General features: G+C 39.6%; 1 protein-coding gene and 1 non-coding gene across 3 annotated transcripts; one reads left to right on the forward strand and one right to left on the reverse strand.

Annotated features, from left to right (window-relative positions):
- The first annotated feature begins 18802 nt into the window (after window positions 1-18802).
- On the forward strand, window positions 18803-55601 carry TMX3 (thioredoxin related transmembrane protein 3). 2 transcript variants are annotated; one of them, XM_043443993.1, is made up of 16 exons: window positions 18803-19011; window positions 19929-19983; window positions 24193-24232; window positions 25451-25574; window positions 31724-31769; window positions 33045-33125; window positions 35181-35280; window positions 35950-36027; window positions 38651-38726; window positions 40140-40238; window positions 41408-41465; window positions 41665-41718; window positions 44740-44796; window positions 49249-49378; window positions 50552-50620; window positions 52143-55601. In XM_043443993.1, exons 1-16 carry the CDS (start codon window positions 18966-18968, stop codon window positions 52401-52403), a joined length of 1374 nt encoding a protein of 457 aa, XP_043299928.1. In that variant the 5' UTR covers window positions 18803-18965; the 3' UTR covers window positions 52404-55601. The 2 variants fall into 2 exon arrangements, with proteins under 2 accessions (XP_043299928.1, XP_043299929.1); XM_043443994.1 differs by having other exon boundaries at window positions 18805-19011; window positions 38660-38726.
- Window positions 55602-97191: 41590 nt separating this feature from the next.
- Window positions 97192-97263, reverse strand: TRNAC-GCA. Its single transcript has one exon. It is a non-coding gene; the product is annotated as a tRNA-Cys (tRNA).
- Window positions 97264-144179: the final 46916 nt, after the last annotated feature.

Raw genomic sequence — 144179 nt, forward strand, 5'->3', positions numbered from 1 at the left:
ACCTGCAGCTTGGTGTGACCCCAACCTGGTAAGAAATGTCCAGCAAAATCATGAGTGTGTGTGCACTTTCTTATCGGATCTGCCTTCATGTCAAACAGGTTATATAAAAAACAAACAAACAAAAGCACTGCAGCAGGAAATGCTACAGTAGGTCAAGGACCTAGATAAATTTATACAGCTTACAGCATGTTAGAGATCAACTAAAAGGAACAAAGATCAGAAATACCTCAGGGTTGACAACAAAAATGGATGCCCGGAAACAGGAAGTAGGACCAGCCGGAAGAGCCGCGGAGGCTGTCTGGAGTGCCGGTGAAGATGGCGGTGGCGGGCGGCAGAGGCTGTAACTATGCAGGTGGCGCTGAGGGCGGCCGGGCCTGCAACGGCTCAAGAGTGACAACGCCGGCGACCAGTATGAAGGCGGCTGCAGCGGTGGCGGTGGCAGGCGGGGGCGGCGGGGAGAATGACTATGTCCCGCATAAAACCTTGCCTTCCCAGTTGTTCACATCAGGGGTCCAGGTGACGGCGTGGTCGAAGCGGACCTTGTGGAGGCCTTGCAGGAGTTAGGACCCATCAGCTCTGTGGCGGTGATGCCTAAAAAGAGACAAGTGTTGGTGGAGTTTGAAGACGTGTTGGGGGTTGGGGGCCGTGAACTACGCAGCCAACAACCAGATCTATCTGCCGGGATGCGCAGCTTTTGTCAGTTATTCTACCCACTAGAAAATATCCCGCCCCCGGGACTCAGAGGACTCTCGAAGCGCCAACAGTGGGCTTCTCTTTACCATCCCGAACCACATTTGTTCGATTACCAGGGACCTTCTTTATACTATCCGTAACCCTTGTGGTCCTATCCAGAGAATTGTGATTTTCCGGAAGAATGGCGTCCAGGCCATGGAGGACTATGTGCAGCGTGCCTGGCGAGCTAAGGCCTCACTCACTGGGGCTGAGATGTATTCAGGCTGTTGCACTCTGAAGACAGAACATGCGAAGCCTATAGGCTTCAAGCTGTTCAAGAATGATGAGGATACTTGCGACCACACAAACTCCAATCTCAGCAGATAAGGTATTACCCACGTCCCCTGGAGTCTGAACACACCTGCCTTGCGTTCATTTGACCAGCGCACTTCATAGGCCTGGGCTCAGGAGTATGCCAAGCTCTTGGGCTCCCTGTGGACATGGGAGGACCTTGGGGGATCAGCTTTTGGAGAATGCACGCTCGTGGAAAAGGGTGAAATAGGGGCCACAAGGTAATCCAAGTCTATGCCCTAACCAGTAACACTGAAGAAGCTGAAGTTGAAAGGTTCTATGAAGACCTACAAGACCTTTTAGAACTAACACCCCCCCGCAAAAAAATCCTTTTCATTATAGGGGACTGGAATGCAAAGCTAGGAAGTTGAGAAACAACTGGAGTAACAGGCAGATTTGGCCTTGGCATACAGAATGAAGCAGGGAAAAGGCTAATAGCGTTTTGCCAAGAGAATGCACTGTTCATAGCAATCACCCTCTTCCAACAACACAAGAGAAGACTCTATACATGGACATCACCAGATGGTCAACACTGAATTCAAATTGATTATATTCTTTGCAGCCAAAGATGGAGGAGCTCTATACAGTCAGCAAAAACAATACTGGGAGCTGACTATGGCTCAGATCATGATTGCTTATTGCCAAATTCAGACTTAAATTGAAGAAAGTAGGGAAAACCACTAGACCTTTCAGATATGACCTAAATCAAATCCCTAATGATTATACAGTGGAAGTGAGAAATAGATTTAAGGGACTAGATCTGATAGAGTGCCTGATGAACTATGGATGGAGGTTCATGACATTGTACAGGAGACAGGGATGAAGACCATCCCCCAGAAAAAGAAATGCAAAAAAGCAAAATGGCTGTCTCAGGAGGCCTTACAAATAGCTATGAAGAGAAGCGAAAAGCAAAGGAAAAAAGGAAAGATGTTCCCATTTGAATGCAGAGTTCCAAAGAATAGCCAGGAGAGATAAGAAAGCCTTCCTCAATGATCAGTGCAAAGAAATAGAGGAAAACAATAGAATGGGGAAGACTAGAGATCTCTTCAAGAAAATTAGAGATACCAAGGGACCATTTCATGCAAAGATGGGCTCAATAAAGGACAGAAGTGGTATGGACCTAACAGAAGCAGAAGATATTAAGAAGAGGTGGCAAGAATACACTGAAGAACTATACAAAAAAGATCTTCATGACCCAGAGAATCACAATGGTGTGATCACTCACCTAGAGCCAGACATCCTGGAATGAGAAGTCAGGTGGGCCTTAGAAAGCATCACTATGATCAAAGCTAGTGGAAGTGATGGAATTCCAGTTGAGCTATTTCAAATCCTGAAAGATGATGCTGTGAAAGTGTACTCAATATGCCAGCAAATTTGGAAAACTCATCAGTGGCCACAGGACTGGAAAAGGTCCATTTTCATTCCAATCCCAAAGAAAGGCGATGCCAAAGGATGCTCAAAATACCACACAATTGCAGTCATCTCACACACTAGTAAAGTAATGCTGAAAAGTCTCCAAGCCAAGCTTCAGCAATATGTAAACTGTGAACTTCCAGATGTTCAAGCTGGTTTTAGAAAAGGCAGAGGAACCAGAGATCAAATCGCCAACATCCGCTGGATCGTAGAAAAAGCAAGAGAGTTCCAGAAAAACATCTATTTCTGCATTATTGACTATGCCAAAGCCTTTGACTGTGTGGATCACAATAAACTGTGGAAAATTCTGAAAGAGATGGGAATACAAGACCACCTGACCCACCTCTTGAGAAACCTATATGCAGGTCAGGAAGCAACAGTTAGAACTGGACATGGAACTACAGACTGGTTCCAAATAGGAAAAGGACTACATCAAGGCTGTATATTATCACCCTGCTTATTTAACTTATATGCAGAGTACATCATGAGAAATGCTGGGCTGGAAGAAGCACAAGCTGGAATCAAGATTGCTGGGAGAAATATCAATAACCTCAGATATGCAGATGACACCACCCTTATGGCAGAAAGTGAAGAACTACAGAGCCTCTTGATGAAAGTGAAAGAGGAGAGGGAAAAAGTTGACTTAAAGCTCAACATTCAGAAAATTAAGATCATGGCTTCCAGTCCCATCACTTCTTGGCAAATAGATGGGGAAATAATGGCTGACTTTATGTTTTGGGGCTCCAAAATCACTGCAGAGGGTGATTACATTCATGAAATTAAAAGATGCTTACTTCTTGGAAGGAAAGTTATGACCAACCCAGATAGCATATTAAAAAGCAGAGACATTACTTTGCCAACAAAGGTCCATCTAGTCAAAGCTGTGGTTTTTCCAGTAGTCATGTATGGATGTGAGAGTTGGACTGTGAAGAAGGCTGAGCACCAAAGAATTGATGCTTTTGAACTGTGGTGTTGGAGAAGACTCGAGAGTCCCTTGGACCACAAGGAGACCCAGCCAGTCCATCCTAAAGGAGATCAGTCCCATCTGAAGTTTCTGTCTTGGTCTGACTGCTTGGACTAGGCCATAGGCTGAGGGAGATGGCTGGTCGCTGACAGCTCACTGGCCCTGGGAAGCCAGAGGCTCCTGTTCCTAGGTAGACCTGTGCTGCTTGCTCTTGCTGCTGGGAAGCCGTGGGCTGGGTGGGCTAGACTCTTCCCCAGGACCCTCACAATGGGCGCCGTGGGGCAGGCTGCCCCCTCCAGAGATCAGAGGCAAATTGGTGACCAAGTGAATGTACCAGAGCAGGCTATGGCATTCCATGACTGCTAACAGAAACATGGCAACCAACCATTTCTTCTCCAAGGAACATAAGTAGAAGATGTGTAGAGCAGCATATTAAAAAGCAGAGTCATTACCTCGCCAACAAAGGTCCATCTAGTCAAAGCTATTGTTTTTCCAGTAGTCACATATGGATGTGAGAGTTGGAGTGTAAAGAAAGCTGAGCACTGAAGAATTGATGTTTTTGAACTGTGGTGTTGGAGGAGACTCTTGAGAGTCCCTTGGACTGCGAGGAGATCCAACCAGCCCATCCTAAAGGAGATCAGTCCTGAACATTCATTGGAATGACTGACGCTGAAGCTGAAACTCCAATACTCTGGCCACCTCATTGGAAGAATAGACCCTGATGCTGGGAAAGATTGAGGGCAGTAGGAGAAGGACACAACAGTGGATAAGATGGTTGGATGCATCACCGACTCAGTGGACATGAGTTTGAGTAAACTCTGGGAGTTGGTGATGGACAGGGAAGCCTGATGTGCTGCAGTCCATGGGGTCGCAAAGGGTCAGATATGACTGAGCAACTGAACTGAACTGAGGCCAGCAGGGGCTAGTGGCGGGGACTGGCTCTGCATTGGTTTTGATGCTTTTCAGCTTTGGCTGCCGCCAGGCCCGGGGCCAAAAAGAAAAAAAAAAAAGAGAGAGAGAGCTGATGAGGTGACCTGGAGTGAGGATGGTGCTTCGTCTCCTCCTTGGGAACCAGACTTCAGCATCTCTGCCTCTGCACATTGCTCACCAACACACAAGGTAGAAACCACTAGCTCTTCCTGGGAGAACAGAACACGGAGCCTCCACCACGTCCCCAGAAACAGCTGCAGACCTGAGCTCACTGCAAGGACACCACCGCACTGCGCTCCAAGGAACAGCTGCAAGCAGAGACAGAGGCAAACAGAGACAAAGAAAGAGACGCAACATGGCAGCAGACACTGCATTTTCACTAAACATTTTTTAAAAAACATGAACCTGAAAATGTACACAGAAGTACGAAACTAGAGAACAGAGCTCTCCCAGCCAGCGCCGCTCCTTTTGGAGAACGAGTCATAGACTGAAGTAGATTCTATGAGCCTCCAAGACAATAGCATCCTCTCCATTCCTTGCCACGTGGGTTTGGCTTTGTTTGTTTGTTTAAGTCTTTTGGTTTGGAGAGGGCCTTTTTTTTTTTTCTCTTTTGTGTTTTAATTTTTTTTTCCCTGCAGTCATCGGCTGCCAACATGATCTGCACCTGCTGAAGATCAGAAACAGGAAAAAAAAAAAAAAAATCAAAAAGCCAAAAGAGACCTAAAAGCAAACAGGTCAGAGGTACACAGTTACCTGCTGGCGGTAACTAGGCGTGCTCTGAAGGCTGAAAGTGCGGGCATAGTGGAGCCACCGGCATGCCTCCGAACCAGGAGACACGCACCCCGGCGCTACACAGCCAGAAGCACCGCACTGTGAGGAGGTGCAGCTCGGAGGGACACTACCCGCTTCATACACCTTTATTTTCCACGTTTCTGATCTCTTCTCAGGACAGAACATCTGTGAGCCATTTTGACTTAATCAAAACATTGACTTTTAAAACAATTCTTTAAAAAAAAATTATAGCAGATGTGTACCATAACTGTTATTTATGACTGACTGTAAAACCATGTGATGCAGGGTCGCAGTGTATGGTGGGACGCCATCTTTCAGAACTGTGCTAACTCACTGTTGAAGCATTCAATGGTAAGAGAAAATAGAGTTGTTTTTTCTGATAAATAAGAAGAAAACAGGAAGTAGAATTACTTTTAATAGTTAAGGAATAGAGTTTTGGATATAAAAGTATATACCCAAGTAAATGTCCTTTTAAATATGTTGCTATATATATATATGTCTCAACAAGATAAGGCTTCAGAAAAGTGTCCAAATTAGGAAGCCCTTTATAAACACTCATGAAGGAAATACTAAAATGGACTGCTTCAGAGCTATGGGGATGATGATCACTTGACACAGTCAAGTACGGTGTAAAAAACCAGAAGCCAGAGAAATTCAAAAGAAAGAATAGCCATAAAAACTCTGTTCTAAATTCTAGAAAATATGACCAGGAAGAAGACAATGTAACTACTTGTACCTTTCGCTTGCTCTGTCTTTGTCCTGCCAGGCTGTGGTAAATAAGACAGAACTGTATTTAGACAATGGTACCCAAAGTGATCTAGTGTTTCTTTCAAGAAAATGCACATACATGGTTGTGCTCTTTGGCCTGAAGAAGTAGCTGAAAAGGTTGACATTGCTGAAAGTCTTCATGTAAATAAATGGGAGGGACTCATTTTGAGAAGACCGAGTTAGGAGGCATGGCTTTAAATCTAAAACAGACTGAAAATTGTGACGTTTGAGTCACTCCACATACAACCCTTGGCATTTGTGGATTCCTATTTGGAATGTATGTGATGCATGAGATGCCTCCCTAAGCAAGGTGGTGACAGTAATCTGTTGCTGTTGTCATCTTGCGGCATTCAAAACATACTGCATTGCACTGACCCTAAAATGCAGGCTGGGTTTAAAATAACACACTTATCGGTTCCCTGCTATTTTGGTGAATCTTGACTTCTGATGCTGCAGCCATGTGGAGTAAACAAACCTACAGGGGACACTTCTCGAGTTGTTTGTCTTTTCAAAGCCACATCTCTCCTGTCACCCTGGGCTCCTTAATGAGCCCTGAAAACAACTTCCCAGGGGCAGCAAACGATTCTTTTCAGTTCTTCCCAGAGGACAGGTTTATTTTTGTAACTATAGCAACCACTGCTGTTTTCTCTCTGAGTTTTTAAGCTTCTTAGTATTATGGGTCTCTTTGCAAAGATATTGTAGTAGCTTTCAGGTCTTTCAAAACCTTGCCTTAAAAAGCCAGGCTTCGTCCATAAGAAATCTTTATTATAACTAAAGCTGGACTTTATTATTCACCGTTTATTTGCATGTGTGTCTGTTGTCTCTCCTGGGAAATGCAGGCATGACCTCGGCAAATCCGCAGTCGCTCATCGATGCTGAAACCCATGTCTCCAGCAGATGTCGCTATTTTCATGCTTAACCAAAATCTGAGCCTAAGGGTTCTTCCAGTCTTGGAAAAAACACCTTAACTTGTTAGAAGGAATTATCACAAAGCAGAAGTAAACATATGCAATCAAGTATAAAACTTCATTTTTATAATTGAAATTATAGAGACGGTTGGTTGGAAGGCTTCTTAAGCAAGTTCTCATTTTAAGAAATTACTGGTAGTTTATTTCATACATTTAGGTTTACTCACCTATAAAGAAGTTACTAACTCAAAACACTTGAAGCTGCTATAAGTGTTACATGGTTTTCCTGGTGCCTCAGATGGTGAAGAATCTGCCTGCAATGCAGAGACGTGAGTTCGATCCCTGGTGTTGGGAAGATCCCCTGGAGAACGGAATGGCAACCCACTCCAGTATTCTTGCCTGGGAAATCCCATGGACAGAGGAGCCTAGTGAGCTACAGATCCATGGGGTCGCAAAGAGTCAAAACAGTTGAAGTTGCCGTGTTACACGGTAACACATGCGATGATCCCAGGATGCCTTTGACAAAGGCAAATTTGTTGTGCTTCAAAAGTAGGACTTGTAAGGCAAAGACAAATTATTAAGAACTCAACCCCTAAAACAGTCAGTAGTTTGAGCAATGTGAGCAACACAGTCTCAACAAAATGATATTTCCTTAATATTTTATTAGAAAAACTTTTTGACCCCATTGAAATCTACATTTTCAGTGCCTGTTTCAAAGAACTTTTTGAAGTTTCTGAATTTTTGAAGTGTCTAACTCAGAGTTCAGCCTTCCTCTCCCTGGGTTACTAGCACGGCATCTTCTCTTTCCTGCCTGCTTCTGGTAACCAGAAGGTAATTCTCAAAGGGACTTGATCAGATTTGTAATTTTGATAAATTAGGAAGCAATATGTAATGCATATTGCACTCCTTTCTTTCATTTACTTTTTCATGTGTTTCTTAGCAAATACTACTTATATTAAGTCTGAGTCTGTGGTCTCATTTTCCAGGAAAAAGACAAAAAGTGCCGCCAGAGGTATGAGTAATTGGTTTCTACTCTCAGGCCCATTTCATTATCTCCCCTTCACTGTCCAGGGCTGACCTGACCAGCCTTTGACCTCATTTCTGAGCTGCTTTTGTTCAGAAAGACTTGGGAATTCCCGTAAGGACAACAAATTGAGTTCGTTTAGCCTCTGCGTAACCTTTTCCCCAGTTCTTACTTCTCTGTATCCTTCTCCTTATAACATGGATGTCTTCTTTGCGTCTGTAGTCTAGATCACTCCAGGGAAGGTACCGTGGTCCAAAGATTAGGTCAGATCAGGCCCTGCCCCTGCTCCACTGATGTTGAACCATTATAGAGCCCGGTTTGTAATCGTGTCATTGGCACGGCAGGAGGACTCAAAATGACGGATTCTATGTACGATTCTGGGAGCCACAGGATTCTGAAACATATAGGAGAAAACTGGAAAATGTCAACCCTGAACAGATGGAATCATATTATCTGTGAGAGTTTTAAAAGAAAGATAACATCAGAACGTTTCATAGGAGACATTCCTATGAAAAGCCCTCAAGAAATGCCAAGCACCGATTTATAGGAAATAAGACCTCACAGTACGATTCCTATAACCTGAGCTCTCTGTGAGGTCCATCCTAGAAATACCAGACACCCTTAAAGGACACAGGGTGCTTGTACTTAGTCCCTCACTCCTGTCCTACCTTTTGCGGCTCTTTGGACTGTAACCTACCAGGCTCCTCTGTCCATGGCATTTCCCAGCAAGGATGCTGGAGTGGGTTGCCATTTCCTCTAGGGGATCTTCCCAACCCAAGGATCGAACTCATGTGTCTCGTGGCTCCTGCACTGCAGGCAGATTCTTTACCTGAAGAGCCACTAGGGCTTTAAATACACAGGGTTCTCCATATAAAAGCCCTGAACTCCAATCAACTCTGCCTGGACCACATAAAAGAGATTCAGAATCTCTTCCCCGAAGCAATATATTTTATTGAAATTAACTCTTCTTTGAGTGACTAAACATGTACCAAAATGGAGATAGTTCCTCCAAGTGATCCTAGAACACCAAAGTCAGAGGCTTGAGAAATTATTTCTATTTGAAAGAAAAATAACAGGAGATATATATATATAAATACATATAATTTCTTCCAAAAGAGCCTGGACTACAATTCAAATAATTTTCTGAATTTTAATTGAAGTGCAAACAGTGTTCAGAGATTTAAAGTCTTAACAATTGTCTGTTTGAACTTTCCTTTAAATGAATTTGACAATTGATATAAGCCTGAATTAATATTATTATGTAATTATATAGTATATATGTACATATATAATTATTAATAAAGTTAATGGTTTCTCCTTCTGTCCAGTGAAATGTCCGAGAGGCAACATCATCTCAGATGGGACCAGCTTAATATGTAAATTAAAGCCCAGATAATAGTTTCTAAAATTAACTTTCCATGGAAAGGAAGCAGGATTTTTGGGAAAGATAACTGATTCTATGTATAGGAAAGGAAGGTATAAAAGAAGGCAGAACTTTTTTATCAGAAACCAAGGTTTTATTCAAGGGTTAGTGAAATCAGATCAAAAAAGACTCCTTGTCATTTGAGCCACCAGGGAAACCAAACTTCTGCAGACTTCTGTGAGCAGACGGAATTACATCCATCTTCTGTTGAAATTAGGAAGGAACTGTCATAATAACTATAAAGCTTTAAAGTGTTTGTCTTCAGAGAGATGAGAATCTAAATTTATTCCCCTGGGCAAACTCTCTAGAAGCAAATAACCTAATTAACTGGACTGTTAACTGACTTCCGTAATTGGGTTAGCACCTTTTAACCCTAGGGACATTTGGAAGTAAATGTAGGTATTTTTGTGAAAATTATAATAGAGCATTGATATTTTTTTGCATTTCTAATGGATAAAAGAATCTGACCTAGTATACTGATAGCCTGGAATATAATCTGAGATGTGCAATCAAGGAGTTTACTTAGATGAAACCTTACATTTAATTTTAAAAGTTTTTGTTAGAGTATAATTGCTTTACAGTGTTGTGCTACTTTCTGCTGCGCTGCAACGTGAATCGGCTGCTTGTATACACATCTCCCCTCCTTGGGCCTCTCTCCCGTGCCACCCCCATGCCTCTAGGTCATCACAGAGCACCGAGCTAAGCTTGCTGCACTATCCTGTAAGTTTCCCCTAGCTATTGATTGACCTGTCAGTCCTTTAGTCCTGTCCGACTCTTTGTGACCCTATGGACGGTAGCCCGCCAGGCTCCTCTGTCCATGAAATTCTCCAGGCAAGAATACTGGAGTGGGCTGCCATTTCCTTTTCCAGGAGACCTTCCCAACCCAGGGATTGAACCTTGGTATCCTGCATTACAGGCAGATTCTTTATCATAATGTGTTTTACGTAGTGTATTTATGTCAGTGCTAGTCTCTCAATTCATCCCACCCACCCCGTCCCCCAAAACTTTACATTTTATAATTCAGTATTAAAACATCTAAGAGAACTTTAGGTCTCCATAAATATAAATTTTACTTGTAGGGTGTGAGAATTCCCTATGTTCCAAGGTTTCCAAAAAGAAAGTCAAAATGGTACACCAATGAAGTTAATTCTTTAATATGAAGTAGAGCATTTTGCGAATTGTTTAATATTTATGTTTCCTTTTCTGTAAAATGCCTGATCGTGTATTTTATTCATCATTATGTGCTTTGTATTTTCTCCTATTGATTTTTTAACTAACTCATCCTTAGTTATCTATGTTGCCCATAAGGTTTCCAACAGTTGCTTGTCTTTCCATTTCACTTTCTCTAGAGTGTCTTTCAATCATTCTATCAATGTTTTCCTTTGGACTAGCAATTTTGAAGAAATCCTTTGATTTGAAGTTCTTGTATATTCTTCTAAAGGTTTTAAAGTATTGCTTGTCCACTTGTCTCCTTTCAGGCTGGAGTTCATTTTTGTTAACCAGGTAAGATTTGGATCCAGATTATTTTGTCTTTGTGGATATGAAATCGGCACAGAGCAACATGTTCTCTTCGGCGTCCTCTCTGCCACATGTCGTTTCCATTCGTACACAGTCTGTTTGGGGTTGTCTCTTCTATCCTGTTGGTCAGTAGTCCCTGTCCTGATACCACATCATCCTCCGGTGGCTTTAACTCTTGATATCTAGCAGAATACGTTCTCTCACCTTAATCTTTTTCTGTATGAACAATTTGGGTATACTTGGAGGTTTGCTCCTCTGTACTAAGTTTTAAATCAGCTTATCAAGGTCCTTATAAAACACTGGAGATTTTCAATGAAATGTCAATGAATGGATAGGTAATCTGTGGATCACAGATACCTGTGTGATGCTGAGTTTTCAATCCACTAAATTGTTTTATCTTTCCATTTATTTGTGTCTTCTTTAGATTATTTAAATAAGGTTTGTAATTTTCTCCATATGGTCATATCTCTTAGTTTTACTACAAGGCAACATTTTTGTTACTATTAGAAATAATATGTTTTTTTAAATGTATGCTTTCTCTTTTTGCTAGTTTAAAGAAATACTTTTGATTTTTGCATAAATATCTTAACCTGGACACTTTGCTGAACCTTGACTAGAGCTAATAATTTGCATGAGATCTTTAAAAAAATTTTAATATAGATAATCCAGGATTAATTACTATTTCTTTTTCTTCCCATCCTATGCTATCCCCTTTTCTTTATTTTACTACATGAGCCAGGACTTTCAGGGAAATATTTAATGTGCTATATGTGCTCAGTTGTGTACGACTCTGCAACCCCATGGACTGTAGCCGCCGGTCTCCTCTGTCCATGAAATGTTTCAGGCAAGAATACTGGAGTGGGTTGCCATTTCCTCCTCTGGGGGATCTTTCTGACCCAGGGATCGAAGCTGCATCTCTTGCATCTCCTACATTGGCAGGCGGATTCTTTACCACTGTGCCACCTGAGAAGCCCACAATATGTAATAGGTGTGGTGATAATAAACTTTTACTCTGGTTCCTGATAGTAAAGAAAATTCTTCTGTTTTTTGTTTTTATTTACACTTACAGCTGCTGCAGTTTCAGGAAGACTTGTGTTAATCAAGCTTCTAACCGAGAATGATCCTTTCCAGGTAATAAAAATTAATTGGGCCCAGCAGTGTCCTTAAGTGGGGGATATGATTTCTCCAAGAGCAAGAAGGCCTGTAAGATTTCAGGCTTCTTATTTAGTCTAACAAGGGAGGTGGGGAGCAAGAAGGTTTCATTCCTATTGGTCTGCAATGTATCACAGGGCGTGCCAGCCCATGGACTCCTCCCAAAGTTTACAGCCTATGGAAGGTTCTGGATTTTGTGGGGGGTTCATAAACCATTTTCTATCGGTCATATGATCATCGTAAATTTACTTTTAGGTTGATCCTCAGTTTCAGAAATAATCATAATGTCATCTGTATCATGTACTACAACTCTATAATCTGGTAATATCACACCAGGTCTGCCTCACTGAGCTGTGACAGTACACAGGAAAGTTCAAATATCTTTGAGGCGAAAGTACATTGGGAACCATTCCACATGAATGCACACTGTTGATGACTCTCCCTAGCAACCAATATAGAAAAAAGGCCTTAGCCAAGTCAGCTATGGAAAACCGGTCATCTTTAGCTTGTGGAATAATCTGTGTAGCAGCTGAATACTCTGGACCATATGGGGACTGCAGAAGCTATTAGGGGTGCTGTTTACTGGCATCCCCTGTAGTCCAGGGTCAGCCTCTACAATCCATCCGTCTTCCTCACCAGCATCATCTCGTTACTGTAAAATGAGGGTGCGGGGCCCACTTGGCTGCATCTAACATGTCCTTCATTAGGGCAGTAATTTTTTGTGGCTGTAGGTATAGGATAGTGATTATAATTAACCATTTGAAAACTCTAAGGGTTCCCATCAGGCTTCCCTAGTGGCTCAGATGGTAAAGAATCTGCCTGCAATGCAGGAGACCCAGTTTCGATCCCTGGGTCGGGAAGATCCCCTGGAGTAGGAAATGGCAACCCACTTGACTACCCAAGTATTCTTGCCTGGAGAAGTCCATGGCCAGCTTGCCAGCTACAGTCCATGGGATCACAAAGAGATGGACACGACTGAGCAACTCACATGCACACACACACACACAGATGTACACAAGGGCGCCCATTATTGAAATCCAGTTAGTACTGGATTTAGGACAGATTTACAAGTTATTTCTTTTTGTTAGTTTCCTCAGCACCAGGACGGAGTTTCAGCCAATCATTATATTGATAGCAATTAGACATTCAGGTAAGGAAGACACTCCCACAGTAGACTTTTATTAAAAATCACTTATTTCAACTTTTAATGAGAATCTAATTTTTATTCTTAGAGGAGCATCTCCATGTCCACCTAAATTAATTCTACGACCTGTGTAAGGGGCTCATGAGCAGGCCCAGGCTGAGTTCCTGTGTCCCCCTGACCCCAAAGAGCTTCTCCATCTACAGGCCATTTCACCCATGCATTTAGAAAAGGCCTTGGTCCTCGCATAGGAATTGGTCAGGAGACCGCATCCTTCATGGCATGCCCTTCCTCTATTACTGTCTGTGGTTGGCAGAATTCTAAAGATCTCCTACCGACCTTCCCTGATGACTCATAGGAGGAAGTCGAGGTTAAAGATCCCAAACTGCCTCTTTTCCATCCTCTGGGGTTTCAAGAGCAAAACCACACGTTGGGTCCATGGTGGTGGCGCTCCTTCTCTCATGACCTGGGTGAGGGGCATTGAATAGGAAGCTTGTTTCACCGTCACAGAGCCAGCTCAGCAGCGCCTGCATCAGCAGCATTTCTGCAGCTTCAGTAGATACATTTCAATGACAAGGGAAGGACAGGGCAATCACCCTTCTCTGGGAATGAATGGCCTCTGTGCTAATCCATTCTAGTCAGCAAGGATTTTTCCTAGAACTGTCCCCACAAAGGCAGCAGCCACAGAGGATCCAGGGTGAGTGCAAACATCCCCCTCTACTCGACAGTCCACAGCCAGAGACACTGCAAGTTGATCCAAAATTCTCAGGAGGGGCTTTCCCGGTGCCTCAGTGGTAAAGAATCCGCCTGCCAATGCCGGGGACACGGGTTCCATCCCTGGTCCAGGAAGATCCCACTGAGCCCATGCACCGCAACTTCTGAGCGTGTTCTCTGGAGCCCTGGGAGCCACAACTACTGAAACTAGCGTGTGCTAGGGCCTGTGCTGGGCACTGAGAAGCCAGCGCAATGAGAAGCCCAAGCAGCGCAGCTAGACGGCAGCCCCCAAGCCTGTGTAGGGCAACAAAGAGCAGCCCCCGCCTGCCGCACACCCGTACGTGTGTGTGATAAACTCACTGTGTTGTGGTCAGAGAATATATTGATAATAGCACATTTTTTTCAGTCTGTTGAAACTTACTTTATGATACACTAAGCACATGATTTTCTCTTACCTTTTCCATGTGTATGCACTCCCTGCTTGTTGAATGAAGAGCTCTATAAATGTCCACTTTGTTTTCAAACTTTTGGTCTGGGGACCTCTGTATATTCTTAAAAATACACTGAGGACACCAGACAACTTTCTTTTATTTTGTGGGTTCTATCTAACAATATTTCCCATATTGGACATTAAAACTAAGGCATTTAAAAATATCAATAAAAGTTTTAATTTTCATTTAAAATTCACAAAAAAACCCATTATATACAACATCAAGAAATAACAACTATAAAAAGGTAATTTTTTTCTAGTTTTTCTCATGTATGTTATGCAAAGGAATCTAAAAATGAACAGCATATTCTGAATTTATTTTCCCTCAACACCACTAAATGAGATCTGCAAACCAGAAGCAAGAGCATCAGCCAGAAACTTGTGAGACATACAAATTCAGAACTACTGACTCAGAATCTGTACAGAATGGTTGGAAATGGTGTTTTACCAGGCTGTCCCGCTAACTGATGCTTAGCTCATTTGACAAGCCCTATTTTAATGATCTTTACATTAAAAATACAGTTTTATTCTTATTTTTAAACTTTTGTTGATGGAGTCTACATACAGAAAAGTACATCAACCATAAAGGCAGAACTCAGTGCTGGTTTACAAAGTGAACACATCCGTGTAAGAACGTTCAGGTCAAGAGAGAAAACACCACCTGTACCGCTGACTTTCCACGCTCGAGGTTAATTTGCCTGTTGTTTGAGCTTTACATTCAAACCGCACCAGACAGTGAGTACCTTTCTTTGGGTTCTCATTTTTGCTCAACATTTTGTTCATGAGATGCATCTATGCAGTGCCCTCCACAAAAGTGTATGCCTTCTCATTGCCATAGCAATATAGCACATTGCTATAGCATCCATCTGGAGGAGGAAATGGCAGCCCACTCTAGTATTCTTGCCTGGAAAAATCCCATGGACAGAGGAGCCTGGTGGGCTACAGTCTGTGGAGTTGCAGAGAGTCGGACACAACGGAGCAACTGAACACACACACACACATACACACACACACAGTATCCATCCTGATATTAGACATTTGAGTTGTTTAGTTTTTTACAAGCAGACTTGTTACAGACATTCTTGGACTTGCCTTTTGGTGAGAATGTGTATGCATAATACATAAGGCATCTCTATATATAATATGTAGTTCACTTGAAAAACTTTCTAAGAACATGTCATATTTAATATAGAACCTTCTACACGTCAAGGAAATTCATCACCACTGGAGACACATAAGCAGGAAAAACACACTTTTTTATTAATATTTAAAATGTACTTTATATTATACTGTGAGTTTACTAAATACAAGTTTTAGCATTTGTAACTTTAGCCTGTTTTCTTTTAATATTTTTTTTCAATTTTGTATTGGGGTATAGCCGATTAACAAGGTTGTGATAGTTTCAGGGGAGCAGCAAGGGGCCTCAGCGATACACACACATGTATTCATTCTCCCCCAAACCCCGCTCCCATCCAGGCTGCCACCTAACATTCAGCAGAGTTCTCTGTACTCTAGAGCAGGTCCTCCTCGGCTATCCAGTTTAAATATGGCAGCCTGTTTTCCGTATAAAAAAATCTCTTTACAGATTTTTTTTGACCATTTTCAGACAATGCTCTATTCTGATATTTTCAGATTGTCTAGGTCAGTGGTGTGCAATGGAAATATAATGCAAGCCACATATATAGCTTTAAATTCTCTAGTAGTCACTGAAAAATAAAAAGAAACATGAAATTAATTTTAATGTATTTTATGAATTCATACATAAAATATTATAATTTCAACATAATTAAGATGAGAAACTTTACTGTCTTCATAGTCCAATGCATATTTACATTCTTCCAGCCACATAAACATTTTCCAGTAACTGAATCAAGTATTGGATTTAACATTTATTAAAATTAAATAGAACTAGTTAACTCCATCACACTAGCCACATGTGACTAGTGGTTATTACTGGAAAGAACAGGCCTAGGTCAAGAGTGGTTTTGTTGTCCTCCCCACACTAACTTAAGCTGTGATAAAAATTAAAGAATTTTCTCTTTTACATCCTGTGGAAGGCAAAATTTTGAAATAGACTGAGAATTTTTTAGTCTACTTCTTTTGGGAAGATTCCTTTGTGCTTTCCTCTCAATTATGCTGTGCACTTAAAACTGCTCTTAAAAAATAAAGCCTTTAAAAAAAATGCAACATAGATTTTTGCTCGTGGCACACACGCTGATGATGGTAACATTCAATCCAGTGATGAAGTTTGTTTTACACAAGGTACAAGAGATGAAGACGGCATGGCTAGTTCACCAGGGAACGGTTGCTAGTGGTGCCTCGGGAGGGGAGGATGGGACTAATGGGAGCGGCTAGAGGTAACAACAGACAATGAAAATACTAGCACAGAGTGTAGAGCTGAAATTTTATCCTGTATCCCAGTGAGCAGCGGTAAAGTGAAAGTAATCTGACTTTGTAATAAAATTCTAAATGGTATTTCTGAAACATTCATCTAGGAAGTGATGCACAGAGTGCCTTAGAAGGGAAACTCGAGGCTAGGAGCCCAATTATTCAAGCAAGAGAAGGTGAGGCCCTGACCTGGGGATAATAGAGATGGAGAAAATGGGGGCGGACTGAAGAGACACTGAGGTAATAAAAGCAACAAGATGTGAGCAGTCGGATATGGAAAATATTCAGTAGGGAAGTACCTAGCCTAACTTCCAGGGAAATTGGCCAAACATTTGTACCATCAGCCAAAATAAGGTGAGTGAGAAAGGAGACAAGGGAGAGAGGGAGAAAATTCTAGAGTGGAAAGGAATCCTAAGAGGTAGTGTCCTTTTACAGAAAGAATTCCAGCTCTGGAATCTGAGACTTGGTTTTCAACAGCAATTTCATCCTTTTCAATTGTTAAGCAAATTACCTCTGAGCCTCTAGACCCTCATTTATACTATTTCTTACTTTGAGAACTTTCATGAGGAATGAATATTTACATATGTAAAACTCATAGAATAAATTAGATGCTCAGTTTAAAAGTATATGTATTTGGATCTACTGAATGCCTGCACTGGATGCTATGCTGACCGCGTAAACAAGATGAAACCTAGAGTTTGCTCTCGATCAGATTACAACTTAATCTTCTGGTCTTTAGGAATAATAGTGTTTTATTTTCTTGGGCTCCAAAAATGACTGCAGATGGTGACTGCAGCCATGAAATTAAAAGACACTCCTTGGAAGAAAAGCTATGACAAACCTAGACAGCACATTAAAAAGCAGAGACATTACTTTACCTCCAAAGCTCTGTCTAGTGAAAGCTATGGTTTTTCCCGTGGTCATGTACGGATGTGAGAGTTGGAACACAAAGAAAGCTGAGCACCAGAAGAATTGATGCTTTTGAACTGTGGCATTGGAGAAAACTCCTGAGAGTCCCTTGGGCAGCAAGGAGATCAAACCAATCCATCCTAAAGGAAATCAGTTCTGAATATTCATTGAAAGGACTGATGCTGAAGCTGAAGCTCCAGTACTTTGGTCACCTCATGTGAAGAACTGACTCACTGGAAAAGACCCTGATGCTGGGAAAGATCAAAGAGAAGGAGAAGGGGAGAACAGAATCAGATGGTTGGATGGCATCACCAACTTGATGGACACGAGTTTGAGCAAGCTGCGGGAGTTAAGGATGGACAGGGAAGCCTGGTGTACTGCAGTCCATGGGGTCACAAAGAGTCTGGCACCAATGAGTGAACTGAACTAATGAGCCTTCTGCCTCATAGAATTTTGAACCTATGATGGGTGAATGGGCTGACATCATAATCCATTTTTGTTCTCATAACACACATTCAATAATTGGTAGAAGTAGTTCCTGCAGCGATCACTATCATATAAAACTAAATAGCTTTTACAAATAACTTTTATGTAGAAAACCACGCAGCAAAAAAAAAAAAAGAAAGAAAGAAAGAAAACCACACAGCAATATAAATATTTTATAGCAGGTAGTTTACTTATTTCAAAAATCAGGAAACTGGAACAAATCGTAAAAAAATTACATCCCATGATTAACTTCATGTTTTCAAGTTTCAAGGGAAACACTTTTTAAAAGGAAGGCTTAGCTGGCAAAAACGCATTACTGAAGTTTACTCCTGTGAAACAGATCTCGCAGGTTGCAAACGGGGGTCAAAGAAAATTCCAAATGCATTCTGCAAATACATGTAGGGTCACTCGACATCCAGTCTTCCATCTTTCTGCCCACTGTTAAGACCCGTCTTTTTTCAGGAATCTAACTACCAACTGAATAAGAGCTGCAGGTGAAAGAGATGGCAGGATTACACCCCTAGCGTTGCCAGTCTGCCTCGTCTTCCGTTCAAAGTCTGGCGCGCATTTAACTTCCGGGAAAGGACCCCCTGGCACCCACGCCCGCACCCTAGGTTCCCACGCTCTCGGAGGCAGTCCCGGGCGCAGAGGCTACGTGGCCGCGATCGCGCATGCGTGCCAGCCCGCTCCTGCGTGCCGGCCGCGCGCAGGCACCACGGCTCCGCGCATGCTCAGAGGCGGAGGTAGGCGGGGCCTGGGCGGGTGGCGGAGGCCGGCTCGCCCCGCCCGCGTCCACAGCTCCGCGCTTTCCTTCCGCGGCCCGGCCGGCCGGCTTCCCCTTCCGGGCGCGCAGGCGGCGGCCGCCGGTGCTCGTTTCTGTGGCGGGCGCTGAGTCGGCTCTGGCAGCGCCTGTGCGGCGAGCATGGCAGCTCGGAGGCGCGGGCCCGCCCTGCGGCTCTGCGCCGCAGGTAGAGGCCGCGGGGGCGGTGCGGGTGGGCGCGGGGACCGTCTCCAGGTGGGGAGAGGCCTGCGCGGCCGCCGAGATACTTTCCCGTGCCGGGTCCCGGGTCCCGGGTCCCGACACCCGACACCGAGCGTGCGCTGTGGGGCCCTTAACCAGGCGCGGCTCCGCCGGAGACGCGCCTTCCGACCGGCCGCTCCGGCCGTCGGGGCGGAAGGGGCTTCGCGGAGCGCGAGCTCCTTCGGGGGCGTCGAGGGCGCTCCTCCCCGGCGCGCGCGCACACCTGCTCGGCGCTGGGCTCTGAGCCTGGCCAGCTCAGAGGCATCCTCGCCCGCGCGGGCGCATCCTGGCCGGGCCCCGGGGCTGTGCGGTGTGGCCTGGGGACCGGTTGGTCCTGCTCAGTCTCGGCCCCGCGTCGCCGTCCTCCCCACGACGGGTCCACTCGCACCGTTTAGCTCCCACGGCCTGTCCGACGCTGCTCTGTGATCAGTGTTAGGAGTCCAACCCAATTTTGTTTCTGTCAATTTGGAGGTGGGGGGGGGGGACTATATTTTGGATGGGGTTTGAAGTTTATCTCTGAGATCATTGCTTCTAGAGGAAAAGAAATATAGACAATGTTCACATCTACCCCAAAAAGATGAGATGGTGAAAAACAGGATGAAAGTAAAAATATATTTAAAAGGAACTTCCGTCCTTTAGAATTACTGGCCTAGGTAGAACTTGCTGTCACCACATGGTCATAAATATTAAACAGGTGAACGACTTATGCTTTTGCCTAATTTGCGTCCTGGGATGGATGAATGGTGTGTTTTTTGGGAGGTTGTAAAAAACCAGAAACATTTTATAGGTGAGTGAGCATATAATGTAAGCCACAAGATAAATTAGCATGTATTTTACTGTATACATTTTGTCTTTTGTTTTCAGTTTTTCTACTGGATCTGGCTTTCTGTAAAGGACATGTGGAAGATCTAGATGACTCGTGAGTTTATCTGTTTTTAAATAGTATCTTCATTTCTTCCAGCTGTGATGTTATCTGAACACTGGTATGAGTCCACTATTTTTTAAAATAACACTTGTTTTATTGAGCACGTAAATCTGTGGTATGTAATTTGCTAATTTTGTTTGAAGGTAGATTTTTTTTTCCTTTGAAGTGTAGTTGATTTATAATATTACATTAGTTTCAAGTGCACTACGTTGTGTGATTCTAATCCTTTAATAGCAGACAATGGCCAGTGCTTAGCTAGCACCGGTTTTGCTCCAGGAGTTGCACAAAATGGGATTGCACTCGGCAGTTTTATGAGCAGTCATAAAAGTAAAAACTGGCAGAGTCTTCCGTTTTACCTGTACAGTGTTAGTCACTGCTGAGTGGGTGCTGGAGTTTGGTAACCATCCAGTCACGCAGCGGGAATCACCAGGCCTTGCTTGTCGTAGGTGAGGAGTCCGGCTTCAGACCAGCATCCTGTGTGTGGCTTTGGGGCCTGAGCATGGGCAGTGACATGGCTTTTCCTGGCTGGGCCCTGGGGGGAAGCTGCCCTGCCCGCCACAGACGTGGAGCAGAGACAGTGCACCGCGGTCTCTGGCGTGGGGTGAGCCCTAGTCATGGACTCGGGCTCCCCAGCCGTCTCCTGTGTGTGCGTCTGCATTCTTAGCCTGCGGGCCCCTTGTGGAGACCTGCTGGTGGGGGCCTCGCCTCAGGCATTTCTTAGGGAAACCTCCTTATTGAGGGGCTTGGCTGAGACCCTTTCTGCATGTGGACCCGGTACTTCTCCTCTCCTGTCCCTTCCCTCCTCCCTCCCCTCTGCGTGTGGGTCCTCCTCGAGGAGGCAGACGCCTTTGGTTCGGGCCTCCTCCAGGGTGAGATGCATCTCTCAGTGCTGAGGAGCTGGCAGCTTGTTTCTGCCTGCTGGCCTGCACTGGCGCAGTGAATGAGTCAAGTCTTGACTCTCCGTTTGGCTGGTTGTCCTCGTTCACCACCCCAGCCCGCAGCAGGGTGCTCTGCCGAGCAGAGAGCCCCAGGGTCCCCAGGGACGCTCAGCAGCCTTCCTGGTGGGTATCGGGTGCCCTCGTGGATTGTTTACAGGCGCTTCGATTCTCAGAGAAGCCGCTGGGAACTCAGGTGACTTTGTTAAAGTGCGTGGTGCCTAGAAGGGTGTGGCACCCCAGACCTGCTCCTTTGGGAGGAGGAGGAAGCGAGGTGAGCCGCTGCAGGAGACCGGACCCTGACTCACCTCAACCCTGCTGAGCTGACAGGGTTGGCCCTCCTGTAATGCGCTTCCCAGGTGGTAAAGAAGCCGCCTGCCAGTGCAGGAGACACAGGTTTGATCCCTGGGTCAGGAGGATCCCCTGGAGAAGGGAATGGCAAGCCACTCCAGGATTCTTGCCTGGGAAATTCTTGCAGAGGAGCCTGGCGGGATACAGACCACAGGGTCGCAAAGAGTCGGGCATGACTGAGCGACTAAACAACAACAGTCTCCTGTAAGTGAAAAGCTTGTCTGGTCCACCTTCCTAGTGTCCGTGGCCACCCGAGCCTCCTGTGAGCTCGGGGTCTGCGGTGAGGGATCAAGGACACTGGGCAAGGAGGCCATTAACTGGGCCCAGGTTCTGGGTTTGTGCTTTCTGCTCCTGCTTACTACTGGGCCCCTGTGAAGATGAGACACTGGGTTTCTGTGTCTCTGCCCCGATAGACACTCTGTTCTGTCTGCGACACTCACCAGAATGGCCCTGTGCTGACTAAGGGACTAAGGGAAATAGCCAACGAGCATTCCGTGCTGTCAGCTGAACGCGGGGACTGAATTATTCTTTATCCCAGAGCAAGCGGACGTGCAGCTTATTGCCTCCTGGGCCCACAAGAGGATGGCCCTTGGAAATTCAGGCACCGTTATAGCTTGGGCGGGTGAGCAGGGATTGCCTTGGCTGAAGAAGACTGAACTGGCGTGAGAAGGCTGCCCTGCTTGTCTAACCCTGGCCAGGGCTAAAACACCTCCCCAGGGACTGAGGACCTCGCTGGGCCAGTGTTCTCAGCATATGGAGCGCCTTGGCTCCTCATCCCCCCGTAGGGACCCCTGGATCCTGACTGCAGATGACTCTGTCTCTGGGTTGGGTCCAGCCAGCCCCATGCGTTGCACTGACTTGGGCTGCACTGTCAGGCCTTGTGAGACCTTGTTTGTTTGCTGTGCAGGTTCCCCGAGGGCGCTGGATGTGGTGATGCCTAGGCTTTGCGGCCCAAGCCACGCATCAGCGAGCGCAGTCATTGGTGTACAGGGCACCCTCCATGTTAGCCCTGATCCTCAGGGGTGCTCAGCATCTTAGTGAACAGTTAAAGGACCAGTCTGACCAGCTGATGTAGGGGTCAGGGTCACATGGCCCAGATGACACCTCTCAGGCGAGCAGTCTGGGGTCTCACGGCAGCAGTTTCCTGGTTGGGTGCTTCCCGTTAGCCCTGCGTGTTTGAACACGCTGTCTGCCCCCTTCCTTTACTTGTTGCCCGTTTACAGTTACTGACACCTTCCTCTCCACGTGGGGCCCCGTCTGGGATTCCGTACCAGTCAGCTCCTTCCCATCGACGGGAGAGGAGAGAGGCTATTAAGCATCAGATGATGGGAGACAGTGGCCCCCGCCATTTACCTTTGGGTGCAGAGCTGCCTGCAGACATCAAGAATAATGGCCATCAGTGAGAGCGTTCTGGCTGAACAATTTGCTTAAGGCAGCCATGACACCTGGGTAGCCCCACAAGATGAACATAAAATAGAATTTTTTACCGTAAACCCCAAGGGAGTGAAAACATTTGGGTTCCCCAACCTGGGAGCCAATTAAAGGCGCTGTCCTTGTCCACAGACGGCTGCAGCTGGGTGGATGTGAACACCCGGGAGCTCCGGTCTGGGGAGTGTGTTCTCTCTGTCTTACCTATAAGGTTAAGAATCTTACTAAAATATTCCCCTAGAGAGCTTCTGTCATTCATCAGTATAAATTGAATACAGATCACTGTGCGAGGCATGGGTAGTTGAAAACAAATGCACTTCTTTCTCGATTAGTGTGTCTGTGGTTTGATAACATGTATATAACCACAACGTGTGGAAATTGATGAGATCATAAAGAGGGTAAAGGTGACACGGAGAGATTGTTTCTAGCTTTGAGTAGTTTAGGAAGGCATTATGGAGTTAGCAGTGCTTTTGACTGCTAGGATTTGAATATGAAAAACTACAGTAGATGCTCAAATAAACATTGAGTTTATCTGCGGTAGGTGCCACAGTCTGAAAATCTTAGGGGGTGTCTGAATGGAAGGGTAAGCTGGAGCCAGATTAGTGTAGCCGTTTGTACTTTTTTTCGTAGATGGGGGGAAGGGACCTCGAAGATAACAAATATGAGTAACATGGTCAGAACTGGGTTTTAGGAGAATTCTTTGACTGTAGAGTATTGTGTTGGGTTCCCAGGGCACCCCTAGGCTCAGCGGTCGACTGGGAGCCCTCACGGGACTCAGTCGAAGTGAGCGAACGCGCAGCACCATCAGCAGAGGGAAAGGACTCGTGGGGCGGATTCCAGGGGAGCCAGGAGCAACTTCCCAAGAGTCATCTCTCCGTAGAGTCGCACAGGACAAGCTTAATTTCTCCACTAGGAGTTGCAGCCACGTGTGACATGGTACCCACCGAGGGGGCTCATTGGAGACTCTGCCCAAGAACTTATCTTGGGGATTGGCCGTGTCAGCAGCCCTTTGCCTAGCCATTACGAGCCTCCCTGAAGGAAGGTGGCTGTTCATATAACCACACTGTTTGTGTGGTGGCAAACCAGTGAGCCGCCCTTAACAGGAAATGGGGGGAACCCTCCTGAGAGTCAGGTTCCCAGATCCCGCCCAGCAGCCAGGCCTGCCAGCAGACTTCTAAGGCTCACCCCCACCCCCGCCCCCCTCTGTTCCCTGTTAGGCCCAGGTGTAAGTGGAGGAGAGGGGCTCCAAGCTGAAGCATTTACGTTTCTACAGAGTCCCACTCGAATTTTTACTCCTAATTTATCATTGCTCTTGTTTTATTAAGGTGTTTATGGATATGATTTAGACGTCACTGAGTAAAACTTTTAAAGTAAAACTTATTGAAAAATTTGTCCCGTGACCCTATATTTACCAATTTGTTATCTTTACCTGTGCTATTCTGTTGTAAAGTGGAAACCTACAGTCAAGATCTGTGTTCTTGTTTTTTAGGTTTAAAGAAAATCGAAAAGATGACATTTGGCTTGTAGATGTGAGTATGTAAATTTTTTGTACAGATCAACCATCCCTCCCATTTTAAATGTGACTTCCCATTCTCCTCACCCAAATATGGTAACAGACGGTACCAGTGTGCATAACCCACTTTGTCTTCTCGGGTAGTACTATCAGGGATTTTATATTAAAGTGAACCTCAGAGCCTTAGGATCTCTGGCAGGGGAACCTGTTTTTGATGAAATTCTCACGAGGTCCACTTGTGCATTATGTCAGAGGGCGATTATAGTATGGTTTTATCACAGAATTCACTCTCAGTGTTTAATTTCATCCAAGAGATTGAGTATATTAGTATCACTTGGCAATCAAAGTCATCTTTTCATCTTGATAGTGAGAGAATCAGCTTTCCGTCTTTTCCTTGCTGTGACGTTTTGAATGTGTTTAAACCTGTGATGTCTGGGGTGCATTTTGACATGCCTCAGTGAGACAGTGGGGTGAGTGGCAGCGAGAGAGATGGAATGAGACGGGCAGAGCTGACGGTCACTGAAGCCAGGCAGCGAGGCGTAAAGGTCACTGGTTTGTCTGTCTCCCTAGATATAGGTTTGAACATTTCCATAGGCTGATATTATGAGAGTTAAATCTTACTTCATAAAAGTACAACACAGTTTTTGTTATGCTGCCTAACGGGAGGCACCTAAGTACCACCCCAACCATCTGGTGATTCTGAAGAAGGAAGAACCAGGATTTTAGTTTCATCAGCCTGACTTGTCACTGTGCCAAACTGTCTTACCAGGGGTTATACTTACAGGAGCAGAGTCACCTACTGTGTTAATGGTTTTTGCAATAGAGATAAGTTGATGTTTGTCATTAACACTTAAGGGGTGTGCATGTGATATATGAAGTGTATTTGATGGTTTAATTTTATATCTAACATGGACATACTCATTTGGGAGCAAAGATGTTTTTATTTTATTTAATTTTTTTTTGCAAAGGTGTTTTTAATCGTAAATCATCTATTTTAAATAGATATCAGTAGCCATTTAAACTGACTTTAATATCAGTATTGAGTTATATCCTAGAAGTTGACATGTCTAGGTTTGTGTGTGTTTATTTTGTAACCACTTTAATATATTTAGACTTTTGGTCCAAAATAGATGATTATCCAATCGTTTAGTGAAAAAGATTCTTGTACAGTTAAGATTGACATCCACAGTAGTACAGCATCTTAGTGATTTTCTCTCTTTTTTTTTTAAACAAGTTTTATGCACCATGGTGTGGCCATTGTAAAAAGCTGGAACCGATTTGGAATGAAGTTGGTCTTGAGATGAAAAGCATCGGTTCTCCAGTGAAAGTGGGAAAGATGGATGCTACTTCCTATTCCAGTAAGCAGCTACTCGATTTATTATTTTTCTGTTCTCATAATGCAAGTGTTTTAATTACAAGAAGCAGTATTTAAGGTAACAGGAAGAAGAGATTTCAGACTGTGTATTTTACGAGTTTAGATGGGTTAACCATTGAGTGTGTGATACGCAGTCTGTGTTAATCTTATACTTAATACAGTTCTAGAACCCCTGTTCCTACTGGGAGCCCACTTGAGATAGTCACTTGCCTGAGACAGCTACAGGAGATGGAGTGTTGAACTCTGGATGTCGCTGTGAGGGTGAAGAATGAGAGTTGGTTGTCTGAGCGGCCGAGTGGCGTGGTCTAGGAGTCCACGGGCGCTCGAAGGATGAGGCGAGCTAACATGCGAGTGGGGATCAGGAGCGTGCTCACGTTGGAGAGGGTGTTACAGCGAAGTCGTAGCGCTGTCGATGAGTTCAGCGAGTCTGCACCAGACACGAGAGTGTCTCGGGCAGAGGCTGGCAGGCCGCGGCCCTGGACAGGCGGCCCCGCCGGCTTTGTGCCCGGAGCTCCTCTGAAACAGTCTCTCCTGTGTTTACTGTTGTCTCTGTGGCTGTTTCTGTGACCCAGAGGCAGAATCAAGTAGTTGGAAGAGAGACTGTCGCCCCACAAAGCCTAAAATGTTTATTATCAGACCCTGTACAGGTAAAGTTTACCAATACCTATCTTAAAGGGTTTGGGAAGAGGCAGAATTAAGTTCAGAGAATATGAGGTGTCACACAGACTTGGGGAGAGCACGGCTCAGAAAGTGGATCAGATCCCGCTCTGCCTGCTGCTGTTTCCTGTGGCCCGAGGGACGTTTCTTAACATTTAACAAATCGCCAAACTTTGATTTCTACACCAGTGAATGTTTAATCACGATGCATTTTGCCGTGGTTGTTTTGAGACTGGATTGATACAGCACATGTACAGTCCCTTGTAGTGCGCAATAAAATGGGGGTTCCTTTTTCCATTAATTAATGAAGAAAGTGGAAGTATGACATATGAAATGCATATTTCATTTTAGGAAGTCAGCATTGTACTCTAGGTGTAAATTTAGGAGAAGACAGACCTATGTTTTAAATCCAGGTCAGTCATCTCTTACTTTTGTGGCTTTGGGGGAGCTCCTAACCTCTCTGAATGTTAGCGCCCTTGTCTGTAAATGAGAGAGGGATAATTCTCAAGGTTGTGAGGATTGTATTAATATTTCTTATTCAGAAGCCCTAGCACAATGGCTTGCACTTGTTAAGTGCTGAGGAATAATACCAGACTTTAAGAGCCTCTCAGGTAGGACAAGGTGTTTTGGGTTTTGTCAGTTTTCAATAGAGAGCTAACACACATTTTTGAGAAGGCAGATGATTTGATAATGCTTTTGGGAGAAACATGTAGGATGAAAAGAGCAGTTATAGACAAAAAGATTATCTAAGCTGACTTTTGTATGCATCTTGATATAGGATACTGGGAGGCCAGACTTGAGTGGTTGGCAGGAGAGTAAAGAGACAATAATTCTTAATAGACATTTGCAAGGGTTAAATCACAGATTTGATAGATTAGCTCTGGTATAAAGAAAAACAATTGAAAATAATAGTGTAAGAGTCTTAGCAAAACTCACACTGGAACTATATTACCATTACCAGGAAAAAAACAATTATATGTAATTCTGTATTTATGTGTTAGTAGCTGTTTCAGCTTTGCGGTTTTTGCTTTATTGTGCTTGAGAATATGGGGAACTAGAGTGTAGGTGAGATATTAGAACTAGAGTTGTTGAGTCACACAAGTGAACTGCTGCGATTTTAGGAGGGGTGAGATGGATGGTAAGAAGTTAGAGAAGGTAATATGGTCGAGTGGGTATTTCCTGAAGTAATCTTTCACAATGTTTAAGGAATTATTCCTTTTAACTTGTGAAAGTAAATGCTTCTGTCTAGGCATGTATGTTGACTAGATGGCATACACGTACATTTGTCTGTGTTGTAATGCATTTGTTTCACTGAGTCAAAGGGTAGTCAATAAAGAAGTAAATTGTCTGCTGTTTAGTGTTTGATGCCAGCGATGGATGCATTTTTCACCTTATTATAGAATCGAGATGTTTTGTTTGCTATGGAAGAAAGAAATGCCATCTTCTTTGAAAAAAAAAAAAAGTTGTTAAGTATTCAAAAACTACTGTTTAGAGATTGCAAATATATTTTTGGCACATAATTCTTAAAGCTTTCTTGAATATTTCAGGGCAGCTCAAATACAGGCATTTTAGTAGAACTTGGACTCAAACAGGTGAAGAAATTGAGTTCCCTTTTCAGGCCAGCTGTGGGCAGTGCTCTGCCTCTGACGGTGGAGCACTGGAGGACTGGCAGTTTCCGGCACGTCTCCTCCATCCCCCTGGGGAGCTTCGCAGGTGGTCACGGCACCAGTGTTCCCAGCGTTTAGTCTGCAGGCTACCTGTGTTAGGATACCTGGGTGCTCAGTATGAATTCAGATTCCAAAGGCCCACACCTCCCCTACCAAATGAAAATCAGGTTGAGTCATGAGAATCTGTATTTTTAACATGGACTTCAGGTGATTCTGCTGCATACTTGAGCTAGAGAATCACTGAAGTAAAGTATAATTTTGATGGATCGTCCTAGGATTTCAGTTTGGCGTGGGATTGGATTATTCAGTGATCAAGTAGAGAAAATCTCTTAGACGACTTGAGGGTAGCTTAGTTCTCAATCATGTAATTGCAGTGATTAAAATGAACACCATCATATTCAATCCAGCAAATCTCTGTGTATAGAATTGTTGAATGGGAGAGATTTGAACTTTCCTGATTTATCCTGCAATATGTATTTGGAATTTTATCAGATATTTCTTGATGGCATGGTTTTAACTTATTATACAACTTCTTAATGTTATTTGATGTATTATGTCCAGTGCAAATTCATATGTTACTTTGGCCTTTCTTTTTCTACATATTCTTTAAAAAATGAGGACAAAAATGTTCTCATCCAAAAGTTAAAATGTTACCATGTTACCAGTAATCCCTTACTGATTTCTATTGTGAAACCACTGAAAATGCTACTTATTCCTCTGCCTGAGTGTGACATCATTTTATATAAAGATCATATTTTACCTCTCTGTGATGTATAAATTTTCAAGGGCATTTGACCAGGAAGATTCTTATTCTCATTCCATGATTCCAGATATATTTGCAAATCAGTCATACGTTTCTAGATTATAAGCCCTTCTAATCAGTGACTGTTTTTCAAGGTTGTTCTGACTTGGTCTGGTGGACATTTGGGGCCAGATAATGTTTTGTGGGGAGAAGAGTTTCCTGTGCATTGTTGGGTGTTCAGCCCGTCCTTGGTCTCTGCTCACGGGATGCTGGTAGCTCCCTTCTCCCTCCGCCATCACTGTCAGCTGAAATCCTATCAGGGTTGGAAGTTAACGTTCAAAGAACCGAGTGTCTAAAGGGTGGGTGGCATCAACTCCATCTTACAGGCAAGAAAACTCAGGTCCAGGAGATTAAGTGATGGTACAAAGTGTGCAGCTGGGATTCTCTCACTGCGGCCTATTAGGAGAACCGTAACATCAGCTATAAAATTCCATCGCCATTTTTCTCATTGATTGCATATTTCATTTTATTTGACTTGTGTACAAATATTACACTGAGTTATGTAAGCAGTTGCTACTAGCTCTACCCTCCCTCTCCTGATCAGTTACATTTGTCTCTATATTTTGGCACTTCTTAATGAGGTGCAGTTGAAGGTAATCAGAGTCTATGTTTGCCTGCCTTCTTAATTTGAGGTGAGGAGCATTAAGAACATATTTACTCACATAATCTATATTTTTACTTGGAAGAGGGCAATCTTAAGAACAACAGTATTCAGTTAGAATATCCTTGATCCAGAAGTATTTGCAAATGATATGACTTATTTGGGTTTAATACCAAAATATAGAAACAGCTTATATAAAAAAAACTCTGTATCAAAAAAACTACCTGATTTAAAAATGGGCAGGAGACCTAAATAGACATTTCTCCAAAAAAGACATACAAATGGCTAACAGGCACGTGAAAAGATGCTTAACATCACTAATTATTAGAGAAATGCAAATCAAAGCCACAAAGGCATGTCACCTCTCACCTCTCAGAATGGCCATTATCAAAAAGTCTGCAAATAACTAATGTCAGCAAGGATGTGGAGAAAACAGTTGTGTACTGTAGGTGGGAATTAAACTGATGTAGCCACTTAGGAAAACAGTATGGAGGTTCCTTAAAAAACTAAAACTAGAACTGCCCTATGATCCAGCAATCCCACTCCTGGGTATATATCTGGAAGAAATGAAAACTCTTAATTTGAAAAGATACATGCACCCCATTTGCAGCACTGTTGCTGCAATGGAAACAGTCCAAGTGCCCATCAACAGGTGATTGGTTTAAGAAGATGTGATACACACACATACATATACATACACAGTGAATATTTAGTCATGAAAAAGAATGAAATTCTGCCATTTGCAGCCACATGAATGGACCTAAAAAGTAGTATGCTTAGTGAAATAAGGCAGACAAAAAATGATAAATATTGTATGTTATCACTTGTTTGTGGAATCTGACAAATAAAACCAATGTATATGTTAATATCAAAACTGAAATGGACTCACAGACAATAGCAAACCAAGTATGGATGTCAGTAGGGGGAGGGAAGCAAGGAGGGGTGAGATAGGAACGTGGGGTTAAGAGTTACAGACCACTGTGTAAATAAGCAACAAGGTTATGTACAGCACAGGGAAATGCAGCCGTGGTTTATAACAACCTTCGGCAGGGTATAATCCGTGAAAATAGGGAGTCACTATGCTGTAACTAATATTGAACGCCAGCTATCCTTCAGTTATATATATGTATGTGTGTACAACGTGACAGAATTAAGTGCCAAGTTAGAGGGAGGTGCAGACCCGTTGTGTAATTGGTCTCAGCTCACAGGGCTGTTCAGACAGGACCTGTATCCTCGTATCTGTGCACCAGGTTCCTACTTCTGTCACCCCGCTCTTTGTGTCACCTCTGACAAAAGCGGTCGTTGATCACTGGCCAGAACCTTCTGGTCACCTCTCTCCATGTGTAAGGGAGAAGGTCTAGCATTGAAAAAGGAAGGAGGAGAGATTTTCTGTACTATTTGCCACAAATTCACTTTGTTTTTTTCCTGCGTATTGCTGTGGGGGAGAGAAACCAAAATTAATGATTACTAAAGTGATTGGTAAATCAGCACCCAGTTTTTTTATACCCAGCTATCATAAAAAATATTCTGGAAATAAAACAGAGTGATTATATGAGTAAATAAAGTATACTTTGCATAAATTAGGATAGTTGTGTAAATATATTGTGTTTTGTCTACTAACTGAGAATATTTTACTTCTTTTTTCCTGTCCTAGTTGCCTTAAATCTGTAAAGTAGTGTAGTTTTGATTTTCTATAGTGATTACTATGCCTCTTAAAGTCCTCTAATTCTCTGTTGTTTCCTTATTTTTGTTACTATTTTTTGTTTTCCTTAAAAAGATGCCATTGTAGTGACTGTATCTTATTTTAATTAACGTGAGGATTTCACAATAATTTTTGAAGTAACTGAAATTATTAATACTCTAGGTTATTACAAAAGAAGAAACTTTTAAAACAAGTAATGTTGCTTTTAGATCATAAATTATTTTTGCAATTACAGTTCATGTTTTTAAAATTAAAGTACAAAGCAGTTCTTTTAAGACTCAGAAAACATTAAAGGGTGAGATGGGCCTTTTTTTGGAGAAATACGTGTTCTGTAAATGAAGTCAAATAAAGAGTGAGACTTTATTTATATATGTGTGGGTATATATATATATAATAATTTTTTTAAAAAATAAGAACATCTTTTAAAATAAGTACTTTAGAGATAAAATTTACTCTTTTGGAATTTATTTTTTGTTTTGTCATAGTATTTTTGTGTAAGTCATAAGTTGGATTATCAAGTAATTATTTTGTATGAGAATGTCATGTTTTTTCCTTTTTGTGTGTTTACATTATTTTTTAAGAGTTAAAAACAACATATCTATATGGGTTTGTATAAGTATTTTTTTTTAAGTAAAAGGCTCATTTATTACCTAGTTTCTCATTTTTAAAAAATTTAGAATTATTTATTCTTTTTCTTATCAAGGCATTGCTTCAGAGTTTGGAGTTCGAGGTTATCCAACAATTAAGCTGTAAGTTGAGTGTTGTATGTTTATATGTGTATTTTTATTAGTTCACTCTACTTACATTTTATTACATTAATTTCTAGTAGCTTCCTTGGAGAATTGAAGACTTGGGTTCAGCAGTTCCTTTTAGGTGCAGTGTGGTCCAGGGAGAGGGATCCATCTGTGCTTCTCTTTGCACTTAAGTTAATGTGTGGTTTAAGGCTAATTCACCCAGTGTGTTTTGAGTTAGACTGTGAGAGGTGCTTAGTGGGACAGGGTGTACAGTTGTAAATTACAACAGGTCTTTTACCCCTCAGGCGCTCAAGAGGGTATTCTGTTTAACTTGTGAATCCTGTCTTGTAACAGATTTTACTTTTCTGTAATTAAAATAGACCTATTTCATTAGAGGTGAAAGAAAAAGAAAATAAAATTGATGGATATTAGTTATCACCTGTAGATTTGACCGCGTCTGACACAGCATATACAGTAAAAAATATCTTGTCATAATTCTAAAGGCCTTGTTTTGTAATCATGATTTTATTGAATTTTCTCATGAGTTTAATCCTGATCTCATCCTTATTTTGGTCATATGAAGAGTTGAGGAATTACTTGGAAATTTATTTTTGTAATAAAGTAAGTTATTTTTTTAATTCTTTGGGTTCTGTGTTGGCCTCCCTCCTCCCACTGTTTAAAAATGTTTGCTAAGCCTCTTAGTTTCCTGTGTTCAGTTAATTATCTTTTTCTTCTGGTTTAATTATAGGTGTTCTGTTGCGCTTTCACAACTTTTAAAATTTCAGTTAGTTGGACACAGTTCATTGGCCAGATTTTAGAAGATTATCTAATTTTCTAGAAGACCTGTTTTTAATGTGTTGTTTTACTCTGCAGTCTTGGTGCATTTATCACGTTACTCTGTTGTATTGCTTAAAAAGGGTTTTATCTTTACCAAAATATTTTTAATTCCCGTCCTTTCACTGACCTTTTAGTAGAGAAGATAGTAAGACTTATGCTTTGAGTTCCTTACCATGAATGTGTATGTTTTTCCTTTATTAGAAGGCATAAATATATGCAGCTGTCAAACAGTGAAATATTTTCACATAATTTTAGAAAAATGTAGTCTTTTCTTTGCATTTTTAGTTGTTGATCCCTTGAAGGCAGTGTTCAGCTGTTTTTCCCCATGATTATGCTGCTTCTAAAGCTCCATTTACTATTTTGTATGCTGTGATTTGTGTAACAATAGAGAGTGATTATCATTAAATATGAAAACAATTAATGCAAGCTTTTATCTTGTTTTCTTCTTTTAAGATTAAAAGGGGACCTAGCATATAATTATAGAGGACCACGAACAAAAGATGATATAATTGAGTTTGCTCACAGAGTGTCAGGGTAAGTTTGTATTATGACAGGCCTTTATGATATCAGTATTTGAAAATTAAATGTATTTTAATAAACCACACTGAATATACATATTTTTAGGTTTTTAAATGAAATTTGTCTATGAGGAAAGGTAGAGTTGCATAGCATATGCAAAGAGCTTCTCTAGAAAAATAAAAGGGTCCATGATTTATGTTACATATTTGTTGACCTCACTCACATTTAAATTTATTTTGTGTATAGAAGAGCTTTTCCCCAATGGATTTTTTAATACATTTTCAAGACTTGATTACTTCTAACAGCTTTGTGAATCTCAATTTTTATTTTATGATGATTTTGCCTTTGTACTACCTGGTTTACATTATTTTTCACATTGTCTAGTTTCAGTGTTAAGAGAAACCCCACAACATGATATTCTGAATAGTCTTAGACTTTAATCCCTAGCCTATGATATGTGAAGATGTTTTTTAGATGTAGCCAAGATTCTTTCCCACATCTTTTCACATCTTTCACGTGAATGCCAGCTGTGAGGTATTGTTGCACGCTTTGCTTAGAATATAATGTAATAGAACCCAGAGATTTTTTTTGAGTTTCAGATCTCTGAAGTTTTACTGCTAAGAAAACAAATTTTGTCTTTCCTTTTGGTTTGAATTTGGTGAATTTTTGTTTTTTAATCTACATCTTGCTGGCATATATAGAAAGTTGGTGCATATACTTATTTAGTGGGATTATGTATAACTTCTTGAAGAGAACATTTATCAAAGTAGGTTACTTTGAAAGTATAGTAGCTTATGAGTTTGACAGGATGTAATATATTGATAGCTCTGAATATTTTTAAGTTAAATTGAAATACTGGAATGGATTTGTTGGGTGGCATGATACTACCTAGCTTAAATTGTTTGAGAAAAGACACAGAATTAGGAATGATCTTTGAATATTAAAGTTTGCAAAGCTTTGATAAAGTATAATCTTTACTGTATTTTCTTACTGATTGCATGTTTCATTTTATTTGCTTTGTGAATAATTTTGAGGTAACTTTATATTACATGAGGGGGTCTCTAGTAGGATTACTTTATTCCCCTATGGTTTAGATTAGTCTTTATGTTTTGGCAATTTTAAGATGGCCTTCTCCTGATGTAACTAGGACTGAGTCTACTGCAAAGGAAATTTCAAGAATCACTTCTGGAGTTGCGTCACTTACCAGTTAATTACTTACGCATTAAAATAGAGACTTGAATAGAGTGATGCAATGCATTTAAAGAACTGTGCATTTTGAAAATATGTTTGCCTTTGCAGAATACATCTTGTTCCTTTTGCAAATGTGATAGAATAAAAATCTTATAGACCACATTTAGAAGACGACTGCCTCTTAGCTTTTAATAATATTTCATAAGTCATATGTTTTATAGTCACCTTTGATGTAGTTCATTTCTCAGTTTATTTGGCTTTGAAATATCTAATAAAACTTCTTACAGTTTTGTTTTCATAAAATTCTTATATGCTACCATTTTCCATTTTATTTTTCCCAAGAAGAATAACATACTTAGGAACATTTTAGATTTTATTCTTTATAGGGTGTTTTAAAACTACATAGCATTTAAATGGACAGAGTAAGACATAAATGTTCTAAATATAATATTATTAACTCCTGCAATAGTGTTTCACAGTGTGTTTGTGTGAATGATCTTTTGAAAGGGAGAAAAAAAATTACCTCTAACATGGATGGTTTTGTTCTTAGCTGAGGATTCTAAATAGATTATAGTCCCATCTTCGCCTATCCAAACATTGGTTCAGGTGATATTCTCCAGAGGGACATATTTAAAGCTTATTTTTTAAACTAGTAGATCAAATTGTAGGTACTGTGTTTTTATTATATGGGTTTAACAGTGGTCATGGGCTATAGTTCATAAGATTTATGTGGATTGAATGATATACTTAAAATGCAATTCATACAGTAGTAAAAGTTTGTGACATTTAGACATGATGGGCTGACATAAGTAGAAACAAAGTATGTACTAGTCTTAGTTCAAATACAAGATTTTTTTCATTTGTTCTATTTTCAAACAGGGCTCTAATTCGGCCACTTCCGAGTCAGCAAATGTTTGAACATATGCAGAAGAGACATCGAGTATTTTTTGTTTATATAGGTGGAGAGTCACCTCTAAAGGTAGCAAATGATTTTATTTTTTAATCCATAAGAACAGATGTATTGTAATTTAATTTTCTGTATAATGAAGACTTTCATGAAAAACTCAAGACTTACTTCACCCTTATTAGGAATACTTTTGTTCAATCTAAGTGTTTTTATAATAAAAGCACTTTGTCATATACCCTCTATAGTATTTGCCTTCATGAAACAATTGAGTAAAAAGTGGGTGGATGTTGCCTGCCTTAGTCTTTCTTCTGTTCCTGACCTGTTTATTTAAATTCTGTATTGCTTTTCAGCATTTTGAGACTTTGAGACTGCCACAAGCAGTTGAGTGTAATAGGCAAAAGCTCACTGTTTTTAAGATTGTTGTATACATGTATGTGCATGTTGGCATGTGTGGACATGCACTTCTCTCTTCATTAGCAAATTAATAAATATGATTTGAGGTTGTTTTATTTAATGAACGTTTTTTGAAGGTGTATAAAAGCACTTAGTTATAATGGTCTTTTGCCTAAGAAACAATTTATTTACCTTTAATCTTTCCACATGAAAGGATTTAAGGTAGCAAATTGTTGTGATCTATTAATATTAGCAATGATACTACTTGCTCTGAATGTTTAATGAGGAATGAATTTTGATCTTGGTTACTATTTAAAAGTTACCTTTTTTCTGTTTGTATCTTCACAGGAGAAATATATTGATGCTGCTTCAGAATTAATTGTATACACGTACTTCTTTTCTGCCTCAGAAGAAGTCGTCCCTGCGGTAATATTTAAAGTTGAATTTTAAGTAGTGTGTTAATATGTATATTCAGCAACTGCTTATTGTCCTTTAATCGTTGTGGCATGCACACTTTTAAGTCCTGGATTATTGATGACAGCCAAAGTCATCAGGACCCTTGTACGGTAGAGGTTATGGTCTTGTGGATGGGGAAGTGGATTAAATTTTAGTATTGTAGATGAGTCCTTCTTTGCTTGGGTCCTTGGGAAACAAAGCTATACACAAGATATCATAACTGCTATAAAAAAAATAATAAAGCAGCAGTGTGGCTATTTAGAGGTGGGCTGGCTGCTCTTGATTGGTTGATCAAGAAGTGTCTGTCTGTGGAGGAAATATATCTGAACTGGGACTTAACGGAATGTGAAGGTCCGTGGCCAAAGTAGACCAGGAACAGGGACCAGGTGATACAAGCGCCCAAGATGAGGGCCTGCCTGGCACAGTGGAGTAGCCGCAGTCGCCAGCGTGGGTGTACCGCAGTGACAAAGGAGACGGGAGGTAGGCCGAGCCCGGTGGGAGCCTTGCAGCTCAGGGCCACGCCTGCGAAGGGCTAGGGAAGGGCTTAGGCTCAAGTTCCTTTTAAGGACATTCCTCTGCTAAGTGCAAAAAGAACTGGATCAGGATGAGACTCAATCAGGAAGATCAGTGGAGCTCTTGAAACAATCTAGGGTTTAGGCTTGAAAGGTAGTAGAAGAATTAGGGAGAAGGGAAAGAATTATGTTTGGAGATGGAATTGTTTGAGCTTGTTCTAGAGGAAAAGAGATGAATAAGAAGTCATTATACGTGTTCTCTTGCTTGTGATTCATTTTGATTGAGAAATAGTTGTTCAAGTTCAAACGTGAAAAAATTCTAGCCGTGACTTTGAATTGTTCAAATGCAAAATAAATATGTGCTTTAGTAATTTAATAAAAGGATGACTCTAGGTTTTTGGTTTGAACAACTGGGTAGATGGATGGTGGTATTACTTAGGAGCTTGGAAATACTGGAGAAGGAACAAGTTAAGAGTATGGGAGGAATGATCAAGTTTTGAAGGTTTGTTTTAAGTTGACATATTAAGCATTCAAGTACAAACATCAAATAAGTTGTTGGATATAAGGGTTGGGAGTTAAGTGATAGCTGCATAAATAATAAAATAAACTTCTCAGACATGGAGTGCAAATTTGGGGAGGGTGGCGGGTAAAAGGTCCCAGGTCCTAAAGACAGCAGAGAACAATGAGAAAAACTCACCAGTGAAGTAGGAAAACAAGGTGAAAGGGAAGCCAGAATACAAGGTGTTTCAGAGAGGAGTGGCCAGTTGTGCAAGATGCTTGTGAAACACCAAGATGCGGAGAGGAAGGAACAGTGGTGTTTGTCCCCTTGGAGGTAGTTGATGGCTTTAATAGAAATGGTTTCAGAGGAGTAGTGGGGACAGGTGCTTCACTGGCGTGTGATTTCAGAGAATGGCTGGCTCACCCAGGGATGCCCTTGGAAGGGAGAGACGCCGGGTGTTCTGAAACGCTCCGGGAGCATCAGTGTGGATGGTGACCAGCGGCGTGCTTGGCGGCAGAGCCTTTCCTGAGGGCTTTCCCGCTGCCCTTCAGGGGCTGTCTTCATGGTGCTGTGGCATTTTTTAATGCAGGGTAACCAGATCATTCTCTATCACCTGAGACATACCTCCCTCCCTTTTAATCCTTCCAGGACAGCTGTCCTTCCTTTTATTATTTTTATTTTGTTAGTCATCTGTTGATTTGTTCATTGTTAAGTCCAGCATTACCACATTTATGTGGTAATTCCCTGTGGCTTACCCAAGTTACATCTTTCCTGCTCTGATGCTGATTTCTCTGCTGTAATTTTAGTCTTTTGAAATTAGTACAACACAGCTCCCTTGGTAGCTCAGCGGGTAGAGAATCCGCCTGCCGTGCAGGAGACCTGGGTTCAGTCCCTGGGTCGGGAAGATCCCCTGGAGGAGGGCACGGCAACCCACTCCAGTGTTCCTGCCTGGAGAATCCCACGGACAGAGGAGCCTGGCGGGCTGCAGTCCGTGGGGTCGCAGAGTCAGACATGACTAAGCGCAGCACAGGGATAAGAAGCAGACACACACTGCATGAATTTCTTCTTATTAATTGCCGTTAGGAGTTCTCGCTCATGAGAAAGGTTACTGTCTAAGCCCGCCCTTGCCTCTCCCGGACGTTAGCAGCTCTCACCCTCCGGGGAGGTGGTGATGCATCGTGGATTCACAGGAAGCTGACTCCTGGGTGCAGTGATGGTGTCTCTGCCGCACAGCCTGGGAGTTTTGGGGAGGGCGGGCCTGTGCTGCCTGCTACCTCTGCCCCAGCTCCTCTGCCGTTTCAGCGTGCTGCCTGGACCCCACTTCTTGTGATATCTTTGTCTGTTAGCAGCTCTAAGAATATTCCATGGTTCCCCCATAGCAGACAGGGCATCGTACCAGGGGATGTATCAAGAAGTAACAAGCCCAGTCACTGGATGAGCTTGAGATTGGCTGTGTTCTTTTTAACCATTTGTAACTTTTTTGTTAGCATTGTGAGTTTCCCCCCAAGTATCTTCCAATACTTTTAAAACTCATGGTGACCAACAGAAAATTTTTAATTGTCAGACTCATTTACTCTTCTGGTTTATGCAGTATGTGACCCTGAAAGAGATGCCCGCCGTGCTTGTTTTCAAAGATGAATCCTATTTTGTTTATGATGGTAAGTTCCAGTGCTTTAACTGATGTAAAACACCGTATAATTAAAACGCCGTGTCTATTCCAGGCCTTAGATGTTGACGTCAGATGCTGCTTCTGTTCAAAAACCCGTTAGTTCAGTGACTGCTGGCTGTTTGTTACCCTTCAACTTCATGTTTTCCACTCAGTGGTCTTTCATTCTGAGTTTCCTTACAATAAATTTTTTTCTTTTTTTTTTGATCAGATCATTTGCCTTCTCTAGAAATGAGCCCTATGCAGTTTCTCTACATTAAAACATTCAGAATTCATTTTAAAAGGGTCTGACATTTGAGACACACAAAGAAGTGGAAGAAATAAGCCATCTTCCACAGTGAAGCCTGCTTGTCCTACCTTTTCATTGTTGTTGATAATGTCAGGAGCATGGGGATGAAGCTCAGGGGGGTGGTTTATTTTCTAATGAGTTTTAGTTTTATCACTTTTGTGTATAATCTTTAGAAAATTTGACCTGGAGTGGAGATTGTGACCCAATAATCAACTTCTAGTTTTATGTTTACCCTCCTATGTCATCAATCTGAATCCATAAATACTTTCAGATTTGCATTATATTACTTATTTTATAGGTGTGATAACTTGAAAATGTTCTGTTTATTTAGCAAGTGACCGAAAAAGCACATCTTTCAAGAAGTCAATAAAATCCAGTCTTCCTCCAAACACATTGGTAGGCATTTCCATCAGCTGCTTTTTCATGCAGTTGTGATCATTTTTCAGAATAATATTTCTAATCAGGACATAATTCTCTTGGATATTATGTTTCCTGTCAGAGGAAGTATATGATGTTAGAAAAGGGCTAAAATACTATGTTTGACATTATATGTGATTTTTTTTTTTTTACATAAGAAAAAGGATGTCATAAAATACGGAAGAGCAAAGAAATCAGAGTAAAAAATTGCCCATAAGGACATCATCCAAGAATAATCATCAGCCCAGGAAAACTATTTAGTAGGAGTATATATATGCCTTCATTTTATCATTCTGTCAGTTTTCTTACATACTTCATTTTTTGCAGTATTACAGTCATGTTGTATTATTTTGTCACCTGCTTTACCCCTTAATTATTGTAATTTTTAAAAATCTATAAATGGCCTTCCTCAGTTTGTACCGTAATGATTTAAATTACTTCCTGTTTAGGGTATTTCAGTTATTTCCTATATTTTTATTTATTTATCTTTTGCTGTGTTAATGATGCTGTAATGATGAATTGTTTTGGGTATTAATCCTTTTTTTACATTTGATTGTTTGCTTCGAATAGCTTTCTAAAAATGAAGTTTATGAATTTGATTATGATCCTGTGTCAGGCATTTTATAAATATTGCTAGATTAAACACTGTAACATTTTAATGTCCTATTTATACTCTAATTTATTAACTTTGTTTTAAAGAGTACGAAGATGGTGATCTGTCATCTTGGATCAACAGGGAGAGGTTTCAGAATTACCTTACGATGGACGGCTTCCTCTTATATGAACTTGGAGATACCGGTAACAGCATATGTGCAACTCCATCACTCTGCAAAGCTTTTCCTTAACTGATTACATAAATCTATAGGAAATGAGTTTTTAATTCCTATTTCATAATAGCATTCCTTCTTTCAGACCTGAATGCCAGTTCAACTTTATGAGAATATAGATGAATATTACCAAAGAACATACATGTGGAATAAAGATTAGCTAGAAAGGGTTCATTAAAGAATCAATAGTGACAGGGAAAACAGAGCCTGGATAATAAGGAAATTAGAAAAAAATAATCACCAGAAACCTGTCCTCAGAAGACTGATTTTGTAATAGAATTTGGAATACAAGTTATCCCAGCCTTTGAAAGCACAGTTCTAGTTGTGCGGAAAGTAAGGGTGTCAGGTTGGCATGGTTTCTTGAAGTTACATGCTTGAAAATGATAAGCAAAGCAAATATAAATATAGGTGTAAAAAGAAAGCTGTAAGAAACTAGCTGAATGGTCTCAAATAGATGTAAACTACAAAAATTATAAGAAGCCAACCACATAAGTGTTAGGAAGAAGTGCTTTTATTAATTTTCAACAAAATACTTATTTTCGTCAGTTTGTGAGTTGTATGAAAGAATGCAGTTTGAGTATATGAATTGTTAAGTATTTACCATTATTGGGGCTTTCCTGATAGCTCAGTTGGTAAAGAATCTGCCTGCAGTGCAGGAGACCCTGGTTTGATTCCTGGGTCAGGAAGGTCCCCTGGAGAAGGGATGGGCTACCCTCTCTAGTATTCTTGGGCTTCCCTTGTGGCTCAGCTGGTAAAGAATCCGCCTGCAATGCAGGAGACCTAGGTTCGATCTCTGGTTTGAGAAGATCCCCTGGAGAAGGGAAAGGCTAACCCACTCCAGTATTCTGGCCTGGAGAATTCCGTGGATTGTATAGTCCATGGGGTTGCAAAGAGTCAGACGCAACTGAGCGACTTTCACTCACTAATTGATATTTACATTTTGGGGGTGGGAGGTAGGTTGGAATTTATCACTTGATGTTAAATAATTCAGGGTTTCACTCTGCTAAACATAATATGTTTAAAATAATTGGAATTGGATTTAGAAGCTATATACTCTTTTCCTGTTTGTAAGTACAGTAATAATTGGAAAGTTTGTATAATGAGGATTATTGAATTTAGATATGTCATTCTTCATTTCAGGAAAGCTTGTGGCTATCGCAGTAATTGATGAGAAAAATACATCAGTTGAACATACCAGGTATAGTGCCTTGAAATAGTTTTAAGCTTCAACTATCATCCAGTTCAGACTTTACATGGCCTTCAGATAAACTTGATACAGTAGCTTACTTTTCCTGCAGCATTAAACATTAGATAAGGCAGCAGATACTATAATTGAATAATTATATTTTTTCAAATTGACAAGATGGAATGTTCATGTGTTTTTTATTTTCTTACAGATTAAAATCAATTATTCAGGAAGTTGCTAGAGATTACAGAGACCAGTTCCACAGGTAGGTGTTTGCATTCTGGAAAGTACCATTATCTTTGTTTCATTATGTTTTGTAATACAGTAAAGCAAAAGTAAGGAGCTGAAATGAATTACAGCATGTTGCATTTTATTATGAATTGTTTGGACTTGAAGTTTGTTGATACATGTCTTACAAGTTAGAAAAAAAAAAACTTCTAATTTGAATCATACCTGCGTCTTAGGATTTGTGGTAAGAAAACATGCCCATATACAAGCATATATTTCAGAGGTGTTGCGGACTTGGCTCCAGACCACTGCAATACAGGAAGTCACACGAAATCTCTGTTTCCCTAGTACATGTGAAAGTTACGTTTTGATACATACTGTGGCCCATTAAGTGTGCAGCGGCACTGTGTCTAAAAAATGTCCGTACTTTAAAAATGCCAATCATCACCGAAGCCTTCAGGGAGCTACAATCTTTTTGCTGGTGGTGGAAGGTCTTGCCCCAGTGTTGAAGGTTGCTGACTGACCAGAGTGGTCGAGATTGGGGTTTCTGTGGCTTTTTCTTAAAATAGAACAGTAACATCGGCCTCATGGATCAACTCTTCCTTTCCTGAACAATTTCTCCGAAGCACTGACAGCATTTTATCTTTCAGAATCTGAGGTGATCCTCTCAAACCCGGCTCCTTTGTCAGCTAAGTTTATGTAATATTCTGAGTCTCCCAAATGTTGTGATTTCAACAGTCTTTGCAACCTCTTCCCCAGGAGTAGATTCCTAGAACTGCTCTTTTCTGCTCATCCATAAGAAGTAATTCCTCATCCATTCATGTTATCACAGGATTGTAGCAGTTCAGTCTCCATTCCTAACTCTAGTTTTCTGACCGTTCACTACATCTGTAGTCATTTCCTTTTCTGAAATCTTGAATGATTCAGAATCGTCCACAAGGGTTGGAATCTGCTTCTTCCAAACTCCTCTTGGTGTTGATATTTGACCTGTTCCCATGAATCATGAATGCTGTCAGTGGCATCTGGGATTGTGACTCCCTGCCTGAGGTTTGCAGTTGACTCTGCCCAGATCCACCAGAGCTCTGTGGCAGCCTTAGGAAATGTGATTCTTCAATAATAAGACTTGAGAGTCAGAATGATTCCTTGATCCATGGGCTGCAGAATGGGTGTTGTGTTACGTTAGCAGGAGGGAACACAACATTCATCTCATTGTACCTCTCCATCACAGCTCTTGGGGGACCCAAGTGCATTGTCGATGAGCATATAGTTTGAAAGGAACCTTTTTTTTTTTTCCCCCTGAGCAGTAGGTCTCAACAGTGGGGCTTAAAATATTATTAAACCATGTTGTAAATAGATATGCTGCACCCAGGCTATGTTGTCGTAAAAAGGCAGGGTAGATTTAGCATAATTCTTAAGGACTTGTAATATTTTTAAAATGATAAATGAGCATTGGTTTCAATTTAAAGTCACGAACTATGTTTGCCCCTAACGAGAGTCAGCCTGTCCTTTGAAGGTTTAAAAGCCAGGCATTGACGTCTTCTCTCTGGCCCCAAAAGTCCTAGATGGTATCTCCTTCTGATAGAAGGCTGTTTCATCTACACTGAGAATCTCTTCTTTAATGTGGCATGTTCATTAATGATCTGAGCTGGATCTTCTGGATAGCTTGCTGCGGCCTCTACATCAGCTCTTGCTGCCTCACCTTGCACTTTCCTGTTATGGAGAAGGCTTCTGTCCTTAAGTCTCATAAACTGCCCTCTGCTGGCTTCAGATTTTCTTCCCAGCTTCCTCGCCTCTCTCAGCCTCCATAGAAATGAAGAGAGTTAGGGCCTTGCTCTGGGTTAGGCTTTGGCTTAAGGAAATGTTGTATCTGCTTTGATCTATCCAGAACCCCCAAAACTTTCTGCATGTCAGTAATAAGGCTGTTTTACTTGCTTACCATTTGTGTATTCACTAGAGTAGCACCTTTAATTTCCTTCAAGAACTTTTCCTTTGCATTCACAACTTGGCTGACTGTTTTGCTGCAGGAGGCCTAGCTTTCAGCCTATCTCAACTTCCCTCCCCTTCTGAACTGGATCTTTTATAGCTTTTGATTTAAAGTGAGAGACACAGGACCCTTTCACTTGAACATTTAGAAGCCATTATAGGGTGATTACTCTGTCTGATTTCAACATTGTTGTGTCTCAGGGAACAGGGAGGCCAGAGGAGAGGGAGAGAGATGTGAGAATGGCTGGTTGGTGGAGAAGTCAGAACACGCACAACATTTATTACTTAAATTGGAAGTCTTACATGGGCACAGTTCATGGCACCCCAAAATCACAGTAGTAACATTATAGATCACTGCCTACAGATCATCAGAGAAGATATGAAAATAATGAAAAAGTTTGCAATATTGTGAGAATTACCAAAAATGTGACACAGTGACACAAAATGAGCAAATACTGTAGGTAAAATAGCACTGATAGACTCACTCAACAGAGTTGCCAGAAACTTTCAATTTGTTAAGGGAATAAAAAGAAAAAAAACATACTATCTGGGAACTACAGTAAAGCAAAGCCCAGTAAAATGAGGTTGCCTGTTTAGTCATGCATTTGAGGTACAGTTGAGTGAGCGAGCAGTCACAAGTCAGATGCAGATAGATGATGATTTTAACAGGAACTCAAAGAAAATGGAATGTAAAAAATAGGTGGTATTTTTCCTGTGTGCTGAGTCAGTTTGTTACTGTCACAGGACGGTCAGTATAAATCTGTCACATTACTTGCTTATTATGCCCTTTTTATGCTGAGTCTCTTAATGATGTGTCCATATATATATATATTTTTTTCCTATTACATAGTATGAAACAAAATAGAAATGTCTTAAAATTTGCTTGTTACATCATGTTTCTATCTCCAAAGCCAATAGAATTTATATTTTTTAATAGTTATTGTATATAATCTATATGTTATATGTTTACAGTATTTACATGCTTAGCAAGCAATAAATTCGGTGCTTTGTATTTATTCTTTTTTTGTATTTAATATTGCTCTTTTTTTGTCTCTTCTTTTTGGTTGTTGATTAGGGATTTTCAGTTTGGCCACATGGATGGAAATGACTATATAAATACCTTGCTGATGGAGTAAGTAAAATGCTAAATTTTTGCTACCAACGCTTCTTTGTTTTTTTGGTCACACTGTGTGGCTTACAGGATTTTAGTTCTTCGATCAATGTTTGAGCTTGTGCCCCCTGCAGTAGGAGTGTGGGGTTCTAACCATCAGATCGCCAGGTAGTCCTGACTATCAGTTTTTAAATTTCTCTTTTTCAAAGACAGGCAGAAGGACTAATAGCTGAAAGAAAGCAAACCTTTGTATATGTTAATAAAGATACATTCCCATTAAATATTTTACTTTAGTTTTTAAAATCTGTACTTGAAACTAAACTTTAAAATTCTCTATTCTAAAAATATACTCCCATTTTAATGTTGATAACATAGTATTTTGGAAAGAATATCATACAGAAATTTGTAAACTTTGTAGTTTCTGTCTAATATGCACCTTAGTTCAGTTTTAATGAATAAAACTTAATTAGAAAATTTTTAGCATTCAGGGATTAATTACGATTCTAAAATAATTTATTTTAACAGATTATATAGGAAAACTATGCAGTTTTAAAATAATACTAATTATGCTTATGGTATTAAGATATGATTTGTCACTTCAGAAAGTTGATATTAGAAAACATTTACCAAACCTATTCCAAATTAATAAATTTCAAATGAAAGCCTATTCTATTCAGTGGGCATTTAGTGACTATTTGCTGTATGTCACACGCTGTGTTCGGCACTGCACTGTTGGTGCAGAAAAGTGAGTGGATTATGGAGTCCCCGTCTTCAGATGTTTCCAGTTTGCTGGGTTAGACAGGATGACGGTTGCAGACTGTCTGAGAACATGAGAGACCCCCACTGCTGCCCTCACCCCAATGACAGAAGGTGCAGGGGCTCAAAGATGCTTGCCAGAGGAGGCAGTAATTAAGAGAAGTTCTAAAGAATGAGAAGGTAGCTGAATGAAGAACGCAGAGAGGTCATTTCAGGCAGGGAGTAATAGCAAATACACGAGTGTTTGGAAAATGGGTCTTAAAAAGAGCGCGGGCATGAAAATGGGGAAATCCCTCAAGAGCCTAAAATTATGAAGTTCAGTTCAGTTGCTTGACTCTTTGACCTCCATGAACTGTATAGCACACCAGGCCTCCCTGTCCATCACCAACTCCCGGAGCTTGCTCAAACTCATGTCCATTGAGTCAGTGATGCCATCCAACCATCTCATCCTCTGTCGTCCCCTTCTCCTCCCGCCTTCAATCTTTCCCAGCATCACGGTCTTTTCACATGAGTCAGTTCTTTGCATCAGGTGGCCAAAGTATTGGAGCTTCAACATCAGTCCTTCCAAGGGATATTCAGGATTGATTTCCTTTAGGATGGATGGTGGATCTCCTTGCAGTCCAAGGGACTCTCAAGAGTCTTCTCCAACACCACAGCTCAAAAGCATCAATTCTTTGGTGCTGAGCTTTCCTTATGGTCCAACTCTCACATCCATGAATGACTACTGGAAAAACCATAGCTTTGACTATATGGACCTTTGTCGGTAAAGTGATGTCTCTGCTTTTTAATAGGCTGTCTGGGTTTGTCACAGCTTTTCTTCCAGGGAGCAAGCATCTTAATAATCTCAAAATTACAAAGTAAAGTAGCTCTGTTCATTTATAATCAATTCATTATCCTTATTCCAGTAAGAATTTGAGAGGGTTTACCAAAGATATAAAGTACCAGATTTAATACATAATGAAGAAATCAAGAGAAAATAAAATAAAGTATCTATACAATTATTAAAGGTACTTATTTGAATTTTTAATATTCAATACAAAGTATAAAAACATGGTTTACACATTTCCCATCACCTATAAAATGACTGTTGCTTATAGGAGTTTGGTTGACCTTGTAGAGACCTAAGAGAAATTGCTATGCTGTTTAATCTTATAAAGGGGGCACAATATAATGTGCTCAGTCATGTCCAGCTCTTTGAGATCTCATGGATGGTCGCTCACCAGGCTCCTCTGTCCATGGGATTCTCCAGACAAGAACACTGGAGTGGGTTGCCATTTCCTCCTCCAGGGGATCTTCCCAACCCAGAGATCAAACCTGCGTCTCCTGCACTGGCAAGCGGATTCTTTACCATGCACCACTTGGGAAGCCTCATGTTACAATAGAAATATGTTTTAATAGGATTTTGTAATACTGTGTATGGTAAGGATTTTGATACAACCACTTTTTATAATGTTCTTGGAGGCAAGCCAATAAAGTGATGCGATAAAACATTGTGAGCAAGAGGCCAAAGCCATTTGCACCTGATAAACACCTCCTTGATTCTGGATAATACTCAGAATTTCTAGAGATGGATGGACATTCTGTCACGAGTATTATTTCCAGTGTGAGTTATGTGATAGTGGAAGTTTTGCTACTGCTATGGTCAGAAGTTTGTACTTTTTTTTTTTTTTTTGAGAGAAGAGAGCATATAATGATGGTTATATAGTAATTGAAAGTCCTCAATGAACACTTCTCCTGTGACCAACACTGGACTGGGTGGTCAGTGTGCGTTTTCTGACTTTTACGCTAACTCAGTAAGGTGTAAGAACTATTATTCTTTCCATTTTATATAGATGAGGAAATTGAAATTTCTTAGAAGAAACTCAAGGAAGTTAACTAATAAGCCAAATGATGCCCAGCAAGTAAGTCAAAGAGACCCAGGCCCCGAATCCAGATCTCTAACTCCAAAAGCTCCTCCCCACTTGTACCATCAGTACTGACACATAAGTTAGTGGAATTTAATCAGTATTTATGCCTAGAAGTTTTTAACTTAGGGCAAAGTGCGTGATATTATATGATAGTTTAACACTGTAGCTTTGACTGTGTTTTTTACTTTTTCTCCAAGGAAATAGGGTCCGCTCAGACTTTTGGTCTGTTAAATTATTTTTTATTAGGTTTCTGTGAGCATTGTTAAGAGGGGATAGAGTGAGGTGTTATTTTTCATCATTATTCAAATTGAATTATCTCAGAAAATATCGTTTCTAGTTCAGCTGTGTATTTTAACTTCTTCATAAAATATATTTTTGTAGGAAGACCAGGTTCTTAATTCATTCCATAAAAATAGAATTTTGCTACTGATCCAGTATAATGATAATTGCTATAAGTCAAAAAGTCGTTTCCTGTTTTTGTGAACAAGAATGAAGCTAAGATTATTTTTTAATTACACAGTTAATTGTTGCCTAATAATACAGGATAATAAAGTACCCCAGTACCCAGTGGCGTAAAACAGTACTCATGTATTCTCCCACTTGTCTGGGCTTGGCTGACCCTCTCTGGGCACAGCCCCACGTGGCTCCAGGCTGCCAGTTAGGTCCAGGCCTCCCCTACCTCTCACCCCCATCCCAGGCGGGTATTTTCCTGGGGATCCGCTGCTCGTGGCAATCCCGGAAACACGTGAAGATGCGCACGTGGTCTCCCTGGCGGAAGCATGTGGTGCGGGGAGGGGTCAGTTACTCATGTGGTGATCATACAGGGCTGTGAATTGTTCCTACTGTAGAGTTCTGTACTTTTGTATAATACGAGACACACGAATACCCATAAATGGATACAGATAGACACATGAATAACTGTAACCTGGTAAGTAGGTGGCGTACAGAATGAAGCCCCTTTCTATAATTATGCAAAATCCTATCCTTGAAGGGAAAAAAACAAGTTATTTGAAGTAAATGACACATTAGTAATATTACATTACGGTTTTTGTCTGCAAACTGAATTGACATCTAGAATGTCCCTGGAGCACCCAAGAGGATGGGGTGATTGTACTGTGGGGTGGTGGCAAGTTGAGAGGCTTTGGAATTGTGTTTATTGAACCACTGTTATGTACAGGGGATGTGCTGGATATTTAACTTGAATTTTCTCATTTAACTTCTTTTACAAGATAAGTCCCCACACCCCCACCTTTCAGCTCAGTTCAGTCGCTCAGTCGTGTCTGACTCTTTACGACCCCATGGACTGCAGCATGCCAGGCCTCCCTGTCCATCATCAACTCCCAGAGTTTACTCAAAACAAAGTCCCCCACCTTTATTCACTTTTAAATGAAAAATATTAGATTGAAGCTGCATTGGGGGAAAGCATCAGAGTGGACCACAGGCAGTGACTCTGGAGACGACACTTTCACTGAAGTGGGCTGCGTGTGATTAACAGTGATGGTATTTAACATAGACTTGTGCAAGAAATTACACTGCCCAGAAACGGGTGCTTCATACATACTAACTTTTGTCTTTAGGTTTAATTGTGAATATTTAGCTGTCTGATATTGTATACTAGCAGTTCTCATAAATGTTAATTTAGCTATTTTTTTAAATTGATGCACAATTTGAAATTATATAAGCAGAGGAAGGCAAAACTATTATAGCTCCCTTTAGTACTATTAGTTATTTGGATTTAATTCAAACATCAGAATACTTGTTGTCTCTGTGTTTAACATGTATTTTGACTTCTCTGTTTTTCTATTTTCAGTGAATTGAAAGTCCCAACTGTGGTTGTACTGAATACTTCAAACCAACAGTACTTTTTACTAGATAGACAGATTACGAATGCAGAAGACATGGTCCAGTTCATTAATAACATCTTGGATGGCACAGTAGATGTGAGTTGTTCACTATAATTTCAAAGGGGTGATGGGAGGACATAGAGATGAAATGAGTTCTTCTCCTCTGATTCTGAGAAGAAGATTCGTCCACCCCTAGGGTGGGGCAGACCTCTGTCCTCCCCAGTTCTCTCACACTGTAGGTGGAATTGGTTCCGCAGGCTGTCGGTGGCAGGGGGCACTGATGGGCGGAACGCTGTTAGGAGGGTGCGTCAGGTTGTCAGGAGGTGCTTGACGTGGAGTCAGAGTCGGGGCTGTGGAGGCTGAGAGGTGTGTGGGGTACAGAGCCATCCGACGGTGAACTTCTCGATTCTTAGTATCTCTCTGGATTCACAAATACAATTGAATAACGTCACTTGGATTAGTTTTCTTAAAAAGCCCTGTGAGTAACACTACAGTTTCTTAAAAGATCAGGAAATGTATTTAGAACCAGCCTGAGTGGACTATCCCAAATATAATTCTATAAAACATTTCTCAGAATGATGAATGGATAATCTAAACTGTTTTTTAAGAGAAAATAGGAGATTTCTGTGCTTTCGTGAAGCTTAATTATTTTGTGAGACTGGTTTCAGCTTTACACAAACTGTATTTGAAAGTTGGCTCACAGGGTAACAAGTAGTTCTTCTTTGGGAACGCTCTTAACCACATCGTAGGAGTTTTGTTTGTAAAGCTAACAGTTGTTCAAGTGAGGCTCACTTGTGTGAGTGAGAGCCCATCTGTATCAGTTAGTGAGATTCGGGGGGGACAGACTTCAGGGGGTGCTGAACACAGAAACTGGATGGATTTTCGTCAGGAATTTCGCCCCCTCTGCCTTCCAGCCGTTTCCCTTTGGGTTTCATCACCAGGGGGGCTCTGCCTGTAGGACAGGAAAGATGCCCTGCAGCAGCTCTTACCACGCTCAGCTAAGCTCAGGAACGGGGCAGGCCTGACCCGCGGCGGGTCAGCCTCAGCCAGAGCGCTGGGGAGGACGTGTTCTCAGAGAATCAGGCTGTGTTCATACAGGAGGATAGAGGCAAGGAGGGACGGAGGAACCAGGAAGATTACTCCACGACTCCTCAGGTGTTCTGTGTAATCTTTTGTAGTCACCTCTTGACCTACCATCGTAAGAATGATTACCTAACAGATAAATGATAGTACTGAAATAACAATTTGTTTTTTCCTGTTAACTTTAAGGCCCAAGGAGGTGATAGCATTTTGCAGAGATTGAAACGAATAGTATTTGATGCCAAATCTACTGTTGTGGTAAGTTGTGACAGCGTGTTTGGTGTCATTGATGATTGAGAACATAGGGATATAGGTTTTGTCTAACTAAGATATTAATAAAATTTGGAGTTTCAAAGGATTTGATAAAAATACATCTTACAAGATGAGATCTAGTACATATTTATGTTAAGAGAAGATACTGATCAGATGGAAATTAAGTTTCTCCAGTTGTTTATTTCTGTATGATTGGTGAGGCAACTGGAATTCAGGATCACTGAACTCGATAGCGTAACTTGGTGTTTTTCAGAGTTTCTTTCCTCCTCCTGCCCTTCTCAGTCCTTAGATCTGAAACCCTCTTGCTGAGAGGTCTCAGAAATCTCTCTTACTGTCCCAGCTTCTGCTGTCAGCTCGGCTGCAGAGTAGCCCTAAATTTGTTGGAGCCTTAAACGTAGTTCTCTCTGTCTATCTTGAGCTACTCCATGGGTGTTTTCATTCATTGTGGCCTAAAGCAACTAAAACAGAACTGACCTTCCACTGGTGAGAAGTAGCCGCTGCTGATCCTTGCCCTGCCCCTGCGCCTTCCGCTTGCCTCGCCCTCTCAGGGGCTGGGCCCTGCTCACACGTGTGACTGGCCTCCGCGTGGTTTCCTCTCCCATCCTCCTGCCCCGTCTCCAGGTCCTCTCTGCACCTCTGTGTAATCACTGCTACTGCAGTAATCGGTCTGGTCACTCTCCTCCCCTTTTGCAGTGACTCCTGTCACCATTCTCTGTCCGTCTCACGTTTTCTTCTCAGTCTGGGCCCACCCTGGACCCCGGCCTGCCTTGTCCTTACTCACACTGAAACTTCTGCCTCACGGCTCCTTGACTCCGTGATGCCGCTTTGCATTATCTCACTCCCAAGTGACCCTGTTCTGCTTCGAATTTGTTTAGTTCTCAAGAGTTAGAGTTACAATCCATAGACTACAGTATAGTTGAAAAACTCAGTCACGTTGCTTTTACTTCTCTGGGATCTGAGGGAAATTACTAAGTTAATTTTAGTAAAATTACTAATTAACTTAGTAATTTCTAACCAGTCAAGTAAAAAATGTTCCATGAAGAGAGTATTACCTTCCTTATGGTAAATAACCAGCCTTCTCAAGCCAGGATACAGCTGTAAAGCTGTTGGCACATAACACCCACCTCAAAGAGCTTTGTGATTAATGTGAGGAAAACAAATGTCTTTTGAAAAGGGAATGGATTGGTGTCCACCTGAGACTACCAGCAGCATTGTTAATCGGCTGTCCTCCAAAACAAAATAAAAAGTTTTAATTAAAAAAAAAAGATAATGGAGGACTTGGTGCCCTTTTTTGCTGCCAATAGCTTGGCTCCACGTGCTCACATACACGGATATAAATGTCTGAAGTGTCTTTCACAGGGTATTACTGCAGAAAAACTGACATTGATTCAGTGGAACCGAAAGCAGGTTGGCTGGCCGCAGGAGGAGGAACTCTGTAGCTGCTTCCCAGTTCCTTGAGGGTTTCTGTATCAGGCGGTGTCTCAGGGGCCTCCTTGTTTCTCCACAGTCCATATTCAGGAGCTCCCCACTGATGGGCTGCTTCCTCTTCGGCCTGCCCCTGGGCGTCATCAGCATCATGTGCTACGGCATCTACACGGCCGACGCAGATGGAGGCTACATCGAGGAGCGGTACGAAGTGTCCAAGAGCGAGCCTGATGGCCCGGAGCCGGCAGGAGAGAGCCAGGAGCCCCCGGAGCCCGGGGCTGGGGCGTCTCCGCTGCCCGCCCCGCAGGAGCCCAAAGACGTGCTAGAAAAGAAGAAAGATTGAGGCTCGACTCGGTTAGACTGTGTGATAGGATTTCACGTTATTAAAAGAGTCTATTTATTGAATTTAGACATTTAATCATGACCTTTCCAGAAGAGAACGTGGTATTTGTATTTTGCTAACATCAATTGCATGGGTTATAAAATAGTCCTTCCACAAACGGGGAGATGTTTGGAGCAAAGAGATGGAAAGTTTGTCTAAAACAATCAGTCAAAACACTCCGTCAGAGTTTACCTTGTAGATGTTGTTCTACCAGACCAGTTCTATTTGCATGTTTCTCTATCTGAATATTCTGTGACAGAATTAAGATTCTTGGGCAGAATATTTAAATCGGCCAGTCAGGTAGAAGATACATGTGTCATAGAGAAAAATAACACCTCCACCTCGCACCATGCATTCTCCTCGTGTTTTGGATAAGATTTATATGGACAAAATTAAGTCTTTGAAATTTAGGCACTTTAAAGAGAACTAGTAACTTTTTCCAAGGATCAAATTAAGATTATGAGATAAAACAATTTGGTTTTATATAGCATAGTGATTTTATTTTGTTATTATTTTTAAAGGAGAGGAACTGTTACTTTTTACCTTTATACTCAGTTGCATTATAAAACTTTCATAGGGGCCTATGTTGTGGGCCTGTATTGTCTTATGTTTAATCTTTGCCGCGTAAACAGGATTTGCTTGGATCAGTGATTTCAGGTGACAGAATCGGTGTCTCAGCCAACACTGCGGAAGGGGCGGGGCTCTCTGTTACTCCTGCCTCCCCCATGTTAGCCAGAACAGCCTACTCTTGTTTCTCTTTTATATATTGGGATTTCATCTAAAATTTTTCTCTTATAAAAAGCTCCTGCTGCTTTTTAAAAAGTAATATATATCACATTTTTATGTTTATGGCATAGTAACTTTATGGTAACTTATGATCTAATGTGTGTGTACATGGGTGTGTGTGTATATATACCCATACATACACACATATAGAATTTATTGACATCTGTTATATAATACTATGGGCGTGCCTGTTCCTAATGAGTGACATAATCAGCCTATGAAGAAAATTCATGTCCAGTAATTAAAGAGATCTGCCAGTTGCTTTCTGCATCCCCCCAGGTGTTACCCATTTCAGCCAGTGCCCCCTCACCTTTCCACAATGGAACAACATAGGAATTCTATCCTAAGTAATGTGCAAAATTGGTATTTTTTTAAAATAATAGTATGGTATGTTTATCATAGATTAGCTTATTTTTGAGACTTTTATTTTTGAGCTAAGTTGAGGATTTTTATTAAGTGACTGTTATTTGAGTGATTATACATTGAATTATGAAACATTTAAAAATGTTTCATCACTTGAAAAATCTGTAATTTATGGTCCGATACTGAAGCTGTTCAGGGCTACAGTCCCCAGGGCAGCCTGGGGTTATTTCTGATGCCATGCTGATCACTACTAACCTGAAGCTCTTGCGTCTTAAGTCCTAAGGAGCCACTAGTAATTACTTTCTTGTACCTTTTAGTATACAATAATTATTTATTCTTAAATTTGTCACTTCATCATCATCATTTTTATAAAGGAAGCACATAGGCAGTCACAGGAAATTGCAGGAAACACTAGAATGAAATGGTATTCTTAAATGGAAATGGAATATAAATACTGTTAATTTAACAAGGAAATTTCTCTCTAACGAGTTAACAAGTGAGTCTTTTGGAAAATAGGTATTGATGTTGGCAGTGGTCAGGCTTGTTTTGTTTTGTGGGTGTGAAAGCCTTAGCTAAACACAGATCCTTGGGCTCAGCCTGGCAGGGACGTTGCAGCTTGGCCACTACCAGTGACAAGAGGAGGTTGTGAGAATGTTAAGGCTTTTTCCTTCATGTTTATCACTATCAGGTGCGTCATCTGTGTGGTTTTGTCTTTTGTCAAGCACACCTGTAAATTAAACAGCAAAACAGGAAAAAGCAAAAGCAAAGCTTAGTATGTATCAACATAGTTCAGTGACCTTTGTATTCTGAGATTTTTCTCATCTATTAAGGCCTTAGTTCTTTGTTACCTTTTCACAACTCTCTACTGTTGCCTCATATTCTATTTGTGTTTTCAAAATGTGATGTTGGGGAAACAAAAAGTATAGATGGTTTGTAAATGATTTTTTTTTTTAATTTTGCTTTTTAGTTGTCTCTAAGATACTGTCACAGTATCTTCACAAAACAAATTGAAAATTTTTGCTCACTAGTATGGTTTTCCCTTCAGTGTGATAGCAGGGTTTATTAGGAATGTTGTTTTCATTTTAGGAAAAATTACTTCAAAATAAAGGTAGGTTTCTTTTTTTTTTTTTAAAGGTAGGTTTCTTAATGAATCTTATAGAACATAGATACACTGAACATCCTAATTCAGTGATGGATCTTACTGTTATCACATGTCAGTAGGGGGAATATCCTTTAGTTAAGTTGGACTTCTGCCTTCTCTTTCAGTTGCAATAAAGTTCTCTTTCTAACTTCTGAAGTCCAGGATCCTATATGCTTGCCATTGCTTAATCCGGTGCTCACAGTTTTTAAAGATGTTTCAGCGAGAGAGTGTTTTTATCAGCAGCGCACTTCATTATAGCTGGCAGTCCTTTTTGTTTTATTGTATGCATTGCATTAGTATTTCTGAAACTGCCATCTGAAGTTGAGGTGGATTCGACCGGGGATTTCCATCTTCTTTACACGTGTGCTCCCTGGTGTCTGACGTAGAAATAACATGAAGAGCTAGATGTCTAGAGGCTGAAGGACTGGTCTGTATGAATAGTAAACCAATTAGTTATACTGTTTTTATTTAGTGGATATTTGTTCTTACTGTTTCTTGTGTTTTGTTTCAGGGATGTTTTTGATTTTGCAAAAATATTTTCATCATCACTTCATATGATATGGAGGTAGGGCAGGGAAAAATCACTCAGCTATTCTTATTACACAGAGGTTGTTCAGACAAACTGATGTTAAGACTATCAGTTTATTGATGGGATTAGGTTTGCCGTTTTATTTTTATAAATATATATTTTTTCTGAATGTGTCTGAGTCCAAGAGTGGGCAGAAAATAATTTTCTACTTTGGACTAATCTATAAAGGTTTTTGAAAGTCTGTATTATTAATACTAACTTGTTGAACTCATGGTCTCCTGCCTTAAGGCACCAATTGTAAACCTTCATTTTTCTAAATAAATTAATTGAAAACATGTAACCATTTTATTTTTACTATTTATTTTTTGGTTCTCTGGGATGCAAGTTTTTCTCTGTGCAAGCAAAAAGGGCAGTCAAGACTCATCTTCCACAAAGTAATTTTTTTCCCTCTTGTTAATTGTAAGTTATTTGTAATTATAGAAACATAGTTTTTAAAAATTTAAGCAAATTTGATAGAGATCAGGTTGTAATTAATTATTTCGTATAGAAGATGAAAAACCCGAGATCCATGAGTTTGATGTATTTTGTATTTGTAAAACCTGATCGTATTAAGTATTAATTGCAGAGTTTAAAGCTAGAATAATTGGATTTGAGTCCTTGATCCAACTGCTAAATTGTAGTTTTAGACCCAGCACCTCACTCTCACTATCAACAAAGTGGAAATCTAGAGTCTCAAGGTTTCTTCTCTAAAGTAGCATCAAATGGGGAGAGTGTATTATCGAAAAAACAGATTTGCTTTGATCATGTATTTTTCACACTGGATACACCATGAGCGTATCTCTTGGTGAGAATGTCTCTGGCGCAGGAATGGCCCATCTGTGTTTAGGCTGCCGTGTCCAGGCCCGTCACCAGGCTCCGCTGCTCCAGCCTTGCCTGACTGCAGCCCAGCGTCAAAGGAGCAGCGAAAGGCGTCCTCCTATAATTTAAGGGGGATCGTGGCATTTGTCTGCTCAGAACATTCCAACGGCTGCTTCTCTCATTTGGCAATAACAGCCATGTTACTGATTGAAATATGTCCCCCCATATTCATAGAATGAAGTTGCAACCCCTGGCACCTCAGAATGTGACCTTACTTGGAAGTAGGTTGTTAACAGGCATAATTAGCATAAGCGTGTGTTTATCACTCAGTCATGTCTGACTCTATGGCTCCATGAACTGTATAGCCCTCCAGGCTCCTCTGTCCATGGGATTCTCCAGGCAAGAATACTGGAGTGGGTTGCCATGCCCTTCTCCAGGGGATTATCCTGTTCCAGGATCAAATCCAGGTCTCCCGCACAGATTCTTTACCGTCTGAAGGGAAGCCCCAGTTAGCATAAAGCCATACTGAAATGGGGTGCGTCCTAATTCCATGTGACTGGTGTCCTCACAAAAAGGGGAGATCTGGAAACAGACACTTACATGGAGAATGCCAAATGAAGATGAAGGCAGAGGTTGGGGTGAGGCTTCTGCAAGTGAAGGAAGGCCGAAGATCACAACCGCGAATCTCCAGAAGCGGGGAGAGAGACGTGCGACAGAAGCTGTCTCATGGCCTCAAGAACTAACCCTGGCGACGCCCTTATCTTGGACTGCTGACCTCCAGGGACAGTGAGAATGAAATCCTGTTGTTTAAGTCAGCCTTGGTGTGGTCCGACAGAGCCTCTGGTGCTTTCCCACGGCCCCCACGTTTTCCCACCTGCATCCCTGCCTCCCAGCTGCTTGTTCACGCCATAACAGCCTCTGCCCCTTCCTGTCCCCAGACCCCCCTTTGCCTGGAATAATCTGGATGTCCTCAGGGCTCACTCGCTGTTTTAGGTCACCTACTCTAATGCCAGTCTTAATGAGTTTATCAGTTACACCTGCTGGCCGCCCACTCTGCCTAATCCCTTCATCCCGCAGCTTTATTTTGTATAAGCTCTTCTTTATCATGTATGTTGTTTGTTGACTGCTTCCCCTCTCAAATACACAATAAATGTAAGCTCTGAATGGCCTGACTTTTTTTTCCAGGGCTATACTCCCAATTGCTAAAACATGCTTGGCAAGAGGTATGCATTCAGTAAGTGCTCGTAGAATGAGTAACTGAATATAGTGTATTTATATAATGATGTATTTATCACTAGCATGTTTCAGAGTTGAAGGTTTCTGATTTTTTTAAAAAAAGCATGTTATTTTAGTTGGTTTTAAATACATATTCCAAAAGTATCTAAATACTTAATAATTAAGCAATAAAAAAGATAATTAACATAGAATCATAAGCTTTGGAAATTTTTCTGTATTTATAAAATATGTATTAATGTGGAAAATTGTTACATTACTTAGGATCTAAAATCTTAAAATCTATATAATCACTGACAATAAGAATAGATTAGGGATCAGGAACTATGGGAAATTTTAGGTAATCTTATTCTCTGTCCCTCAGTAACAATGAAAAAATAATTATCTATTTTGCACATGTCTGTCTAAAATTGTTAGCCTTTGTAATAATTACTATGGGCTTCCCTGGTGACTCAAGACAGTAAAGAATCTACCTGCAATGCAGGAGACCTGGGTTCGATCCCTGGGTCAGGAAGATCCCCTGGAGGAGTACATGGCAACCCACTCTCTTCTTGCCTGGAGAATCCCATGGACAGAGGTGCCTGGTGGGCTACAGTGCATGGTCTTGCAAAGAATCATATTTTTAAGTTAAAGATTCTTAACCAGTAGAGCTTTATCAGGGACTTAAACAGCAAGCTTATCAGAATTACAAGAGCATCAATTGCCTTTGATGAAACACGTATAAATCCTAGAAAATCTATTTGGCTGGTCTGGGATGAACGTCTTCTTGAAGCCAGAACAGTGAAAAAACCTTCCCTGGTTGATTTTGACATGTCTTCCACGTGGTGAACCAATAGCTTAACTGATTACTAGGAGGGGTCAGGGTGTCAGTGCCTTTGAGAGAAAGTTGTAGTTTTTGTGATTTCCGTGTGAGCTTTCAGAAGTCAAAAGACGATGCCAGAGTGTGATGTGCTTCAGTAGCCCTAGCGTGACCCAAGTTGGCCCCGGCCGACCAGGAGTCACCTTGCCAGCATAACAGTAGCAGCTTCAGGAAAGTGTTTTTTATTCTTGAAGATAAGAAAGTAGGTTATGTCCAGCTGAGATCATTTAACTCTCATTTCCCCTCGAGATGAGCAGTGGTGCAATGGACTGGAATCCGCCTCTCCTGGTGAGGGCGTGCAAGACGGGGGAGCTCAGAGAGGTGTGACCTGCGCAGCAAGGTTTCAGACTTACTGGCTTCATCATCATGAGTCGTGTGTGTGGAAAATGGAACGTAAAATGCAAATGTGTATTCACAGTGGCACTTCTTCTACACTGTCTAATGTACAATGAGATTTTATGTGACCAATAACTGGTCCCAAATAGAAATTGTGTACCAAGATGTTCACTTAGCAATGTAAGACCAAAATTCAGAAATAGCCAACGCACAGTTCTGCAGTGGGGGGCATTTCTGCTGGACCATCTAGAATGCGCTTCCCTGGTGGCTTAGTAAAGAATCTGATTGCCATGCGGGAGACCTGGCTTCGATCCCTGAGTTGGGAAGATCCCCTGGAGGAGGGTGTGGTAATCCACTCCTGTATTCTTGCCTGGAGAATCCCCATGGACAGAGGAATCTGGTAGGCTACAGTGCATGGGGTTGCAAAGAGTCGAACAGGGCTAAGTGACTAAGCACAGCACATCCAAGAATGTAGTTCAGTTCTAGACAGGGGGACTTCTGTGATCAGAGCAGTCTCTTCACTGGGAAATTGGGTTATTTGACTCTAGATTGTAGAATAAGAAGAAGAAAATGAGGAGAACTTAATTTCCAGGTGCCCATGGAGTGATACCGGCCAGAAGGGAAGAGATGGTACCACGGCTCTGTCCCAGTCATTCTGCTTTTTATCAGGTTTGTGTGTTCTAGCATTTTTTTTTTTTTTTTTACAAAACCATATTATAAAGACTTCTTATTGTGTATATATAGAGGAAAATAAGTAAAGCAAGTATGGCTCAATGTTTACAATGGGTAATTCTAGGTAAAGAATATGTGGGTATTATGTACCCTTTACCTAGAACCACCAATTGCACTATTTCGGCAACTTTTATGTACGTTTAAACTTAAAAAATAAATGTTAAGGGACAAAGCAGAGTAAGCATTATAGTAAACTCTCGTTTCCTTGTCACAATCTTGGAAATACAGCCCGAGGGTTTTTTTTTTTTTTTTTGCCTAAACACTCATAAATTACCCTCCAATACTTGTTTTCAGCTCACTTCCCAAGTCTGGGCAAAATTGGCTCTGGAAGTCCTCAAAACACAGCAATATAGAAACATTTTCTTTAAAGCCCCACAAGGGGTCAGCAAACTTTGTTTTCTGTAAAGGGCCGGATGATAAATAATTTAGGCTTGGAGGACCACATATGGACTCTATGTCACAGATTCTTTACTTTTTTTTTTAAGCTCTTAAAAAAAATGTAAAAAAAAAAATATTTTTTAGCTCAAAGCCTCTTCAAAAACAGGCTGCAGGCTGGATCTGGCCAGCACGCCACAGCTTCCCTGGTAGAGAGTAGTTACCAGATCAACAGCTAATTCCAGATACGAGGGGGTGTGTTCTGTGCCCCAGTGAAGAAGCCACATCTGGAACAGAAGCTGCTGGTGGAGTTGCCACCTGATTCAATTTTCAATAATCCACTTTCATTCTTCAACACCCATCTGTTTTCTATATAGGCACAGCAGGCGATTTGAATGGAACCAACACCCCTGCGTTTTTTATGTCCTTGATGACGGCAGTAAGTCCTGCGGTCCTTCCAGGAATGTGGTATTGCCTTTGGTTTACTATTGTTCAAAGGCAGAGCCTTTGAATCAGGGGAGGGAAGGATTGGGAATTTGGGGTTATGTACAGGATGGATAAACAACAAACCCAGAGAACTGTATTCACTATCCTGTGATAAACCATAAAGGAAAAGACTGTGAAAAAGAATATGTATATGTATAAATGAACCACTGCTATATGGCAGAAATTAATATAACACTGGAGATCAAGTATATACTTCAGTGAATGAAAAAAAAAAAAAAAAAGAAAGCAAAGGCAGAGACCGTTTCAGGGACTTCCATTTAACTCTCCCTGTTAAATGGCCCTCAAGCCACGGTCAGATGACCGTGTGGAAATCCTGAGAAGCGCTATACATTATTTCTAATTATCCATTCCAGAACCAGGAAAAATAATCACAGAGATGGGAGAGCTGCTGTGAGATAGACTTGAGACCAAATGGCTTATCTGACCTGCTAGCTCCTTGCTCTTTCTGGTGGACCACAGGAAGTGCTGTAAATTTTGAGTCAATGTCTGTGAATCCCTAATAGATGTCTGATTATTTTTTCTTCCCCAAAGCTTTCATCCTGGTAACAGGACAACAGGACATTTAAAGACCAGCAAAGAAGATGATTTACACTCTAATTTTTTTTTTCTTTGCTGTGTAGTAGCATCTTTTCATCAATGGAACCTGGTTTCCCCTGAATTTGAGGGTCTCTGGATGTGTGAACTGGGAATTGATTGAGGGCCATTGGCCCTCTTTTGGGGGATTCAATTCAGACTTCAATTTGTCAGGCTTGCGTGCATGCTCTTTCACTCAGTCATGTCCACCTCTTTCTGACCCCATGGACTGCAGCCCGCCAGGCTCCTCTGTCCATGGGGTTCTCCAGGCAAGAGTACTGGAGTGGGTTGCCATGCCCTCTCCAGGGCATCTTCCTGACCCAGAGATTGAACCCATGTTGCCTGCATTGGCAGGTGGATTCTTGACCACTGAACCAGCCCTGCAGCTGGAACTAATGGGAAACATGCAGAAAAAGGAATTGTGGAAAATGCTTTTCAGCCCAGTCCAGTAGATGCTTAACAAAACCATCCCATGTGGTTATTCACGCAAAGCAGCACTGTCCTGAATTGCATGTTTCATTCCTTCACACTGTTAAAAAGTGATTTGTCATGTATATATTTATATATATGCCTATACAATGTTATTTAGTTTTGCATGTCTCCAAGCTCCAGCACTCTTGCCTGGAAAATCCCATGGACGGAGGAGCCTGGTGGGCTGCAGTCCATCGCGATGGTCACTACAAGTCAGACACGACTGAGCGACTTCACTTTCACTTTTCACTTTCACACATTGGAGAAGGAAATGGCGACCCACTCCAGTGTTCTTGCCATGAGAATCCCAGGGACGGGGAGCCTGGTGGGCTGCCGTCTATGGGGTCACACAGAGTCGGACACGACTGAAGCGACTTAGCAGCAGCAAGCTCTGTGAATTCTTCTGCAACTTTGTTTTTCACTCAAAGTTGTTTTTAAGGTGAATTATCCTAGTTTTGATTCTCTCAGAAGCAGACCCTGGAACAGGGTCTGAGTGAAAGCAGTTTTTGTGGAAATTTCTGAGAACACCGGTGGATAAATGGACTGATACAGGTGGGCAGAGGCAGCCAGTAAAGGTTGTGTGTTAAAGCATCAAGTGCAGTGGGTGACTGAGACTTCATTATGTAGGAGCGCAGACACTCTGCAGAAGGCAGGCTCTGGCAGCTGAAACCTGGCTGAACTCTCTCTCTCTCTGAATGACTGAGACAACCTTGAGAGGACAAGTAACTAAAGTTTATTTCTCCTCAGAGAACCAGATGGAACATTAAAGGATAACACTTAGAAATTTTGACTCCAGGTGACGCTACCTGGGCTCCCCAGGTGGTGCTAGTGGTAAAGAATCCACCTGTCAATGCAGAGGACGTTAAGAGACATGAGTTCAGTCCCTAGGTCAGGAAGATCCCCCGGAGGAGGACATGGCAAACCACTCCAGTGTTCTTGCCTGGAGAATCCCAGGGACAGAGGACCCTTGTGGATTACAGTCCATGGGGTTGAAAAGAGTTGGATATGACTGAAGCAACTTAGCATGTCACTACTTACTGGGGAAAAAATTGGCTAATCTATTTGAATGTGTCTGTTTTCTCATATGCAATACGGAGGTATTAATCACACTTACATCATGGGGTAATGATGAGAATTAAGCATGGTCATCAGTGTACAACACGCCCCATGTGTGTCCAAGTGCCTCTCGTCTGTGTTGCCCTCCTGCCAGCACACATCTGGGCTCCCTTCCCAGCCACAGTCGCTGGGACGCTGCGACACCAGCCAACGGGATGGGAGTGAAAAACGACTTGGACCATTTCCAAGCCTGGTTCAGGAGGACCGTATGGTTTGTCCCATGCTCTGTGCCCATTCCAGCAGGCTGGAAGAGAGATAACCCCTAGGGAAACTTGCAAAGTAAAGATAGCGGAAACTTTCTTATCCTGGGTCCAGAAATGACTGCATGAGCGTGAGCCACGTTATGCTGTTGGCTGACAAGTACCGTTGGGCAGGCTAGAAACAGACTTATCTGTTTTTTGTCTTTTTTTTTTTTTTTAACTTTATACATTTGGGGACTAATTACAATTATAGCAGCTTGCATTAAACTAAATAAAACACTATTTATTATTTTGAAATTCATGACTGGAGGCAAGTTTCTTATGCCAAACCCTAGAGAGAGTCATTTTATTTGACTTATTGTATTATAATGGATTGTGAAAAATGTTCACTGCATATCTACTTTGTGTATAATGAAAATACATAAAGGATTTTGGAATTTAGTTTGTAGAAGCAAGCATTAAAAAAAAGTACAGGAAGTGCAGCTCAGTGCTCTGTGACGGCTTCTAAGGGTGGGATGGGGGGGCTGGTGCTGGGAAGGGGGCCCCAGAGAGAGGGGATGTGTGTATGTGTGTAACTGACTCACGTCACTGTAGCAGGAACCAACACAACGTTGTAAAGTAATTACACTCCAAATATACATATATGTGTATATATTTAATTGAAGACTCTTGAGAGTCTCTTAGAGAGTGAGGAAATCAAACCAGTCAATCCTAGAGGAAACCAACCCTGAATATTCACTGGAAAAAATGATGCTGCAAAGAACTGACTCCTTGGAAAAGACCCTGATGCTGGGAAAGACTGAAGGCAGGAGAAGAAGGGGACAAACAGAGGATGAGATGGCTGGATGGCATCACCGACTCAATGGGCATGAGTTTGAGCAAACTCTGGGAGACAGTGAAGGACAGGGAAGCCTGGCATGCCCAGTCCATGGGGTCGCAGAGAGTCAGACGTGACTTAGCAACTGAACAGCAACAACAAAGAACAATTAAGCAGTGTCTCAATTGTTTATTATAATTTGCTTCTCAGAGTCTATAATGTTCACAATTATGCCATGGAACTACCCAAAGGATATTGGTATGCCAGAGAATGAACCCATGACAAATACCGTGTGATATCGTTTATAAGTGGAATCTGACAAAAGTGGAGAATAGAATGGTGGTTTCCAGGTGCCGGGGAGCGGAGGAAACAGGGAGATTACTCAAAAGGGACAAAGTTTCAATTATGCAGGATGAATAAATCCTGGGGAGCTAATGTATTGCATGGTGACCATCATTAATAATACTGTATTACATACTAGAAATTTGCCGAGAGTAGATTTTAAGTGTTCTCCCCACACACTGAAGGAAACTATACAAGGTGATGGATGTGTTAACTAGTTGACTGTGATAATCATTTCACAGTGTATCCACATATCAAAATATCACCTTGTATATCTTAGAGATAAACAATGTTTATTTGTCAATTACACCTCGATAAAGCCAGGAAAAATTTTTGCTTTTCAGTTACATAACAGCCACTGATGGTGCCTGCAGGATTTATCCTTAGGAAAAGATGTTGATTTATTCCTTTATCCAGTTTCTTCACTTGTCCCCAGGTTAGTCTTGGTAATCCAATTTTCCTTGCCAGTGATTGAAACCACCCACCCACTAGAAATGGGCTTGGGGCATATCTTCTGTCATTTCTCCCCTCAGAATGCTTACTCTCAGAACAAAAGACACACAGGAAGAAACTTCTTGTCTTCCTGCTGATTGTTGTGGAGTCAGCATGAGACTGCTGGAACTCTGGCATCCATCTTGTGTCTGTGAGACATTATGCTGAGAGCCACGCAGGCAGTGTGAAAGGATGAAGAGAACTTTGGGCTTAAGCTCGCCTACGTTCTGCTCGCCTCAGAACTTCTTGCTATGTGAGATAAAGCATTTTTATTACTGTTTAAACTGGCTTGGGATGAAATTTTCTGTTACTGTTAGCTGTATGCCTCTTAAATCTTCCACTATCTTCAAAATGTTTATGAAGAACGTTTTGTTTATGAAGAGCAGGTAGACGCAAATAAAACACAAATACTTATTTCTGAATAAAATTTCCAAATCTATTCTCATTTAATCTCTATTTTCTACTATTTAAATAAAGAGGAGAAAAAAATTATTTAAACAGACATATTTAAGAAAATTAAAATTTTATACCGTTTTTCCTAATTTAGTGTGATAAGGATGAGTAGTAAGGATGAAGGTATAAGTAATCACTGTCATATTGATCAAGGGAGATACCAACTTCATATTCATTGATGTGTTTCTGCTTTATGATCCTTCAAGATTGACTAGCAAGTTTAGAATTTCTGACAACTGAGTCAAAGTTGAGCAATCTTCTTAATATGCACATGAATAAAATAAGACACTTTTCGGGGGTTAAAAAAAAACAATGCCTAACTTACTTGTTAAGTGTATAACATTTTTTTGCAGCAGATCTTTTCAAAGTTAGCTTTTAAAGAAATCATCTCTTGCCCTGGTCTTGAAGGAAGGCAGAAACTAAATCCCTAATGCCTCTGTGTGTGTGAATGTGTGTATTTCTCATTGCTGCTGGTGTATCTTCTGTTGGTTGATTATCGTTATTTTGATGCATAAGATGTCGTGTGTGCTAAGTCGCTCTAGTCGTGTCCCACTCTTTGCCACCCCATGGACTGTAGCCCACCAGGCTCCTCTGTCCATGGGATTTCCCAGGCAGGAATACTGGAGTGGGTTGCCATTCTTTCTTCAGCAGATCTTCCCCACCCAGGGAAAAAACCTATGTTTCCCATGTCTCCTGCAGTGCAAGTGGATTCTTTAACTCTGAACCACCAGGGAAGCTCTAGAAATTATACAGTAACTATTTCCAAACAATTCTGCAGTCTGTTTTATTAGACTAAAAAGTCAATTTTTATTTTAATACACCACAAAAGTGTTATTTTTGAGAATAAAACTTAACATGTAAGTATACAGAAGTGGTTTAAATTTACCCTTTTTGAGAAAATAGGTGAGTACCATCTAAATACATTTTTGCCATATTCTAGTTAATGCCAAGAAAAGGGCCCAGAATTTTTACTGCTGTGTTCTTTCAAGTTAAATAGAGACAGGATACAGCCAGGAATCAAAACCAGAGCAATAACATGAATTAGAATCAGGTTAGGATGAGCGTGGAAATAAGGAATTTGAAAATCAGTTTTTAAAAAGGCTGCAAACAGGAATGAGGTCAGGTATAAAGAAGGCTGGACACAGTGGGGTTAAGGAAGTAAATGTTGCATGTCACAGGTGAAACTGGACAGGCTGTGTGGGACCTTCTTCGTGACTTGTGGGACCTGGTCTCATCTCTTTCATCCAACTCAAGCTCAGATGTTAACACTCAACATAACTAGCTTGGCATTTGTCTTGAAGTTATCAATGATTTATACTTATATGTGCCTCTCTAGATGTCTTACTAGAGTTCTTTTAAAAGCAAACAAACTGTATTCTTTAGACCTGTATTTTAGACACGTATTTTAAACTGTATTTTTAGAACCGTAGTTTTAGGTTCACAGCAAAACTGAATGGTGAATATGGAGATTTCCTGTCCACCCTCTGCCCCTCACCAGAGCACAGTCTCCCCTGTGATCAACATTCCCAACCAGAGTGGTGCATTTGTTACCAAGCATGAACCTACAGTGACTCATCATAATCATCCAAAGTCCATAGTTCACCTTTGGGTTCATTCTTCGTCTGTACATTCTACGGGGTTGGACGAATAGAAATATCCAAACATTTCTCCATCACTGTGAGATCACACGGAGTATTTTCACTGCCAGAATCCTCTGTGCAGCACCTATTTTCTCCTCTCTCCCCATAACTCCTAGAAATCACTGGTCATTTTACTTTTCCAGAGTGCCTTATAGTTGTAATCGTAAAGTATTGTAGTGCTTTCAGATTGGGTCCTTTCACTTGGTAATATGCATGTACGTTTCCTCCATGACTTTTCATGGCTTGATGACTCAGCCCTGAATAATCTTCTGTTCTCTGGTGTACCACAGTCAATTCATCCATTCACCTTCTGAAGTACATCTTGGTTGCCTCCAAGTTTCGGCAATTACGAACAAAGCTGCTGAACACATTCATGTGCAGGTTTTTTGTACGCACATGAGCTTTCACCTCCTTTAGGTAAACACCAAGGAACATAATTGCCACATCATAGGGTAGGAAGTATACTTTGTAAGAAACTGTCAAATTGTCTTCCCAAGTGGCTGCCCATTTACATTCCCAACAGCAGTTAATAAGGGTTCTTATTAATCCACAGCCTCATGAGCATTTGGTAAGTGTTTTGGATTCCACAGTCTAATAGGTGTGTAGTTTTAATTTTTAATTGTTTCAGTTTGTGTTTCCCTGATGATGTATCGTGTTGAGTGTCTTTTAAATGCTTATTTGCTATCTGTATATCTTCTTTCGTGAGGTGTCTATTCAGATCATTTTCCCATTTTCAAACTGGGTTTTTGCTTTCCTACTGTTGAATTTTAAGAGTATTTGCATACTGTGGAATCCGTTCTTTTATCAGCTATATCTTTTGCAAATATTTTCTCCCAATCTGTAGCCTGTCTTTTCATTCTATTGGCAGTATCTTTAATGAAGCAGAAGTCTTAATTTTAATAATTCTAACTTTTCAATTATTTTTCATTAATCATGCCTTTGTATCTTAAAAGTCATTGTCCTTCCCAAGGTCATCTAGACTTTCTCTTATATTATCTTTTAGAAATTCTAAACTTTTGCATTTATGTCTGTGGTACATTTTGAGTTAATTGTGAATGAATGAATTTTTAATATACATTTTTGTATTTTATTACATGAAATCATTACAGATTACTGAATAATTTGTCTGGTATTAGGAAACAGTTTTTTAGAAAACATGTCACATAAGTAAGAGACAAAGGTTTATTTTTCAGTTGATCATAAAGAAAAGTCAAGACCTTGGTATTGGCTTAATTATGTTAGTTAATTACCTACTTAGATTTGATCATTCTAGGTCACTCCGCTTAAGACTAATGTTTAGAGGAAATTTCCAAAGTTAGGGAACCAGTAAGAGAACTTGCTTTTTGATAAGATTAACAGTTGCTTAAACAATATTCCCTACTCTTACAAACAAAATGTTATTATGCCCCATCTTAGAGATGAGGAAACTTGAGTAAACAGAATTTAAACTATTTGTGCAAGATCTCAAAGCTAGATTATGATGGTCACCAAAACTCATTTCCCTATAGCTCCCCAATTGCTCTCAGTGTAGCAGCAACTTGAAGTTGTCCATTTTCAAATTCCTCTGTTTCCTTTCTTGGCTGATTCCTACTCAGTTATAGTTTTCTGTCTATGTGATCTCCTCTTCAGTGATTTTTATTATTGCTTTGTCCTAAAACCAGGTTTCATTTCCATCGCAAGACAGTCCCTGCTTTGTTTGTTTATTTACTCCTCCAATATTTTGTTCCAGAGAGAAACTCTCTTTAAGAAATCACTCAAATGCTTTAATTGCTTTTGAAGAAAAGAGGTAGTGAAATGTCAAGCGAGAGCCATCAAGTTAAACACATTTGTTAATCTATTTAGTCATCTAGTTGAAAGAATAAGAAAAAGAACCCATCTATCTCTAAGCAAATTTTACTGAAATGGGTATTTGTTTAGCACTGTACTCACAACATGTTTTGCAGAAGACAATAAAATTTCTCTACAAATTTTTTAGCATCACTATATATGCAATCTATTCTGGAAGGTAAGACAGACAGAATACACTGTGTTATTCAACTGCTAGGTCCTAAGCCTAGACTCCAAGTGTAATAGTAGCATCTAGACATTTAATGTCTACATGCCCCTGGAAGAGGGCATGGTAACCCACTCCAGTATCCTTGCCTGAAGAATCTCCATGGACAGAGGAGCCCGGAGGGCTACTGTCCATGGGGTCACAAAGAGTCGGACACAACTGAATGACTAAGCACAGACATTTACAAACAATTTACATGTTCTATAACTTCTGATGATTACTTGTTTTAAATTATTTCATTATAGAATAACTGTATACTTGAGAAATAGGTATAATTACCATTCAGTTTTACAAATGAAGAATCTAAGGCTAAAGTGAAACAAACAATGTGTCCCGTGTTATAGAAGTAAACATTTAAGCCAGGACTCAATTGCAAAGCTTTTCATTATGTTTTCATTGCACACTTCTGAAGAATTTCATGGATTACTACAGTTGGGGTCGGTTTTTGAAGTCAATATTGGATAAGAAATGATTGCTGGGATTTAAATGAATATTGGTAACAAGGAAAGAAGTCCAAGATCATAGAATAAAATTAAGGCAGGTCATGAATCAATGTGCCGCTAGTAATACATGAATTACTGTGCAAAGTCTGAAGGGTTTATGACTGAGAGTAATGGTGAATAATACTGTATTGTACAAATAGCAATCACCACTGGTTGTTGATTTGCAGTTTCAGTTTGTAACACTATGTCGTTTACTGCTTCTGAATTCTTGAGATGTATTGATATATAATCTGAGTATATATAAGCAAATGATGCTGAAAATTGCTAAAGGCAACATGATTCATGGCTGATATATTTCTGAAACAGTGTAATTATTGAAATGTACATTCTATTTATTCAGATTTTTATTCTTTCTTTAGTTGAAGGTGAAATATGATTATCTCAAGGGACCCAGAGTGATGTGATATAAATGAAGAGAAAAAAAAAAAGTCATAGAATTTGAAAAATCATCAGTGGATTAGTGATTTACTGACAAGTCTGATTTGGCAGAAAGTTGGCTTTAGGAGGTTGGGTAGCCAGCAGTTTCACATGAATAATAATAAATCTAAATTATAGGAAAGGAATGATGACCTAATTCACATTATGCTATTTGTTCCAAAGTTTTCCACTTGGTTGAAATATTAATACTCTGAATAAAAACTCTGAAACTACTACTGTTCAAGGACATCCCCTCTGATTCCTTATTTCTCCTCCTCAGTGATGTATGTGTGTGCTCAGTCGCTCAGTCGTGTCCAGCTCTTCGTGACCCCATGGACTATAGCCCGTGAGGCTCCTTCATCCATGGGATTCTCCAGGCAAGAAGACTGGAGTGGGTTTCCATTTCCTTCTCCAAGGGATCTTCCCGACCCAGGGATCGAATCTCGGTCTTGCACATTGCAGGCAGATTCTTTACCATCTGAGCCACCAGGAAGACTAGAAGCAACTATAAGGTAATAAAGTACGTTTGAAATATGGTTACTCCTCAAGAATATGATAGCCTAGAGAATAAAAAGTATTTTAAAACCCTTGGCAAATCCAAAGCACTATAAGAATACCAAGTGGTTAGGCAAAGCTTGCTGGTGGGGAGGAGGAGGGCAGTGACTGTAATTTGTGAAGCAATTCAGAATGTATTTCATTCTTTGAAAGCCAAATGGGCATAAGTAGTTGAATTCAAAGTATATCAGAGGGCTATAAAAAGAGGATGTGGGTTGTGTGTTTGTATGTGTTTGGGCCACGTTGATGAAAATGCATAGAAAAAAAATAAACAATTTCAGTTATTTTATTTTAAAAGTCTGTATAATGAATAAGTTGGGTAGATTGAATTCAAGTAGACTTTATCATCCCCTACACATTAAATGCTTTGTTTGGTATTACGAATTTTTAAAGATTTATACATTAGGGGCCCCTCTCAGTTTTGAGGGAAACATATGTGGGAAAATTATATAATCAAGGTGGTTAAGACTATAAGGTAATTCTTCAGCTATTGAAGCACAGAAATCAATACAGCTTCCCTGACTTACACCTGTGCCCACTTTCAGGCACATGAATGGGGGTTGAAGATTGCTTTGGGGTTTGTTGTTGTTTTTGGGGCACTGTTTTCATGATCTCTTTAAACTGTTTTTGTTCACACTGTTGAAAGTGTACCTTGGTGATAATTTTGAAGGTAAGAAAATACTTATCACGAATGCCAGAACAAACTGTGAAAAGCTTACGTTTACAGATAGACCCAGCACCAAGAAAATCTAGAACTATAAATTGCTATTATTCTGGTTGCTTGTGTGACTTAGAGGAGACAACTTATCAAAAATGTTTATTAACTAAGCATTTTTAGAGTAGAAAGGACCTCCCCCCCAGCCCTCTTTTTGTATACAGCGCAGAGGGTATGCTTTGCACTTTGACATAATAGTGTTTTTTCCCTAGCTACCCGTTCTGCATGTCACATAGCTTGTTACTAACGTGGCTCCTGAAATAAGATAAATAGAATACTCTCAGCCTTCTGAAGGGGAAAGGAAATGCTTCAAGGTAATTCTTTAATATTTAACTAAAAATCTCCTCATTGGTAATAAATGATAAGTAATTTTTAATAGCTTGCCATATTTTATATTTTTCTCTCCACATCCAGGAGCTGGACCTTATAATAAAACAGACTGTTGTTATCTTATAATCTAATTGATAAATATATCATTTAATTGTAGCCTTTTGTCAATAAAAATGATCAAAATTTGATTTCTATTCATTGGTCTTAAATCATAAAGAAATGCATTCTAATAACTTCCATTCTTTACTCCTTGCAATTATTTTGGTCTTATCATTTGCTGCTCATTTTGATCCTACTTGAAATTTTAGGATCAGCTCTTGACATCTGATTAATTAAAAATCAGAGGTACAGCTTATGTTATTTTCAAGAGGAAAGGAACTCTCTGGGGTGCCCAGAATTTCCTCCTGTTGTTTATACTCATTTTTAAAAATGGAATCCTGGCAGCAAATAATACCACAATCTGTAAATAATAACCTGCTGGGATGGCTGGAGGGGCAGCAAATTGATGACAATGATGATAATCAATACTGTGGGAGTTGGTAATGTTATATGAATTATTTAGTTTTATATTTCTTTCTTAGGAACAAAAAAGTTCAGTGGTTGAGCAAACAAATGTTCTCATTACATCCTGTCAGTCATCTATAACCACACATTGTTGGGTGGTTATTTAGAGAAAGATTATATCTGGAGGAACAAGTACCAACTCAGTGACTTTCCAATAAAACACAGCAAAACTTTGAAAGAGCAGGTTTCCGGGGACAAATCAGCCCCTGTGGCTCCCCAGTAAAGTTTATTATCTCTAAGCCATGCTGAGCAATATTTCTTAAATAAAAGGGTAGCTCTGCACAGATCCTCTTGAAAGAGCAGATACGATATCAGGCCCGTGTGCTGACCTTCGGTGACCAGCTGTATTTAAAATTATGAATTTGGTTATGAGTGAGTAAACTCCGGGTGAGTTCAGCTACCTTCCAGTTCCTCTCCAGTTCGTAGCCAGCTCAGGGTGTTCTACTGAGACCAAAAGGAAACAGACTATTAAGAAAGACAACCCCTGGGGAGAGGCACGGGATCTCCATGGAGGACACTCATGAGGACTGTCCTCTTACGACCTTGACTCCTCCCAAAAGGCCCCACCTCCTAATGCCCATCAGCTCTAGACTTAGGATTTCAACGCTTGAATGGGGATGGGGGAAGGGCACAAACATTCAGAGTGTGGGGCATCCAGAGGAAGGTGAAAGCAGTTCTGGCCTACAGCATCAGTCGGCTCCATCTGAGGAATGGGAACACAGTAACAAGGCTCAGGGCACGGGACCAGTTGGTCCCTTTCCTGCATTTCGATGAGACCAGCTCTCTGGAACGGTAAAATTTACAGATTACCATATTTCTCCAGATGTGACCAAAATGACATTTTTATCAGGCATGGAATGGCCTTTTCCAATGAAGTCAGTTCCTGCTGACATACCATGTAACAGCATAGTTATTCTGTGATCAAGTTAGTAGATAGTTCTGTTTGTTTCACCTAAAAATCAGTCTCAGCTATTAAACACAAATTCTTGGTTAGAAAATCACGGTATTTTTATGTTCCAATGTAACATGGTTGATACACATGGGTAGGCTATTTGTCCTTGACAGTTGGTAGAAAGAATTGTAAAAGCCTTAACTAAAATGCTAAGAAAAATACTTCCACTAATTTTCTGTAGAAATAGCAAATATCAAGGCTTATCCCATGATATAACCAGCTGAATCATTTTCACACTTTTTGTAGTTTTATTTCTCTGGGGCTGGTTGCCATTTCCTTCTCCGAGGGATCTTCCCAACGCAGGGAACGAACCAGTGTCTCTTGCATCTCCTGCGCTGGCAGGCAGATTCTTTACCACTAGTGTCATCTGGGAAGCGTGTAACTGGTCTATCTTCCTAACAGGGCCCTTCACTGAGCAAAAGTTTAAAATCCAAATTAGATACAGCTTTACAGTTTTTCCTTGCTTATTGTGCTTTGGGTGTCAAGTCTAAGATCTTTCTGCCTAGTCCTAAATCGTGAAGTTTTCTCCATTTTTTTTTTTGAAAGTCTTATAATTATACATTTGTCCAGGATTTATTTTACATTAGTTTTAAAATAAAATGTGAGATGTTGGTCTAGGTAATTTTCTTTTTCTTTTTTTGCCTATGGATGTCCAATTGCAGCAGCACCATTTACTGAAAAGACTATTCTTTGTTGAATTGCTGTTGCGTCTTTGTCAAAAATCATTTGGGTGCATTTGGTGGATCTGTCTCTTGATTCTCTATTCTGTTTCATTGGCCTCTGAATCTGTCAATACTACACTGTCTTGATCACTGTAACTAAATTGTAAACCATGGCATTGGGAGCAGAGGTTCCTCCCACTTCATTCTTCCATTTCAAGATTGCTTTACTGTTCTAGAATGTGTGCTTTTCCACATAGATTTCTGAATAAGTTTCTGTATTTCTACATAATAGAGTCCCTGATTTTTATTTCCAGCCTATAGTCCATGTGGGAGAGGGGAGGGGGTTGGTGCTTTCATTTCCTTGTAGCCCCTTTAACTAGAGCTGATAAGTTGAGTTACTTTTTGAAACAGTTTCATACATTGTTTCTGCCACTTGTATTGCTTCACTCTTCTTGGAAGACTTGTCTAACCTAATGAAATGTAAGCTAATACTGTGGGTGCAGAGCTTAAGTTCTGTATGTCATCTTCATCCCTACAAATGTTATGACCAGCTTAATTTTCTTTTATTCATTTAAAAATTGATTTCCTCATTTAATCACATCTCTCCTCTCTTCCCTTATCTTCTTGAGCCCACTTTAAAGGATTAAGTGAATAAAGAGTTAGCAATAACAATAATGATAATTATAAATCATAAAATTTTAAAAGGACTATGCAGACACTGAGCTTGTTGCTTTAAATGTATCAGACATTCACTCAATGATATTATGAGGTAAATACCATTATTATAAATATATTATTCAAGATTTTTATTATGACTCAATAACGGACTAAAAGGTTAAATACAAGCTCCCACTGGCTTAACACACTGAGTTTTATCTCTTGCTTATAGTACAAAAGCAGCTTGGGTCAGCAGATGGAAAGCTCTGCTCTACATAATGAGTCAGGAGCCCCGATTGTCGGAGACTTTGCTGTCCTGTGCTACGCCATCTTAAACAAGAGGACTCCTTGGTTGCCAATGCAGTTTATGCTCAGACAACTGATGAGGACCAGTTCTACAGTCCTGATCTATTTTAGGGTTAGAAAAAAATAATCTGACTACATACCAAAACGAGAAACGAACTGGTGTGGCTAACCACGAGACATCTCTACACGCTCTATTTTACAGTTTATAAATGTGTTTTGGTGACTAGGTGATTCTCCAAAATCTAAATGTCCACTGTGTGACCGTCAGTTCTGGTACGCTAACCACTTTAACAAATTGAGCTACTGGAACTTGAACACGAGTCTGTCTGTACTTAAGATGTGACTACTTATTATGGTTTAGGAACAACTATGGTATTAATAGAAGAATCTGTAATTTGATTTCTACTGAAGAATTTAAGATAAACTTTCTAATACTTCTACATATTCTGAGATAGGGTAATGAGAATTACAAAGATCTTCGTTTAAAATAACACTGAAAATCACTGTATCTGTCCAATGTATACTTCCAATGAATAGTATAAATTTTGGTTGCTAGATCACATGTCCTGGCACAAAGTCTAGTTCTTTGTAGTCATTTCAATACTGGAATCAATTAAAGGCCACAAATACCATTTTTTGCAAGCACTTGCATGCAAAAAATTTAAGGTGCATTCTTAAAATTTTAAGCCACATTCTTAACATAGCTAACATGGTAACTCCAGGAAATAATACCTTCCTTCTAAAATATATCTTTATGGCAGGTAACACATAACATATGGTTATAACTTGCAGATTCATGCATTCAATTTATTTATTCAGCAACTATTTAGTGAGCTCCAAATATGTCATGGTCACATTGCTAGGATCTGGGAGTACAGTAATAAAGTCCTCTATCATTGAATGTATGTACTGGTGGGGAAGACAGACAATAAATAAGTAAGTAAAATATAGAATGTTAGTGAAAATTAAAGATAAAAAAGGAAACAGGAAAGAGGGCTGAGAAATATGGGCTCTGATATGTCCAGGAATAGTTTGCCCTTCTCAGGGTGCTGTCTACAAGCCAAACCCCTGAGTCAAGGAGTTAGCATGTCTTGTTTTTCTTTCAAGTCTTCAGGTATGTGCTCCAGAGTCAAACTGATGACATAGGAATGGTCATGCATTGGTCCTTTTCCTGGTTAGGAAAATTCCTAGATGCTTATGTTAAATAAAACTATACTGTTATCATCATGGAAATATTAAAGTTCTAGTCTCTGGCAGTAATAGATTAGGAAAAAAAAAAACATATCAATTAGTTTCATGCTCTACCAGATAATTATATTGTTGAGTAGTAAACAGTTGGTATAAGTGTCACTGAGTGCAGCAAAATGTCAAAGAGACAATGATAAAAAAAGGATAGTCGAGAATGACTTACGTTTATCACATTAGACCCGGCTGTCAGTAACAGGTCAACACACCATTGTGTAGGGGTTAATGCTGCAGATTCCTTTTCTTTCCTAAAAGGTAATCTTCTGGTTCAGCAATGATTGCCTTTTCATGAAAATGGACACCGTAAAAAACTGAAAAGGTTTCTAGAAGCCCTGAGATTCTTCCTTCACTATTATGTGGTTTTCTTTGGGATGAATAACAAATTTAAGGATAAATATTAACTTCTTTTAAACAATTATTTTTTAAAAATGCGATAAGAACTTTCATATATACAGTTTTAAACTGTAAGTATAAAATTATTTCTCCTGAATTTCCATATGGATCTGAAGGAATAGATGAAAGTCAGGAAAATGATTTATTTTAGGAGAGATTATTTTCTAAGCAATTCCTCTCAATTTAAGAACAAAGGCTATGAACAAAGTTGGAGGAGGTTAGAGTCAATTAATGACTAGAGACAAGTCTACTGTCTCCTTATGAAAAATGGGGAAATCAATGTACTTCTACTTCCTCCCACATTCAGTCTCCTAAACTATTGATTTTGCTGCATTTTACTTTTTAATAAACTTTATAATTTTTACATTCTGTTCTGTAACCATAGTTGCAAGAGTTGTTTAGTTATGGTTTTATATGTAAATCAATTTAATGCTCACCCCCAATCCATTTACCACAGATTTCCTTTCCTGAGTTCTTTGTTTTATATCTGCTCTGGGTTGACTTGATTTCACCTTAAAATAGATCTTTCTTTTCAAGAAGAGCTCATGGGTCCTATGTTCCATGAGTTATATGTGCTTGAAAATGAATATCTATTTCCTTAATGCATTTAGAGAAAAAAAATGAGTAGGAATAAAACTCTCTCTTCACACTTTCTTTTACTTCAAAACTTTGCTGACATTGGCAGTTCAGAGGAACAGTCTGAGATACCTGATTTTTTCCTTCTCATAAAAATTTTTTTTTCTACCTCCACCCCAACATCAGTTATGTATATGTACTAGAATGTTATTCTTTACCATTTTCTCCTCTTTTAAGATGAAAATTCAAAAATTGATTTTAGAAAAGTTACTTACTTTTAAAAGTTGAAGTATGGTTGATTTACAACATTTTATTAGTTTCACATGCACAACAGAGTGAGTCAACTTAAAAAAAAATTATTTACTTATTTCGTTGCATGGGAGTTGCATTGCAGCACTCTCGACCTTCCTTGTGTGACCTCTGCTTGTGGGGCGTGGACTCAGTGGTCGCCACGCAGGCTGAGCTGACCAGCGGCATGTGGGCTCTCCGTTTCCTGACCAGGAATCAAAACCATGTCCCCTTAACAACTGAACCACCAGGGAAGTCTCTGATTCAGGAATTTTATAGATTATCCTCCACTTAAAGCTTTGATAAAATATTGACTATACTCCCTTGTGCTGTATAATACATCCTCGTAGCTTATTTATTTTATACATAGTAGTTTGTATCTCTTAACCCCACACCCCTATCTTGCTCCTTCCTGTTTCCTTCTCCCTTCTGCTAATCACTAGTTTTCTGTATCTGAGTTTGTATCTGTTTTCTTGTGTTCATTCTTTTTTTTTAAGATTTCACATATAAGTGATAATACATAGCATTTGTCTTTCTCTGTCTGACTTATTTCAGTTAGCATAATGCCCTCCAAGCTCATCCATGTTGTTGCAAATGGCAAATTTTGCTTCTCTTGTATGGCTGAGTAATAGCCTATTACATACATGTCCCACATGTGTTTTCCCATCAATCTGCTGATGGACATTCAGTTTGCTTTCATGTCTTGGCTACTATAAGCAATGCTGCTATGAACCCTGGGTGCATGTATCTTTTTGAATTAGTGATTTCATTTTCTTCAGATACATGTTCAGGAGTGAAACTGTTGGATCATACGGTAGTTCTGTTTTTAGCTTTTTGCAGAACCTCTGTAGTTTTCCATAGTGGCCACAACAGTATACATTCCTATCAACTCTACATCCTCTCCAATATTTGTTATTAGTAGTCTTTTAGATGACAGCCATCTTGAGAGAGGTGAGGTGATATCTTATCGTGGCTTTGACTTGCATTTCTCTGATGATTAGAAATATTGAGTATCTTTTTATGTGCTGTTAACCATCTGTATCTTTTCTTTGGAAAAATATTTATTCAGGTCTTTTACCCAGTTTTTGACTAGGTTTTTTGATATTGAATTGTATGAACTGTTTATATATTTTGGCTATTAACCTATTGTATCATTTGAAAATATTTCCTCCCATTCAGTAGGCTGTCTTTTCATTTTGTTGATGGTTTCCTTAGTTGTGCAAAAGCTTTTAAGTTTAATTAGATCCCATTTGTTTAGTTTTTCCTTTATTTCTTTTGCCTTAGGAGATAGATCCAAAAAAATACTATGAAGATTTATGCTTGTTCAACATGTGAACTGTAAAGAGAGTGGAGAACTCTTCTTTTTCTTTAAATTGTATTTTCTTGTTGGTGTTCTCATCTCTTTTTGTGTCAGTCCTGACTCTGCCTTTATTAACTTCTCTTTTACTTGCTGCATCTCTATTTCTCATACAGCTCTTTGTATGTCCTATAAGTTATTTAATCACCTTTCAAGATGAGGTGCTTTTCTGGTGCAATTTTGTATAGAATTTCTATCACACAGTCTAATTTGTGCAGAGTACAGATGGTTGTCATCATTAGGCAGTCTGGTCTGTGGGTGAAATCAGGTAAGAAAGCAAGACGATGCACATGGTGGGACCCCTCACACCTGCCTTCTCCACGGGAACCAGAGATGGGGTGGCTCTAGAGCCTCATGGATCCCACTAAAAGGGTTACTTTATATACCACGTAAATTTGCCTTGGAAATATTTTACAATCAAACCCTTTTAATTTTGGTTTTTAAAAGCTTTGTATTTTTTTAAATTCTATTTCTGTAGAGACCGACAGAGGGCAGCAAACCCTCCTGAGAGAGGAAGCCAGCCCCACACAGTGCTCTCTGTCTGCAGTTATGAGTCTGTTGTTTTTTGTCTTGACATTTCAGTTCCTTTCCCATTATTTTTTAAAAATAAGGCTTGAATCTTTAAAATGATCAACTTTTTTTTTCCTTTTCATATATGCTTACTTTGCCTTTGCAATATTAAGATTTGTGTGCCTGTTTTCTACACAAATTTGGATTTGACAGATTTGGACCTTGGAGTCTGATCAGGAAAGAGAGATCAAGTATAAGATAACTAGGTAATTTTCTGTCAGATGACCTTTATTTTAGAAAGGAGGCTTTGAATCATAGCTACAATTCTTCTGAAATCATAATGCTTGGATAAAATACAGATTCATGATCTAGATTTCTACAAGAATATTTTAAATTTAAGATAGAAAAGATATTTTGGTAAACTTTAAAAAAAATGAAATTAATTTCATTTTCCATTAGCATAATTTTGCCACAGGTTTTATTATTTTATGAAAAGGATAAAAGACAGAGTGAGAGAGTGAGGGAGCAAGGATGAGAAAGAGAAAAATAGAGAAGAAAAACTACTCTTAAAATACTTACATACTTTAAAATATCAGATTTAGCAATATTATTTCATAACATAGGGTTTTATATTAAAAGCATTTAAAAGTCCAGAGAGATATTTCATATTGACAGAATATAAAATCTAACAAGAGAGTATAAAATCATCAATGTTTATGTGAATTACAAGTTTGAAATGTCTGAAGTAGAAAATGATGAAAATATAAGAATATGAAAACAATGTGATCAGGCTGGGAAACTTTAAGTAGTTTCTGGGCAATGGATAGACTGAGTTGAGAATTAAGGATACTATGGATTTAAATCATGCAATTAAGAAGTTTAAGCATCCATAAAAATAAACATCTAAAAGAGACTGAATATCATTTTCAAAAATTGATGGAACAATCACAGAAACTGACTCTGTAATATTAACAACCTTAGATATGCAGATGATACCATTCTAATGGCAGAAAGTGAAGAGGAACTAAAAAGTCTCTTGATGAGGGTGATAGAGAAGAGTGAAAAGCTGGCTCAACATTCATAAACATAAGATCATGGCATCTGGTCCTATCACTTCATGGCAAATAGAAGGGGAAAAAGAGACAGTGACAGATTTTATTTTCTTGGGCTCCAAAATCACTGTGGACAGTGACTATAGCCATGTAAATAAAAGATGCTTGCTCCTTGGAAGGAAAGCTATGACAAAGTTAGACAGCATACTAAAAAGCAGAGACATCACTTTTCCAACAAAGGTTGGTATAGTCAAAGCTATGTTTTTTTTCCAGTAGTCATGTCCGGATGTGAGAGTTGGACCATAAAGAAGGCTGAGTGCCAAAGAATTGATGCTTTTGATTAATGTGCTGGAGAAGACTCTTGAGAGTCCCGTGGCCTGCAAGGAGATCAAACCAGTCCATCCTAAAGGAAATCAACCCTGAATATTCACTGAAAGGACTGATGCTGAAGCTGAAGCTCCAATACTTAGGGCACCTAATGAGAAGAATAAACTCATTGGAAAAGACCTTGATGCTGGGAAAGATTGAAAGATTGAAGGCAGGAGAACAGGGCAACAGAGGATGAGATGTTTAGATGGCATCACCGACTCAGTGAATGTGAATTTGAGGAAACTCCAGGAGATAGTGAAGAACAGGGGAGCCTGGTGCAAAGAGTCGGACACAACCGAGCAACTAAGCATGATGTGCTATATTTAAAATGTTTTTCTAAAGATACTGTCTTATAGTTTATCACATTAAAAACTCCAAGCTACTTAATTACAGACAACAGAGATAGGACTAGAAGAAATTATAAAGTGTGATCAAACTGAAACTGAGAAGAAACTGTCCAGTTTTAAACACAGTTTTTGGAAAGGGAGGATGAAAGTATATAAAGTAAGTATTCAATTTAACAAAGTAACAAATGCACAAGAATAAATCCTAAGAAAGTATAATGTCTAAATTAATAGGGAGAGAAGCAGAAATGAATGAAACAGAAAATAGACAATTACAAAATTCAAATAATGAACTGAGCCAAAAAGAAAAATAAAGACCTTAAAAATAATTGGTGTTAGGAGAGGAAATGCAATGCTTGGTAAGAGAAAGATGTTAATTAAATATATGGTTATCTGGGGGGAAAAAAGGATTGGAGAATCTTTATCTCGACTATTTTATTAATATATTTGAATTTTATAATTTTAGATCGAGTGGATAATTTCTAAGAAAATGCAAAGTACCAAAAACAGAATAAAATGTCAAGTTTAAGCAGCCAAAAATAGGAAGATACTTTAAAAGTATTCTAGTTTGATCTAAAATTATGGAAATTGGTTAGTAACTTAAAGAGAAAGCTTTATCAAACTTTCAAGTAAAATAAATTCCAGTGTTATTTAGTCTTCTTGATGATAGAAAAAGTTAGAAATTTTCTCAGTCTGGTTTGTTTGCTGGCCTATCTCTAATCCCAAAAGTGAACCAATGGCAAAATTAATAGTAAAAAATACAGTCCACGCTTAATTCTAAACAAAGATGTAAATTCAGTTACGCATTTAAAGGATTACATCATGACAAAGTAAAAGTTATCCCATTAATGATTTCCTTTTTGCTTCCTGAAATTTCTTAACCCTTTTCTTAACCTTAACTATTTTTTAAAACACTTTGTTCAGTTTCTATGCCACCTGCTCAGTGATTTTCACTCTTCATCATGTAACTCATATACATGATTGCTTTCATATCACTTTGTTTTACCTCTAATAGTAAGTGGGGGAATAGTAAGTGGGTGAACTTACCATTATTTATTATATTTTTAGATGATACATGTGTGTATTTGTCTTCCTGCAATATTGTATTCCACTTGAGGATAAAGATATAGTTGTATATGCCTTTGTATTACTTATAATACCTAGCATGGGATCTGGTAATATAGTAGCTATTTAAGTAATTCTTGCTGAGTTTAATTAGGTTGAAAATTAGAAAAGGAAAAGAAGGAAAATATTTAATTAAAAAGGTCATAGAAAAGAAGAGGAGAGAGGATGAGAGTTCATAATGATGTTTCCTAAGGATGTGGCACATAAGTGCCTGAAACTTCATAAATGTCCAAATGAGTAAGCGAATATTATGCAGGAGTTAAAGTAAAATTATTTTCCCCTTCCCTCAGTGCTCATGAAGATAACCACAGCTAAAAGCATTGTATCCTTATATAAATATTTTATTAGAAGGTTTTTGCCATTGTTTTCTAACAGTATTAAATGAAAAAGCTGAAACATGAAAGTGGTTAGAAAACAAGAGACATTCCCTTCTTTCCTGAGTGCCATTATTGCTGAGCCCTCCTAAATAAAAATGGATAGGAATCTAGGCACAAAACCCAGTTGACATCATTTCAGTTCAGTTCAGTCGCTCAGTTGTGTCGGACTCTTTGCGACCACATCAACCGCAGCACGCCAGGGCTCCCTGTCCATCACCAACTCCCGGAGCTTACTCAAACTCATGTCCATCGAGTCAATGATGCCATCCAGGCATCTCATCCTCTGTTGTCCCCTTCTCCGCCTGCCCTCAATCCCTCCAAGCATCAGGGTCTTTTCCAATGAGTCAGCTCTTCGCATTAGGTGGCCAAAGTATTGGACTTTCAGCTTCAACATCAGTCCTTCCAATGAACACCCAGGACTGATCTCCTTTAGAATGGACTGGTTGGATCTCCTTGCAGTCCAAGGGACTCCCAAGAGTCTTCTCCAACACCACAGTTCAAAAGCACCAATTCTTTGGCGCTCAGCTTTCTTTATAGTCCAACTCTCACATCCATACATGACCACTGGAAAAACCATAGCCTTGACTAGATGGACTTTTGTTGGCAAAGTAATGTCTTTGCTTTTTAATATGCTGTCTAGGTTGGTCATAACTTTCCTTCCAAGGAGTAAGCATCTTTTAGTTTCATGGCTGCAGTCACCATCTGCAGTGATTTTGGAGCCCAGAAAAATAAAGTCAGCCACTCTTTCCACTGTTTCCCCATCTATTTCCCGTGAAGCAATGGGACCGGATGCCATGATCTTAGTTTTCTGAATGTTGAGCTTTAAGCCAACTTTTTCACTCTCCTATTTCACTTTCTTTAATTTCCCACAAAGAACATGACACTTGTTTTCAGTCCCAATCTTAAAAAGTATTTCATTACAGTATCATAGAGATAGTTACACTGCCTTAAAAATCCCATGCTGTACCTATTCATTCCCCCAGGCCCAAATTTCCTCAAATCCCTGGCAACCCATTGATTTTATTTGCCTTCATAGTTTTGCCTTTTTTAGAATGTCATATAAATGAAATCATACAGTATGTTGCATTTTCAGATAGGCTTCTTTCACTTCGCAATGTGCATTTAGTATCCTCCATATTTTATGGTTTGTTCTTTCATGGCTGGGCAGCTCATTTCTTTTTGTTGTTGAATATCCCATTGTCTGGATATACCCAAGCTTGTTAACCCACTCACCTTCATCACTGAGATTAAGGACATCTTGGTTGCTTTCAAACTGGCAATTACAAATAAAGTTGCTGTAAAATTTTAGTACAGGTTTTTGAGTGGACATAAATTTTCAACCAACTTGGGTAACATAAGCCAGTTGCTGGATCATATGGTTAAAGTATATTTAGTTCTGCAAGAAACTATCAAATTGTCTTTCAAACTTTCCCAGGAGCAATGAGTTAGCATTTCTATTGTTCCACATCCTGGCCAGCATTTGGTGTTAATGTTTTGGATGTTAGCTGCTCTGACAGATGTGCAGTAGTAATTCACTGTTGTTTTAATATGCAAATTACTAATGACATAACATTGAGGATCTTTTCATATACTTATTTGCCATCTGTATATCTTCTTTGGTGGGGTGTCTGTTCAAATTTATTGTTCATTTTTAAACTGAGTTGTTCATTTTCTTGTCATTGAGTTTTATGATTTCTTTGTCTATTTTGGATATTGGTCCTTTATTATAAATATGTTTTGAAAACTTTTTCTCCCAGTCTATGGCTTGTATTTTCATTCTACTAACAATATCTTTTATATAGCAGAAATGTGTTTTTAAAACACAATTTTAAGACAATTTTTAGAGCAGTTTTAAGTTCAGAGTAAAATGAGAGGAGGGTGCAGATTTCTCATTCATCCCCTGAAACTGTGTATTTTTAAACAATATAATTTATAGGCAAATAGGGTCCAGACCCAAGGTCCTATCTCATAGATAGGTGATGAGGGCCATCAAGTCACTTGGGTGCTTGTCAACAGAATCAGTGACCCCACACTAATGGCTGTACACGTCTGTCTGTGTTTCCTTGGGGTTTTTCCTTAGTCAGCGAAATGAACTAAATTACAGTATTACTCTAAAACTGGCTTCAAGCCCAATTTTGTAAGAGATTTTTGCTTGCAGTTTTACTGTTTCCCTTTTCTTCTTTCTTTTTGAATAAATTCCAGATGAACTTTTTGTATTCATTAACTCTAGGTGTGACTGGAAGCAGAAAATACCTAACGGGAAAAGACCTATTAATTTTCTTACCAGTCTGCCATCAGCAGAAAATGTCAAGTCATGTGGCAGACTTGAAAACTCACCTAAGGTATGGGAGGATGCTTACTGAGGCGTATCAGTGTCAGCGCACCTGCATCCTACCCGAGAAGCCAAAGATTAAACCGTCTGACTCTTAACTATTAAAAACATGCAAAATAGAGCCAGCAACATAAGCTAGTCCCTTCCAGCCGAATACATTTGATTTGCAAAGTGTATAAAATGTTTTCACACTCTGAAATCATTTTCAGATATTATATTCAACAATTTCCTGAAATGGTTAGCAGTTCCTTTAAAGAGATAATCACCAGCCCTTGAGCTGTATGGCATGAAAATATGTATATACAAGGACTATTTCAAAGGGCAGAATACAAACAGATCCCGTTGTGTCCCACACATCATCAAACAATTGCTTCCTCCTAATACATATTCGCCTACTGGGGAAAGGCACACAACCCTTGTCTGCTCTATTATATATTTCAGACGACCCACTCCAGTCTCATCTTAGAGCTTCTGAAATGAAGAAGACATTTAAGGGCAATTACAGGAGTAAATATATATTTGTACCATTTAATTTTAGTTACAGTGTGTTGAGCCTTCTGTTTAGAAATGGCATGAGAGTCCTTCTTTTGATGCATGTAGTAACTAACTCTGCTTTTTTTTTCCTTCTAAATATGAAGATAGCAAAATGTGGTTTTATCACTAAATGGTTTCTGTGTTTCTGCATCTACATCTACTTTTTATAATTATGTAATTTTCTGTACCTCATTGCCCCTACATGAACATATAGTTTTATCTTTCATGTAGATGCTGTCCCAAGGTCCCAGGCATTAATACCAATATTCCGGACATCAGTTGTGGCTGTGAAGAAATCGCAATTTTGGACTAAGATGTGACTCAGCCCTTGTACTGTTCTGCTAAGGCTGCCGTAAGTAAGTGCCACAGACTGGGCGGCTTAAACAACCTAAGTTTATTTTCCCACAGTTCTGGAGGCTCAAAGTCTAAGATCAAGATGCCAGCAGGGTTGATTGCTTCTTAGGGACATGAGAAACGCTTTCTTGCAGGTCTCCTTCTCTGCTTTAAAGATGGTTGTGCTCCCTCTGTGATTTCACGTCAGCTTCCCTCCATCTGTATATTTATCCAAATAGTCCTGTTCTTATAAGGGCACCAATCATATTGGAATAAAGCAAACAAACATCGGTGACCCTACCTTAATTACCTCTACAAAAACCCTATCTTCAAATACTGCCACGTTCCAAGGTACCTGGGGGTAGGATTTCAACGTATGAATTTCCTGCTAGGCTATAGTTACAGGGCTTTGGTGGGGGTGATCTCTAAGTAGGGGCTGACAACTTTGACACCGTCTTGGAATAGTTTTTCCTTCCTCATGGAGCACAGCAGTAGTAGGTTAACACTCTTGCTCTTAAGCATGTTTGGTATGGTCTGTATGTCTTTCTTAAAACACAAGTGCATACAGGCACTGAGAGGGAATAAAATCTGCAAATTGCTTGTTTAAATTTCCCGTGTTTTAGGAATCTGGTTTTTGTGTCTTTAATGACAGATGCTTTTTGCTTTATATTCCAAATAACACAAAATAAAATCCTAATGAGATTTCAGCATGGGTTCCCAGGTTTTTGCTTTCTTCAAGTAAGGAACTATAATATGAATAAACTTTGTCACTTGTCACACAAATAACCTACAGGAAATTGCAATGGGATGCCTTTATTAATCACTAGAGTTATGATACAGGATCCTGGCAACCTCCAGTAGTGGCTGAATGGTTTATTTACTATTCTTGGTAGTAATAATAATAATAAAAATAGCTCATGTACTCTAGCATCTTTGATATTTTAATTCCTGCCATCATCATTCTTTCTGATGCTTGTGTATCCATCTGTCTATCCATCTATCCAGCTTGATTGAGGGATAACTGACAAATAAAATGGTAAGATATTTATGTCTACAACATAATTATCTGATACAGAGAAATGTCATAACAGAAGTACTTCCATGGAATTAACTAACACATTGTACATCACGTATTTATCTTTTTTTTTTTTGCCATGGCACGCAGCATGTGGCATCTTAGTTCCCAACCAGGGATTGAAACTGTGCCCCCTAAACTGGAAGTGCAGAGTCTTAACCACTGGATTGCCAGAGAGGTCCCTATCTCCTTTTGTTTGTAGTGTGGACTTTTTTTTGTTGTTGTGGGCAACAACAAAGTAATGTCTCTGCTTTTTATTTTTATTTTTGTAAATTAATTTATTTATTTTAATTGGAGGCTAATTACTTTACAATATTGTTGTGGTTTTGTCATACATTGACATGAATCAGCCACGGGTATACATGTGTTCCCCATCCTGAACCCCCCTCCCTCCTCCCTCCCCATCCCATCCCTCTGGGTCATCCCAGTGCACCAGCCCTGAGCGCCCTGTCTCATGCATCCAACCTGGACTGGTGATCTGTTTCACATTTGGTAATATACATGTTTCAATGCTATTCTCTCACATCATCCCACCCTTGCCCTCTCCCACAGAGTCCAAAAGTCTGTTCTTTACATCTGTGTCTCTCGCTGTCTTGCATATAGGGTCATCGTTACCGTCTTTCTAAATTCCATATATATGCACTATTATACTGTATTGGTGTTTTTCTTTCTGACTTACTTCACTCTGTATAATAGGCTCCAGTTTCATCCACCTCATTAGAACTGATTCAAATGCATTCTTTTTAATAGCTGAGTAATATCCCATTGTGTATATGTACCATAGCTTTCTTATCCATTCATCTGCTGATGGATATCTAGGTTGCTTCCATGTCTTAGCTATTGTAAACAGTGCTGTGATGAACACTGGGGTACACGTATCTCTTTCAATTCTGGTTTCCTCGGTTTTGAGTGTGAACTTTTAAAGCCTACTCTCTCAGCAAATTTCAATTAAACAATACCATGTTATCCGCTATAGTCATTGTGTTGTGCATCAGAGGCTCAGAACTTACTCATCTTATGAACAAAAGTCCGTACCCGTTTACCAGCTTCTTGCTTTACCCATGCCCCCTCACAACCAGTTTTCTACTCTCTGTTTTTGTGAGTTGACTTCTTTTTAGATCCCAAGATAAGTGATACCATTTAGGTTATATTAAAACTTAAGAAATAGATAATAATGCCTTCTTCTCAGAAGACAAGAGCCTGGGTCACAGAGAAGTTAGCTACCTCAGCCTATTGCACACAGAGTTGAGACTTGAGTTCGGTGCGTTTCCCTCCAAAGCCCGTGCCCTAACATATTCATATATTGGCTCCCAGAGTTCTGTTTAGTTGGGAGTCAAAAGATACTCATTTAAATAGCAATTATGTACTTATGTTGCTGTAAACCATAAGCCACTATACAAGTGCAAAGTATCACAAGCCACACATCATATAAAGTTTGTCATCTTTTAACTTTGTCTGTATCACTTACTACTGTGTGAAGTTTTTTTTTTTTTAATTTCTGAATTATGTGACCATACTAATCTATCTTTTTTTCTCATTGCTTCTGGTATGGTGGTACTGTGAGGTGTGCTGACTTCCACAAGGAAAAACAAACTTTCCTGATTCTGATGTTATAATACTTTAAACTTGAAATCAAGTTGAAAACAACATAAATAGGGACTAAAGCTGAGTAGAGTTAGCAAAAACAAGTGCAAAAGCCCACAAAGAGAGTTACTTACTTCTAAGATTAGAACGATGTGACGAAAATAGTTTGGGAGTGAAACATCCTTGTGCGCATGAGGGAAAAATGAAGTGAAAATACCAGCAACTGTACCTTTGAGGCCTGGTAAAGTTAACTAACTGCAGAATGTGTTAAAACGATAAATCACTCTGCAAACTTGGAGTGTTATAACTCATAGTGTCAGATGAAGGTGCTATCTTGAGATATATCTGCTAATGTTTCCACATGGTGCCGATCAGGCACTTCCCCTAGAGGGACAGAAAACCGAGATAGAGGTAAGTCGTACTCCTTCTTCAGCAAGTTTTTTGGCATCAGTCAAAATCTATCCAACAGCCGAGTGCAGTGAGAGGCCATGTGCACCAGAACAAAGGAGGATTTGCTAGAACTCTTTTATCTGAACTCCACTTAGAGGGAGAGTTTGTTGTGTGACTTCACGGTAATCCCCTAACAGCTATACTCAACATGTTCGCACGCTTTCTCTCCAGCTTTGGCCTTGAATAAATTTTCATCACCTTCAGAAATCATATCCATTTTAAAAAAGGAGAATGCCTCAGTTTCCCAAATGCAAATAAATAAAAAAGTCACACAGATTGTGAAGAAATTGTCCACTGAGATTTGAAAAATAAACAGCATTGGAATACTTGAAATACACAAACGACTTTCCGGGACTCCCTTGAATTGAACATTTATCTAGACACAAAACTTTATTCTTTTATTTATTAAAGACGTATGGAGCATTCAGTTAAGCACAGAGAATGCAAAAACAATAATTCAGAGTTGCAAATTTGGTGCAGTTTGTTCTGGTATGTTTATGAAAATCCTTGCACGTATATTGAAAAATCTCTTGCTACATTATGGTTAGTACCTGGGCAGTAAAGTGAAGACAAGTGGATTTGACATGTATCAACCTTGTTACTTGCCTTTCTAAGCCTTAAATTTGATCTCTGTAAATTTATTCACAGATTGGTTTTGAAAGGTACATAAGGTGATATCAAATTCCTCAGCCTAGTGCCAGGCACACAGTAAGCCCTCAATAAAAAACCAGCATGAGAGCTATTTGTTATTCTTTTTAGATTTTTTAATCACAACATTTTTTTTATCCATCATATTTTTGTACTCTATTTAGTTTTTGGAAGCAACAATTAACTTACTTGTTCTAATGAAGTGTCTTGTTTTAATGAAGGTGATATATACATATATATCACCTTCATAATTTCAAACAGATCAAAAGATTCATTCTTTCTTTCAGTAATGTTTAATTCCTTTAGTAATGTTTACTTACTCAGTGTAAGTAAACTTTGCATTCCAGTCCCCTATAATGAAAAGGACATCCTTTTTGAGTGTTAGTTCTAGAAGGTCTTGTAGGTCTTCATAGAACTGTTCAACTTCAGCTTCTTCAGCATTACAGGTCGGGGCATCGACTTGGATTACCGTGATATTGAATGGTTTGCCTTGGAAATGAACAGAGATCATTCTGTCAGTTTTGAGATTGCATCCAAGTACTGCATTTCAGACTCTTTTGCTGACCATGATGGCTAACTCCATTTCTTCTAAGGGATTCCTGCCCACAGTAGTAGATATAATGGTCATCTGAGTTAAATTCACCCATTCCAGTCCATCTTAGTTCACTGGCTCCTAGAATGTCGATGTTTACTCTTGTCATCTCCTATTTGACCACTTCCAATTCACCTTGATTCATGGACCTAACATTCCAGGTTCCCATGCAATATTGCTCTTTACAGCATCAAACCTTACTTCTATCACCAGTCCCATCCACAACTGGGTGTGGTTTTTGCTTTGACTTCATCCCTTCATTCTTTCTGGAGTTATTTCTCCACTGATCTTTAGTAGCATATTGGGCACCTACCGACCTGGGGAGTTCATCTTTCAGTGTCCTATCATTTTGCCTTTTCATACTGTTCATGGGGTTCTCAAGGCAAGAATACTGGAGTGGTTTGCCATTCCCTTCTCCAGTGGACCACATTCTGTTAGACCTCTCCACCATGACCTGTCCGTCTTGGGTGGCCCTGCAGGGCATGGCTTAGTTTCACTGAGTTAGACAAGGCTGTGGTCCTGTGATTGGATTGGCTAGTTTTCTGTGATTGTGGTTTCAATCTGTCTGCCCTCTGATGCCCTCTCTCAGTGCCTACCGTCTTACTTGAGTTTCTGAGAGTTGGACTATAAAGAAAGCTGAGTGCCAAACAATTGGTGCTTTTGAACTGTTGTGTTGGAGAAGACTCTTGAGAGTTCCTTGGACTGCAAGGAGTTCCAGCTAGTCCATCCGAAAGGAGATCAGTCCTGGGTGTTCATTGGTAGGACTGATTTTGAAGCTGAAACTTCAATATTTTGGCCATCTAATGCGAAGAGCTGACTCATTGGAAAAGACCCTGATGCTGGGAAAGATTGAGGGCAGGAGGAGAAGGGGTCGACAGAGGATGAGATGGTTGGATGGCATCACTGACTCGATGAACATGGGTTTGGGTGAACTCCGGGAGTTGGTGATGGACAGGGGGGCCTGGCATGCTGCAGTTCATGGGGTCACAAAGAGTCAGACACGACTGAGCAAATGAACAACTGAACTGAAGTAAACTTTGCATATATTACATTAGTTAAGCCTCTCCAGAAACCTAAAAAGTAGATAGTAATGACTTCATTTCACAGGTTAATAAAGTAGCCACAGAGAAGTTAATTGACTTGTAGCCTGTTTCACAGAGAGTTGAGACTTGAATTAGGTGCATCCAACTCCAAGATTCATGCTATACTTAGCACAACATCAGTTCAGTCCCTCGGCTGTGTCCAACTCTTTACGATCCCGTGGACTGCAGCACACCAGGCTTCCCTGTCCATCATCAACTCCCAGAGCTTGCTCAAACTCATGTCATTGAGTTGGTGATGCCATCCAACCATCTTATCCTGTGTTGTTCCCTTCTCTTCCTGCCTTCAATCTTTCCCAGCACCAGGGTCTTTTCCAATGAGTCAATTCTTGAGTCAGGTGGCCAAAGTATTAGAGCTTCAGCTTCACCATCAGTCCTTCCAATGAATATTCAAGACTGATTTCCTTTAGGATTGACTGGTTTGATCTTGTAGCCCAAGGGACTCTCAAGAGTCTTCTCCAACACCATAATTCAAAAGCATCAATTCTTCAGCATTCAGCTTTCTTTATGGTTCAACTCTCACATCCATGCATGACTACTGGAAAAACCATAGCTTTGACTAGATGGACCTTTGTTGGCAAAGTAATGTCTCTGCTTTTTAATATGCTGTCTAGGTTGATCATAGCTTTTCTTCCAAGGAGCAAGTGTCTTTTCATTTCATGGCTGCAGTCACCATCTGCAGTGATTTTTGAGCCCAATAAAATAGTCTGTCACTCTTTCCATTGTTTCCCCATCTATTTTCCATGAAGTGATGGAACTGGATGCCATAATCTTAGTTTCCTGAATGTTGAGCTTTAAGCCAACTTTTTCACTCTCCTATTTCACTTTCATCAAGAGGTTCTTTAGTTCCTCTTCGCTTTCTGCCATAAGGGTGAAATACTTAGTATAACATATTGTTTTCCATATAGTTTCTGTTTAGTTGGAGGGGGTCACATCCAAAAATATGGATTTGAATAGCAATTATATCTTTGTTCTTTTATTTCCCATTAAAGCCATAGTTCCAAGAAGGCAAGAATGTTTTATGGATACTATATGGCTCCGAGTAACTCCTCAATAAATATATGTTTAATAAATAACTGAAATAGAATAGTAAGTTATATATGATCCTCAACTTTTTATGAAGTTGATATAAAAAACTGTACTATAGGGAATTAAAAGAAGGTAGGGCTTCCCTTGTGGCTCAGCTGGTAAAGAATTTGCCTGCAATGCAGGTGACTCGGCTGGTAAAGAATCTGCCTGCAATGCAGGTGACTTCCCTTGTAGCTCGGGTGGTAAAGAATCTGCCTGCAATGCAGGAATCCACTTCGATTCCTGGGTTGGAAAGATCTGCTAGAGAAGGGATATGCTACCCACTGAAATGCCAATACTTTAGCCACCTGATGCGAAGAACCGACTCATTGGAAGAGATCCTGAGGCTGGGAAAGATTGAAGGCAGGAGGAGAAGGGGGCGACAGAGAATGAGACGGTTAGATGGCACCACCGATGTGATGAAAGTGAATTTGAGTAGGCTTTGGGAGTTGATGGACAGGGAAGCCTGGCATGCTGCTGTCCATGGGGTCACAAAGAGTTGGACATGACTGAGCAACTGAACTGAACTCACTCCAGTATTCTTGGGCTTCCCTGGTGGCTCAGACAGTAAAGAATTTGCCTGCAATGCAGGAGACCTGGGTTTGATCCCTGGGTTGGGAAGATCCCCTGGAGGAGGGCATGGCAACCCACTCTAGCATTCTTGCCTGAAGAATCCCCATGGACTGAGGAGCCTGGTGGGCTACAGTCTTTGTGGTCACAAAGACTTGGACATGACTGAGCGACTTAGCACAGCATGGCATAGCAAGGAGAATGACGCTGGATGGAGTGTTAAGAGAAGAGAGTATGAGTTAGTCTGTGGGACTTGTTGGTTGGGGAGGATAGAGCAAGGAGAATGGAGGGCACGTTCCATGAATGCATGTTCAAGATAGACCAGATGGCTTGAGTAATTCCTCCACGTGGCTAGAGAAAATAATACCAGATGGTAATCTGCAGCTTGACTTCTTGAACATGAGGCAAAGAGGGTTGATATTACCCTGTGGAGATGGAGGGTGGAACTATAAAGGGAGTCCGTGGAATTCTCCAGGCAAGAATACTGGAATAGGTAGCCATTTTCCTCTCCAGGGTATTTTCCTGACGCAGGGATCAAACCTGGGTCTCCTGCATTGCAGGCAGATTCTTTATCATCTGAGCCACCAGGGAAGCCCAGAAAGGGAGTGGAGGAATCAAGTGGTTATTCAGAGCTTACAGAGCAAGTTTCTTTCTCTGACCTAAAGTGCTCTGGGATTGTGTCAGCATAATCTAAGGATGCTCACTATTAGTTCTATTGATACAGATGCCTAGTACCATGTATAAAGACTGAGACAGGAAGTGATGCAACTGTCTTCAAAGAAAAGGAAAGGCAATGGTTTCCTTACCCCTTGCAGAGCTTTCTTTCTGTCCAAGGGAAAGGATTCCTTGTAGTTATTTATGATGCAGTTTTTTCTGAGGAAGGATGGGCTGGGAGATCAAACTGCTCATATTTTGTTGGGCAAAGCACTGCCCACGGGGGCTATGCTGGGCCTTGGGGCTTCTTTCACATTCGCAGAGGTCAGGGCTCTTTGTTTTCAGGAGTGTGGCACTGCTTCTGTCGAAACACAGCAGTGCTCCTTGGCAAGCACCTGTTCTGAGCAGGAAATCCGGATGGAGAGGAGAATTATCTTTTGTGAAAATACAGTAGGTCACATTGATCATGTGGAAGACAAGGGGTGTAAAATCCTGAACACTAACTCATTCTGATCTGTCTGATTGTATGTTTCTTAGAGTGCGTTTAGTGCCTTGTGGCTAGAATATTCTGCGCTACTTTGTGATTACAAAATGTGCTGTTATATTTCCTGAAGTTATTTGCTTGTCTCTCTTATCTTAATGAAAATATGCATTTGTCCATCTGGACCTCACTCACACCTGCCTTCACTGTCAAGTTCATGGATATGGAGTCGTTCATAAGTCAGGAATGCTCCTTGTTAACCCACTGCAGTCACCAGCCATAGGGAGGTTCAGTTAGTTTCCCAAGATGGCTAGCAATCCCTTTTTCTCTACTCTGAATCCCAAAGATAATTTCCATACCTTTCTTATGGTCACTTATAGTAGTTTCTTGACTTTTTTTTTTTTCTTATTTCTTCCTCACCTTCTCTGCTGCCACATTCTCCATGTGTCCCACATGCTGGCTACTCCCTTCCAGTTTCTGCTGCCGCTTTTTTTTATCTCCACCCCTTAAATACTGGTATTCCTTAGGGTTCCCTCTCTGGTCCTCTGACTCCTCATAGGGAACCCCATTTGCCTCTGCATGCTACTAATTTCCAAATCCCTGCTTAGACTTCTGATTTATCTCCTAAAGTCCCATAGACAAAGGAGCGCAGTATTTCTAATTTTAGCTCACTTTTTTTTCTTTAATCTAGTTGATATTTCTATTTCTCTAACTCATGGATATAATTTTCCTAGCTGTACTACACAGATCCAGAGAATCTTTTTAACCCTTTCAATCTCTTCATCCACACACCCATTCCCTCCATATACCATCATGAGCTCAGCTAGGTGGAACACCTTTCCAAGATATTTTTATACTATAACTACAGTTATCTTCCTTTTTTACTATTATCTTTCAGCTTTCAAATCTTTAGTAGCTTCCTTTTGCTCAAGGATAAATCCTGACTTCTTAAAATTCCTTTCTATGCCTGTACTTACACTTATGATCTCACACTCTACATTCTGGCCACACTCAACATCTCTTAACATTTTACTCTTACTTCAAATACCTCTACCTCCCACCATAACCATTCAGGTTTGTGTGAGGAGCCTGTGGTTGACATCATGGCGTTCTTTCTGAAATCTTGCTATCATGCTCCAATGCTATGCAGTTTGAGAAACTGTACCTAACTCTAGGGTTGGACCCTGATAGATCTAAGCTCTTGTAGCTCAGTCCTCAGGGAATCAGGGACTCCTCCACTGGCCAGTCATAAAACAAATTTAGTTTATGGTGACTGGAATGTTCTAAAAAGGAGATAGAATTGAAAATATGTGTTCTATTATCACCAATACACTAATTCCCTTATAGTCTTTATTATACTGTGATAACTACTCTTTGGTTTGTCTGTGATATCCACCAGCTACAACACAGTGGTTGGTACGCAAAAGGCTCTCAAAAAATACTACCACACACAAAGATGAGGATCCAGTGTTGAAAAGGGAGAATAAATAAACTCACTTTAAAAGGCACCAAATATTGATTATTTAGGGACAAAACACAGGGTACACACAGCAGTGTTAAAAGAGAATCTGATAGCTTTAATGTATACATTAAAAAAGAAGAAAGACCTTAAATCAACAAACTAACTTTCAACTCAAGAAACCAGAAAAAGAACAAACTAAACTCAGAGCTAACAGAAGGAAGGAAATAAAGATTATAGCAGAAATAAATCAAATAGAGAATAGAAAAAAATCAATGAAACTGAGTTGATTTGTTGAAAAGTTCAACAAAATTGAAAAAATCTTAGCTAGACTACCTAATAAAACAGGGAGAAGACTCAAGTAACTAAAATCAGAAAAGAATATATATAATGAACAATTATATGCCAGCAACTTGGACAATTGAGAGGAAATGAATAAATTCCTAAGAACACACAATCTATCTAAATACTCATGAAGAAATAAAAAACTGGAGCATACCAATAACAAATAAAGAAACTGAATTGGTAATCAAAAACTTCCCAGCACAGAAAAGTTCGGGGTCAGTTTGACCTCCCTAGAGAAGACTATGACATTTAAAGAATTAATACCAATCCTTCTGAAACTCTTCAAAAATAATACTGGAGAGGAGGGAATGATCCCAAGCTCATTCTGTAAGGCCAGCATTACCCTGATACTAAAGTCAGACACAGACACTGCAAAAAAGGAAAAAAAAAAAAAAACTCATACAGACTAATAACCTTGATTATATTGATGCAAAAGTCCTCAACAAAATACTATCAAACTAATTCTGACAGCATATTAAAAGATTATACACCATAACCAAGTTGGATTAATTCATGGAGCCTGGTAGCAGTTACACATTTTAAAATGCAATTACTGTTGTAGGATAAGTTATAAAGCTATTAGCTACCATTTATTGAATAGTGTGTTCAGATTTAATGGATGGTTAATATATTCTAAATAACATTTTTATGATTGTAAATATAGAGTATGCTCATAGTTGAAAACTATAGAAATGTAGCGAGCTTTAGAGAAGAAAATATGACTTCCCATCTTCTGAAATGTAGGCTAGATTACAGTGTTGATTTTCCTCAAATGAACAAGAATGCTTTATTTTCCATCAGGCAGGACAGGTAATGGAAATTAAAACGGAGGGAAGAAAGGTCCCACTCTTCCTCCAGGAGTCAAAATTTGATGTTAGTGAAGATTTAAATGCCAGCGGACGCTAGTTGATTTCTGTAGAAACTGAAACTAGCTTTTGTCCTGCCTTAACTTATGTAGGGCTTCTTCCTGGATTTGCTCTCTTAAGGCCACCAAAGCAGTGGCTCCTTACAATGATAGTATTCAGGTATGGGGCCGGGGGGGTGCTTCCCAGGTGGTGCTAGAGGTAAAGAACCTACCTGCCAATGCAAGAAACATGGGTTTGGTCCCTGAGTTGGGATGATTCCCTGGAGGAAGGCACAGTGACCCATGGACAGTCATGGGGTCACAAAGAGTCAGACACGACATAGTGCATACACATACCTGAATGTGTGTGCTTGTTGGGTTGTCGGTTAAGTTGTGTCTGACTCCTGGGACCCTGTGGACTATAGCCTGCCAGGCTCCTCCGTCCATGGGTCTCCAGGCAAGAGTACTGGAAGGGGTTGCCATGCTCTTCTCCAGGGGATCTTCCTGACCCAGGGATTGAACCTGCATCTATTGCATCTCCTGCAATAGTTCATAGTGGTTAATGTTTATTTTCCAAAACATAAATATAAATCAATAAAGTATAATATATAAATATTCATCTATATATGTACATATGAGGGATACCTGATAGAAAAACAAGCTTCTGAACAGAAGGATGAAAATTTAGCCAGGTTTTGTTTCTCAGTTATCCAAGTAACCAGATTGTATATGATTATTAATTTTTCAACACTTTATGTATGATTGTATCAGTCCCAAGCTTAGAAAGAAAAGACTGCAAGAATAGCAAATAGAACTTAAAGTAGATGGCAAAGTGATGCTCCATCACCCCTCCACACGAATGCTGTTTCCTGTAAATGAGGGCATTTTCCTACACGATTTTGATTTAGTCATCAAAATCAGGAAGTTAACAGATAATCACTACTGTCTAGCCATCAGATGCCATTCAAGTTTTGCCATTTTTTGCCATATTGTTCTGTATAGCAAAAGGATACACGTCCAGAGTCTTGTGTTGTGTTAGTCAGTTACATTTTGTCAGCCTTCAATTTGTGACACTTCTTCAACTTTCTTTTGATTTTCTTGATCTTGCTACTTTAAAATTACAGGCTCATCAGATTCTTGAGTGTTTCTCAATTTGGGTTTGCCTGGTGTTTCATCATGACAAGATCCAGGTTATGAATGGTTTGAAGGTAGGTCAGAGGAGGGATGCCAAGCTCTCCTTGCTACATCCTATCAGGAGACATTTATTTTGATTTGTGTTATTACAGTAGAGCACTTGGTTAAGGTGAATTCTGCCCAGCTTCTCTGTAAAACTACCATTCTCCCCTAATTAAAAATCATTACGTTTACTTTGCAAGTGTAAGTTAGTCACTCAGTCGTATCTGACTCTTTGTGATCCCATGGACTGTAACCCACCAGGCTCCTTGGTCCCTGGAATTCTCCTGGCAAAAATACTGGAGTGGGTTGCCATTTCCTTCTCCAGGGGATCTTCCCAACCCAGGGATCGAACCCAGGTCTCCTGCATTGCAGGCAGACGCTTTACCAACTGAGCTACCTGGGAAGCCATGTTTATTTTGAACAGTGCTTATTTAAAAAAAAAAAATAAATAAAAAATAAACACTTACTTTTAACAGTGCTTATTTTTTCACTTAATATTGCACTGTCAACATTTTTCATGACATTAATATCCCTAAATTTTTTAATGCTGTGTAACATTCTATTGTATACCTTTGTATACCATTATATATATCTGTGTCTGTGTGTATTACTATCTACATTATTTTTAGCATAACAATGTATTATCACTATTCATGTTAGGGTGTTGAGCATATCATTAATATTGATTTTTACCTGTAATTCTCATTTTAAAGCAAGCATGTTTTTACTTTTAATTTTTTTTGTATAAAGTGATATAGTTGCATAAAAACACTAAATTATAATTAATGGATTGTAAAACAAGGCTTCTAAGGATTGTTAAAGGAAGCTTCAAAAGTTATTAGATGTAGATGAATAAAATCAATTTTGCCTTCACAGTATACCCCCCAAAATATTAGGAAAATCCAATTAGAAAAAAATAAGGGATACATTATTACTCTAAAGAAAAAGGTTTTCATGATCATTATTACAAACACTTTATTGACATCTTACAGTGATGCCAATGTACTACTGGAGTTTTGTAGGCTAAGGTTACATGATGGGGAAATCTCATGTGCAGGCTTGTCATCAGCAGAATCAGAAAGCAATTCTACGCACCCATCTCTCGATGTTATTGCACTAACTTACAACACTGCTGGGAGCTTTTCATCTCCTCGCCGAGACCGCTGCTGAGTTATTAGCTATTGCCACAGGCCACACACTAAATGAAATGGTTTTATGTCAGAGGGTAACTATAGAAAATTTTAGAAACAAAGAGAGTTGCAGAATTTCCTTTATGTAAATCACTGTGCACTTAGAAGCTTTATGTCTGAAATAACAAAGGAGTACATGAAAATTGGGCATTTCATTAGAAGATGTAAAGGTTTATGTATGAAAACAGCATTCAGTTTATGTTAATAGAGAAACAGTAGAAAGGAGAAGAATAACAAGATTACCATTTTTAACCTTTGGAATGTCAATTTTGAATATTAAGTATTCCTTTTATAAATAATACCTTCATACTTTTTTCTTAAAAGTAACATACACATTTTAAAACCAGGGCATTTCTATGTGAAATAACATAGCACACGATGATTTTTTGTATGTAAAAGAAAGAGGTGCAATGAAAGGATCTGTTTAGGATGTTATCCTTAGTTTGTATTGTATTTTTAAGTATTTGATCATTCAAACTTTCAAAACAAGATATTTATTTTTCTTTATAAATGAAATAAAGATTTTCTAAACTATAATATTAGGGCTTTCATGTTTAAAATCTTGCTCTGAAATATAGAAACCTGTCTGTTTAATTGCTGGTTATCACTTTTAGGAGAACTCTACTGTCAAAAATCAAATTACTCTAGATTTGGGTATATTCTGAATCAAACCACAGTTCCCAGCTCACTAAATATATATGCACATATTTTCAATTTATATAATTTTATTATCCTTGTAGGACTTTTGTTAAAGACTTTTTTGGTAAAATAGCCATCATTAATTTCAGCTGTTCATAAATATTTGAAGTTAATTCAAAGTTATATTAGCCATGGGAGTATAAATAATACACAGGTCTTATTCTTCTCTCTGTACTAATTAACACATTTTTGAATAAATAATCTTCCTTTCTCATATCTCTGGTTGATGTAGTGTCTGAGAAGCACAATTAGCAAGAGAAATATACAATTACCATTCAATCTCATTTGCTTGAGGTAAAAATATTTGGGAATTCAGTCTTAAATTTCCTCAACAATGGGAAAGAATAATTGCGGTAGAGAAATTTCTGCTCCTGTTTAATCAAATAGGTGGATCCTACAATACATTCTTGGTCTTCCCAGGTGGTGCAGTGGTAAAAAATCTGCCTGCCAATGCAGGAGATGCAAGCGACAGAGGTTCGATCCCTGGGTCAGGAAGATCCCTCGGAGGAGGACAGGGCCACCCACCCCAGTATTCTTGCCTGGAGAATCCCATGGACAGAGGAGCCTGGTGCGCTATGGTCACAGGGTTGCAAAGAGTCAGACATGCCTGAAGCAGCTTAGCACAGTACAGGTAGCTGCTCAGGAGAGAGACTAGTTTCTGCATCTGAGATGATGTGGTCAACTTCAGGTCTGGCTTTAGGGTATCTCTCAATAGCAGCCACAGCCATATCCTAACTACTAATCATACACACAGTGTCTGTCTTTCATAAATTAACACTAAATGCCGGAGTAGTGTTAGATGCTACACACACTATCTTCACGCTTTAGCAGATCATAAAGTTTGCAATCATTATTTCCATTTTTCAAATGATCAGATAGGTCTGTAGGTGTTGGATAATTTGCTCAAGGGCACTCTATAGAATGAATATATTCCAGGGACTTCCCTGGTGATTCAGTGGTTAAGACTTTGCGTCCTAGCGCACAGGGTGCAGGTTCAGTCCCTGTTCGGGGAGCTGAGAATCTAAGCCTCACAGCCAAAAGAGAAAAATGGAAAACAAATTCAAGAAAGACTTTACAAATGGCCCACAAAAAAAAAAATCTTTAAAAAAAAGAATAAGCATATTCCAATATGGTATGGGACATCCTTATACTGCTATAGCACTATGCTTTTTTTTTTTTTTAAGTCTTATCTTCTAGGATAATTTTCCCTTCTAGTTTTATTGAGATATAATTGATGTACAGCACTGGATAAGTTTAAGATGTACAACATAATGATTTGGCTTACTAACGTCATGAAATGTTTACCACAGCAAGTTTAGTGAACATTCATCATCTCATATAGACACAAAAATTTTGAAAATACAAAAAAAAATTTTCCCTTGTGATGAGAGCTCTTAGGATTTACTCTTAACAACTTTCACATACTGCATATAACAGTGTTATTTATAATTATCACGTGCATTACAACCCTAGTACTTATTAATGTTATAACTGGAAGTTTGTACCTTTTAATGACTTTCATTCAATCCCCCCTCTACTCACCTCCACCTCTGGTAGTCACAAATCTGATCTCTTTTTCTATGGATGTTTGTTTATTCACTTTTGAAGTACAACTGACCTTTAACACTATGTTAATTCCTGGTACACAAGAAATGTATTTCTATACATTACCAAATGATCATTATATTAAGTCTAGTTACCCTCTGTCACCATACAAAAGTATCATGTGATTACTGACTACATTTCCAGACTCCACATTTCATACCTGTGACTCAGTGATTTTGTAACTGAAAGTTTGGGCCTCTTAGTCGCCCTCACCTATTTCTCTCCTCCTCCTGCCCCTGCCTCTCTGACAACCACCATTTGCTCTCTGTCTCTGTGACCGTTTTGGTTCTGTTAAGTTTGTTTTATTTTTCAGAGTTCACATATAAGTGATAACAGAATATTTGTCTTTCTCTCTCTGGTTTAGTTCACTTAGCATAATACGCTCTAGGTCAATCCATGTTGTCATAAATACAGGATTTCATTCTTTGCATGGCTGAATAATATTCCATATATATATAATAGATAGGTAGACAGATAGAGGCCAAATCTTCTTTATTCATTCATCTGTCGATGGACACTTAAGTTGCTTCCTATCCTGGCTGTTGTAAATAATGCTGTAAGAAACATAAGGGTGCATATACACTTTTTTCAAATTAGTGTCTTCCTTGTCTTCATATACCCAGGAGTGAACTGCTAGATCATATGGCAGTTCTATTTTTAATTTTTTGAGGATCTATACTGCTTTCTATAGTGGCTGCACCAACTTACACCCCACTGTAATCAATTTTTCAGTTCAGTTCATTTAAGTCACTCAGTTGTGTCCTACTCTTTGTGACCCCATGAACTGCAGCACGCCAGGCCTCCCTGTCCATCACCAACTCCCGGAGTCCACCCAAACCCATGTTCATTGAGTTGGTGATGCCATCCAACCATCTCATCCTCTGTCATCCCCTTCTCCTCCCACCTTCAATCTTTCCCAGCATCAGGGTCTTTTCCAATGAGTCAGCTCTTCGCATGAGGTGGTGGCCAAAGTATTGGAGTTTCAGCTTCAACATCAGTCCCTCCAATGAACACCCAGGACTGATCTCCTCTAGGATGGACTGGTTGGATCTCCTTGCAGTCTAAGGGACTCTCAAGAGTCTTCTCCAACACCACAGTTCAAAAGCATCAATTCTTCAGCTCTCAGCTTTCTTTATAGTCCAACTCTCACATCCATACATGACCACTGGAAAAACCATAGCCCTGACCAGACGGACCTTTGTTGACAAAGTGATGTCTCTGCTTTTTAATATGCTATCTAGGTTGGTCATAACTTTCCTTCTAAGGAGTAAGCATCTTTTAATTTCATGGCTGCAATCACCATCTGCAGTGATTTTGGAGCCCCCAAAAATAAAGTCTGACACTGTCTCCACTGTTTCCCCATCTATTTCCCACATGAAGTGATGGGACCAGATGCCATGATCTTAGTTTTCTGAATGTTGAGCTTTAAGCCAACTTTTTTACTCTCCTCTTTCACTTTCATCAAGAGGCTTTTTAGTTCTTCTTCACTTTCTGCCATGAGGGTGGTGTCATCTGCATATCTGAGGTTATTGATATTTCTCCCGGCAATCTTGATTCCAGCTTGTGCTTCCTCCAGCCCAGCGTTTCTCATGATGTACTCTGCATATAAGTTAAATAAGCAGGGTGACAATATACAGCCTTGACGTACTCCTTTTCCTATTTGGAACCAGTCTGTTGGTCCATGTCCAGTTCTAACTGTTGCTTCCTGACCTGCATACAGGTTTCTCAAGATGTGGGTCAGGTGGTCTGATATTCCCATCTCTTTCAGAATTTTCCACAGTTCTTAGGGTTGGTTATTTTAGAGGAACTCTTCTTTAAGCTTCTTTCCACTACCCAACCAGTAGAAAGTCTTATAAATTCCGTCTGTAAAAAAGTGCTGGACTCGACACTTTTCTCTCCTTACCAATTGCCGCTTAACTTGGGTTGAACTTCCTCCCTGTCTTCTACTATTTCTGTTACCACCATCTTCATCCTCATCACCCTCAGTGGGGTCTCTGAATGAGCTCTTCTTTCTGCCGGAAATGACTGCTTTTCCACTTTGCTAATTCTCTTCTTTGGTTTTTTCATTTTTGTCCCAAATGTTCCCTCCTGGGACACCTCCTTTAATACTAGCTATACCATACAAATTTATACCACAGATCTTTCCTCAGTATAATTCTTCCCAGTTTTGTTTAGTGACTATGAACAAATAAAAGTGTGTATGCTTAACGTTTAACATGTGAAATTTTTTATAAGTCTACATTGTGAAATGATTACCACTATCATGTTATTAACATATCTGTCACCTTACATAGTTACTATTTTTGTTACTGTGGTGGTGGTGAAAACACTTAAGATCTACTCTCTTACCAAATTTCAAGTATACAGTACAGTATTACTAAGTAGAGTCACCATCCTGGACATCAGATCTCCAGAGTTTATTCATTCTGCCTAACTGAAACTTGATACCCTTTGACCAACATCTCCGCATTTCCCCGACCCTCCAGCCCCTAGCCACTGTTGTTCAGTTTTCTGCTCTCATGAGTTTGACTGTTAGGTCATTCGGTGTTTAAATTTTTGCTTCGGTTTATTCTGCTTACCATAATGTCCTTCAGGTTCATAGGTTCATTCATGTTATTGTAAATGACAAGGTTTCCTTCTTTTCTGTCCATTTTTTAATCGGGTTGTTTGTTGTTTGGTTTGATATTGAGTTGTATGAGTTGTTTGTACATTTTGGATGTTAACCTCTTATCAGTCACATTATTTGCAAATATTTTCTCTCATTCAGTAGGTTTTTATTTTGTTGACGGTTTCTATTGCTGTGCAAAAGTTTTTAAGTTTAATTAGGATCCATTTACTTATTTTTGCTTTTATTTCTTTTGTCTTAGGAGACAGATTCAAAAAATCATTTCTACAACTTACGTCAAAGAGTGCTCTGCTTATGTTCTCTACTAGGAGTTTTATAGTTTCAGCTCTTACATTTACATCTTTAATCCATTTGAGTTTGTTTTTGTATATGATGTGAGAAAATGTAATTCCATTTTTTCACATGTGTCTGATTTTCCCAGAACCACTTATTGAAGAGAATGTCTTTTCTCCATTGTATATTTTTGTCTCCTTTGTCATAGATTAATTGACCATAAGTGTGTGGGTTTATTTCTGGGTTCTTTATCCATTTCATTGACCTGTGTCTCTGTTTTTACACCAGTACCAAACTGTTGTTTACTGTAGCTTTATAGTACACTCTGAAGTCAGGGAGTATGATGCCTTCAGCTTTTTTTTTCCCCCCTTAATATTATTTTGGCAATTCAGAATCAAGTATTAGCATTTTAGCAATGTTACTTCTTTATATCCATGAACATAGGATATGTTTCCATTTATTTGCATGTTATTTAATTTCTTTTATCAATGTTTAATAGCTTTCAGCATATAGCTCTTTCATCTCCTTGGTTAAATGTATTCCTGAGTGTTTTATTCTATTTGATTCTGCTGTAAATGGGATGGTTTTCTTAATTTCTTTTTTGGCTAGTTTGTCGGTGTACAGAAGTGCAACTGATTTCTATATGTTGATTTTGTATCCTGCAACTTTATTGAGATCACTTATTAATTCTAACAAATAAGTGCTGAAAATATCTATTCTGTCTTCTTTCTGACATCACTCTCCTCTGCTTACCCCAATATAATTTTGAGTTTTATGTCTATATCTATGTAGACAGTATATTTCTCCAGAGAAGGGAGAGTGTGCCTGCTTCTTAAGTTTGGGGCTGAGCACAAGTCCTTAAATCGTTGTTAAATCAAGATTTCAGAAACTAAAGATTCCCTATTTCTGTCCTTAAAAATTATGTTGTGAAAAAGACTGCTTTTATAATCTCTAATAACATCTAATTCACTGACCCTAAGAATGTATGATTGGTGTGTGTGTGTCTATGTGTGTGTGTGTTCACTTGTGTCTGACTCGTTATGACCGTATGGACCGTAGCCAGCCAGGCTCCACAGCCATGGGATCTTCCCAGCAAGAACACTGGACTGGGTTGCCATTTCCTTTTCCAGGGGATCCTCTCGACCCAGGGGTAGGACCTGTGTCTCCTGCATCTCCTGCTTTGCAGGTGGATACTTTTCCTCCTGAGACACTGGGGAAGCCTGTATAATCGGTACCACTGGATAATTATTTTCAGGAGCAGACAGTGATTTCATAGTGAGATGAATAATGCTGATGATATACAATTTGGAAGCGTACATTTTACAAGTTAAGTTTTTAGGAAGATTTATTTATTTTTAATGGAAAAGGGTGATATTCCCATCTCATTTTGTTAGACTGTCCTGGTTATAGTATCTTTTGAACAGTTTAATCAATTGTTTTCTTTATTTCATGAAAAAGTGAGTTAACATTTTGGTTTTTCAATTCCATGAATTTTCTGTGATTATAAATAGGCTTCTAACATACTTACATCACAGCAAGTGTATGTGCAAGTATTTTCAAAGTGAGTATAATTTGTGATATCAAAGCAACATTAAATTCAACTGACATTTACTGACAGTGCTTAAATAGGGCTGAAAAAAAGATGTTGAACTAGGATTACCAACCAATAGTTGAGGCACTTTTTTTTTCTAGATTTGAAGTTACAAAGACCTGAAGGAAAAAAGACATCATTCACTCTAGTTAGTACAGTATACAGGAACAAACTGAGATGAAGTTTCCTGATTTTTTCTTTTTAACTCCATAGTTTATATTCAAAACACAATGCCTCTAAGTCCAAATCAGGGAAACATTCTCTGATATTAAATGACTACCACTGCATTTGCCCCATCCTATATCTATTAATACAAAATATTAAATGAGGAAGTGAAAAAAACCTCAGATCTACACATTTTCATGGAAAACATTTGCCTCTTGCACTATATATTTTTTTTCAGAAATAGCTGCATAACTCCTACCTATTTGAGGAAAATACTGTCTTAATGTACATACTAGAGTGTGAATTAAGCTCCCCCAAGCAATCCCAAGTTTTTAATTCTCATTCTCCTTTAAGCACAACTCTTGGTTGTCTGCAAGTTAATATTTAAATCTTATTTCACTATGTTTAATTAATGCTCCATCTTTAATATTTTAAAGTGACATTGAAATAAAGTTAAAAGCCTCAGGGTTCTTTTATAATCAAGTGCCTTTACTTCCAGGGGCAACATTTATTTTATTTAATGAAATGCAAGTCTCTGTAGCAACAAAATGTTGCAAGAATTCTATTAATTTTGAACAAAATTTTTCCTGTTCTAGATAGAGATTTTATTAACAGGCATGGAATTTTTTTCATCATGTACTGTATTTATTCATATGTATGGTTTTTCTTCTTTAATGTGTTGCTGTGGTAAAATGTCCTAAACAGTTTCCAACATTGAACAAATCCTGCAGACCTGATAAGGCACTGAATATGTATTTTTGTAATTCTTGTATGTTTCCACTAATATTTTTGTTATAGCTGCGTGTCTACTCTTATGTCACATTAGTCTTTGGCATCACTTTTGTCAGGTTTGTGGTATGTTATAATCATAAAACAAATTAGAAGTTTTTAGTTTAGTTTTTCCCATAGCCTGGAATATTGTAAACAATATTGGAATTATCTGCTCTTTAGGAGACAGAAACTCATTTGTGAATCCATTTGTTCCTAGTGCCCTTTTCAATGGAAAAGCTCTAAAAAGTCACAATTTTGGCAGTTGTAACAGGCTTATTCAGTTTCTCCTGTTTTTTAAACTTGACTCTGGTAACTTGTATTTTGCTAAGATATATTTTTTTCCTCAATTTTCAAACTGACTACCATATAGTGCAGAGTATTTGTCTCTAATCCCCCTACTTTCTTTTATATGTACTCTTCCAATTCCTAGTTCATTACTGATCTTGCCCTTTAAGATCACTATCTTTTTGCCTTGTTAATTCTTCATGGAGTTAATCTCTTATTAATCTTTTCAAAGCATCATATGTCAGATTTATTTAGTTTTTTGAATAGCTTTTGTTTATATTTTGGTTTGTATTAGCTTTTATCTTTTTAAATTTTCTATTCCTAGTTTATTTTTTAAAATTATTTTTAAAATTTTAATTAATTTACTTTTTGGCCACTCCATATAGCATATGGGATCTTAATTCCCCAACCAGGGATTGAACTTGTGCCCCCTGCACTGAGGGCAGAGAGTCGTAACCACTGGACCACTGGGGATGTCCTTCCTTTGTTTTTTCAAAATTGTTCTTCTAACTTCTCAAGATAAAATTAACTTCCTTACTTTTCATCTTTAGGCTTTATAAGCTAAAGTATTTGGGATATATAACTTATTTTAAATCCATCTTTCTCTGTGTATTATAGGTTATGGTATTAATCATCCTTTTTTATTTTTTCTTAATATGTTCAGTCAGCTGTTAGGATTAACTAATGTTTTGAGTCTGCATTAAATATTCAAGGTAGATTCTAGGCTTATTATTAGTAACTAATTTAGGAAAATGTATAGTTTCACTTCATTCCTACATAGTTTTTCTTTACGTTATTTATACTTTTCCCGACTGTTTTTCCATACAGTTACGTACTGTTGTTGACTGTTGTGGTTGCTGTTTAGTCACCAAGTTGTGTCTGACTCTTTGTGACCCCATGACTGTTGCCTGCCAGGCTCCTCTGTCCATGGGATTTCCCAGGAAAGAGTACTGGACTGGGTTGCCATGTCCTGCCAGGGGATCTTCTCGACCTGTGTTTCCTGCTCTGCAGGTGGATTCTTTACCACTGAACCACCTGGAAAGCCTAAAGTTAAGTATATGCCTTAGTAAATATTATTGTTACATTTGGCTTCTTTGTTCCCCTCCTTTGACTCATCTATGTTTTAATCACAGATCTATAGTTGTTTGCTCTTGAGTCTATCCCATTTGTATGTAATAGAGTTGCTAGCGCGTGGTATTTAGTATATTCTGGGTTCTCTTCTAACTCATATCGCTGCAGGGAAGTTGTTCTGGAGCCTCGGGTTCAGGGCCTACCTGGAACTGTTGCACGTCTTCCATTCAGATCCACACACATCGCCAGGTCTCTACTTGGGCATTAGGAGCCTTGGTGGCTCAAAATGGGACTCAAAATGTTGAGAAGGGGGATGTAGGTAGACATAAGTCAGACTGAAAACTGGGAACCCTCCCAAATCTTAAATCTTCCTTGCTGGAGAAAACCACCTACCATATTCCTCCACCATTTTTACCCTTGACTTCTTTCTGAAAAACAAGACCTCACCTTGTCAAAATTCTCAATGATTACATTTGAAGACTCATTTCATAAATGGGTAGATGTTGTTTCAGGGCTAAATTCTCCCCACTTCACACTACCTTACTACCATGGATATTAGAACTACCCGCATCTATAGGATCTTATAAGAAATGACATAGCTTACACACTGAAATGGTTGCAAGACCCTGACAATTTGGACTCTTGAGCACTATCTTAATGAGAGTCGATTCTAAAGATATTAAGCAATGTGAAATCTCAGACTAAAACAACTGAAGTGTTGACGTGGGTCTACTCTCCTAGGATGCAAGATTTAGTATTTTATTTCTGAGCACCTGGCAGAATCTCAACAGTTTGCATGGATAATTTATTGAAGACATGTCTCAGAAGGATTTCTAATTTCCTTTCTCCTTTATTTAAATGTTGTTCCAGATTCCTTGTATCTCAAGGGGATACATACCACTGATAGAGACTTTTGTATGTATACTAAAAGTTAAAGTGAAATATAAGGTACAGTACTAATTTTTTCATTATATAGCATAAGTTGTATTTTTTGAAATATTTTGCCTGTATATTATTAAGATTACATCATTATTTTTTAAGTAGATAAATTAAGATTTTTAGTTGGAGTTTCAATATCAAACTCTCAAAAATTAATAGAATGAATACACAGAAAAGTAGAAGAATACAGTAGATCCAAAAAGCACCATTAACCAATTCAACATAATTAAGATTTATACAATTTTCACACAACAGTATATTTCCTACCCATTTAAAAAAAAAAATCCCTGCAATCTAACATCTTCCATAAATAAAGTGTCAACACTAAGTGTCAGTCAGGTGATCATTTGATTATTTTGAATCTGATCTCCAAATTATTTGTATACTTGCTTGAGTCACCTTAATTGTTTTAACAATTGACATAAATTTATTGGGAGTTTTCTCTACCCTCAACAAACTTATGTCCCCAAAGAGAACAATATATTTATATAAAAATCTGTATTATGAGATAGCATTAGTACAAGCCAAATAAGCAAGACAGATGATAAGTGAACAGGGGGTTTGACAAGAGAGACATCACTAAACTGTGTGGTCCTAATGTTCATCACGGGCTTCCCTGGTGGCTCAGATGGTAAAAAATCTGCCTGCAATGCAGGAGACCTGGGTTTGATCTCTGGGTCAGGATGATCCCCTGGAAAAGGGAATGGATACTGACTCCAGTATTCTTGCCAAGAGAATTCCATGGCCAGAAGAGCCTAGGGGGCTAACATCCATGGGCTCGCAGAGTCAGACATGACTGGGAAACTTACACTTTCACTTTTTCAACCCTCATCAGTGTGGGGATTGGTTGGAAGGAAAAGTAGGTGTAGAAAAGGAGAATGGTTATTTATGCAATAAAATCTTGAGGGCTTGGAAAAATATTTTCAATGTTTGTTAAAAGACCAGTTCAGAAGTATGGAGATTTCTTATAGGAGACTAGTAGGAATAGTTTAGCAAACAATTTGTTATTTGATCATGGGAGAGTCTTGAACATCTTGTTTTGACAGACCTGTATTTTATAGATAATAATAAAGCATGAAGTACTAGACCTTGAAATCAGCCTCAACTGAGGGTATTTTAGGAAGACCTTTGTGGCAATCGTGTTGAGGATGAGTTGAAGAATGATGAGCTTGGAGACAGAGAGATGAGGAAACTGCAGAAATGTGGGCAAGAGATGAAGGAGGCCAGGCCTAGCCTGGTGAGAATGGACTTTCCCTTCTGGGCTACCTTCTCATCACCTGTGTGATGGTGACAGACATTATTTGTCTTCAGAATAAAATACATTTTGGCATATATACCACTGTACTTTCAAAGTTTTAGACAGTAAGAGGAATTAAATATAGATTGACAAATTTAACATCTATGAAATGTCAGAATTGTCAGAACTCCATGTGATCATCAAGAGTTCTCTAATTTTGTGGTTGAAGATGCCCATGGGATCAACCGCAGAAAGGGGCTTACTATTATCATCCAGGTGGCTGGAGGCCCATGAAGAGGAGTTGGTCAGAATGAAGTAGTTAATTAAAGGAAGGATTGAGGAGTTGGAAAGATACAGGGAGGGTTCAATAGATTGGTTCTTGCATGGTAAGTAGGAGTGTGGGAAGTTGCAAAAGAGTTAAAAATGAGAGACTACAATATGGCGGGAACAGAGGTAGCAGGAAGGAGCCAGCGGGACCGACAGGCTCCTCTTGGCTTTATGCTGTGAGCTAATCTCGGCCAACTGTTGCCACTCAATTTCCTGCAACAAGTTTTAATTGGTAAGCAACCCCCGCAGTCCCGTTTTCTAAAGTGTTGGCTTTTAGTTATGTTAAATGTCTAATATGTAAAATGCTTGTCATCTTAAAATAGCCAACTTAATGTGTGTAGCACAAGATAAGAAATTTTTTTTTAATTTTGTAAAAAAAAAAAGAAAAAACAAAACCAAACAAACCCTTGGAGGTTACAGAGAATAAAAATAGTAGCAGTCTTATTTTTTTTAAAAGTAAATGCTTTAGCTTTTTGCTTTTTTCCACTCTTATCTATGATCCACCGCCAAATGTAATATAGTGGACCAAAATGTCATTTATTTAAGCATTTTCCATTACCTGGAAGAAAAAAAAAATATTGAATTTCACAATTTGATGAACAGGACTCATACTGCACAACACTTAAAAGCAAATGAAATTCAATATAATATGTCAGGTTTCAAGTTTAAAGATATGTGGCATTCAGTTTATTCCTTCTGTGTAAATATACCACACATTTCAAAAAACCAAAATGAAAAGAGCAAACCTAAGATAAGAAATTTTAATGCACAGTCTAGCAAGAGACATTTTATTTTGTATTTTTCTTTGTACTTTTCATTATAACATAAGTGAGGGCTCATAATAACTTGTGCTTTCAATCATCTTTTCTCTAATTTCTTTATAATTTTAAAATTTAAAAAATGTGGTTTTAAAGCTGTTAGCATAGAATGTTGGAAACAGCACAGGCTTTAGTGTGCTGATCCTATCCCTAACTGTATATATGCTACATCATAAATTATATATTATTACAACTATATAAAATTTATTGATATATTATATATGATGTAGTAATATCTAAACACATATTCATATCATTATGTTGTATAATAAACATACAATGTATAATAATTATATGTATTTTAAATTATACTTTGTATATTGTCAGGAAGAATTTAACAAGAGGCTTCCTGTGTGCTGTTTTGGATTTGTCAGGAACCCTCTGGCCCTTATTGATTCCTGAATATTCAGGAATTAAGAGGAGAGGCACGCCTTTCCCGGGGCTGAGGAATTCAGGCATTTCTCATTACGGTGGTAAGCACCCTCTTCCTTTTTATGAGCCATATGGTAAAAGGTGATTGTTTGCGATTCTCTCTTTGATAGGGATCGTCTTATGTTTTGTAAGTCTGGAATTTTAATCTTTATCTTTGCTGAGAATAACTACAGTATATATGCCCACGCCATGTTGATTAAAACACCTTTGCTCCATCAGAGCTTTGGTCCCCGTGTCTTTCCTTCTTTCTTTCTTTTCTCTCTCTCTCTCTCTCTTTCTGGCTAATTCCTTGGAGCGTGGAGGCCCGCTGAGCTCACTTTCTTGCCTGGGCTTCTAAGACCCTCTTGAGAAGGTGCACTGTGCCTTCACCCACCCGAGAGGGCGCCCGGTGCCTACGTGCAGCAGCGCGAGCCCTGAGAACAGGACTCTGTTGGCTTTCTACGTAAACCAGGGGATGTCAGCCTCTTTCTCTTACTGTCCGGACCACCAGGTTCCGGTCCATTAAAGGACTAACAGTATATTGTATACATCGAGCGGTGACATCACTTTGCCAACATAGGTCCATCTAGTCAAAGCTATGGTTTTCTTCGTAGTCGTGTATGGACGTGAGAGTTGGACCATAAAGAAGAAGGCTGAGTGCCAAAGAACTGATGCTTTCAAATTGTGGTGCTGGAGAAAACTCTTGAGAGTCCCTTGGACAGCATGGAGATCAAACCAGTCAATCCTAAAGAAAATCAAAGTCCTTCACTGGAAGGACTGATGCTGAAGCTGAATCTCCAATATTTTGGCAACCTGATGCAAACAGCTGACTCATTGGAAAAGACCCTGATGCTGGGAAAGATTGAGGGCAGGAGGAGAAAGGGACAATAGAGGAAGAGATGGTTAGATAGGATCACCGACAGGAGTTTGAGCAACCTCAGGGAGATGGTGAAGGAAAGGGAAGCCTGGCATGCTGGAGCTCATGCGGTCGCAAGGAGTTGGACACAACTTAGCGACTGAACAACAACAATAATTATATATACTATAATTATTATATATATAAAATCTTGAGAAATTTAATTCCAATACTTATGAACTTTATCTGTCTCCTTTCCAAATGAAGTCCTTGTACTAATGTGATAGAATTTTTGTAAAGATACAAGAGTGTAGGAAAGCATCCAAAGCAAAGCACTAGCAAATACTGCTGCTGCTGCTAAGTCACTTCAGTTGTGTCCGACTCTGTGCGACCCCGTAGATGGCAGCCCACCAGGCTCCTCTGTCCCTGGGATTCTCCAGGCAAGAACACTGGAGTGGGTTGCCATTTCCTTCTCCAATGCATGAAAGTGAAAAGTGAAAGTGAAGTTGCTCAGTCTTGCCCAACTCTTAGGGACCCCATGGACTGCAGCCTACCAGGCTCCTCCATCTATGGGATTTTCCAGGCAAGAGTACTGGAGTGGGTTGCCATTGCCTTCTCCAGCAAATTCTAGGAGTAAATACTAGGACCATGATTAGTGTAATTTGAAGATACTTTTATTTACTTCTTGTTCTCCTTAAATCTCACAGTGTTGCGAATAATTTCTCCCCACAGTCAACACAGTAGCAAATTAAAGTGCCCTCAGGACTCTATTGATAAGGTCAAAGCTTGAAGACATTGCTACAATGAAAACATCATGAATTGGTTATTACTCCTTTATTCACCTCAAATCCACAGACCCATAGGTGATAATAATTGGGAGCACTGGGAGTCATATTCTATCTACTTTCATTTTAAGGTCTGTAAGATGTGGTTCAGGGTGAAAGTGACTTCTCCAGTTTCACACAACTATATATACATTGGTTTGCTGTTTGTTTTTAATAGCTGTATAGATTTTCAGATATATCTGTACAATAATGCAATGCAAAGATATTATAGTGAAGAAGGAATTCACAGGGCCTGGACTCCATCTCAGGCCTGTCCGTGCTGGCCATGCTCGGCTGCCTCTCCAGCGGACTCTGAACTCTCTGCTTAGTGCCTGTGGGGACACAATGGAAGGATAAGACCTCCTCCAGACAGGGGAATCTTGAAGATCACATCCAGGCTACTCATTGCCTAAGAGAAAACAGACACTAATCACCCTGCCTCCGGACACTATCTATCAGAATATAAGCACAGGCTTATCGGTTATTAACTATTTGGAATGTAACTGTGGGCTTATTGATTATTGACTGTTTGGACACGTACACATGGGGTAGGTGGTGGGTCTGGACACGTACGCATGGGGTATAAAAGATTTTCACAAATGCTGGACGGGGTCCTTGGCTAAGAGGAGACTCTGCCTTGGGCCCGCCGGTGTAATAAACTGCACTCCACTATCTGCATTGTCCTTCTGAGTGAGTCTGTTTCCCGGAAAGCGTGGCTATAACAATAGTATTTTCAGAAAATTAGGGTTGCAAATTCAGTCTTAAATTCTCAGAGAGGTGACTACTTTGTCAATACATACAGACAGGTAATTCTATTAGTAAAATCTGGCTTTGTTCCAATTATAGAATTTTTATAATTATAATTCAGTATATTAATTGTTACAGTGAATGTGCAGGATATAGAATACACGGGGTTTACAAAACCAAATGTATTTCTTCTCATCCAAAAATTTTATCCTGTTATCTGTGACAAGATAGCTATAAAAATATAGTGCTCTAGAGTTAGGCAAAAATGAATTCTATATATGGTGTGGGGAGGATGCAATGATATCTCATTTTGGATCAATGTATTAGTCAAGTCAGGTTGCCAAAACAAAATATCATAGAATGGGTGGCTTAAACAACAGAAATGCATTTTCTCACAGTTTTGGGGCTGAAAATCCAAGATGAAGTTTATGTGGAATTGGCTTTCTGATGAGAGTTCTTCTTTTTTGCAGGTCTTCTCTTTGAACTCACATGGTCTTTCCTCTGAGTACTTGCAGAAATCTCTCTCTTTCTTTTCTTAAACCACCAGCATGGATAAGTTTGGATATGGACCCTGTCTTTATGATTACATTTAACCTTAATAACCTCCTAAAGACCCTATTAGGGGCTTCCCAGAAGGCACTAGTAGTAAAGAATCTGCCTGCCAATGCAGGAGATGTTAAGAGATGTGGATTCAATCCCTGGGTTGGGAAGATCTCCTGGAGGAGGGCATGACAACCCACTCCAGTATTCTTGCCTGGAGAATCCCATGGACAGAGGAGCCTGAAGGGCTTTGGTCCATAGGGTCGCAAAGAGTAAGACAGAACTGAAGCGACCTAGCATGCATGCACGCAAAGACCCTATTACCTCCAAATACACCAGAGATTAGGGCTTCAACATATGAATTTAGGGGGAACATAGTCTGCAGCAATCAGGAAAGGTTAGATAAAGAACGCACCACTTGGGGAAGAGTGAAAGCATATATAAGAATGTAGAACATGGATGTGGAAGTCTTACTCAAAACTAAGGGGAAGAAAGACCAGGAATGAATAGTAACTTGAAAGTTCAGGGATATTTGCAGAATAACAAATATTACAACTCTGGTGTAGCATAGAGTATGTGTTGGGGAACAGCAGAGAATAAATGGGAAATTATACTATTTATGTTATATGTTGAAGGACCATGAAGCCAAGTGTGAAGAATTTTATATAATTTAAACTACACAATGAAGTTGTCAGTATGTTTGAAAAAGGAAGTTACTATTTGATCTTTGCATTGGAAATATTCCTAAAATGAGGTGTTTAGGATAGAGTCAAATGAGAAGAGTCCGGGGTATAGGAAACAGATTTGGATAAGTATTGCTATAGACTTTATTGAGATTAAATAACATCATGGCTGGGATAATTGTTTTATTTCCTTTTCACCACCAAAATGCCTGATAACATGACTCACACCTTTCTTTACTGTTTAAGCAATTTAATTTCCACCTACACCTCTCCATAGAAATCTCTCTTTTAAATTTTGTGGTTGGGTTCTTAGTCCCCAAATTTAAAGGTCTTTTCTAACTTATCCTTGGCTTCTCTTCAGTCTCAGTGAGTTATTTTGTCCCAAACTCACTTTCACTTGCATCAAGAGGCTCTTTAGTTCTTCTTCGCTTTCTGCCATAAGGGTGGTGTCATCTGCGTATCTGAGGTTACTGATACTGAGGTTACTGATCCTGACCATCTTGATTCCAGCTTGTGCTTCAGTGAAAGAGGAGAGTGAAAAAGTTGGCTTAAAACTCAACATTCAGAAAACTAAGATCATGGCATCTGGTCCCATCACTTCATGGGAAATAGATGGGGAAACAATGGAAACTGTGACAGACTTTATTTTTTTGGGCTCCCAAATCACTGCAGATGGTGACTGCAGCCATGAAACTAAAAGATGCTTACTCCTTGGAAGGAAAGTTATGACCAACCTAGACGGCATATTAAAAAGTAGAGACATTACTTTGCCAACAAAGGTCTGTCTAGTCAAAGCTATGGTTTTTCCAGTGGTCATGTATGGATATAAGAGTTGGACTACAAAGAAAGCTGAGCACCAAAGAATTGATGTTTTTGAACTGTGGTATTGGAGAAGACTCTTGAGAGTCCTTTGGACTGCAAAGAGTTCCAAACAGTCAATCCTAAAGGAAATCAGTCCTGAATATTCATTGGAAGGACTGATGCTGAAGCTGAAGCTCCAATACTTTGGCCACCTGATTGGAAAAACTGACTCACTGGAAAAGACCCTGATGCTGGGAAAGATTGAAGGTGAGAGGAGAAAGGGATGACAGAGGATGAGATGGTTGGATGGCATCACCGACTCGATGGACATGAGTTTGAGTAAGTTCTGGGAGTTGGTGATGGACAGGGAGGCCTGGCGTGCTGCAGTCCATGGAGTTGTAAAGAGTTGGACACAACTGAGCTACTGAACTGACCTGAAACTCACTTTGGGAACTTCTCTTTCCTTCCTTGCTTCCTATACCATTGTCACCGTCACTTGTTCTTTTTTTCAACCCCACAGAATGCCTGTTTGCCTAAGGTTTTCATTTGGACATTGTTACCTTCCATCCATTGGTAAAACCACCCGTACTCTACTTTGAGAGTTACCACAAAATTAACTTCATCCATAATTATGTGCCATATGAATTGTACCTGTGTCTCAAGCCTGGAGTTTTAGCCAGATATTTGAGTAGAGTAGAATTCAGGATCCGGTTCAATTTATAGATACATAACAAAACCTCAAAGACAATGAACAGACTAGAATGGACTAGAATCTGACATCCACAAGTTGTTTTTACAATTTTCTATTGAAACATAGTTTTTTACCTCAGTTTAAGCACCCTCATTTTAATCAAATATGATCACAGTAAGACTAATTTGTTTGAAGAATAAGTTGAATATCATTAAACTTGGCCTAATTATTTATATAAGTGCAGCAAGAATAGTGATTGACCATATAAGGCTTTATAAAAATCACCCTTGCAGAACTTCTCACAATGAATCTTAGATTGAACTTTTAAGACACACATAATATCATACATCCATAACATACATAAACATACAGACAGAAAGCAAACAGAGATCTTATAGCTTTCATTTTAAAATTTTAGCCATAAGATGGGCACGATAATGCAAAGCTGACTAGTTTATAAAAGAACAGTGGAATATAGATTGTGTTCTGGCAGATGGCATAACTTACACATAACTGCTTAGATGCCTTTAATGTTTTACTAGCATTTGTGGAGCTTTTTAATATTTTTCATTTACCTAGTTTTCAAATAGCTTTTCCTTTTTCTTTTTTTCTTCTGATAACAGATGACTCTCAGTTCCTAAAGAAATTTGGGTAAAACATTTACATCTCAAAAGCACTGGGAAGGAATTTGAGTTCCCCCAAGGACCTTTGTTACCTAAATCCAGAATTTTAATAGTACCTACAAGCTTTTTAAGATGACAGGGTTGGGGATTGGTAAAAAAAAGATAGAAGGGCTTTGAACTATTCCTAGAGCTGGATTTCTGTTCTTGTAAAAACTTGATTCTTAAGAAGAGTGCAGTTGGCGCTAGTAGTAAAGGACTTGCCTGTCAATGTAGGAGATGTAACAGACTACACAGTTCAATCTCTGGGTCAAGAAAGGATCCCCTGGAGGAGGAAATGGCAATCCACTCTAGTATTCTTGCCTGGAGAATTCCATGGACAGAGGAGCCTGGCTGGCTGCAGTCCATGGGGTTGGAAAGAGTCCAACACTACTGAAGCGACAGCACCCATGCATGCAAGAACAGCGCAGTTATTTTTTTAAATTTCTCAAGGAATTGAGTTGCAACCTGAAAGCTACTTAGGATGATCTGCCATCTAGCTACTTATTCTTCAGTTTGCTTCTTTATATCAGGGAGAAAATCTTCAACTATGATAGAAGTCTAAGCTGGAAAGATTCCTGATTCCTATGTTCTAGATTTAGATATATTTGTCTTCAGAAAGTTTTTCTTTCTCTCTGGGTGCCTAATTTTATTTTAGCTCAGAGTAGAATGCAAGAAAAAAAAAGAAAAAAAAGAAAAGAAAGAAAAGAAAAATCCTATCAGGCTGTTGAATATCAGCTTGTAATTTTGCCAACTTCTGATCTCAGCACTACTATAAATAAATAAATAAATTTTTGTCAAGTGTCAGCTAGGAGAAACAGGAAATATTCCTAGCAGTATTAAACAACTCCATGGACACAGGAAGGGTCTGCAAAGTGGGTGAAAAGCTTTCACCCTTCCAAGATTCAGAAATGGTTTCAAAAATAACTGAAAAAAAGAAAAACTCTGATGATTCCCGAGAACTGATGAAAGCTGGTAGGATTCTAGCAAACGGGGTGTAAACCATACTTCTTTCCAGCCATATTCAGGGGGCCCCCAATCTGCCAGTTGCTAAACCAAGATCTCAGGACACGAAACAAGATCGACCAGAAGGTAACAACTGTTTCTGAGAGAGAAAGAAGACAACCAATGGGTACCCAAATGGAAATCCATAAATCACAATTCAAAGATCTAATTCTTAGAAATGCCTTTTGCCAGACAAGCTGAATTTGGAAAGGAAGGTACAATATGAAATTTTACCTTCTCTCAGTCACCCAGGCAGAGGTTTAGGAGGGCAGGCCTTGGTAAGGATTCTTACCTTTCGTGGGCTTCGCCAGTTTGCCCGGGATGCGGTCTGCAGAGTGAGTGGGGTGTCCCAGCGACTCTCTTGGGCCCCAGAAACTGCAGGGAAGGAAAAAGAACCCTCCCCCTACCCTTCACAGAGATGCTTGACCTAGTCCTTTTCCTGAGGGGCTGCTCGTAAATGGACACGGTTACGAGTTTCTCGGTTACCAGGTCTCCGCTGTGACAACTGTGATTCAAGATCATCTTTGGTACTCACCTGCTGTTCAGGCTTAAAATAAAATTTTAGTCCCCAGAGGTGTCACGTGGGTCCAGTCCACTTTTAGTCAGACCTCGTCTGAGGCCGGAACCAGTCTGACCCAAGTCCGGTCAGAACCAGAACCCGGACTGCTTTCTAAGTTGGACTTTCTAAGTCCGACCCTGGAACTAGTCCGGTTTCTAAGTTAGACCTAAGCCAACTCCAGCCAGTTTCAAGCCCCAGTTTTCAGAAAAAGTTCATACTTTTGTCAAAGTGTGAAAGCTCCCGACGCAAAGCTGCTAAACGAGGACCCGGATCCGAAGGGAGGGGACGTTCCCATGACTTCCGCAGGCCGCGAGGACGCAGCAACTCCGCAGGTAACTCCGCCTGATCGCTCGGGGTTCCGGAGGAACCTTGGGGTCCCTTTGGCTTGTTTTTCTGGTGATAGGACTTCTAAAATATAAACGGAGGCACATTCAAACTTTTAAGAGTTTATTTGATCAAAAATCCATTCCAGTAAGGTAGCAGCACCTGGAAGCCGTTAGGACCGCTCCACTGAATGAGCGTAGAACCGACACTTTATAGAGAAAGTGCTGAAATGAAGTGAGGGCGTTATTTATTGGCTGTCATTTAAAACCTAGCTGGCTCTTTGTGACTGGTTGTCCTTAGCCTAGTTAGCTCTTTGTGATTGGTTGTCCTCAGCGTTGGCGTCTTATAACCTTGAGGCATTTACAGGCTTAGGTATTGGTTTGCTTAAGGAGGCTTCCGCGTCTTTAGAGCCACGTGAGTCTAATAGTCTCCTTGTTTCACAAATCTAACAGATCCCACCCCTCAGGTTCGAAAAGCTGGTACAATTTTGGTGCAGTCTTTAAGGAAAATAATGCATAGTTTTGAATACATAAAGGGCATGTGTAACAGGGGTTCTGAAGCTTAAGCTTCCTGGTCTTCATGGAGCTTCAAGGGATCTCTGAAGTATAACATGACTTACAAATGTGGAACAGTCTTGGGTAATGGTTCAGCTTATTGAAGTATTTAAACTCCGAGAGCCGCAGACTCTGTTTCAGTTAGGGTATACTGGAGTGGGTTGCCGATATCTTCTCCAGGGCATCTTCCTGACTAGGGGATCGAACCGTTGCAGGTAGATTCTTTACTGTCTGAGCCAACAGGGAAGGCTTTCCTGTGCAAAGCCTGACTCTTTTTGAGCCGCTGGGAACTTTAAGCAAGTAGAACAGATAAAGCGAGGGTTATGGACTCCAGAGTGCCGGCCCTGGCAGTTTACTGGGTGGTCGCCACCACTACCCCCAGTCCACTTTTCATTGTCTCTTAAAGTTATTTCCCAAGTGTTATGATCCTATAACTTGAAGGAACCCAGGTGTTACGGTTCCACAGTATAGATTCCAGAAGACTCTCTTCTTATAACCAGTTTACATATAATGACAGTTTTTATTGAAAGGTTTTATTCTTACGTTTTGCATGAAAAAAAAAAAAATAGTGTGGTTCCAATTGATAAAGACTTAAGAAATGCTAGCACATTATATCTTACTGGAACTTATCTTGTTATTGATGTCTGGAGTTCCTGCTGCTCTGCTTCTTGCTTTGATGATCTGGTATTATTTTGTTTTGATGTTTTCATCCTCCTATTTGGGGCAAGTTTGACAGTCAAGCTATAATTAAGTAGATGCTTTTCATATGCAAATATCCATGTGATTATTACATTAAACTATTTATTCTGGAAGGAAGTGAAAAATTCAAAAGTTTGGAGAAAATAGCAAGATTTCAAAATATTTCTCTGCATAAATGAATTTTTTTAATATAAAGATACCAATAGCTAAGTCCTTTTCTATTTTAGATCATTCTAGTTCATCACTCCCCTGTTGAGGTTCTGTGTTAAAAGTAATAAAAATGCAAGGGACATTCACTGTGCAATTATGTTTCTGAGTAAATATGTATTGTACTGTTGGTTTCCACAAAAGACAATATTATTCTGTGATATTTTGTGTACCGAATTTATAAACAAGGCTTAGATTAGATGAAAGGTTAAAGAAGAAAGAGTTAAAACAAATTATTTTAGGGGCTTTATTGATCTTGGAATATGGTTCCATCTTTTTCTTTATTTTTGTTTCTGTTCTCCCCTGGCAAAATGGCATCTTCAAGTGTTAGTGTCATTTCAAATGACAGTGAAATATGATCTCTTTTTCCTGTTTCCCTATTCCTGTTTCTCCTGTCCCATGGTAAACAATTATATAGTGTTTCATCTGTATCCTTATTTTGCATGAGTCCTTGAGAAACATGGTAGCATTCTGGGTGTCTGTTTTTAAACTTGTTACATTTATTTGTAAAATTTACAAAGCTATAGAAATGTTGAAGGGTGAATAAAATGAAGAACTTAGATTAGCAGTTGTTAGCATGTCCTCTTTGGTCTGTCATCTTCTTAGTCTGTCTCCTGGGAGTTGCAAAGCAATTATTTTCTATTTTCCTAGCATTCATCTGTAAAGAAGAGTTTTTCATCACTCTTTTTTTTTTTTAAGTGTAGTTGATGTAAAATATTGTGTTAGTTTCAGATGTATAGAAAAGTGGTTTATAGATGTATATTCTATTTCAGATACCCTCCTCCTCTTTTTTTTTTTTTTTCCCTCCTCCTCTTTTGATCCATTCATTTCTTAAGATTCAATGTGTCAACATCCCTTGCTATAATTTTTCTTCTTAATGTTCAAATTGACCTAAATTTGGATGTGGAATCCCTTCAGGTGGCTTCTAGGTGCTTTTGATATGACCCTGTCATCTCTTTAAGTGTTTTCTGGTTCAAAAAGTTACTGAACTTTCACTTATTCATCAGTACTTTCTCTATTCTAGAGAAGTTACTCCAAGGAGCCTTGGCATAGTCACCAAGATCTGGGTTTGTTAATTACCATTAAGGTCTTGTTGCTCCTGGGCTATTTCTGTGGGCAAAACTAAAATATACACATATTTTAGAAAATATGAGTTCATGTTAATACCAGTAATTAAAATTCAATGCTAAATTCTTTCTCACCATTTTCCCTTCTACATTTATATCTCCCTTCTTCCCCAATGAAAATGCTCACACCCAACAATATATATTATTCATTTGCTCAATATAACTTACAAACATAATTTGAGAATTACAACAGTGCTTAGTAAGTTCAGTATTTTTTTGCAATTTGTGTTGTCCCATCCAAATATATATTTGTGTGTGTGTGTGTGTATAGTTCATGCTTTAATCTTTAGGTGTATAAGTTTTCCTTATGTAAATGTTGATGGGCATGTATTTGTAATTAAAATATGTTATTGTGGTATAGGCCTCATTTTATTTCTCACTTGTTCCAATCATGTTTATATTACAATCATTTTATGATCTAGTCATGTCGCTGGCTTCATTTAGTCCATTGCTTAACTCTTCTATGGCATCCCAAACCCTGCTCACATGTCCTTTTGTTTAGCCTTTTCCCCCAGAGATGGGTGAGTAGTTGCCTCAGTCTTTCTGATACTGCATACAAAACTGCAGTCAACAGGGCCAAAGTATCTCCTTATGAACCTTTTGAGGATTTCTCTAGAGTATATATAGCAACAGGTTTAGAAAGTTATTAAATGCAGGTATATTTACTTTGGCTATCAGATTATTCTCTAGAATTGATGTTATTAGCTTGACTTATTAGGTTGCTACTCTAAAATATTTTCATTTCACTAAAATTTGCAATGGCGTATGAATTTCTAAAATTGTTAAAAATTGGTATTTCAGGAAAAACACAACAAATACTATATATATATTTAGACTTTTAAAATATATTTAAAAAATCAGATTCTATGTCAAAATACTTGACAAAGGATGTCTTTTATTTACATATTTGATGCATCCAAAAAAAAGTATTTAATAGAAATCTTTTGTGAATCTTGTTTACTAAATGTCCTTTTCATTTTCTTTGTTTTTAAAGTGGTTTGTTTTACTGGTTAAATAATAGAGGGCAATGATAGAAAATTGCTGGTCGGACTATATCAGTGGCATTTTTAGAGAGCCTTAGTTCCTAATCCAGTGTTGAGAATAAGATACCTCGTGATCTCTAGATATAAGGTATGGTTTCTTCTTCAAACCAGCCTTGGGAAAGAGGAAGATGCCTCATATGAGAGAGTACTTACAAAGTCATTCATATAAAGAATGAATGTGGTGATATTATTGTTAACAAAGTAATATTTAGAGAAGACAAATTAACCTAAAATAATCTCAGTAGTAATATTTGATTGTTTACAAAGGTTACCTGAAATAACCAGGAAAAATGTGTCAAAGAAATTGAACATGGGTTTAGTGATTATTATTGGGAACTTGTTCTAAGGATAAAAGAGCTTGTATGTAATGTGAACGTGTCTTTAGAAAATGGCTGTGAGTTGGACAGGGGAGATTTTGGCTTTGGGTAAAGCTCCTAGTGGCAGCATCCATGCCTCTGTTCAAAAGGTTATCCTGACAACTTATGTGGAAATCATGGTGCTGTGCTCTGGAAAACTGGGTTAGATAACTCACATATTGATCTTTAGGGGATGATAAACAATAGATGTGAAAGCCATGTGGGAGGCCTGTGCTGCCGCCTGGGTGCTTTGCGGGCTCTGTGGGGCCTCTGGGGCCTCTGGGGCCCTGTGCCACCCCACGCTGCACAGCTGGCCCTGCTCCTCCTCCCCTTGACCACCGCCTTCAGGTGCCAGGAGCAGGCTCAGACCACTGACCGGAGGACCACCTTGAAGACTATCTGGAAGAGTATTTGCAAGATAGACGCATCCTTGAATGCTACCTTGGGTCTCACCTGGGAGGCAAGGTCGGGCTCTGCCAGTAGAAGTGCAGCAATTGAAGTCTTCCCCACGTTATGGTTATAAACCTTCCCCACTGAATGGATGTGTCTCTCCACTGTGTGATGATCATCTTACCGTGAGCATCTCTTCCCTGACAAAGTGTTGGAACCACCACACAGGGGCTATGAGACCTGGAGCAAAAGCAAACACAACGGTGGTGAGGAGTTCCAGGGTCGCCTCTCCAGGGTCCTCTGAGATGGGTAGAGAACACAAGGACCAGCTCAGGTGTTCAGGCATGTGACACCACCATGGAGCCTGGTTCTGTAAACCTTCCTGGACAGCCAGCGAGTGGCATGCAGGTGTTGGGAGAAAAAAGCTGATGTTTAAAGGAGGTGCTGGTGGGTGGTGAGTGCAGAAGAGGACAGAAGAATATAACCTTTCATGAAGAACTAATATAATTACAGCATCAGTCAGACTTGTATTTGTGAAAGGATCATATTAAGACCTTATTTTGACATTAAAACTTCAGACTAAAGACAGAAATGGGGGAGGTTATCCTCCTGAAATTGCTGCCTCAGTGTGCCAAATTGTCTAGAGCCATCTTAGAAAGAGGTGCATGGTGAGGGGAGAATTTTTAAAAATGAAGAATCTGTAACTCAATTTTCACAACTGCATTTACTGAAAAATAAGGTCAAATATAAAGTTCATTCATAAGGTATCTTCAACATTTTCTGAAAATCTGGGGAAATCTTCATTTGAGGTATATTTGCTTACTGTACAATTTTTTGACCATTCTTTTATTGAAGTATAGTTAATTTATAATGTAAAACTTTAAATATGCACTTATGCTTGGGAAGGGCTAACTTTAATTTTTTCTCTATTTTAATTAACACATGAAAAGAAACAAGTGAAAGTGTTGGTTGCTCAGTAGTGTCTGAGTCTTTGTGGCTGCATGTACTGTAGCCCACCATGTTCCTCCGTCCATAGAATTCTCCAGGTAAGAATACTAGAGTGGGTAGCCGTTCCCTTCTCCAGAGGATCTTCCTGACTCAGGAATTGAACCCTGGTCTCCTACATCGCAGGCAGATTCTTTACTGTCTGAGCTACCAGGAAAGCCCCATATAATGTAGTGTTTTTTCCATAACTCATTGAGCCTTTGTATAAGTCAAAGTTCTATTCACGACATGACTAGTTACAAGGACAAGGTTTCCATGTCTGTTTCTTTTGTAAAATTGGAATCATCTGCTGGAAACTCTTAGGGAACAAAACTAGGATGTGTGTTGCTCAGTCATGTCTGACTGTTTGTGACCCCACGGACTATAGCCCACCCACCAGGTTCTTCTGTCCATGGAACTTTCCAGGCAAGAATACTGGAGTGGGTGGCCATTTTCTACTCCAGGGGATCTTCCTGACCCAGGGATTGAACCTGAGTCTCCTGCATTGCTAGATGGATTCTTTACCACTGTTCTACCTGGGAAGTCCCCAAACTAGGATATCTAGGTATTAATGTAATGTGCCTGGAAGGTGAGGTGAACATAATTCAGAAGCATAGCCACTCCCACTATATGAGTCACTCATAACAAATGTCATATTTTGCTATAACCTTTAGTCTAAATTGGAGAAATGATAGATTTAATGAGAGAAAAGCCATTTAACATACACATGAGAGCATTATATATGGTTATGCTTTGGTATTTATTCCCCAGTACTTGCTCCTCATCGTGGTTTCTGGGATATTTTTAAAAGAATGTAAACTGTTTGTAAACAGTAAGCTGTTTGTAAACAGTAAAATGTAAACTATTTACATTCTTTTAAAAATATCCCAGAAACCATGATGAGGAGCAAGTACTTTTAGTTTAAGGATTTCCTTGGTGGTACAGTGGATACAGACCTGTCTGCCAATGCAGGGGACACAGGTTTGATCTCTGGTCTGGGAAGATTCTACATGCCAAGAGCAACTAAAACCTGTGCACAATTACTGAGTCCCACTGTAGGGCCTGTAAGCCGCTACAGTGAAGCAACTACTGTGTATTGTAACTACTGTGTATTGCAACTACAAGTCGCAACTACTGAAGCCCGTGTATGTAGAACCCTTGCTCTCCAACAAGAGAAGCCACCACAGTGTGAGACCTGTACACCGTCACGAACAGAAGTCCCTGATCTCCACAACTAGAGAAGCTCACGTGCAGTAATGAAGACCTAGTACAACCACAGATAAATAAATTAATTAATTTTTAAAGAGATAATTTAAGCTGAGTTACAAAGCATTATATACAAGAACTCATTTTCTAGATTTTTAATAAAATTTTATGCAAAATAGAAAAAAAAAAAGAATGTAAACTGAGTGGTCCTAATAAAAATTGTTCATGATAAAAAAAGAATATTCAGTTGAAGGGTTTAAATAAATTATTACACAGATAAAAGTTAACATTTCATATTTATATATTGTTTTACACTGTAGGTATATATTACTAAAATAGGGTAGTAAACAGTGTGAGGGGGCATTATACTTCATCTGCATCCCTAAAATTTAATCTATTCAAATTGATCCAAAAATTGCATTAGGAAAAGAACAGATCATATAATATTCAGATTCCCATTATATTTAGCCATTTAATGGAGGTGAAAATAATAGACTGATTAAAGCTTTTTAAAAAATTATCTTTATGAGTTATATTTTTATATAGCAAATATTATATATTTGTTGAAAAGTCACAATTAATTGGTGGTATAATCATATTTTTTTTTGGATTCAAATAATTTTTTCAAATAATGTATTCCAGGAGTTCATTTTCTTCTCATCACTTGATATTGTCCAGGGAGTGTGTAATTTCCTTGGTTCTGTCTCACCACAGCAAAGATTTGAAACAGTAGACCAGTGTTACACCTCAGTTATAGCTCAGTTTTATTTGGCAAGCAAAGGAAAATAAATCCTCAAGGTATGAGGGTGGGCTCACCCAAAAGAAGAGAGGGGCTCAATTTTGGCTCCTCTTTATATATGTTTTTTCTCCTCCCCCTGAGCCTGCCCTATGCAAATTGGGCTAGCCAGGAGGGCTGTTTGTTTCACCTGAGTTTCTCACTCTGGTCCTCAGATTTTCTCTTCTTCTATTTTCACAGGCTTTTCCTTTCTTTGTCTTTTAGCCACCGCCATTTTGGACTCCTTTTTCCTATTCTAATTACCTAGCAATTTCACTTTAGGGAAAATGCTAGAATATTCCAGTAATTTTTGTTTCCAGTCTACTTTGAGATTTCTGTCTCATACTTTTCAAAATTCCTTCTCTCTACTATATTAAAGTAGGCTTCAGTTTGAACTCTTGTTTAAGGTTGAAGAGTGTGTATGAGAGAGAGAGAGAGAGAGAGAGAGGAGAGAACATATATGTTTTTCTAAGTGAAAGAAGTTTACAAGTTCCCTGCATTATCATATCCCACATGGAATGTTGTTTGTGGTCTGGAGAATAAAAGATGGAATATTCAAATTCAAGGATACTACAGGGTCAAGTAAACAGAAATATACCTGAGTAGGGTGAATAATTAAAACAACTGTCAATATTTTACACCCAAAAAAGATGTCCTTTTCATTATAGGGGACTGGAATGCAAAAGTAGGAAGTCAAGTGATACCTGAAGTAACAGGCACATTTGGCCTTGGAGTACAAAATGAAGGGGAAAGGCTAACAGGGCTTGCTAAGAGAACACACTGGTCATAGCAAACACTCTTTCAACAACACGAGAAGATTGTATACATGGACATCACCAGATGGTCAGTAATGAAATCAGATTGATAATATTATTTGCAGACAAAGATGGAGAAGCTTTATACAGTCAGCAAAAATAAGACTTTGAGCTTACTGTGACTCAGTTCATGAACTTACTGCCAAATTCAGACTTAAATTGAAGAAAGTAGGGAAAACCACTACAACATTCAGGTATGACCTAAATCAAATCCCTTATGATTATACAGTGGAAGTGACAAATAGATTCAAGGGATTAGATCTGATAGAGTGCCTGGTGAACTATGGATGGAGGTTCATGACATTGTACAGGAGGCAGTGAACAAGACCATCCCCAAGAAAAAGAAATGCAAAAAGGCAAAATGGTTGTCTGAGGAGGCCTTACTAATAGCTGAGAAAAGAGAAATAAAAGGCAAAGGAGAAAAGGAAAGATACACCCCTTTGAAAGCAGAGTTCCAAAGAATAGCAAGGAGAGAGACGAAAGCCTTCCTCAGTGATCAGTGCAAAGAAATAGAGGAAGACAATAGAATGGGAAAAACTAGAGATCTCTTCAAGAAAATTAGAGATGGCATGGATCTAACAGAAGCAGAAGATATTAAGAAGAGGTGGCAAGGATACACAGAAGAACTGTACAAAAAAGATCTTCATGACCCAGATAATCACGATAGTGTGACCACTCACCTAGAGCCAGACATCCTAGAATGCAAAGTCAAGTGGGCCTTAGAAAGCATCACTACAGACAAAGCTAGTGGAGGTGGTGGAATTCCAGTTGAGCTATTTCAAATCCTAAAAGATGATGATGTTAAAGTGCTGCACTGAATATGCCAGCAAATTTGGAAAACTCAGCAGTGGCCACAGGACTGGAAAAGGGCAGTTTTCACTCCAATCCCAAAGAAAGGCAATGCCAAAGAATGTTCAAACTACCGCAAAATTGCACTCATCTCACACACTAGGAAAGTAATGCTCAAAATTCTCCAAGCCAGGCTTCAAAAGTGAGAGGAACCAGGGATCAAATTGCCAATATCTGTTTGATCATCAAGAAAGTGAGAGGGTTCTAGAAAAACATCTACTTCTGCTTTATTGACTATGCCAAAGCCTTTGACTGTGTGGATCACAACAAACTGTGGAAAGTTCTTAAAGAGAAGGGAATACCAGACCACCTGATCTGCCTCCTGAGAAATGTGTATGCAGGTCAGGAAGCAACAGTTAGAACTGGACATGGAACAACAGACTGGTTCCACATTGGGGAAGGAATATGTCAAGGCTGTATATTGTCATCTTGCTTATTTAACTTATATGCAGAGTACATCATGAGAAATGCTGGGCTGGATGAAGCAGAAGCTGGAATCAAGATTGCTGGGAGAAATATCAATAACGTCAAATACGCAGAAGACACCACCCTTACGGCAGAAAGTGAAGAACTAAAGAGCCTCTTGATGAATGTGAAAGAGGAGAGTGAAAAAGTTGGCTTAAAACTCAGCATTCAGAAAACTAAGATCATGGCATCCGGTCCCATCACTTCATGGCAAATAGATGGGGAAACAGTGGAAACAGTGACAGACTTTATTTTTTTGGGCTCCAAAATCACTGCAGATGGTGACTGCAGCCATGAAATTAAAAACACTTGCTCCTTGGAAGAAAAGTTATGACCAACCTGGACAGCATATTAGAAAGCAGAGACATTACTTTGCCAACAAAAGTCTGTCTAGTCAAGGCTGTGGTTTCTCTAGTAGTCATGTATGGATGTGAGAGTTGGACTATAAGGAAAGCTGAGCACCGAAGAATTGATGCTTTTGACCTGTGGTGCTGGAGAAGACTCTTGAGAGTCCCTTGGACTGCAAGGAGATCCAACCAGTCCACCCTAAAGGAGGTCAGTCCTGAATATTCATTGGAAGCTGAAACTCCAATAGTTTGGCCACATGATGCGAAGAACTGACTCTTCAGTAAAGACTCTGATGCTGGGAAAGATTGAAGATGGGAAGGGAATGGGAAGAGAGAGGAGGAGATGGTTGGATGGCATTGTTGACTTGATGGACATGAGTTTGAGTAAACTCTCTGAGGTGGTGTCACACAGGAAACCCTGGCCCGCTGCCGTCCATGGGGTCGCAAAGAGTCGGACATGACTGAGTGACTGAAATTAACTGAACAATGTTTTATAGCTCATATTAGGAAGAGAAAACATCTCAGTGTAGATTTTGCTTTTGTTACATTTTTAAGATGTGAAGAACCATGAATTTTAAAACTTAAAAATAATTGCAGACATATTTTTCTAGGTCCATATTAATAGAAAGTACTCTTCTAATGCATTTTACTTTAACCATCTTTAAAAATATTCAGGAGAGACCATCATTTTTTCTTGTGTTGTTTCAGGTTAGTGTGTCTGTTAAGTTTCTGGATCAGTCTACCATCCTAATCAATAGACTGAGTAGGGCAGGTTGCTCTCCCCAATGTTAGTGTGCCCCCATAAGGAAGAGACTTTTCCTTCCTGACTGTCTGGACCTGGGAGACTTGTTTTTCCCAGCCTTCGGAAGCAGAGGGAAACATCCGCCCCTCTAGGGTCTGAAATCACTGGAGCTTGCATTATTTGGTTTCTCGCTTCTCAGGCCTTTGAACTTGAACTAGAAGTAAAACATAAACACCCCCGGGTCTCCAGATTGCTGACTGCAGATCTTGGGACGTCTTAGCTTCTCTAATTGCCAATTACTTTAAAAAAATTTTCATTCTATACAATATATACACCCTACGGACTCTGTTAGATGCCAGGAATAGAGCCAGGTATGGGTTCAGTTAGATGCCAGGAATAGAGCCAGGTATGGGTTCAGTTAGATGCCAGGAAAAGACAAGATGGCCAAATCTTAAGCACTTCCAAGGTAGTACCATTATTACCAAATAATTTCACAAATTCAAAAATAATTTAAATTTGTCCCAGATGTCTAAAGGAAATTCATTCTTTTTTTTTCTATTTTTTTCAGAAGGAGATAATGTTTTAGAATAAGGCATTTTTTCTGACTGATACAGATATTTCAGTAATATGTTTTCCCAAGTATTCTTTGCCATATGCTTTCCATATTAGCTATTTAATCCTGCTAATTTAATTTGAATTTACCCAGGTTTAAATTTGAAACAAAATTTTAATCTTTGCATTGACAGAATAATTCTCTATCCTAATGAAGATTCAGATTTGATGCTATTTTAAAAATAGGAATATTTTAAATATACATTTTGGAGAGATATGGCCCTAGAATGAGCAAAACCATGAAAGAGAAGGAAAAAGTTTCCGACTTCTGTGTAACAAAAAATAAGTCTGTAGTTCACATTCTGTTTCTGATGTTAGCCAACTCAGTAACCTTTAATGATTCACTTTGTTTCTGAATTTATAATAATGAGATTTTACTCTTTTCTGAAGTTGTTTTTTCTCTGCCTCAAGAAGGTAGACTTATTTCCCCCTTGGTGTATTTCTCTACCACTTAACTGGCCTATATTACTGTGCTGTGCTTAGTCGCTGAGTCGAGTCTGACTTTGCAACCCCATGGACTGTAGCCTGCGGTCTCCTCTGTCCATGGGGATTCTACAGGCAAGAATACTGGAGTGGGTTGCCATTTCCTTCTACAGGGGATGGTCGCAACCTAGGGATCAAACCCAGGTCTCCCACATTTCAGGCAGATTCTTTACCATCTGAGCAACCAGACCAGGTAAGCCCTTTATAGTTAGATGTCTTTATGTGTTTATGTGTCCTGTGTGCCTCAAAGGGGAGCTGGGGTTTCTCCAGGCAGTCAGCATTCATGCTCACCGTTTCCTATTTCCAGAGACCAGTAGAACCGGGCCCACATTAGATGTGCCAGACATGCTGCTGGCACTAACCTGAATAGGAAAGACCCCTTCAAGTGCTGACAGTGGGATTAGGACCCACAAGACACTTCAGATTTAGCAACAGCGTCTCCCACTCTCTGGAGCCTGAGCTCCTTTGGATTCCTTATGAATGTTGTATGTTCTTTCTGACCCTTTTCTTGTTTTGATTATCTTTTTCATGAAGGTGGAACAGTCAGAATATAATTACCTAGATGCTTTTCATATGTAAATATCACAGTGATTACAATACCAAACGTCCCTGGGTGTCAGAGAGAATGACTCTTTTATTCACAGAGATTCAAAGATAAAGTTGCTATGACTTTCAGATTTCTTTTATCCTTTTCTGCAGGAAAATCCTCTCTCCTCTCACCCCCCCATACTTTTTTTTTTTTTTTTTCTCTTTTGAACACACATACTACTTTGTAAGGAGTCTCTTTCCAGTCTCCGGGCTCTTCACATATTCCCTTCCTGTGCTTTCTGAGGGGCCATCTGCCAATCTGGAGTCTCTGTTCCTGAGGGATCTCACGCTCAAAACAAATATCCTGACACAAAATAATAGTCGGGGAAGGTTCAAGAATAAAGAAGGGCGACAAATTTTATAAGTAGCTGCTGATTCTGTCACCTCCCAGGTACGCTTTTTAGCATAACTAGTGCTGACTTCCCGAAGTAAAATGAATCATGGAAATAGCATCAACTCTGCCAAGTGCTTACCACTATTCTACCTATGCTTGTTGTTGTTCAGTCGCTAAGTTGTGTCTGATTCTTTGTGACCCTGCCAGGCTCCTCTGTCTGTGGGATTTTCCGGGCAAGGATACTGGAGTGGGTTGCCATTTCCTTCTCCAGGGGATCTTCCCGACCCAGGGATCAAACCCCAGTCTCCTGCATCGGAAGGCAGACGCTTTACTGCTGAGCCACCTGGGAAGCTGTCTGGGGATGCTCCAGGTATTAATTCACTTCATCTTCAGGGCAAACTTATCTCTCAAAATAATGTCAGTAGCTGCACATTAGGAAATGAAGGCGAAGTGAGTAAGCCTTCAAGGTGAGACCCCCAGCAAGGAGACTAACACCTTCAAATCCCGTCTAAGAGGCCATAACTGATCTATACAACTAGCGCACATGTGTAAGAAACCACTTTGCCCACGTCCCAGGTGTTGTAAGCCCGTCGTTCCTTGGCGGTTGCTTTATTCCCGTCGGTCTGGCTGAGGCATGTCCTCTTGACAAGCATGTTGTCAGTCTCCCGGCAGAGGGAAGAGGAGGTCTTGGCAGCAAGCTAGCTCCCGCTGGAAGTGACACGCAGCACTTCTGTTTACATGTCATTTTCCACAGCGAGTCACGTGGCCACTCCTGAAGTGAAGGGTCTGATCATACCTCATTGCCCCTTAGCGTGGGGCCCGCTTCCTGTGGCTAGGCCTGACGTCAGGGAGAGACTCACTAAGCCACACATCGGTTCACATGAGGTACCAAGCCCAGCATCAATGGGATAAATATGCTCCTCTGTTAGCAGGAGGGGAGCATATTTTGAACAGAGTATAATCTGTTACTCTTATGACATTCATACCTATGAAATGGTATCTTGTTGGGTGTCTTTTATATGTTTAGTGGCTATTGAAATTTTGTCTTTTGTGAGTGTCATAGGTGTAGCATTTATCTATTTTCCCATTGGTTTGGTTGCTTACTGAAGATCTAGATTTTTTTTTTTTTGTATTTTATACAAAGTAAAAAGGGCTGTATTTTTAAAATGGGTACAATAGTGAACTTAATTATATGGCTATAGAAAGTAATACATGATGAGTGGAAGAATCTGATCATACCTGGCAAATGGTAAATGAGTTATTTTATTTTTATTGTTAAGACTCATTATTATTTTCAACAAATGAGTTATTAAAAAAAAATACTGTCAGATTTTAGGTCACCAAACCGCAACCTGCGGGCAAATCTGGCTTTTGTATATTTTTGTAAATAAGGTTTTATTGGAGCACAGCCACACTCATTTGTTCAGGTATTATCTATGGCTGCTTTGGGTTACAAAGGCAGAGTTGAATGATTATGGCAGAGACTGAATCTGACTAATCTGTTCCTTTAGAGGAAAACTTTGCCGACTGCTGGTATACATCAGTGAATTAAATGGAGGAATAATGGTGTGCATCCCTCCAGTAAGCTTTAGGTCCTAAAGGTTGGTGTAGATCCCTAACCTGGACCCAGGATGCAATCTAATGTTTGACCTCTTGGCAGAAGAGGGTGGGAATGGTTTTGAAAGCTTCCACCTGGTCTTTCCCACTATGAGAAGACAACACAGCAAACCAAGCTAACTCCTCATATGTCCAGCCCACTAGTAGAGTGTGCTGTCCCAGTGAACGCAGTGTGAGTTGGACTTAGGCTGGGTGTCCATTTATTACCTGGCCCACATATTCCTTCTGCTGTCTTATAGAGGGACCTGATGATGCTTTGTGTTCCTGTCTCAGTGTGCAGGTCCTCTGCCCAATAGACCTCACAGTATATGAGCTTTTCCTTTTAGGAATATGTGGCTACCTGAGTAAGTGGCTAAAGGTCTTCTGGGGGTGAACTGGAGGGATTATTACCTTATACGCATACCATAAGGGGCTTCCCAGGTGGCTCAGTAGTAACAAATTTGTCGCCTGCCAAGGCAGCAGATGCAGGTTCAATCCCTGGGTCAGGAAGATCCCCTGTAGAAGGAAGTGTCAGTCCACTCCAGTATTCTTGCCTGGGAAATCCCACAGACAGTGGAGCATTGGGCTGCAGTCCATGGGGTTGCAGAGTTGGACATGACTGAGCACACAGACTTATCATGGTGTTTCAGGGGCCATACTGCTTGAGATTCAGCCTCTCCTCCAGAAAATGGGCTCCAGACTTGAAAACTGGCTAATGTCTAGCAAATAGGCAAGAGGTTGTGTCTTCTCACAGAAGTGGTTGCCCACAGCCTCCACAGCATCCATGCCTTAATAGTAGTCATTGTATATGTGCTCCCATATTGAAACATTCCCTTATCTGGCTGTCAATTATTCTCCTATTGATCCACTATTCTAAGATTTATTCCAGGCTCACACAAGTTCCTACGGGTTATCTTAACCATGTCCTGCGGCTCTTCTGGTAGGTGGCCCTGTCTTGCTTGGCAGATCCTTTTCTGATGCCCATATATCTGGAAAGGTCATCTGCTGTTAATGGTTCAAATACTCCTGCAACTCAGGTGCCTGCCACATCATTTTGTCTGCTCATTATGATAGTCCCACCTGTGGAGGTCGATCTGTCCACCTACTTTGAAATCCTATTATTCCCACTGCTATCAGGGGGCTTAGTTCTGTAACAGCCTCTTCTACCATCCTCCCTACCTGAAGAAGACAGGCACCGGTACTTAGTGATGCTGGTAAGACATCGTATATTCCTCGTTACTCTGATAAACTGAGATAAGCATCCCTTACTGCCTGGATATGGGGAGCATCAGGCAGGTCCTTTCCATCACAGGGTCATTTGGGAGGTGTTTAGGTCTCATTGAGCAGGGCCAGTTCAGCAAGCCCTCTTCAACAAGCCTTTTGATTGCATCCTGCAGCGTTTGCCACTGCAGCCCTACCATTTTAACTCCACTTAATAAGAGCTGTCACTTTTTCTAAGCCTCCAATTGTCATCGAGCAGTACTATTAAAAATGTCTCCTGAGACCTCTTCTATGGAGCTAAATTCCATCCCTTGAGAGTGCTCCCATATTGAAACATTCCCTTATCTGGCTGTCAGTTATTCTCCTATTGATCCACTATTCTAAGATTTATTCCAGGCTCACACAAGTTCCTACAGGTTATCTTAACCATGTCCTGCGGCTCTTCTGGTAGGTGGCCCTGTCTTGCTTAGCAGATCCCACAGTCCATTTGTTGGTTATTGATCTGGTGTCTAAGAGAGAGAAGGGACTGAACTGAGGATAGAGTTGCTGAAGAAATACAGTGAAAACCAAAATTTCCTTCCAACCCGGAAAACCTCTCTGCAAAGGTAGAAAGGAAAGAAACAATTTTATTATTGAGTAAGCATTATAACAGAATGTAATGTGCATCAGAGGAAGTCCATTAAGAGATTGCCAAGATGGGAAATCGCATCCTTTTATAGAGCCAAGCAAATGTAAACCATTACATGTGTTACTAAGATAAATTGTAACTAGATCAAGACAGAGGACATGACAGACTGTTTGTCACACACAGTACATCTCAGATTCACCTGGTAATTGGAACCATCATCTGTATTTGATGGTTGACTTTATCCAAAGGGACAAATAAACTCCTTATATCTTTGACATTAGAAGTAGTTTTGCAGTTTGGAATGGGGGCCTCTGAAGTTAGGTTCCTTCTCTTTCACAGAAACTGGGAGATAAGGGAGCTGTATTCCTCGAAGATTACATTTCAAAGAGATGGTTCTGGGGGTGCTTAAAAAAGACATTATTGGATTGTAAAGCTAACAAGAGGCTTATTTAGTTTTTAAAAAGATTTACATACATTTCAAAGTGATAGAGAAAGAATTTACAAGACTCCTTAAAGTCAATGCTCTAAGAAAAGGAAGTGGAGAAAACTTTCCTATTTAGCAGGCAGAAGTAAGTCTTATTTTTCACCTGTGTTTGTCTCTACATTGCCACTTATTTACCTGCAAGGCAGAGTCCATCTTGTGTTCAAGCACTGGTCAATGTGGCAGGACTAGAGGGTTCAAGGGCGTCTGGAAATTTGTGTTTTTTGAATGCCTCAACCCAGATTCCCTGGCTTTTAACCCATACTGCCAGTCCTCATTTGGGATTCTGACCTTGTACAGAAACCTTCCAGAGCTGAGAATACAAGATTTTCTTCAGTTCTGCGACTCCTATGATGAAGTCCTGGGCTTCAGCCTTTTCTGTTTTCAAATGCTGCCATGGTTTCTGACTTTCACCTTGAACCTTAATTGCTAACCTCAGGCTTTCTCAAGACATCTATTACTCCCAGCAACAGTCACTCAAGTCCACCATCTTCTGAATTACTCTTTACCCCTCTGACTTCCCAGATGCCTGATAACTTTCTTCATCCTGTGCATCTTCTTACACATGTTTGCCATCTCAGTTTACTACTGGTGAACGTATTAACAGTTATGCAACTACTGTGTGCAGAGGTCTGTCAGTACCCCACCTACCGCCAGGACGTGGCTGTCACTGTCAGTCACCAGAGTGTGATTCTGTTCTGAAATGTCATGTTAGAGTCTGTTGCTCAAACCACACCTGGCACCAACTTTTATAGTCAGTTTCTTGGACGCTGACCCTGAAACGGAAATGTGCATGTTCAGGAGCTTTATTGGAGAACGATGGCATCAGGATAGAGCAGAGATGGAAATGTTGGGCTACTGGGAAGTCACATTAGGGATCTCACCTGTGCATGAGCTGTGGCGCTGAGTTACTTCTGTGTATTGTCTCTAAGAAGAGGAAAAAGTGAAAGTGAAGGTGTTAGTCGCTTCAGTTGTGTCTGACTTTGAAACCCCGGAAACTATAGCTTGCCTGGCTCCTCTGCCCAATGCAACTCTCCAGACAAGAATATTGGAGTGGGTAGCTATTCCCTTCTCCAGGGGATCTTCCCAACTCAGAGATCGAACCTGGGTAACTCATAATGCAGGCAGATTCTTCACTGTCTGAGCTACCAGAGAAGCCCAAAATAAGGTGAAGGGGGTGCATTTTCAGGTCAGTTCAGTTGCTCAGTCGTGTCCAGCTCTTTGTGACCCTATGGACTGCAGCATGCCAGGCTTCCCTGTCCATCGCCAACTCCTGGAGCTTACTTAAACTTATGTCCATCGAGTCGGTGATGCCATCCAACCATCTCATCCTCTGTCGTGGCCAAAGTATTGGAATTTCAGCTTCAGCATCAGTCCTTCCAATGAACACCCAGGACTGATTTCCTTTAGATGGACTGGTTGGATCTCCTTGCAGTCCACGGGACTCTCAAGAGTCTTCTCCAACACCACAGTGCAAAAGCATCAATTCTTCCACACTCAGCTTTCTTTATAGTCCAACTCTCACATCTATACATGACTACTGGAAAAACCATAACTTTGACTAAATGGACCTTTGTTGGCACAGTAATGTCTCTGCTTTTAAATATGCTGCCTATGTTGGTTGTACCTTTTCTTTCAGGGAACAAGCGACTTTTAATTTCATGGCTGCAGTCGCCATCTGCAGTGATTTTCGAGGCCCTAGAAATTTTGGATGTATGACCAGTTGGATGCAGGATTCTTATAGAAAGAGGACATGACCTTGACTAAGGTAGTTTGTTAATTATGGGTAGAGGGACTCAGCTGTGAGCTGTTATGGCTGAACACTCTCAGCTTCAATCCTGAAAGGGAGAGTATTTCTACTGCTCATCACTTGGCTTTTGAATTGATTTCTTTTCTCTGAAGTTTTGGAATGTGAGTAGATACTAAATTTTTAAAAAATAATACATTGCAACTCATATTTATGTAGTTCTTGTCATGTGCTTGGAATTTTTATCATGATTACTCAAGGGCACAACAACCCTATAGGTTAGGTGGTATTATTATTATTATTATTGTATTATTATTTTAAGAAGTTTTTGCATAAGTATGAGCCAGTCACCATTCTAGGCATTTGGGATCTATCAGTGAAAAAATGAGACAATAAAATTTTTAAGCTTTCATTCTGATGGAGAAAAAAAGTGAATAAACAATAACAGTAATTAGAATACCAGTTATACTAATTAGTATATTTATATAGTAGTCTGTACTGTTTATATAGTGATGAATAGCACTGTGGGTAAATACAGAAAGTCATACACAGTGCATGGGTCTGGAGTGATGGAGAATTGGGACTTCTGAGCAAAAACTTAATGGAGGTGAAAAAAAGGACAATGCAGATATTCCAAAAGAAGTTATATCTAAGCTGGAACTTGCAGAATGATTAGGGAAGATTGGACAAGTGAAAATTTGCAGAAGTTCATTCAAAGGGCAGAGGTATTGGTGGCTTCTCGACACAGCGGGATGTGTGTGAGCACCATGTGAGTTCTCTAGAGGGCACCATGTAGTTGTGAGTGAGGAAGACGAGAGAAGTGACCAGGGAGATAAACGAGGGTGAGACCATATGGCATCTTATCCTAAGGCAGATGGGGGATCATTGATCCATTTCATGGGAGGAAGAAAACACGTTCCCACCAGTTTCAGAAAGCTTTCTGATTGTAGAGAATAGAAAACAATAACTATTTATTGAATATCCCACAACACCTAGCACAGTACTATGTACTAAAAAGATGCTAACTATGCTCATATAAATCTACATGTTCATCTATATATGTGTCTATTTCTACACTTACAAAAGAGTCTCCTGATGAAAGTGAAAGAGGAGAGTGGAAAAAGTTGGCTTAAAACTCCAATATTTGGAAAACTTAAGATCATGGCATTTGGTCTTATCACTTCATGGCAAATAGATGGGGAAGCAATGGAAACAGTGAGAGACTATTTTTTTGGGCTCCAAGATCACTGCCAATGGTGACTGTAGCCATGAAATTAAAAGACGCTTGCTCCTTGGAAGAAAAGCTATGACCAACCTACACAGCATATTAAAAAGCAGAGACATTACTTTGCCAACAGAGGTCTGTCTAGTCACTGCTATGGTTTTTCCAGTAGTCATGTATGGATATGAGAGTCAGACTATAAAGAAAGCTGAGCACCGAAGAATTGATGCTTTTGCACCGTGGTGTTGGAGAAGACTCTTGAGAGTCCCTTGGACTGCAAGGAGATCCAACCAGTCCATCCTAAAGGAAATCAGTTCTGAATATCCATTGGAAGGACTGATGCTGAAGCTGAAACTCCAATACTTTGGCCACATGATTCAAAGAACTGACTCATTCGAAAAGACCCTGATGCTGGGAAAGATTGAAGGCAGGAGGAGAAGGGGACAACAGAGGATGAGATGTTTGAATGGCATCACTGACTCAATGGACATAAGTTTGGGTGGACTCCAGGAGTTGGTGATGGACAGGGAGGCTGGCATCCTGCGGGGTCACAAAGAGTTGGACAAGACTGAGCAACTGAACTGAACTGAACTAAGTTAATTTGATGAATAAAATGCTGTCAGAAAATTGCTCTGGTCTCCTTTTTTTTTTTTAATTAGGCCCTCATCATTGCATTGTGTGCATGTTCAGTCATGTTGGACTCTGTGACCCCATGGATTGTAGCCCTCAAGGCTCATCTCTCCATGGGGATTCTCCAGGCAAGAATACTGGAGTGGGTTGCCATTTCCTACTGCAGAGCCCCACATCAGCAATGCCACACCCTTTTATAAGACCTGCATACTCTTCTAAGGTCAATTCATTATAAGAAATTTATTCCTATAATTGTGTTTATACCTTAGATTAATAATTTTCTTCTAAGGAAATTCTTCACACTTTTGAAATATAGGGCCTCATTTTAGTTCAAGTATTCTTTGTCAATGCTAGGATAACTCCATCAAACTTAAGATAACATGTGACCAATACCTGGGACCTAGAAGAGAAAAAAATCAGCAAAGTAATTAGAAATATTATAAGGGTTTATAATAACAGGTCTTTCTATGCACCCGTTTCCTTGTTACCAACCCAGCCTCTCAAACCCTAGATCCTGCTCCATAGAAAGGGCTGCCCTAAATGCAGTAACTAGCATTCACTGCATCACCTTCTGTATTTTATTTTTGAATTTTCCACTAGGCCACCCTCAGATCCACTAGGCATGTGTGGTAAGTTGCTTCAGTCCTGTCTGACTCTTTGCAACCCTATGGACTGCAGCCCACCAGGCTCCTCTATCAGTGGATTCTCCAGGCAAGAATACTGGAGTGGGTTGCCATGCCCTCCTCTGGGGGATCTTCCCAACCCAGGGATCAAACCTGAATCTCTTGCATTTTCTCCTACATTGCAAGCGAATTCTTTACCAGTGAGCCGCCACCAGGGAAGCCCTAGATCCTCTAAGAGAATGAACAAATGTTGGTAAATGCTGAAGCTGTGAAGTCAGAGGCCATTTTTAAATGTCTTGAGGAGTGAAAAATAGGAACAGATGATTTGAGAGAATAGCATTGAAGCATGTATATTATCATATGTCCAGGTTTGATGCATGAGACAGGATGTTCAGGGCTGGTGCACTGGGATGACCCTGAGGGATGGGATGGGGAGGGAGGTGGGAGGGGGTATCAGGATGGGGAACACATGTAAATCCATGGCTGATTCATGTCAATGTATGCAAAAACCACCATAATATTGTAAAGTAATTAGCCTCCAATTAAAAATTTTTAAAAAAGCAAAAAGAAAAACAGGAACAGACAACTTTCTGAAGACTTGCTGAAAAGGTAAAGTGAAAGAGAGAGATGGATAGCTGAAGGAACCAGTATGATTCAGGATCCGTTTTTATTTTTAACATAGAAATGACCGGAGACTGTAAAAATGTGGGTGAAAAGAGAGCAGTACCAGAGAAGGGGTGAAGATGTACCCTGACATCTAATTCATAGTATTCACATGCAGAAGTAAATTTTTGAGAATCCAAACAGTTAACCAAGTTGTTGATGGACTCATAGATATATTTATTGGCCATGCTGGTAGTTGCTAAGTAATTTACACAAGTGGTTCTGACCCAGGGACTTGTAACAGGACAATACTGGGGACTGAGAAGCCCACACATGCATGCGTATACTGGGAAAGCGTTTCTAGTAGCTGCTGACCCACTGATGCCCGAAGATTGCAGCTAAGACCAGGTTCTACACAAATTTGAAGTCTTTGATCCTCACAAGTCTCTATTTAACATGACAATTTTGGTTTAAAAAGGAAAAAAATATATAACATCAAAACAAAAACCTTAATTGAGGGAAGTGAAAAATTCAGAAAAAAATCAGTTGATCATTTGATATATTTGTAAACATTAGATTGCAGTTACTTTTTTTCTGTAAAAGCAAACTGATTCATTTTCTGCTGTTCTATTGGATTTGAAGGTATCTGACAGCTGTTCCTCTCTAGAGTTTTGATTTTAAAGGAAGAAAGCATGGGGCAGGATAAAGGATCTTATTTGTAAGAAGCTTTTGCTGATGGAACTCGTTTGCCTTGCTGTGAAGTTAATTAGAAACTTTCTCACTAATGTAAATTATACATATTTCTTGGCTTGCTTTTCTGTCTTGGCCCAGATTGAAAAGGTTGGCAGACTACGTAGTGTTTGCTTACTCTGACCCCAGAAGGTAAGTTCTTCCTACTCTCTGTGGACTGAGCCTAGGTGGGTTTGCATACTGTGTGTATACCGTATATTTACAAATACACTTGACCCTTGAGAAATGCACGGATTAGTGATGGGGACCCTTCCCACAATCAAAACTCTGCCTCTCTTTATAGTTGGCTCTCCACATCCATGGTTTCTCTGTTTCTGTGGTTCCGCCTCTAATAGTTCAACCAACCTCAGAATGTGTTGTACTGTAGAATTTACTTTTGAATAAAATTTATGCCTAAGTGGTTACATGCAGTTCCAACCCATGTTGCTCCAGGGTCAACTATGTATAGAAAACTGTATGTGTGTGCTCAGTTGCTCAGCTGTGTCTGACTCTTTTGTGACCCCATGAACTGTAGCCTGCCTTGTTCCTCTGTCCATGGAATTTCCAAGCAAGAATACTGGAGTGGGTTGCCATTTCCTGTTCCTGGTATATAAAACTATTTAATGTTAATTTTGCAAGGAATAAATCAGAATGATAATATCATGAGCAAAGCCTGATTCTGTCTTTCAAAAAAAGGAAAAAGTAACTTTCCTATAAGTCTTAGAGAAAAAAAAATTTTTTTAAGGGGCATGTGCTCTAAAATCCAAACTTCTAAGATAATAAGCAATAACACTCTCCTTAAGTTTATTCTTCTTTAAGGAGAGAAAATGCTATTTCTAAAATGACCACTGTGGGTGTTCTTTCTACTTTTCAGGTAATAAATAGATTCTAAGGTTATGCATTTTCAAATCTAAGAAGATTATGTAATAGTAAAAGTTTACTATTTTAGTTAACTATAATATACAATATGAACTGCTTATAACATCCCATTTTTCTAGTGTTGATTATCTTCAACTATTTCAAAATATTTTCTAAATTAGATTGTTATTTTTCTGTTTGGTTTTGTAAGTTAGTAGAATTTTATGTAAACAACAAAGACAGATTATTGAAATTATAAAAATTGGACATAACTCTTATTGCTTATTACATTTGATTATTTCTTGTTTTCCTAGTTGGACTGTAAATTTGTAGCAGACAGATATTATGTATTGTACCTAGTTTCTCTCCTTTTACTTGATGGTAAATATACAGAGTTCATTTTCTACCTCTTGGTCACTATACTTAAAAGTCTTTTGGAGATCTTTGATCATTTTTTCCTCTTGTAGACATTGGACATTGACTACTACTTCTTTTTTAGGCTTTCTTTTAACTTCCTCAATGCTGTATTATCCTTCTGTCTCTCTGAAATCTTCTATCTTCTTTGCTGGCTCCCTTTTCTGTTTCCATTCCCTAAATGTGGATGTTCTGGTTCTCAAACTCATCACACATCTAAGAAGGGTGTCTCCTTTATGTGGTACTTTATTGATGCTGTAGTAAAAACAAAATGAATAAGACATGACTTTGGCTCCTGGAACTTATGACATGGTGAGGAAATAGTTCATGTCCTTGTACAAAGTCAAATTCAAACAACCTAGTATTGGCCCGAATGGACCCTTTTCTAGCTGAAAGCACTTAATTACTCTTTTGTGAAATGGTTTTGTTTATGCTGTTGGCTTTTTATTTGCCTAGATGGATGCTCAGTCTTATCTATCTTTTTTTTTTCATTTTTATTTTATTTTTTTCATTTTAATATTTTCTTTTCTTTTTTTTTTTTTTTTATTAGTTGGAGGCTAATTACTTCACAACATTTCAGTGGGTTTTGTCATACATTGATATGAATCAGCCATAGAGTTACACGTATTCCCCATCCCGATCCCCCCTCCCACCTCCCTCTCCACCCGATTCCTCTGGGTCTTCCCAGTGCACCAGGCCCGAGCACTTGTCTCATGCATCCCACCTGGGCTGGTGATCTGTTTCACCATAGATAATATACATGCTGTTCTTTCGAAACATCCCACCCTCACCTTCTCCCACAGAGTTCAAAAGTCTGTTCTGTACTTCTGTGTCTCTTTTTCTGTTTTGCATATAGGGTTATCATTACCATCTTTCTAAATTCCATATATATGTGTTAGTATGCTGTAATGTTCTTTATCTTTCTGGCTTACTTCACTCTGTATAATGGGCTCCAGTTTCATCCATCTCATTAGAACTGATTCAAATGAATTCTTTTTAATGGCTGAGTAATATTCCATGGTGTATATGTACCACAGCTTCCTTATCCATTCGTCTGCTGATGGGCATCTAGGTTGCTTCCATGTCCTGGCTATTATAAACAGTGCTGTGATGAACATTGGGGTGCACGTGTCTCTTTCAGATCTGGTTTCCTCAGTGTGTATGCCCAGAAGTGGGATTGCTGGGTCATATGGCAGTTCTATTTCCAGTTTTTTAAAAATCTCCACACTGTTTTCCATAGCGGCTGTACTAGTTTGCATTCCCACCAACAGTGTAAGAGGGTTCCCTTTTCTCCACACCCTCTCCAGCATTTATTGCTTGTAGACTTTTGGATAGCAGCCATCCTGACTGGCGTGTAATGGTACCTCATTGTGGTTTTGATTTGCATTTCTCTGATAATGAGTGATGTTGAGCATCTTTTCATGTGTTTGTTAGCCATCTGTATGTCTTCTTTGGAGAAATGTCTGTTTAGTTCTTTGGCCCATTTTTTGATTGGGTCATTTATTTTTCTGGAATTGAGCTGCAGGAGTTGCTTGTATATTTTTGAGATTAATCCTTTGTCTGTTTCTTCATTTGCTATTATTTTCTCCCAATCTGAGGGCTGTCTTTTCACCTTACTTATAGTTTCCTTTGTAGTGCAAAAGCTTTTAAGTTTCATTAGGTCCCATTTGTTTATTTTTGCTTTTATTTCCAATATTCTGGGAGGTGGGTCATAGAGGATCTTGCTGTGATTTATGTCGGAGAGTGTTTTGCCTATGTTCTCCTCTAGGAGTTTTATAGTTTCTGGTCTTACATTTAGATCTTTAATCCATTTTGAGTTTATTTTTGTGTATGGTGTTAGAAAGTGTTCTAGTTTCATTCTTTTACAAGTGGTTGACCAGTTTTCCCAGCACCACTTGTTAAAGAGGTTGTCTTTTTTCCATTGTATATCCTTGCTTCCTTTGTCAAAGATAAGGTGTCCATAGGTTCGTGGATTTATCTCTGGGCTTTCTATTCTGTTCCATTGATCTATATTTCTGTCTTTGTGCCAGTACCATACTGTCTTGATGACTGTGGCTTTGTAGTAGAGTCTGAAGTCAGGCAGGTTGATTCCTCCAGTTCCATTCTTCTTTCTCAAGATTATTTTGGCTATTCGAGGTTTTTTGTATTTCCATACAAATTGTGAAATTCTTTGGTCTAGTTCTGTGAAAAATACCGTTGGTAGCTTGATAGGGATTGCATTGAATCTATAGACTGCTTTGGGTAGAATAGCCATTTTGACAATATTGATTCTTCCAATCCATGAACACGGTATG

The sequence above is a fragment of the Cervus canadensis genome, chromosome 23 (assembly GCF_019320065.1).
Source record: "Cervus canadensis isolate Bull #8, Minnesota chromosome 23, ASM1932006v1, whole genome shotgun sequence".
Classification (NCBI taxonomy): domain Eukaryota; kingdom Metazoa; phylum Chordata; class Mammalia; order Artiodactyla; family Cervidae; genus Cervus; species Cervus canadensis.

Coding starts and splice junctions, on each gene's coding strand:
- TMX3 (XM_043443993.1), top strand. CDS start 18,966: ATGGCAGCTCGGAGGCGCGGGCCCGCCCTGCGGCTCTGCGCCGCAG. Junction 19,984..24,192: donor GTGGAAGATCTAGATGACTC/GTGAGTTTATCT, acceptor CTTGTTTTTTAG/GTTTAAAGAAAATCGAAAAG. Junction 38,727..40,139: donor ATCCTATTTTGTTTATGATG/GTAAGTTCCAGT, acceptor TTTGTTTTAAAG/AGTACGAAGATGGTGATCTG.